This window comes from Camelus dromedarius, chromosome 13 (assembly GCF_036321535.1).
Source record: "Camelus dromedarius isolate mCamDro1 chromosome 13, mCamDro1.pat, whole genome shotgun sequence".
Classification (NCBI taxonomy): Eukaryota; Metazoa; Chordata; class Mammalia; order Artiodactyla; family Camelidae; genus Camelus; species Camelus dromedarius.
The window spans coordinates 13,013,868-13,129,698 of NC_087448.1; the positions used below are offsets into that span (position 1 = coordinate 13,013,868).

Here is a 115,831-nt window from a genome sequence, read left to right on the forward strand (position 1 = left end):
CTGTAATTACTTATGTTACACATCATGGAATTTGGGGACCATAAAGTGGTATGTACATTTGAACTTTTCATATATGTTACCACTTGGCCCCCAAAAATGGCTGCAACAAATGATACTTGCACATATACTGGGTAGTCCCATTCTTTTTAGGCTTTGCCAATACAGTATGTGGAAAACAAAAAAACAAAAAACCCAAGATATTTATTCATCTGTAAACAGTGTTTACTGATGGTTTATTCTGTACCAGGCCTGGTTCTAGAGCCCCAGGATTATAGCGGGAAACAAAACAAAGCCCCTACCCTCATGGAGCAGTAACAATGATTAATTCAACATAAATGTTGAAGACAGCTATGGAGAAAAATACAGAAGGGTAAAGTGGCTGGGCGGGGCTAGGGTACAGCTTGCTATTTTAATTGGAGTGGTCAAAGAGGGATTCTCCTCTAGCGTGACATTGAAGTTAAGACCTGAGGGTAAAAACTAAGCAGACGTCTAGGGAAAGGGTGTCTAGGCCCAAGAGAAGTAACATGCCTGGGAAATTCAAGGAAGAGAAAGGAGGAGAGGGAGGCTGGGGCAGAGTGAGCAAGAGGGAGAACAGTAGAAAAGATCTAAGGGTAGGATCTAGGGAACGTGTTTACCAGAATTGTAAGTAGCCCGTACTGTCTGTAACAATATCAACGACAAAGTAAACAGCCATTTTGCAATTCCAACCTCCAATCTCCATACTTTGCAAGTACTCCCCGGAGTTCTCAGCTCAACTGGTGAGTAATGTGTGAAGATCGCTGTAGTTCAAGAATGAAAATCATTCCTAACTCTGACTATCTCTGTAGCTAAGTAAAGTCTAATCCACGCTGGTGTCACTTACCCCGAAATGTTTAAGGCCCCACTTTCCTAGCCACCCCAGTTACTCCTAGCGGGCCAGGTGTAAGCACAGAAGAGCTGCGCCTGCGCAGTGTCGCTTCGAGGCTCTCTCACCCGTGGGCCCGCCCAGCCTCCCAGGGGGCGGGGACAAGTCGGCCCAAGCTCCGGAAGTGGCCGCTGCCTGCCCCATTAACGTGTCGGGGAGCAAGACGCGTCGTAAAAAGTCGCGGTGGAACGTCCCTGCGATCTACTGAGCTGGCGCTTTACGGTGCTGGGCACTGCTGAGCTGGGAGATGTCGGCCGCGGGCTGGGCCGAGCCCTTGGGTCCTCCCAGCAGCTTTGCGAAGCGAGTTCTGGTGACCGGGGGTGCTGGTTTCATGTAGGTAACGGCGCCGCTGGCCCAGTAGTGGCTCCCCAGAAACCCCAACCTTTTCATGCGCCTCCGCTTGCCCTTGGCACCTTGGGATCAGCTTTGGGAGTCTGATTGACATGGGGAGGGTCTTAACGCACGACGATAATAATGCCACCTTCTCCCCCTTTCCTGGCCTGCGAAGACTTGGCTCCTTTGATACTTAGACTTCCTTTAAACGCCTCTCAACCAAAGCAGAAGTGCTGTGGTACAGTCCACCTTTCTACCTGGGCCGAGTGGTACCCGGCACTCTTCTGAGTGCGCCCACTTCGCAGTAAGCTGCTCACCTCTGCCGCAACCCCAGCTCAGCTCCCGTGCCCCCGCGATACGCAGGCCTTGTACGTGTCGGCGCCAAGAAACGGTTTTTGGATTATGATAGGAGTTTCTTTTAGTCAGCTGACTTTTAAAATTCCTCTGCCAGTGCTTTGTACTAGTTGTTTGAAGCCTCTTTCCCTGTCACACCCGCATTTAATCAGCACGTCCTCTCAGTACTTCCAAAGCGACCACTTCTCACCCTTTCAGTCCTAGCCCGTGTTACTGTTTGCTTTTGCCTAGACTGTTACTTGTAGCTTCCTGATTGGTCATACAGCTTCCATTCTTGTTCCCTTAAAGCCTGTCCCTCACTTAGAAGTCAGTGTTTCACTGTAATGGTTCCTGCCAGAATTAGAATAAAATCCAAACCCTACCATATCTAGAAGACTCTCAAGTGCCCAGGCTCTTAACCTGATCTTCTATCATTCTGCGCCTTGCTTTTCTGTGCCTGTCACACTCACCCTCTTGCAATTCCTGGAACACACGAGTCTAGTTCCTCCTATTTTGAAGCATTTGCACTGGCTTCCTCTTTGCTTAGGCTGTTTGCATCACTCAATTCAGATATTTACTCAGACATTCCTCCTCCTGGCTTTACCTGACCATCTTATCTGAAATAGTTCCTGTCCCAACTAACACACTTATCACTACCTGAAATTATATTGTGTATTTGTGTTTACTTGCTTATTGCCTACATCCCCACCCTAGAAGGTAAACCGAATGCGAGCAGAGACTGTGGTTCCCTCAACACCTGGAAGAATGCTCCCCCACCAAACCTGCACCCTTTAGCACATTAGATCACCTCTTCTAATCTGACAGTGACTTGTAGGAGGGTCCCAGGCAAATTTCATTTACTGAGAAGAAGAGCATGGGCATTAAAGGGTGGTCCAGGAAGGGTACATCCTAGAAAATTCTGTGAAAGGGCCGTCAAGTACAAACTCTGAATTTGTTCATAATTTGTTCCTAGGAGCTCGCATGCTGGTGTATGATAAAATCCTAGGGATCATCTCACTGAGAGATGCCTCTGGTTCCACTTCAGGGTCCCCTGAAACCTGGGAGCCCTGTCAGTATTCAACTCAGGAAGGTTTCAGCAGTTATTTGCCTTGAAAACCTAGGTTTCTGGTTTACTACACCACCAAATTCTTGCACCAGGAGCTGGCAGTTGCAGTAGGGTTACTGTGAACATGGACAACTCCTATGCTCTTATCAGCTTACTTTTTACACATTTACACCTACAGTCTCTGAAAAGGCACGTTTTAGTTTCAGTCCATCTGTACTGACTACTACCCGCTATGTTTATGATACTGCTTTACTCCCACACTCAAAGCGTGCATAGATAGCATCATTTGATTAATTATTTTCTTACCCCCAGCACCAGTGAATTCTCTCTTCACCATAGTGTAAAGGGAGTGTAAGATTTTGTATATCAATACTGTTGAGATTATTGAAAACTGTGGGTGTGTGTATATTCAGTGTAGTTATATTATTTCTGTTGCAACAATTTAAAGGATCTTTGAATAATTTACTAATACTGGACAGCTTAGAGTAACATTCACAGTTTAGGGAAAAGGTTTAATTTTCTACTAACAAGATATCCTTTTTTTCTATAGTGCATCACATGTGATTGTCTCTTTAGTAGAAGACTATCCAAACTATATGATCATAAATCTAGACAAGGTGAGTTTTATAAAAATGAGCTCCATGTGCTGGAACTTATTTATATTTATATTAGAATTCTGTCGTGCTGATATTTTAGTTTTTTATTTAGTCATTTTAGCAACTTTGGGACCTATACAGTCATGTGTTCATGCAGTTTTTAATCTTACATAAAGTCTTGAAACTTTTTCACTTATTATGATAGCCCATAACATAAAGGTTTTAAGTGCAGTATTTTACTAAAACAAAATCTTCACTCTAAATTCAACATTTAGTGTAATCTTGTGATTGTTAACCTTTTCTGGAGTTGAGAGACTCTGATTATTTCCTTCTGTCATATGGTTTTACAACTGCCACCTCTTGGAAAATTGCATTTATTTTTAAAAATAAAATGCAGTTATATTAATTTTGAGAATTTTTCTGTATTAATTGGAATATCCCTGGAGATTCTGAAAGCTGTGATTGGTAGTCACTGCACTGTTGACTTTAAACACAACATGCAGTTAGTTATCTTAATTTCATAAAATGTTGTAGTAAAAGTATATAGAAAAAAATAATTAGCACAATATTCAATACCTTGTCATGGCCTATAATGAAAAGGAATATGAAAATGAATGTGTATATATGTATTTATATATATGTATATATGTAAGTATATTTGAATCACTATGCTGTGCACCAGAAATTAACACAACATTGTAAATCAACTATACTTCAATTTAAAAAATATGTAAGTCTTGTTAAAATTTACCTGTCATAATACTGTAGACAGTAATTTTTTTTCTTATCTGTATACCAATTTACTAACAGATAACTCAGGAAAAAGCGTAATGAGTTATACTATGTGTAACATAGGTGTAATTGTATTCAATCACTAATTCCTTTTCAGTAAGGAATAGTAAACCCTTACAGCCACCAGTAGCTGGAGGCAGATCTGGGCAGGAAAGTTTTTTAAAAGAGAGGCTTATAAAAAGCAATTTTTTTATATTTTGAAAAGGTAACAAAATCACATGTTTTTTGTTTGTTACTTTTAAGATAGCAGAAACTTCTAAAAACACTGAGGACAAACACTTTAAAAAGACATGTTCTTGTATTATGATCAGAACATCTATAGTCTTTAAAATAAATTGAAGTTTTATAGGAAAAGCTATTATCACTTTTTGTGTTGTTTCTCCCTCCTTACTTTTTTTAAGCTGGATTACTGTGCAAGCTTGAAGAATCTTGAAACCATTTCTAACAAACAAAACTACAAATTTATACAGGTACAAAAGTGTTCTTATAATTATATGATTATTATACTGTGCCTTTTTAGTCATTCAGATGTTATATCTTTCTGCTTGATAAATTTGTGTAATAAGGGCTTGGAAAGCACAATTATTAAAGACCTTTTAATTTCCAGAAGTACCACGTGCTGTGGAGAATACCACTTGTAGATTGATGTCACACATAAAGCAACATGTGATTTTTGATGCCTTGGTAGATCTATGAGTAGCTGATTGAACTTCCATGGTTTGTGATTTGGGGGACTTCACTAGGCTTCTTAATAAGGCCTTGTTGGGATTTAAATGAAAGAGACTGGTATAAAGCAGGGTGTGTTACTCAAGCCAGCCAACAGCCAAAACGTCCACCAGACAGTCCCTGATAGTTTTTTCCCATGAAGGTGGGTTGATTGGCCCTGGAAGGGTGATTCTTACTAGCTTCTCTTGGAAGAGTCCAAAATATAAACCAGGGAACCAGGTCATTAATTCACAAAGGGAAATTTTAATGTCAAATAAAGCTATTTATCTAATGATTTGTGTGTTTTTTTAAAAAGTGATTTTATAAACTCTTCTTTTAACCACAAATCTTAAAGAATCTACTGAGCAAACATTTCATAATTCTGTTCTCCTTTATGAAAGTGTTTTTCAGTCACTGAAGAATTGTTGAGAATACCTATTTAGAACTAAGTGTATATAACATCAAAAGTACTCATAAATTTGCTTAGCCATGGTGAAATACATTTTTCAAAATGTCATTCCAGTTGTTAACATTTACTTTAAATATATTTCAATCATGGCTATCTCAAACTTTGAAAAAAATAAATTAAAAATTTTCTTGGTTACATAGTCACCTTAGGTTGGCAAGAATGTTAAAAAAAAAAGCTACCATAATTCTTAGTATTGCTCAATAAAATGTTGTTTAGACATTTATTTACAAAAACTTATTTTAAATTGAATATTTTATATCCTAGGATGCTGGAGAAATACATCATTACTACATTTGACCCCTTGAATTTTCAAGATAACTCTCTTTGAAACCAGGATGGTCACTGTGAATGAGAGTGTTCAGTGAAACAATTTTTTCGTGTTTGCTTTTTTATGCAGGGTGACATATGTGATTCTCACTTTGTGAAACTGCTTTTTGAAACTGAGAAAATTGACATAGTACTACATTTTGCTGCACAAACGCATGTAGGTAAGCATTGTTTTATGTTACAGTTTTGATGGGCAAATTTTTTTTCCAGTAGCTAACTAGCCAAAATTAAAATCTAATGATGGAGTTGAACAAATAGGTATTTAAATATATGCCTTTGCAAGAACGTACACCATGCTTTACCAGAAAAGCCCATGGTCATTCTGTCATCGAGATACTTGGTGCTTTTCAGATCGCCTATATTAGTGTATGTTGAAATGTAACCTTGAGTGCTGTCTTAAAACTGACTTCAACCAAATCCAGAATAGTGATTACTTCTGGGGAGATGGGCCTTCAACTGTATTTTTATGTTGTTTTTTTTTAAGGTGGGTGGTAGATACACAGTTGGACATTATATTATTGTCTGTACTGTTTTGTCCTGAGATATTGTGTAATAATTTGTCTAAAATTTTATATTGTGAAATATAATATGCATTAAAAAGAATTTAGGAGTAGGGCTAAATGATTAATGATATTGCAAATAGCCATGTAGCTATCATCTAAACAAAAGATAGAGTGTTGCTGAATAGCAGTAGTATTACTACTGCCTTATTAACTGATTTTGTTATAATTTCCCTTGGTTTTTGCTATAGTTTTACTGTATATGTATTTATCTTTAAACAGTATAAGTTAGTTTTGCCTGTTTCTAAATTTTATAATAATGTATATATAAAATAACAAGTAGGTTTTTTGATCTTGCTTTTTCATCCTTGTAGATTCTTCCTTGCAGTTTGGTGTAAGTGTAATTTCATTTTCAGGGACGTACAATATCCCATTCCAAGTATACAGCACCACTCTTGGGTTTGTTTTACTCTTGATGGACTTTTGGGTTGTTTGCACTTTGGGGCAATTTTGAGCAGTACTACCATAAGCATTCTTACACATGTATCTTGGTACACATTTCTTTCAATATGTAATGGGAATCATAAGATCTGCACACACTTCAACATTGAGATAATGTCCAACTATTTTACAAAGCAGTTGTACCAATTTCCTGTCCTCCAGGAGACCCCCTGTTCCTCCAGATCTCACCAACGCTTCGTTTTGTCAGTCTTCTCCATTTTTATCAATCTGAATAGTGTGTAGAGAGTGGTATCTCACTGTGATTTTAATTTATATTTCCCTGATTACTAAGGCTGTCTACGTTTTATCTGTTTATTGATAATTTCAATTTCTTCTTTTGTGGAATGCTGTTGAAATCTTTTGTCCATTTTTAAATTAGCTTGTTTATCTTTTTCTCATTGATTTGAAGAAGTTTGTTTATGTGTGTACATACATATATACACATATACATACATATATATATACTGGATACTAGTCCTTTGTTATGTGTATTACAAATGTCTTCTCCCACTCTGTGGCTTATCTTTTCATGTTTTTGTTAGCCTGTTTTGATGAACAAATATTCTTAAATAAATTCTTAATGAATTTGTATGCCTTTTATGTTGTGATTAATGCTTTTTGGGTCTTAAGAAATTCTTGTCCCAGGATCATGAAGATATTCTCCTACATTATCTTTGAAAAACTTCATACTTTTGTCTTTCACATTTAGATTTGTAATCCATCTGAAATTGATTTTTATATGAAGTATTAGAATCCAGTTTCATTTTTTTCTATCTGAATACCAGTTGGACCTCTACTGCTTATGGGAAAGTTTATCAGTTCCCACTGCCCTCTCAGGTATCAAGTATCTTTGTATGAGTACCTGTTTCTCAACTCTTTATTTGTCCATTTGTGTATGCCTGTGCTGATTACACAGTATATTGACTGATACAGTACTTTCATATCTTGTAGAGCAAATCCTTATGCTTGGTTAATGATACGGCAGTTCTCCTTCCAGCAATTTATGGGATACTCACCAATATTTCTGTTGTCAATCTTTTGTGATTTTTTTTGATGTTTTCCCTGATTATTAATAAGATTAAAAACCTTTGCATCTGTTTATTGGGTTATCCTCCCCCTTTTCTTGTTGATATATCTTCTTTAGAAAGTTTCTGTTTAAGTATCTACCATTTTCTAGTGGATTGTCAGTGTTTTCCCTGCAGATTTTTATAAGACCTTTATATATTCTGAATTCAAGCCTTTTGCCACTACCTTTTTTCAATCTGTGGTTTGCCTTTTCACTTTCTTAATGATATCTTTTGATCAATTGAAATTCTTCATTTGAGTGTAGTTCAATTTATCAACCTTTTCCTTTAGTAAGGTTACTCCTCTTTGTGTTCTGTGTTAGAACTCTTCCTACCTCCAAGGTCATGGAGATATTCTCTTATATTCTTTTCATAAAAGTTATTGTTTTGCCTTTTACATTCAGATTTTTTTCCCCGCATATCAATATCAGTTTGACCCAACACCGTTTATTGAAAAGACTCAGCCTTTCCCCGTTGCCACCTTTGTTGGAGATCAGGTTCCCATGTGTGCTTGGCTCTCTTTCTGGGCTCCTGTTCTGTTCTATTGGTCTTTGTCCATCCTTATGCTGTTACCACACAAATTACTATAACTTTATAATAATTCTTGATACCCACAAAGCAAACCCTCCTACCTTTTTGTGGTTCCAAAAAATTATCTACAACTTTGTTGATCTTTTCTATTATAGGCTTGTTTTCTACGTAATGAACTTCTGCTCTTACCTGTACTATTGTTTCTGCTTTGTTAGGCTTATTTTCTATTGTTTTTTCCTACCTTTTTGTGGTATTATTTAGCTTATTAATTTTAGCTTTTCTCTAATGATGCATTTTAGGCTATAAATTTATTTCTAAATATTAAATACTGCTGTATCTGAATCCCATGTTTTCATGTGTACTAATTTAATTATCTTTTATTTTTAAGATTTGATTTCTTTTTCAATCCATGGAGTTACTTAGAAGTTTGTATCTCAACTTGCAAAAATGTATAGATTTTCTTGTTACCTTTTCATTACTGACTTATAGCTTAATTGTAGTATTGGTTAGATAACACACTACATTGATTTCAGTTCTTTGTGCTACAACTTACTTTTTGGCAATATAGGGTCACTTTCTGTAAATATTCCATGTGTATTGAGAAGAATGTGTCATCTGCAAACATTAAGTGCATTGTTCTTTGTAGATGCATTAGATTAAGTTCATAATCCTGTTCTTTAAATTTCCTGTATGTTTCTGGTGAAATGAATCTTTCAACCTTATGAAGTTATCTTTCTTCCTTGGTGATGGTACCACCTTGAAGTCCATTTTGTTTGACATTAATATAGCTGTATCACCTTTCTTTTTGTTATTATTTCATGATGATGTCTTTTTCTATCCATTTATTTCCAGCCTTTCTCTGGCTATGGTTTAGCTGTGTGTCTTATAAACAACTTGTGTGTGGATTTTGGTTTAATTTTCACTCTGAGCATCCTTGGTAATTGACTTGAATGTTTAGATCATTGATATATTTGGATTTATTTTTACGATCTCATTATGTGCTTTCTATTTTTCTCACCTGTCTGCTTCTTTGCTTGTTTCTTTTAAAATTATTTTTCAGAACATTCTTTCTTGCCTTCCTTTTTAGAAATTCTTACTTGCGTTTTTAAGAGCTTGACTGAAGGAATTTTATTCTATTTTTCTTCCTCTGCTGGTTCAGAAGTTATATATTCTGTTTGTATTCCTTAAGTGGTTACCCTGGAAATTACCATATGCATAATTAACTTATCAAAGTCTAAAGTCCATCAAAACCTTTGCCCTCTTCCCAAATAATACAAGGGCCTCAGACACTTTACCTTCACTTATCTATTCCCAACTGTTTTTAGCCAGGTTTTGAAGTCTATCTTGTTTTGTTTTTTCAATTCCACTAGAAATCATTTTTTGTACTTTATATAGTCAGTATTCATTTGTATGTGGGGTTTGCAAAATGATGACATTTTAACTATGTCATACATTCTTCATTTATGAACTGGAATACCTATAAAACTAAATTTTTCTTTTAAGTTATTGGGTTACCTGAAATTTAATTGATACAGAAAGGACAGGTAAAATGCTTGATTCTTTTTGTTTACTTACAGGTTTTATTATAATGAGTTAGTTTCCTAGCATCCTCCTTTTTCCCTCTTTTTTTTTTTAGTATTGTAAATTCTTCAATTTTTACACATTTAATTTTTGTTAATTCATTGTAGTTATTATTCTTATTTTTGTTATCTCTGTCTTTTGTCTTTTCCACTGTGTTCTCCTCTTCCCCCTGCAGATAACTGTATATGCTTTTATTTATGATTTATTTTTTCTTTTTATTAAAAAAATGTAACCTACTCCCCTTCTTGGAGAAATGGTAGCCTGCTGTATATATTTTACTCCATCTTGCTTTTTTTATATAATGGTGTATCTAGGAGATCATTACACAGCAGAATGGATGCCTTCTTTATTTCTTTCTATTTTCATAGTACTTCATTGTGTGGATGTACTGTGGTTGAGTTTATTTTCTTTTTTGCCATTTTAAAAATAGTGCTGCAGTAGACTGCTTTGTGCCTGTGTCTTTTTGTATATTTATCAGTTGATGTTGGGGAGAGATTCCCAGAAGTAGGATTACAGGATATATGACCTCCTAGGGCTGCCATGACAAAATTCCACAGACTGTGTGGCTTAAACAACAGAATTTTGTTTCTCACAGTTCTGGATGCTGTAAGTCCAAGATCAAGGTGCTGGCAGGTTTGGTTTATGCTGAGGTCTCTTCTCAGCTTGCAGAGCACCTTCATCAGTGTCTTTACATGGTCTCCCCTCTGTACATCCCTGGTTCTTCTTTTTGTGTCCAGATATCCTCTGTTTGTAAGGACACCAGTCGCTGGGCCCCCCCTGAAAACCTCGTTTTAGGTTTATCACCCTTTTGAAGATCCCGTCTCTAAGTACAGTCACTTTGTGAGGTATTGAGGGTGAGGGCTCCTCCATGAGTGGAGGGGACAATTGAGTCCCATAACACTGGGTTAAAGGCCAAATGCGTGTATAATTTGCCTAGATATTGCCAGATTTCCCTCATTAGGAATTGTAAACTTTTTTTTTTTGCATTCTCACTCCCAGCATATAAGTGTGTTTTTACCTATAACCCAACCAACAAATTGTGTTGTCAAATTTTAAAATTTTTGCCCATCTAATAGGTAAAAAACAGTATCTGTGAGTTTTTAATTTGGATTTTCCTTGCTATAATTGAGGTTGAGTATCTCAAGCTTAAGGACTATTTGTATTTCTTTGTCTTAAGTCTTTGTTTATGTCTCCTACCCATTTACTACAGGGTCATTCCTTTTTACTTTTTATGACTTCTTTCTAGATTGAAGACATTAACCCTTTGTCTCTGAAAACTTCAGATATTTTCCCCTGTTTGTCCTTTGTCCATTTACTTTGTTTATAGATTTTTTTAAACCATGCAAGACTTTTTAATGTTGTCAGATTTATCAGCTTCTTTCCTTTTGCTTCTGGATCATAAGTCGTAGTTAGGAAAGTTTTTCCTGTTCCCAGATTATAGAGAATCAATTCATTAAAGTGAATTTGTTTTAAAATAATTCATCCAGCATTTTTTTTTTTGTCATATTCTGCAATCACATGTCAATCTGAAAAGCCTAGCCCTCTGTTAGCAGAAACTGGAAGTTTCAACATTTTTTAAATTTAAGAGCATTTTGAAGTTAGCTGTATCATTCCTTTTTTTGTCATTTTCTTTTTAGAATGAAAAAAAATTTCCTGTAAATATAGCACTGGTATTTTTCTAGGTTCTAAAAATTGACATGTACTATGTAATTTGGGCTTAAAGAAGTCGTAAATAGCAGTGCATTTTTATGTTATTTTTAACACTTGCAGTTGTGGTGAATGAAGAAAAGTAAATAGAGCTCTCCTTAAACCTGAGTCTACTGTTTGGTATTTGCTTTGTCCCTTGGATGGAATCATTCTAGCTTTTTCTTCTTTTTTAGATCTTTCCTTTGTCCATGCCTTTGAGTTTACATATGTTAATGTTTACGGCACTCACGTTTTGGTGAGTGCTGCTCATGAAGCCAGAGTGGAGAAATTTATTTACGTCAGCACAGATGAGGTATACGGAGGCAGTCTTGATAAGGTAAGCTTAGAAAATGTCCATTTCATCTCCTTACCCTCTTCCATGATACAAGCCTGTCTTACTAAAACCTACTCTGGACTTTTTTATTCTCTAATATACACACTTACGGGACTCTCCAAAATGTTATTCCACTGTGTCTTCTGTTCAAATCAAATAATGTGACCCCAAATGGGGAACAACAGCCTTGTCTTGGTGCAGACTTATATGTAATTTGACTGACAGTGTTATGTGAGAGCAGCAGGTCTCACCCAGCTCCCATCATGCGCGGCGTTCCCACGGGTCATAGCACGTGCTGGGCTGCAGCACACTCCCGCCTCCCTTCTCCTCCACTCAGGACAGCAAGTTGCAGTGTCAGGGAGCGACTTCTTTTTGAATCATTTGTAAATATTGCACTTTTTATGCATAGCAATGACTCCATTCTCCAGTCTGTATTTTTCAAAGTCAGCACCTCATTTTGTCCTGTTTTATTTTTTAAATATATCTATTTACCAAAACACATGCATAGTGGAAAAAAGCCCACGTAGTCTGAAAAGAGTTACAATGAGAAAAAGCAGACCCTGGCCACTTCTCCTCAATTCCTAATCCTACTTCTGAGAAACAATCCTTTGCAACTCTCTTTGCAGTTTTTTCAGGTAAGCTTCTTCCTTCTTGTACTCTTGTCACCCTACATCACCTCTGACACAGTAACCAGAATGATTTTTGAAATATAAGTCAGATTATGATATTACTCTGACCAAAACTGGTCAGTGTTTTGACAGTGGCCTTCAAGGTTCCACATGTTCTGGCCTCTAGCTTTCCAACCTTGTATCCCATTTCTCTTCCCTCACACCAGCCTCCCTGTAGTTCCACTGGACACAGTTCTGACTCAGGGCCTTTGCACCTGCTGTTCTTTCTGCCTGCCTTATAGGGTTGTTGTGAACCTTAAAGAAGTTACTACATGTGAAGTGCTTAGAAAAATGCCAGGCACATAGTTGGGTTTCAATAAATGTTTTTTAAATGTAGCGATTAACATTTCAAATTTGTAATATATATTCCTTGATTTTTCTACTTAGAAAGTATGCATAATACTTATTTTTTTAACATACTTTTTCAAAATTAGGAATTTGATGAATCTTCCCCTAAACAACCAACCAATCCTTATGCGTCGTCTAAGGCAGCTGCTGAGTGTTTTGTACAGTCTTACTGGGAACGATACAAGGTAAGAGCTGACCTCAGAACCTCTTGAATCCCTTTTCTTTGAATGTAGGTGTTAAAACTCCCAGTTAGCATCAGCAACATTTCATTTTCAGAACAGAAGACACAGACTGAGAAAAGTTATATATTAAGGAATTTTAAAAACTGATTTCCTATATTGTGCGGACAAAGCTGGACCTACTTCTTTTTATCCCGTGCATCATTTAAAGGAGCAATTTATATATGTGTATTTTTCTACTTCAGGAATAGGTAGAGCATTACAGCTAGAGTGAAAGCCCTGTTGGAATGCCCTGGGTCCCAGGAGCCTTCTTAATGGAGACAGAGGGTGGGCAGATTCCCCACCTGCCGCTGCTGCTCTTGGCTCTGTGTCAGTGAGAGGTAGCCTGGCCCCGGTGGCTGTCAGTGTCCCTGGGGAAGCCTTTCCCACTATGAATCTTGAGCTCCAACTCTTGTATTTGGCTTCCCACTGATCTTCCAGTGTGATTAGGGACTGGGTCAGAAAGGCAAGCCAAGGAATTACTTAAGGTTCTCTGGCCTTTTGTGTTCCGGTAGCTTTGGCCCTTTCCCTCCATGGTAGCTCTTCTCATTTGTAGGGGTTGATACAACAGAGAAAGACAACTTGAAGTTTGACATCTAAGGTGGTCTCTGAAATAATCAGGTGGAAATGATCTTAATTCCCTGATGTCAAACCTACAAACCTGCCTCCATCTATATTCATCCATCCCTAGTCCCAGTAAGGAAACTAGTCCTCTTCTTCCTCTTGGAACCTCTGCCTTTATCTGAATCCTATCCTGTCCTGTCTCTGCAGGAACCTTACATTAGAAAAAAAATCCCTTCATTTCTGCCCTTAAGGTGTATAGAATTATTTAGCCAAAACCTCCCTCATTTTAAAACTGCTTGTTTTTTGATAATCATTATTATTGGACCTTTCCATTGCCTTAATGTCAAATACTCTTTAAGTTTCCAGTTGTCATCACACGAAGCAGTAATGTTTATGGACCACATCAGTATCCAGAAAAGGTACATTTAACTTCTGAATCCATAATATGTTTTAGTGATTGTAACTTCTCATTATTTAAAATAATCTTTCTTCAGTTATTTGTTTAAGATAATCTGTGTTGTAATTAACCATAATCATAAATGCTACATAGGCCACATGCAAATCTCATCAAGTTTAGAGTTTGAAGACTCAAGTTTAAGTCTCAGCTCACCAGCTGGCATGACCTTAGGCCCTTTGAACATGGTATTTAAGTTGACGGGTAATTATAATACTTAAGAAGGACTTCGAAGGATCCAGTGAGATGATGTATGTGAAAACGCCTTGTACTTTGTGGGATTCTAGTGTTACACCAGTGAAGACTCCTTCCTGGTTTGCAGTCAGACTGGTATGTTAGGCTGTAGAGAAATGTCAACACTAGTTGGAGAGTGATGCGGGAAGCTCGAACATAAGTTTGTCTTGGTCAGCTGGTCCAACCCCTCTGTGTTGCTGCAGGCCTGAATGTCTTCCAGAAAGTAGTTTAAGTAGCGAGTAAAGAAATGTAGATAAAAGGCTGAAAATGCCTGTGTGGCCGATTCTGTATCATTAAGCTCAGTGTTAAGTAACTGTTAGTCTCTCTGTCTAAAGTCTCTCTCTCTCTAAGACTGAGTTTTCTCACTTCCTAGCTGGTTGCACTGATCTGTTTGCCCAAGGGAAAGTGTTATATCATGATCTGCTGGTATTAATAGCTACTTGGCTTGGTTTTTGAAGTATCTTTAACAGATTTATTAGAAATTCAGTAATTTCTTATCTTACCCTGTTTAACATAAATTTTCTTTAAATCCAGTGGTACTGGAATTACTTTTTATTAATTTCACAAGCACAAATTGAGTGGGTACTATATGTAAAATAATAAGTAAGAGATGATTCTTGCCCAAATAAATCAACATAAAAATGAGTTTTGTGATGAGAGCAAACTGTTCATCAAGATTTTTTCTGAACTTTTTCACTATTTGCATCATTTTTCCTCATTTTCATCTAGCAGATAACTGATTTTTGTGAACTACGAAGCGATCTTAGAGTTCTTTCATTTATCAAAATTATAATAAGTGTTTCTTGAACTCCTGATAAGAATTAGCAGTTATCCATAAGTGTATTTCTTGACAATAATAATCTTCTAATCTTATGATGAGTTCAGATTCATATTAATGAATGAATTTCCAAAGTCTAAAATGATATTTAAATTTTTTTAGGTTATTCCAAAATTTATATCTTTACTACAACACAACAGGAAATGGTATGTCATTATTTACCTTTATACCCATGTTTTTCTGATATGTGATAGTAGTTAGTGTCAGTCTTTCTTGAAAATCATGAAGTTTTAGAGTTGGAGGCCATAGACTTGAATGTCTCAACAAATTTAAGAATTCTTCCTACAATCAGTGTAATAGTTTTTTAAATAGTTATAATCTGAAATTCATCTTTATAATTTAATTACTAATTTCAATTTAAATGATCTACCCTAAAATTTTGAGTTATAGCATTAAAATTTACCATCTGTCTTTATATAATTTTACCTTTTCAAAGGGTTTATTTAATTCATAGAGCTACAGATATTCTTCAAAATGAACTTAAGTTATCAAATTGATGAGTAAATATTTCTCAGGGGTCACTTATATGTTTGCTGCTTTCCGACTGAGTACCTGCAGAGGGGTTGGAGATCCTTTAAGAATTATGGATAAAATTTAGAAGTCATGATGATTTATATTTTCAGTAAAAGATATCTAGGATCCTCCTGGGATTGGCTTCTCTGGAATTGTACCCAGTCATCGCCTTACTCTGGTTTGGGAGAATTTACTTTTTATACTTTATGATTCTCTTTCATTTCATCTTTTTAGTTGCATTCATGGATCAGGGCTTCAAACAAGAAATTTCCTTTATGCTACTGATGTAGTGGAAGCATTTCTTACTGTCCTCAAAAAGGGGAAACCAGGTGAAATTTACAACATTGGAACCAATTTTGAAATGTCAGTTCTACAGCTTGCCAAAGAACTAATACAACTGGTATGTATATATTATAAAAGGGTACTATTTTCAAAATTGTCACTGAGTCAGTGACAGTAATCACTAATTGTCAAAATCAACAATTTACAGTTTACTCATTTGAAAAATGAAATAGGAAATGTATGCTGAGATGTTCATTATTTGAAACTGTATCATTCATTTAGTAACAGCTTTTCAGGAAAAAAAATTCCAATACATTAAATGTACATACCCATTATAAGACATATTCAATTTGAGAAAATTGAGTATGAAATTGTGTGCCCTAGAATCAAGGAACAATGATGTGTAAGTAACAATTGTGAATGTATGTGTGTATTAGCATCATTTATAAATCTCAGGATTCAGTAGAAAGAGGACCAAGCGAATGGAAAAACTGATTTTCCTTTACGCCACTCGCAGAACGCTCTGTACTCCAAACGTGTGGGTTTCCATACCAAGCAATTCTCAGACACCAGCTCGTGTCCTACAATTTAACTTAATTTCGACATTTTCTACTTGGAGATAGCATCAGATCCCACAGGTTAAGGCCTCAGTCCCACAAGACTGCCCTCACTTCACCTGTCAGTCACAAGACCTGGTTGTCACCTGTGCCTCTGATCAACCACCTGTAAATCTGAGGTAATTTTCTGGAGTGGTTCACAGAACTCAGGAGAACAGTTTACTTACTAGATTACCAGTTTATTACAAAGGATGGAGGAGCTGCATAAGGCAATCTGCCACGCCCTCTCCAGGTGTGCCCCCTCCCAGCACCACCATGTGCTCAGCAGCCTGGAAGCTCTTCTCTTGAGTTTTCACAAATATTTCATTAAGGAGCCATGATTGGTTAAATCATTGGCCACTGATGATTAATTCAGTCTGAAGTCCCTTTCCCCTCCTTGGAGGTGCGGGCAGGGAGGCTGAGTTCCATCCTTCTAATCACATGTTAGATTCCTTTGGCAACCAGTCTTCATCCTTAGGGGCTTTCCAAAAAAATCACTCATTAACATGAACTCTGGTGTGGTTGAAGGGACTTGTTCTGAATAGCAAAAGATACTTTTATCTCTTGGGAAACTGCGAGGGTTTTAGGAGCTCTGTGCCAGGAACAGGGATGAAGACTAAATATCTATTTCTTATTATAAATCACAGTATCATGCTGAGTAATGATCATAAGCCAAAAAAATTTATTTTCTCCCATAGTTTATATAATGTGTATTCTTTCTGAGCTCAGACAGAATTTAGATTATAAAGTGTAGAAAGTGTTAATAAAATGCTCTTTATCTTGGCCATCTCCCCCACTCGGAGGAGGTTGTTTTTCTTGTCTTTTGAATCATCTGTTGAATACCGTTTTTATTCTCTGGTCTCATTTTATAATTTGACTCAAAAGTCTTCTCCATTCTGACAGATCAAAGAGACCAATTCAGAGTCTGAAATGGAAAACTGGGTCGATTATGTTAATGATCGGTGAGTAACAAGTTAAAACATTGGGGAAAAGTGTGAAATCTTAGGTACTTATAAAATTGTAAAATGTGTGGACTTACCCAGTAAAGTTTATCTCTTGAGTTTTCTGCTAAAATATTTGTTCCTAATTATAAATAATGTAAGAATAAAGTGTAGCATTGTTACTTATAACAGCTGTGTAACTTAAAGAAGGTTATTGACCCTTTCCAAGGCTGAGGTTTCCTTGAATGTGAAATAGAGATAATATACCTTGCTTACAGAAGAATTTAAAAATTTAATTTATAATGTATATAAAGTATCAGATCCAGGGTGTGGAACATGAGTCCTGATATGTTTATGTGTATTTATTTATTCATTCATCAGACATTTAGGTATGAGGCATTGCATTCATACCTAGATTGTGGTTGAAATAAGAAAAGAATAAGTCACAGAGATGAGGCATCTAGATTATAGATGATTTTTAACGTATACTTTATTTTACAAATTTTCTATAAAAAGTGTGTCATCAGGGAGAATTTCTTGAGAAGAAATTAGAATTATGGTAAAGATGCATGGACACACATAATTTCTCTTAGCATTTAAATTTGTAAATATATATCCACAATGTTATTTTAAATCTGTTTGTTTTCCAAGACCTACCAATGACATGAGATATCCAATGAAGTCAGAAAAAATACATGGCTTAGGATGGAGGCCTAAAGTGCCTTGGAAAGAAGGAATCAAGAAAACAAGTATGTTATGAATTGATCATTTTAGGGTAGAGGGGGATTCAGGAAAATTTTGAGGCACAGTAATTTTTAGAACACTCCAAATTCAGCAAAATGTGGTGGTGAATCACTTTCACTTTTGAAATTCTTACATTTAATATATTTCTAACAGTAGTACTTAAGTATCTTGAATTTCATAGACTAACTTTTGGTCAGGCTTCCTTTGTCTTAGTACCATTTATCAGGTACCTATTTCATTGGTTCTCTGGCACGCTTTTTCAGTTTTTTCACCTCCTTGAAAGGCATGTGTTTTACAGTCACTAGTGTCTTATAATTATTATTTCAACTTTTTTTTCCTTTCTTACTGATACATAAAATAGTGGTCCATCTTAAGATCAGTGGCATCTTAGATTTGATGAAATATAGACATTGATGTCTTTGAGTGTCTTAAGTCTTTTTATACTGAAACAAACAAGTAGGAAATAAATTTAGTATGTGCAGAAATATCCATCCATTGAAATAAGTGTAAGGTCTGTATATATATGTTAAAATTCTATTTAGAAATGTACTCATGAGAAAAGATATCCAAGTGTAGGAAAAAAGTCTTGATTCAGAGCTTGACATACAAAATACTTGTGTTGAATTTTAAATAGCAAATTCAAAATAATTTATCAGTTTTTGAACTAAAAAATGTATTAATCGGATAGCAACATAAAATGATTTTACATATTAACAGAAGGAAGTCCACATCATCTCACTAGGCCTGTCATGCAGTATAATGAGTGACATTTACATGAACAAAATACTGTACTTTTTTTTCTGTAACTTTATTTTTTCCATAACTTTAAAACCAGTGCAAATGATTTCTCTCCCTTTCCCCCTGAATTCCCTAAAATCTGAATGTTTTAACACTTCATACTAGTTAATTCAACATTGAAGGACTTTTCAAGTTATAACGAAAAAAAATAGTTGATTTTTAAATCTAAGTTTTCAGGTATTGAAATACCTTCTGATTAATGTCACTGGTTCAAAGTCACATTCTTTTTGTCATTAGGCAACCCTTGCCTGCACATTAGCTGATGGGCAAGACTTTTCTTACTTAGCAGGAACTCAGTAAATAATGGTTAGTTTTTTTATTTTTTATTTTTGTCTTTTGTTTCATCAGTTGAGTGGTACAGAGAGAATTTTCACAACTGGAAGAACGCGGAAAAGGCGTTAGAACCCTTTCCAGTACAATCACCGTTTGTATAGTCAGGACAGTTTTCAGAGAAAGAAGAAAATTTCCCTACCTCGACAAGTGATATGAAATCAAGTGACCAAATGAAGTGTCCTCTTTTCATTTGGAATCAGATTATGACTTTTTGTATAAAATTCAAATGTACAATGCCTCAATCTTGGAGGAGTTTCAGTATTCGCATAGGACTTAAATATCAAAATTCTCTCAGAAATCTTTTCTCCTGAAAATTAGGAACTGATGGGCCTAGGAAGATGTAGGTGTGGGCTGGGAGGGAGGAATCCCCTGGTTCTGAGAGCAAGGACAGGTAACAACTCTGGGCAGATGACAGCCTCCCCTGGCACCGCACTCAGCTTCCCAGCCTTTCCCACCGCCTAGAAAGACTCCGAAGTTTTATAGGAAATACAGGATGAGCCTTATGCCCTAATTTATCTTTTTTTAAGGTTTGATGTTGTGCTATAATTGCTTCAAAAATGGAACAAAATGGAAGCATATCTAGCACTTTTTAACTTTTGATAATTTTTTAAAATTAAGTTAAATATTTATAAAAAGAAGTATGTAGTTTTTATATTTTCAAAATCAGTCATTGAACTATATATAAGTAACTTTGTATCAGAGAAATTTTATCATGTATTTACTGTTTAAAATAATTTTATTTATAAAATTGTCAGTATTTTAATGTACTTAATGTAGAATGTGGCTTTTTAAAAATAATGTATGTTTTTATTTTGCTGTAGAAAATGTTTTTAAACACTTGATTATATATTTTTAATTCCTCTCTCTCCTAAAGACTTTAAGATGATTTGAAAAGGTAATTGATTGCATATTGCCTTGAGAAAAGGAAAAGAGTCAAAGATGGTGCCTAGATTTCTGGCTTCAGTGTATGAGTGATGGCTTGTTTTCTCTGTGAAGCAGGAAGCAAGGTTATTAATTCAGAGTTGGGTGGGGGGGTGGGGGCTGGGAGTGGAGTAGGGGCCTTGGGGATGTGGAGATTGGAAAAAGAGTAATGAACAGATCCAAAATTAGTAAGAGGATTTGCCAAACAGGAATGAAGCACAAACTGAAGTTGAACACTGTAATTTCAGAATTCTGATACATGTAAAAATAGAGTGAGCCAGAATTGGGCCCAGTAGGAAGCTGACTGGGCACCAGGACAAGAGAGTTGAGTGAGAGAGACTGAAATGATGGTCCCCTGGTCTTAGTTGTGTAGGAAAGAAAATGCTTCTTGGAAATAGCCTGTAGCTCTAGAGAAAATGGAGAGGAGGAGAGGGCATAAGGGAGTGGGGGTTAAGAGATCAGAGAGGCAGCTGTAGGAAGTTGCAGGAAGAAAATGGGACCAACTGAGAGCAGACGGTCTTTGATAGAGCTTGGTCATTGAGGGTAGATGACAAAATAAAAACACTTTTTCTGTGTCATTTGTTCTGTGTCATTTGTTCTTGTACATGTTTTTGTGTACTTTTATTTCCAGTTTTAATGTTCTCAGTGTGATTTACTTTTATCATTTGTCTAATCTCAGGAGATAACCTTGATAGGCCTTAAACATATAATGAACAAAGTTTGAAAAATTTATGCAGAAAGTGTTAAAAAAAATTGTTCCATGTCATATGTCGTTAGGGAAATGTAAATTAAAACAGCAATGAGATACTACTGCACACCTATTAGAATGGCCAAAATCTGGAACACTGACACCACCAAATGCTGACAAGGATGTGAGCAACTGAACTCTGGTGGGAATGCAAAATGGTACAGCCTGTAGAATTCTCCCTGTCGTCACCAGCATCAAAAACCCTCCTGAGAAATGTCAACTACTCTCGTCACTTTAATTGCCATCTTTTCTCTTTTTCTTTTTTAGTTGAAGTACAGTCAGTTTACAATGATGCATCAGTTTCTGGTGTACAGCATAATGTTTCAGCCATGCATATACATACATATATTCCTACTCTTTTTCATTATAGGTTGCTACAAAATACTGAATATAGTTTCCTGTGCTACAATTTCAGTTTCTTATCTCTAGCAAAGATCTCTTTTCTGAGGTTCCGATCTCCAGTTTGAAGTCAGTGTGATAGGGCCTCCAAAATTTAAACATAGAATTACCATTTGATCCAGCAATTCCGCTCTTAGATACATATCCCAAAGAATTGAAAGCAGGATCTCAACAGATCCTTGGAGACCAATGTTCAGTGCAGCATTATTCACAATAGCTGGAAGGTGGAAGCAACCCAAATATACATCTACAGATGAATGCATAAATAAGATATAGTCTGTACTAACAGTGGAATGGTATGATTCCACTTACATGAAGTACTTAGATTAGGCAAATTCATAGACACAGAAAGTAGGACAGAGGTTTACCAGGGGCTGAGGGGAGGAAGATAGTGAGGAGTTACTATTTAATGGATACAGAGTTTCTGTTTGGGATGATGAAATTCTGAAAGGAGATAAGGGTGATGATTGCATAATGCTGTAAATGTACTTAATGCCAGTGAATTGTACACTTAAAAATAGTTAGCATGGTTAAGTTTTTGGTTATGTATATTTTTGCATAATGATAATTTTTTTAAATGTGTACCCAGACCAACAGCATTTGTGTCAGTTGTTAGACCTGCAAATTCCTGGACCCCTTCCTAGACTTACAGAATTAGAAACTTGGTAGGGGGCAGTGATTCTGATACACCCTAGTGCTTAAGAATCCCTGCTCTATACCATGGAGGTGGGGAAATGAGGCCAGAGAGAAAAGTGGCTGGGTCATGGAAGGCCTTGTCTGCCATGAAAAAAGTGCTTGGACCTCATCCTGAGAGTTAATTCAGGATCGAAGAAAGAAATCAATGTTGTTAGATTTTTGGGATTTATCTAATTCTTAATTTGAAAACTAATATGTGCCCGTTGCAGAAAGCTTGGAAAACTAAATTAATTTTAAAAAGCAAACTGCCCATTGTTTACACTTGGAAGCTTACCCCTGTTAATATTTAGATGCACGTTCTTCATTTCATTTCTTGGAACATATAGACACATTTTAAAAAACCAAAATGGGATCATAATGGACCTACTGTCTGGGAGCCTGCTTTTTTTCACTAAGCAATATATCACAAACATTTTTACACATTATGAGATCTTATGCCATTTTCATTGACTGCAGAATTACGTTTTTGATAGCTCATTCTGGCAACAGTGTGAAAGATGAATTTAAAGGAAGGCAAGATTGAGCCCCTGCAGGGATCCAAGTTACGAAGCTGTTGCAGTAAATCAGCCTGGCGATGGTAAGGCCTAAAGCATGGCGCTGCCAGCAGGTAGCATCATGGGCAGTTGGGAGAACTCTTGAGATTAGAAAACTTGTTGATTGATTACATGTGGGAGGTGCACTTCCTTGACTTGGGTGGTATTTTAAGATTTTGAATGTTGAACTGGCAAGAGTGGAGAATGGTAAATTGTGTTTGGGAGATGTTGAGCTTTAGGCATCCATGGGTTATCCAAGTGGAGATATCTTATAGTCAAACCTATGAATCTGACATTCAAATTAGTGAGTGGGATTTGAAATCTACAGTTGCATATCTGGGAGTTAAATGGCTATTTAAAACCCTAAGAGTGGATTAAATTCCACCCCCCAACCCCGACCCTGAGGAGAACATACAAAATGACAAAATTGTTGGTGGGTGGCCTGATTCGTAGACAAGCCCTGAGAAACACCAAGGTCTTAATTGCAGGCAGGGGAGCCAGAGAGATTAAGAATGAATGGTTAAAAATAAATAAATAAAAATAGAGGAGTGGGAGAGAACAGGAGGAAATAATATCACAGAAGCCAAAAGGGACAGACATTCAACAAACAGGTGGCCACTTGAAGTTCAGTAAAACAAAGATTCAAGAAGCTCGCATTGGTTTTGGCGATGTGCAGGCAGATTTCCTAGAGTCGTTTTTGTGGAGTATGTGGGGTGGGGGAGAGGGAGAGAGAGCATCTGGGTAATAAAGAATTGAGTAGTGATTAAGGTTGGAGAAATGGAGAAATGGAATTTAGATGAGTCTTTCAAAGATCTGAGTCAAGTCAAATTAGGGTCAGCCCTAGGGAGGATACAGGGTCAAGGAAGCCCTAGGAGGATGTGGTATAGTAAGAAATAGATCTGAGCTTTGTCCCAGGTTCTTGGCACAGGCTCCTAAAACCTGTGGTATTCCCTCAGTGATTGGAGTGTCTTTGTTATTCGTAAGGAGCCCCTTTAGATTACACTTCGTATGCTAATGAAGGGACTTAGGGCAGGGCCTCCAGACAGTCTCAGGTTGGGACTGGTCACCAGAAGAACCAAGCGATTAGAGACTGGGATCTTTCAGCACCACCCACTGACCTACAGGAAGGGGAGAAGGGGGCCTGGCGCATAAACTCCACAAAAACTCTTGTACAGAGAGGTTTGATGAGCTTCCAGGTTGGTGAACAGGTGGAGAAGCTGGGAGAAGGGTACACCTGGAGAGGATGTGGGAGCCCTGTGCCCCTCCCTCTACACCTTGCCCTGTGCGTTTTCTCTTCCATCTGGCTGTTCTGGGTTGTATCCTTTATAATAAACTGGTAAGCGTAGGTAAAGTGTTGCCCTGAGTTTTGTGAGCCATTCTAGCAGATTATTGAACCCAAGGAGGGAGTCACAGGAACCTGAGATTTTTATAGCCAATTGGTCAGAAGTACGAGTAGTAACCTGGACTTGCGATTAATGTCTGAATTGGAGGCAGTCTTGTGGGACTGAGCCCTGCATCAGTGGAACTGCTGGATGGGCAGTTCTATTTTTAATTTTTTGAGGAACCTCCATACGGTTTTCCATAGTGGCTGTACAACAACACTCTTTTAAAAGAAATTTTTTTAATTGAAGAGTTAGTTTACAATATTGTGTCAATTTCTGGTGTACAGCATGATGTCTCAGTCATACATAATACAGACATACATTCGTTTTCGTATTCTTTTTCATTATAGGCTACTACAAGATAGTGAATATAGCTCCCTGTGCTATACAGAAGAAACTTGTTGTTTCTCTATTTTGTATACAGTAGTTAATATCTGCAAATCTCGAACTCCACAACAACAAACTCTTGAGACGGTATCCCACTCTGTGTCTTATGTCCTTACTTCCCAGTCTCTCAGCGCCTCGTTGTAACCTGATTTCTGCTCCTCTTACCTTACTGAGTCTGTTTTCACTTCACCATTGTCGCTCATAACTTCCTAAATGTGAAAGATCAATTTTCTTCCTCTTTTCCCAGCAGCACTTGGGCCTGTTCACTCCCCAGACGTCACGTTTTCTTCCTTTGCCTACAGCAGTGCCCCTCTCTCCCATCTCACTTACCATTTCTATTCCCTTCTTTTTCTTGTTGGCTTTTAATTCTACTGCCTATTCCCTAAGTTGACAGTTGGGGCTGGATAATGCTTGGTTGTGGGTCTGTCCTGTGCACTGAAGGACACGTAGCTCTTCTAGGTCCTTTGAAATCTCAGTGCCTCTGTACAGCTATCTGTCCTGTGAGAAGTGCATCTTCCTCTTTGTTGACGAACCCCTAGTCAACCTTCAAAACCCCACCTGAATGTCACTCACTCACCAAAATTGGCCTCACCTGCAGATGTTGAGGTTCTGCCCTCTGTATCACCATCACACTTACTCATTTGAGTCACCTGTTCATAGGTTTGTGTTCCAAATAAGACTTCTTGCTCCTGGGAGTGTAATCCTTTGTGTGTCCCAGGACCCGAACATGCAGCATCTCTATTCATTTCTGGGGGTTTGAAAGGAGCAGGTTCTTTGTTGCTGTCTATGTTTTTCTTGGTTTCCCCCCTGCCTCTCTTCACACACACATTCCCACTCCAGGCACAACTTCTTGCTTTTCACACACCACTGACCACATAAAGCTCACTTTTTCCTTGAAACCCACACTTTAAGAAAGTGTTAAACCACTTTTGCAAGTCTTGTGCTTGCTACTGATTTCACTTATGTTTTGTTGTCATTTAGAAGGACTGATCTTTATTTTATTTATTTTTTATTGATTTATAATCATTTTACAATGTGTCAAATTCCAGTGTAGAGCACAATTTTTCAGTCATAAATGAACATATATATATTCTTTGTCACATTTTTTTCTCTGTGAGGTACCATAAGATCTTGTGTATATTTTCCTTTGCTATACAGTATAATCTTGTTTATCTAGTCTACAATTCTGAAATCCCGTCTATCCCTTCCCACCCTCTGCCCCCTTGGCAACCACAAGTTTGTATTCTATGTCTGTGAGTCTATTTCTGTTTTGTATTTATGCTTTGTTTGTTTTTAGATTCCACATATGAGCGATCTCATATGGTATTTTTCTTTCTCTTTCTGGCTTACTTCACTTAGAATGACATTCTCCAGGAGCATCCATGTTGCTGCAAATGGTGTTATGTTGTTGGTTTTTATGGCTGAGTAGTATTCCCTTGTATAAATAGAAGGACTGATCTTTAATCCTCACTTTGGTCCTTCATTGTAGAAACTTCTGTCTTTGACTAATTGTCCTTTGATCTTTTATTAGCTTTACCAGTCGGTTTTTCTAATACTGCTGTGTTTATAGCCAAACTCATTATATTCAAATTGATACATTTTTTAAAAATATTCTGTTTTTACCAATGTAATCTTTCAATCCTAAATGCAGAAAGTAGGAAGCCCCCTTTTCATCGTCCTGACTTAATTAGGTCAATTTTGAGGAGCAGAAGAAGCAATAGTTTCTCTCTCGGCTCTAAACTGCTGGATAATCCTCCAATCAAATGTCTAATAACAGCTCTATACTTTGCTTATTCCTTCATCTACTAGCTTGGAATGAAAACACTGCTCACTTAATGGCCATAGTTGTGAGAATTAACTCTAGGGTTAGAAGAGGAGGAAAAGCACATATGCAGGTTAAAATGCTGAATTAAATGGACAGAGATAAGAAATTTTAAGTAAGATAGGCCAAATAAGCCCTTGAGAAACATCTTTCTATTTCCAGCAACTTTTAAAACTTTGATTAATGGTTCTGGAGTTCTGCCCTTCACCTATTAAGTAGAATAAACTTAGGTAAAAATATAAAACAATTTTTCTTTGCCCAGAAAAAAGCCTCCAAAGTCAGATGTTCATTTTAGCCATTTGGATGTCACATAACAAGTGGAAATTCCATGTGTTAATTTAGAAGCTACACATTTTGCTTTAATTAATCTGCCATTCTGCAGGTTTTCCTTTTGCCTTCGTAACATTCTAAATAAGTGTGCTACCTCTGACTTACTCTGCAAATATTTCAGCTGTCAAAAAAAAAAAAAATAATAGCGTACTACCTAGCTAAAATTGAATCAGTTTAAAATTCTCAGGAATTGAAATTGTGGTTGCATAAGCTAGTGGACTAATCAAACCACAGTTTCAGCTGATGTTTCTGCAATATTCTAATTACTGCAATCTGATTTTCCCGAGTAATTACAAAGGTCAAAACTGAAAGTCAGATTCGAAGAAGAAATTAAAAGTTAAGAATAAGAGACAAGGAAGACGTCTGTATCCCCAGCATATGTCATGACAGATTATTAAATTGACCTTGTAAAGTTAAAGTAAGATTTTACTGCAAATCACTTTGGAGTTGACTACAAGGTATGGAAATAGGTTCCACATCTTCTTGCAACAGCATGATTTCATTTAATTGTGTTATTTTTTTCAAGAAATGTGATTCATTATATACTAAACAAACAAAATTATATCTACACTTTTTTAGAAATTCAAGTATAGTTGATTTACAATGTGGTGTTAGTTTCAGGTGTACAGCAAAGTCCACATGTTTTGATTTGTATGCCTTTGTAAGGCTTTCATATGTGAAAAGCAGAAGTAAGAAAAAAAAAATCCTTTGTCAGACTACCTGATTTGGTGATTCCAAAAATATGGTCCTTAAATATATAGGACCAACCTCAGCATTAATGGACAAAGGGGCTACTACCTAGACTGATGACAGATTTTGGGAAAGGCCTCTCTATTTTCACAAAATATATTTCTAGTTGTATTCTGATGCGTAAGATCCCATTAGTAAGCAACACAATTCTTCAATCTTTAGTAAAAAAAAAAAAAAAAAGCATTAAAATTCAGAAATTTTAGAATCTGTAAGATAAATATTTATCTTTTTTCCATTTTATTGTGAAAAATTGAAAATATACAGAAAAATTGGAAGCTATATTTCTCCAGCTAGATTCAACAATTGTCAACATTTTGCTATATTGATTTTATCCATATGTGTGTGTCTGAGACATTTCAAAGTTGTAGACATCACGACACTTCAACCCTAAGTACTTCAGCATAAATCTCCTAAAACCCTAGCAATCTCCTGCATAACGGCAATACCGCTTTACACTTAAGGAAATTAATAGTCATTTCCTAATATACATATTTAAATTTCTCCATATTCCCCCGAAAGCTAATGGAATATACCACCATAACATGTCACTTTGGCATAAGATGTTATGTGTTAATTGAGAAGGCAATTGAGAAGATGAAGATACAAGAAAAGCTCTCTGCCCTCCTCCTATTTGCCTAAAAGCAAGACATAGTTATAAAGATGACCCCCTTCCCTCCCTACGAAGAAGGACCGAGGTTAATCCCCAGAGACAACTGTACACCCGGATCAACACACAGGGTCCTGTCACTTCTCTACAAATGTCCTGTTTTTGTCCTGTTACTTCTCTACAAATTTATTATTCTTTTGTAAGATGCCATATAAACCCAAGTTCTAACCACGCCTTTGACTTACTCATTACTGGGAGCTTCCGTGTGTATATACAATGTGCATGTTAATAAACTTGTTTGTTTTCCACTTTTTGCCAGACTAACTTACAGGGCTCCATCCAGGGAACCTAAAACAGGTAAAGGGAAAACAGACCTTTTTCCTCTACAACCCCAAAAGTATCGATAGCTTTTTTTTTTTTTTCTTGGTACTGGGCTCCACAAAGCTCCACACATTACTTTTGATTATGTCTTTCTAGTCTCTTAAGTATAGATCTCTCCCCCCATCTTTTTGGTGTTGTTGGGTTTTTTTTCCCCCATAATATTGGTATTTTGAAGACAGCAGGCCAGATGCCTTAGAGAATGTCTCTGGATTTGTCTAGTTATTTCTTCACAGTATCGTCTAACTTATTTCTTCATTTTTTTTAATTTCATATAAACTGGAAGTTAGGTTTACCTAGAGACTTGAGCAGTTTCAGGGCAAACATGTTTTGGCAAGAAGCCTTCCTGGTTGATACTATGCACGTTATATTACAGGACTAGGAGGCCCATAAAAACGTCTATTTACACTGACATATGAATGATTCCTAGCAGATCCTTTTCTGAACCCAGAGTTTTATTAAGAGGCAGTGAAAGCATTTAGACCTCAAGATTCTTAGAACAATAAAGCTTCTTCACGTGCAGAGGAAGTGAATCAAGTTAGTGTAAGCAAGAAGATTCAGCACTGAGTAAGGTCAAGGAGATCATCTGCCCTGAAACTTAATGTCCCTAAAGGGTACGTGACCATAGATTTAAAGGAACTGCCATTTTTTGATAAAGCTGGCCTAATACAGGGACAAGCATGGTGCAACTCTGGACTGGGGGCTGAGAACTGAGTCCTACCTAGTCCCTCCTCTGTCACCAAATGACTGTGTGACACTGGGAGATATTAACCTCTCTGGGCTTTTATTGACTCACACTGTTCCAGCTGATCAAAATGAGGTCACTTAGTAAATATCACGTAAGCACCGATGTGATTGAGTGTCAGTGTTCACTTCTTGTGGAGACAAGAAAAACACTTTGATTTTACTTCTCACGTTCCTTATGGGGCAAGCAGGGAAGTTTCAGTCATTCCCAAGTCAAAGCAGTCTTCCTTTTCTAATCACTCGGGCAATCATGATTAAGAGGGCAACAGATTAACAGTGTGAATAGGGCACCTCTGTCTGTGGTGTGGTGGGTTCCTTCCTGCCCATCAGGGAAGCTATGGACACTGGACTATCCATGGGAAAACATACAGACTAACGCGGTGGGACTGCAGCCCCTTCTGAACCATATGCAGTCTTATGTGTTTGAGGGAAACTGGTTGTAGTCAATTTTCCAATTGCTAACGTTGGGAATAGGCTGGATAGTTGAGTGGGAGAATCTGAGGTCAGGGCCCTACTGACTGTCCCTCTAACTTAGGAGAGCCCCGGAAACGTGCCCTGACAGCTCCACCTGCAGGACAGAAGAGAGTGGGTCCAAGGAGGCTCCTGCCTCACACTATGGAGTCCTGAGCACAGGAAGCAGCAAAGCTCTGCTCTCCCTCTCACGCCATCCCTCCCACCCACAGACGTCCTGGAGAGAAACTCCAGCCTGTCTGTGCAAGGAAGACAGGGAGGAGGTGGGGAGAAGAGCTGACTTATCGCCAAGGCTTCTGAGTACAAGTCAGGAATTGGCCAGTGGTGGGACATGGAGTCAGAGGTGTAAGGATACAAAAAACAGGACTAGAGATGTGACTGAAAGCAGTGGAGAGTCAGAGTTCCAGGCACCTGGGAGGCTGGAGGGGCATCAGGACCAAAAACAGCACAGGTGCTTCTGTGTCTTGGCCTCCTTTTCTGAGTCTCTGGTCATGTAACACCATCTTGTGCATCTTTGGTGAGGCAAACAAATAGACTGATTTATTTCTTGTGCCTGGCTTTTTTTTTTTTTTTTTTTTTTTTGAATTAGCTAGGGATTTAGGAAAGTCCTGTATTAAGTTTATTTTGCCTTATTTCTTGGGTGAATAATCAGGCCTTACCTTTTAATTGCTGGACAGGGGTGGGGCGGGGAGATGGGACAGGGATGGAGCTGGGAGGCTGGCCCAGTTCATCAAAAAGGAGAGAAGCAATTAAGCTGACAAGTATTTAAAGAGAGCCCAAGCCTCTGAAACTCAGGCTCTGGAATCCAAGTTTTCTGGCCTTTAGGGCATTATGTAAAACCCACATGGTTAGTTAGGTGTTTGCCTGATGGACGTGGGAGGGTTGGATTAGAACATAGGAAAAGCTCTGTAGGTTGTTCTCGACTATAATTTACTTAATTGTTTCTGGCCTGGTAAGTGTAGCCTGAGGCTTAATATTGATGTCAGTGATTCAACAAAAACAAAAACCAATAAGGCTTTTATCGACTTGTGGTTTAATGGCTTTAAATAAATTAACTTCTTTTAGATCAATTCAGCACCCTGATGATATTTGCAATCTATTAACTTTTTTAATACTTCTCCCCTAAATTACCACTTTAATATACCACTTTGTGGAGAAATCACTTTCTATCCGTCAAGCAAAGATACGCTTTTCTGTACGCAGAGAGCTTCAAAAGGCACAGATATGCCCATAAAAAAGCATCTACAAGAAAAAGCAGAATATTGGTGCAAGCTACAGGATACATATATGAGTCAGTCGTCAGTTCAGCACCAGATTAGCTGTGTGATTGATGTGGACTGAATTGCGTTCCTCCCCTAGTTCATGTTGAAGCCCCAGATCCCACTGTGACTATTTGGAGAGAGAGCTTTTAGGAAGTAATTAAGATTAAGGAGGTCATAAGGGTAGGGTCCTAACCCAATAGGATTGGTGGCTGTATTATAAGAAAAGGAAGAGCAAGAGAGACAGACAGAGGAAGAGAAAGATCTCCAAGCACAAGGGCCAAGGAAAGGCCATGTGAGCACACAGCGAAATGACAGCCATCTGCAAGCCAGGAAGAGCGTGCTCACAAGGAACCCAATGTGCTGGCACCTTGACCTTGGACTTCCCAGCCTCCCAACTGTGAGACAAGAAATTTCTGTGGTGCAAGTGCCCCACTGCACCCCCTCAGTGTCTATGGGTCTTTGTTATGGCAGCCCAAGCCGACTAAGACAGTATCCTTAAGCAAGTTGCTTATAGCATCTCTGGGGCTCAGTTTCCTGATACATAAAATTTGTGGATCAGGCTAAATTAACCCCATGTTCTCTTCCATATCTAGCATTACTATGATTCTAACTGAAATTGGCTACAGAAGAGCATCAAAGGTTTTAAAAATTTTTAAACAAATTCTGAATTTCCAATTTTCACAAAAGTTATAAGATGGTACAGAGAAGTCCCATATATTTTTTACCCAGATTCCCCAATTTTTAATATTTTTCCTCCTTTATATTTTCATATTCTCTCTCTGTGTGTACTTGCACACATATGATTATTTTATATTATTTTTAAGAAGTTTTTTTTTTTTAGTTGTTGTTTTGTTGGGGAGGTAATTAGGTTTGTTTATTTATTTTAATGGAGGTACTGAGGATTGAACCCAGGACCTCATGCATGATAAGTATGTGCTCCACCATTGAGCTATACCCTCCCCCTGATTATTTTATTTTTCTGAACCATTTGACAGTAAATTGCAGATATGATCTCTCTTTATCCCTGAATACCTCAGTATGTATTTCCTAAAGACAAGGATATTTTCTCCCCTAACTACAGTTGCCAACTGTAGGGAATTTAACACTGATATGACACTTGTATGTAATATATAGTCCATGTTCCAGTTTCTCTAACTGTCCCAATGATATCCCTTAAAGCCTTTCCCCTCCCGAATAGGAACCAGTCCAGGAGCACACATCACATTTAGTTGTCATGTCTCTGTAGCCTCCTTCCATCTGGAACAGTCTCCAGCTCTTCTTTGCTTTTATGACCTGAACAGTTTTGAAGAATACAGGCTAGTCATTTACTAGAATACCTTTATTTTTGGATTTATTTAAGGTTGCCTCATGATTAGATTCAGGTTATACATCCTTGTCTGGACCACTTTATAAGTGATAAGTTGTGTCTTTTTGAAGGAATCATATTACAAGGCGCATGATGTGTCAGTGTCCTTCACTGGTAATGTTAACCTTGATGGCCAGATCCAGGCATTGTCCAGTTTCCCCACTGTATAGTTTCTGTTTCCCGCCTTGTTACTATTAAGCAATCTGTGGAGAGATACTGTTAGGCCATGCAATGATCCTGCTCCTCTTATAACTTTCCCCTCAGACTTAGCGTCCATTGTTGATTCTTGACCCAACCCAGTCTTTACTACAATGCTCAGAAAATGGTGATTTCCAATGACACCACCGTTAATCAGTTGATACAAGTTACTCACCTGTAAGCCAGAACCCTCAATCTCGTTCTTCTCCCATTATTGTACTCATGGATTTTTATTTTATTCAAGGGGTAAATAATCTATTACTCTCTTTATTTATTTAGATGTTCATATTGTACCAGATTTGGCCTGTAAGAGCCCCTTCAAACTGACTCCTTTGTTCTTTTGATAGACTCCCATCTTTTTAATACTTTTAAGAAAAATTAACACCAGAGGCAAATAAAGTAAGTGCTACTTTTTTGGACTGTGGGGTCCCAGGAGCAAATTAAGGACAGATGATCAATTGACAGCTGTTCAGAAATGTATTACATAGTATAACCATATACAGCATATTCTCTTTAGTTTTGTTATTCTTAGATCTTCTGGTTAGTTCTCATAATTAGTCTTCATGATTTTCATAGGTAATTAGACTCGAGTTGGCCAGAATCCTTGGATTAATTTGGAAGACAGGACTATAGCCAAAGCTTCTTTTCAACATGGAGTCCTTCAACATCCTTTTACTGATTTGAATGCCAATTTCATCATCATCTGTTCCTTGTTATTGTGATGTGTGTGCATAGATTTTTCACTTCACTTTAGCCCTTGGCACTTGGACTCTGTGGAAGTTCTGATGGTTCTTCTTGCTCTGCAATCTTGCTGAGCAAAGCCACATTTTCTCCCAAACTCAGTAATAATTTTCATTCCTGCTATCGACACTAAAGCACTAAGCTAGAGGTTTCCAAACATTCTCTGTTCATAACGCTCTTAGTGCCTCAGTAAATTTTTCCAATGTCCCCAGGCCAAAAGAAATACCAAACAGTTCCTTCTATGAAGTACTCAGGCCCAAACAACTTATTAAGTATTTATGTCCATCGACTTTGTAACTGTTTGGAAAAAATTATACACATAAATCAAAAGAAAAGTTATATTTTTATTTCATTCTTAAACAACTATCTTACCGATAATGTACGTACCAATGGGATGTGTGTACCTGGTGAGTACTACACAATTTCTCCAACCATAGAAGCAGATCAGACATCGATACTCTCATTTCCTGTTACCCATTTATTTTTCTGGGCACTTGCTTTTTATCAAAACTGCAGAAAACCTAACTGCAAAGAGATGACGTCACTGAAAGAAGTGTAGGGCGATCTATTGCTGAAACTATGAACTAGCTACAGTTTGTGCAGTGTTCCACTGATGTCCAGTATCACTGTGTTTCCCTCAAAACTTCAAATATTCTGCAGCCCCCTGTGAATGCACTGCCGTGTCCCAGGGTGCTTTGCTGCACAGTATGGGAACTGTGACACTACGTCCTGGAAAATTTCAGACGCCTTTGTAAAACAGCAACGACAAATGCTGAATTGATGTTAAAAATCTTTTTAGTGGTGAAACGTAGAGTTCATTACGTAGCCCCACGCTGTGGCTCTTTTCTGTTATTTATAAGTTAGGTGGTCACATCATTCATTTTCCATTCATTCTGGGATACTTTTAAGAGTGAAAGGGATGTACTATGACAGGATTCTGGGACAACAGATGGAAACAAGGACAGTTCTGGGCAAACTAGGCTGTGTGGCCACCCAGTTAATCCAAGCCATACATCACAGCACTTACATTCTAAAATACACATTTAGTCAAAGAATGGTCACTACTAGATTGTAGTTCTGTTATCTTAGCTACATTAATGACACACAAGAAAGCTAAAAGCCCTCTTTCCTCACCTCTTTCGTTTTGTTTGACCCGCACAAGACAGCTGCTCCAAATTTCTCCTCCTTCCACTCCAAGCCCCACTACGCCTACACAGAACTCTGTTCATCTCCAAGCTTTCCTCTTCTTAACCAATGACTTCTTTTAAATCTCAAACTCTTCTGTTTGGATTTGACACAACAAAGGAGCTCAGAAAGAGACTCTCCACCTTACAGACTACAAAAGCTTCCCATGTTCATGTTTCCTCTTTTTCTCTCATAGTAGAATGCATGCATCCATCCATCCCTCAAGACTGGCTGTGAAACTTCCACTTAAACAGAAAAGGGGCGGTGAGATAATCCTCCCTGCCGTCAGAGAATTACAATTTAATGGGAGAGAAGAAAAAAAAAGGATGTTGGGGCATTACAGAGTGTCTGTGCTTAGCGCTCAGCGGGCGCTTCAGAAGCACTTGTCAGCTAGTGTAGGAAGTAGTATTGACGTTGGATGATGGTTCTGGTGGAGCTCGCCAGGCTTTTACGGTGTGCCTGGCTGGCTCCGTGCAAAGCGGTGGTAGGTTAAGGGAGCATTTTCAGGCCCAAGATCACAAGGAGGCTGCAATCCTACTTTCACGCCCTTGTCCACTCCTTGTCCATCCCAATCGTGACAACAGATGCAGTCGCAGCGGGAACGGCCTACTTTGGGCAGGGGGCTCGCGGGGAGCAGCCGTGCGACGACGGAACCCGCGTCCGGACAGGCGTGGGGACCGCGAGGTCCCAAGCGGGGGGTGCAGGCCCCGCCCCGCCGCGACGCTGCTTTTGACCCCGCTGCCGGCGCCCACGCCAAACCCACCACCCCGAATCCCGCAGCTGGGACACCGGCTCGTTCACTATGCCTGTTGTTGATGATTAAACTAGAGGTTCGGATTATTTGGGGGGAGAAGTAAGTAATGTATACAGTGCACTTAATCGTGGCTTGTAAAAAGGCAGAAGAATTCTGATCTATATAACCATTTAATACGACAAAGAAAAAAACTGTGATTGTTGGGGAAGAGAGAGAGAAGGGGCGGAAGGGACGAGTTCAGTGATAGTTTACAATTAAGGAAACGAAAAAGGCGCCGAAATAGCTCAGTTGGGAGAGCGTTAGACTGAAGATCTAAAGGTCCCTGGTTCGATCCCGGGTTTCGGCACAGCGTTTTTTTCTTTTTAATTCGGAGGGATTGGAATTTCGTAGGATTCCCCTGCGCCTGGCTCACTAACCCCAGCCTAGGTAAAAACTGGGACTTGAGGGGCGAGTGAGAAGTGGAGAAAGCTGTTCTCAGGCGCCCCTAGGAAGGAGGCCGCTCGGCACAGCCGCTTCCGGGCGCCCCCGGGCCTGGCGTCGGAGGCGCTGCTGCGCTTGCGCAGTGCGGAGCACGGGGAGAAGCCCCGCTGCGCCCAGACCCGGCCCAGCGTTGGTCCCAGCTCCCCGGCGCGCCTTCGGAGGGCGAGAGGGGCCGCGCAGGTCGCTTTGGGAAGGGAGTCGATCTGTGCGGGGCGGGGCGAGAAAGACAACTTCCTCCCAAGTTTCATTCCCAGAGCATCCCAGTTTGAAAAGCAAACCCCAGCTTTTTAATCAGATAGTCCGATCTGGCCTTGCCCAGGAAGGGAACCGGGCGCTAGGTACCGTCAGGAGCGCCCGAGGCACTCTGGGGCGGCACAGCCACGGTGATTGCCCAGTGAGTAAAGGCGTGTCAGCTTTACCGTCCTGTAAGATTAATCAGTCTTGCATCTAAACAACCTTATTTAGAGTCTAGATCAGTGGTTCACAAAGCATGGTCCCGGGACCAGCAGCCTTGGCTTCCCCAGGGAATAGTTAGAAATGCAGATTCTCGGCGCCACCTCAGACCTGCTGAAGGAGAATCTCTCGGGTGGGCCCAGCCCTAGGTGTTTTTAACAAGCCTTCCAGGGGATTCTGAAGCAGCTAAAGTTTGAGAGCCACTTACCTAGACATTCCTTTGTATTTCTAAAAGAACTCTTTCCTAAGACTGTTTTTGCGAACAAGCTTTTACCTTTTGCTGTCTTTTTGTTCTGCGAAATAAAATTTTGACACGTGCTCGGAATTAAATTTTCTGAGAATTTTAGCTTTCCTGATGAGTGTGTGTATTGGTGGTGGGATATGTAGGGGCATGGTCTCTCCTAGTTATCTGTGCCCCACCCCGCCCCCAAGGCTAATCTAGGAGCCACGGAGTAAAGAGAACAGAACCCAGGGTCCTGGTTATATATCGTGCGGCTCCTGGGAGCTGAAGAAGAGGTAGAAATTGCAAGGTCGTAGATTTGAATTAAAAGAGGAAGAAATTGCAATCCATTGAAGCCACTAGCAAAGGGAAGATGAAGTTTAGTGGGGTGATGAGTTGCTGGTCAGCAGATAAAAGACAGTCACTTGTGACATTTGTACATTAAGTCTTGCATATATTCTGGGTTTTGTTTTGTTTTGGGTTTGTGTGTGTGTGTGTGTGTGTGTGTGTGTGTGTGTGTGTGTGTGTGTGAGAAAGGGAAGGCAACTCACAGTTATAAAGTCCTGTACATTCACGATATTAATTCAGTCATCATTTCAGCATCAATTATGTGCCTCCCTCTCTGTGCCAGGCATTGCTTGATCTTTATAACTACCCTATGGAGTTACCTATTGTTATCTTCATTTTACACACAAGGGTCCTTGTGGGAGTGCAAGGATTAAACATAATATATGTCAGGCACCTAACTTCTGCCCTTTCCTAAATGTTACTAAAAGTGAATAGTTTTCGGAATATTTGTGTGCATAAAAATGAGGATTGTTGTAGGAAGGAACTAAAAGCCTCTGCTGGTTAATCAGAAAAGGCTCCATGGGGACGTAGGTCTTGACTGAGCCCGCGGAGGAAGATTTCTCCGCTAGGGAAAGACCAAACTGGAGTGCAACCAGCCATCCACGTGTTTAAATGGGAGGGGAATGGTGTGGGTGCTGGAAGTGAGTGTGACTGTTCCTTTCAGGCCTGATTACTCAGTGGCAGACGTAAGAAGGCTGTGTTTTTGCTACAGGAATAGAGAATTTGGTGTGGGGGGAGGCTAGAGGTACACACCTGGTTAGAACTCTGAAGAGGTATTAAAAAACAAATTTTAACTGCGTAAATTTTAAAGATCTTACTGACTTTATTCAACGATTCTGTAATCGGGCAGCAACCCAACTGGGAAATACGAAGGGGCTTCCTGAGGAGCTGCCGGAAAGACTCAGAGGCCAGAGGAGGCAGGACCAGGAAGGTGTTCCAGCATGGAACTGCTTGTTTCCAGGGAGGCCGTCTTCCTTTGCGGGGCAGCAGTGGTCCATCAGTCGGACTCCCTCTGTTGAAGGGGAAGAAATATCCCCCTCTACTCATGTGATCTTGTGGCTGGACTAATAATAAAATTGGCACAAGACAGATTCATAGTAGAAAAAGAAAAACACGTTTTAATACATGCTTGTGGAGGGGCCTGAGAAGTGGACAAAGCGGACAGCTTTTATACTTTTTAGACAAAGAAACAATGAATTTGTGAGGACAAAGAAACTGAGGCTTTGGGTACTTAATTAGTGATGAATCTAAACAGAGTTCGGGCTTCGGGTCTTAAATTAAAGAAGTAACAAGCTTTGTTTATAAAGGCTTCTTGGTCGAATTTCCTATCTGATGATAGGTGTGTCCTGCTACCTCCAGATGCAGGGTGTGCACCTTTCACACGGGAGATTTTCCCCAGCTTTCAGGGAGATAGAAAGGATGGTCAGAGTCCCTCTTGCACTGGCCATGTCTTAAGTAACTTCAGTTCAAAATAATCAATATGCCATTGAGGCATGTTTTGGGGTGGCCCTATTCTGGGTCCCAGCACCTCACCACTGCTGACCAGGTAACTTCGGACTGATTGGAAGAGTCCATTTGTAGGAAAGGCCAAAACCGCAGTTAGGTCAGGTGTCAAGTCTCGGTTAGGTGACATTGGGCTTAGCACAAGTAACTCCATTGTGGGCCTGACATCTCTTTTTTAACAAGGGGAAGATGAAGGGGATAGTTTGGGCAGACCTCCACTGGATGTGTGTTCCTAAAGGTTTTTGCTGACTTTGTGGGAGGGAGGAATGATTAGGAAGAAGGTAGGCAGCACTTTAAAAAATTAAATATATATTTTACTTAAAAATAATTACATATATACACATAAATTTTTTACCTTAAGAAATAAAATCTAAAGATGTAATCTGATCATTGTATTGTCTTTCACTGACATGTGACATGCTCTGATAGACATCCAATGCTGTCACTTTGGGGAGTGAAGGCTGAGAAAGACTGAACGTGCGTTGTTTCCTAGGAGCCCACTCCACCCCCCCAACCCCCCACCCCCGCCCCGACTCCAGAGCAATCCTTACTTGAGAAAAGAAATGCTTTCAATGGAAAGAACACTATCAACGTCAAACATTTATAAGAGTTAATGTTCAGCCCAGCTCTCTCTTGTCAGCAGAAACGGGAATATCTCCTCTAGCTTCAAGCCATTTATCCCGGGTGGGAGGGGGAAGGCATCTTCTCACGTTTTTTTGGTGAGATTTTGGAAAGAAACCTAGGACATCTTGCTCCTCTGACAAATTTCTAAGGTGACGTGCAAGCATATTGCTCAATGACTGTTTACCTCTTAATTATTTTGGATACTATATTCATTTTAGGTCAGAACTAGGATATAATGATGCTTTTATAATTGTTATATACAATAAAACTACATGAGCACTTAATTATTCACTGGGGCCTTTTGTGTAATCAGTATGTACATGCATTAATGCCTGTTTTATTAGTCTTGGGTCATATTTCTACTCATTTAAATGTATAGTGGTTGACAGTTGTTTAGTTTCATGTTATATTATTTGTCCCATCTCTGATTTATCTGATGTTGAAATCTGATGTTGGTCAGAAATATGACTGTTTGGATTCGCTGCCAATTCCAGGAATATACAGATCCCACACCACCCTCCTTAATAGGTGATATCAGAATGGACTATGTTTACGCATAGCTCACTCATCTAACTGGAAATCTTGGAAGATTGTTTGCAGTCCCTAGCTTTTGGAGTGTAATGTTTGGAAGAGAGAACGAAGCAGGACAGTTTGATCAGGGCACAGGGTTCTATATAACAGATACTCAGCAGGAGGTGGAGGAGAAGGCTGAGACCACGGTGGGTGCCACTGCTCTGTGCACCCATGTGGCATGGAGAGTGGCCCAGAGCACAGCCCCGGGAAGCAGGCTGCCTGGGCCCGGGCTCTGACTCCACCTATTGGCTGTGTAATGTTCGTAAGTTACAGAACACTTCTCAGCTTCAGCTTCCCCTTCTGTAAAATAGAGGAAAAAAATACTTATGTTATAGGGTTCTTGTGAGAGTTAAATAAGATGATCCATGAAAAGTACAATAGAATCTTACTCAGCCATAAAAAATAAAATAATACCATTTGCAGCAACATGGATGGACCTGGAGATCATCATTCTAAGTGAAGTAAGCCAGAAAGAGAAAGAAAAATACTATGCGATATCATTTATATCTGGAATCTTAAAAAAAAAAAAAAAAGACAGAAACGAACTTGTTTACAAAACAGAAACAGACTCACAGACATAGAAAACAAACTTATGGTTACCAGAGGGGAAAGGGGGTGGGAAGGGATAACTTGGGAGTTCCAGATTTGCAGATACTAATTACTATATATACAATAGATAAATAAAAAGACAAGTTTCTACTGTATAGCAAGGGAGCTATGTTCAATATCTTGAAATACGTTTCAATATATAATGAAAAGGAATATGTGTATGTGTATGATGACTGAAACATCACACTGTACATCAGAAATTGATGCATCATTGTAAACTGACTATACTTCAATTAGAAAGAAAGAAAGAAAGAAAGAAAGAAAGAAAGAAAGAAAGAAAGAAAGAAAGAAAGAAAGAAAGAGAGGAAGAAAGAAAGAGAGGAAGAAAGGGAGGAAGGAAAGGGAGGAAGGAAAGAAAGAAAGGGCAAGCGATCTCAGCCTGTGGCTCCAGGCATCCACTCAGGTAGCCCCTACAGCTTCCTGCTCCACTCTCTTCCTTCAGGAATCAGTTTAAGCATCAGCCCCTCCCGGTTCCCCAGGAAAGCTTAGGTGTAGTTTTTGCTCTGTACTTCCCACACCGTAACCATATATCCATCTGGGTGATGTTTCCTGACTGGCTGCTATTATCTCCTTAAGATCTCTATCCAGGTACATAGCAGAGAGCACACAGTAAGTGCTCAGTGCATATTTATCCAGTGGATAACGGTACATCTCCCTCCTTTTCATCCTCCCAGTGCTGGCTCCCTACCACATCATGGCCCCTGGCCATGGACTCTTCTGAGGGTCTAGAATGAGATTCCTACTCCCTTTTCTGTGCTTTATGCCACCCAGTCCTGTGCCAGAAATGTTTTAGGTTCTCAAGAAGTGCTTCTTAACATCTGTTGATTTCACAATCAGCAACTCTTTCAGATGGACTAAAAATGTTTTATGGTTAATTTTAAATTATGGGTGATTTTTGGTGTTTTCTTCTCTCTCTCTTTTTTTTTTTGATATATTTTCAAAAATGTCTCACTAGCAAAATTGAAAAATGAAGGAAGAGAAAAAGGCTCTAAACCTTCTCCAGCATAGGAGAGCAGGAGGCATGACCTCTGCTTTAGTGCCCCAGAAAGAGCACGAGCTTGTCTTAGTCTAACAGGGACAGGTTGAGGTGTTTCGGGGACCAAGATTCACCAGGGCACTAACCCGCGTTAATGCAGGTCACAAACCCATGAGGGAGGATCATAGTCATACATCACATGGTTGACATTCAATAAATGTCTTAACAACAACAGTAACATTCTCTGCATCTTTCAAGTTCCTTAAGATGTTCCGACTGCTATTTTTTTTAAACATTTTTTATTGATTTATAATCATTTTACAATGTTGTGTCAAATTCCAGTGTTCAGCACAATTTTTCAGTCATTCATGGACATATACACACTCATTGTCACATTTTTTTCTCTGTGAGTTATCATAACATTTTGTGTATATTTCCCTGTGCTATACAGTGTAATCTTGTTTATCTATTCTACAATTTTGAAATCCCAGTCTATCCCTTCCCACCCTCCACCCCCCTGGTAACCACAAGTCTGTATTCTCTGTCTGTGAGTCTATTTCTGTCCTGTATTTACGCTTTGTTTTTGTTTGTTTTTTTTTTAGATTCCACATATCAGCGATCTCATATGGTATTTTTCTTTCTCTTTCTGGCTTACTTCACTTAGAATGACATTCTCCAGGAGCATCCATGTTGCTGCAAATGGCGTTATGTTGTTGTTTTTATGGCTGAGTAGTATTCCACTGTATAAATATACCACATCATCTTTATCCAGTCATCTGTTGATGGACATTTAGGCTGTTTCCATGTCTTGGCTATTGTAAATAATGCTGCTATGAACATTGGGGTGCAGGTGTCATCCTGAAGTAGGGTTCCTTCTGGATATATGCCCAGGAGCGGGATTCCTGGGTCATATGGTAAGTCTATTCCTAGTCTTTGGAGGAATCTCCATACTGTTTTCCACAGTGGCTGCACCAAACTGCATTCCCACCAGCAGTGTAGGAGGGTTCCCTTTTCTCCACAGCCTCTCCAGCACTTGTCATTTGTGGACTTTTGAATGATGGCTGTTCTGACTGGTGTGAGGTGATACCTCATTGTAGTTTTAATTTGCATTTCTCTGATAATTAGTGATATTGAGCTATTTTTAAATGGAAGCTATTTTTAAGTTGACTGCTATTTTTAAGTGGAAGATTTATATAGCTTTCTAGATAAACAGGTTTTAGAAAACCTTCCAGATGTAACTGAGAGATTACGGGCTAAATAAAGGTTTTGTGTTCAGAGAGATATAAAGAAAACAAACAGTCCAACACAAATAGTAACATGCCTTAAGATGGAAACATTTTACTCAATCCACCAATTATCAGTTTACTCATTCTTGCTGGTTATGCGGCTGTGCAGGTGTTGGCCTTGAGCAGGTGTGCTTGGGGCTGGGGAGGTCCCCTTTGAAGAGCAGCTGCTGGACATTACAGGCCCTGGCAGCTCCCAGAACATTTTTCTGTCCAATGTCCATGTGAAATCACCTGGCCCAGGCCTTTTGGTACTTGGCATCCTGGAGGGTTGGACCTGTCAGCCCTGAATCCTAGACTGTATCTGCTACCGGCCCTGGGTAGCTGCCGCATTTCTGGCCACGTAATTTGGTCCACTGGGCCTTAAATAAAGGGCTCACTGTCTCTAGCTGTAGAAGGATTTTGTGTCACTTACTGGCTTCTGAACTAGTTCTTGACACCATTTTGGAAACACAGCCTAACCTTTCCTGGCATTGAGGGTTAGACTGTTTCTTGCTAACACTTCTTTTATATTTCTGTTGAGAAACTGAATTGACTTCAGTTTTCCATAGGGCCTCTGTGGAGTGGCTGAAGGTATTTTCCACCGAAGAGGGCAACCTAAGCTGGGCTATGCCGTTTAAAAGTACCAATGTATTATTAGAGCTTATTTGCAATTCACCATGTGCTACCAACCCGAGGGCACAGATGGGCCACAGTATTGGTGATAACTCAAAGTTTTCTTGCTTTTGCCCCAACTATTTATTGAAGCCCTCAGCAGTCAGAAAGAATCTCGCCTACCTACCTGGGAGTGTTTCACCTATTTTCACACAAAAAAATCTCAGATCACTGGGCACTACACTGGGAACTCTGGTCTACCAGGCTTCTCTGAGGGGCCCTGACATGGATACATTCGTGCCCTCAGAGTAGTGAGTGTTGCTGTGTTTTGCATCAGGGAGTTGCTGGTGGCTCCCAGTTCTCCTAGTATTGTGGCATAAAATAACCCACTGGGAATGGAATGGAAGTGCACCATCATCTCACATTCAGAACATGGGGATAGACCCACGGATGGCAAGGATTACCGACACCTGGAATGATGAGCCATATTCAAAACCCCACACTGATGCTATTAAATTCTGCTGGCAAGATGCAGTCAGATGCTGTGGTTCAGAGCATAGATTCTGGTGCCAGGCTGCAGCCTGGCTTTGAACTCTCGCTTTGCCAGCGACCAAGTTGATTGTGGTGATGGATGCACAGCTCTGTGAACATGCTAAAAAGCCATGGAAGTGGGCACTTTAAATGGGTTCATTGCATAGTATGCGAGTTGTATCTCAATAAAGCTGTTACCTTAAAACCAAACGTCAGCAGTTGGAATTACCCAAGCTTTGAGAATGTGAAACAGTACCTTTCTCTCTTGGTACTCATGGGAAGTCTTTGGGTTCCTCTCTTGAGAACAGTAGCAGCTAACTTTAATGAGTGCTTGTGTGAAGTGCCAGGTTCTCTGTTTCATCCTCATGCTATAAGTTTCCGTCTCCAGTTTAGAGATATGTAGCAAAAGCTCAGAGAGATTAAGCAACTTGCCCAAGATGACACAGCTAGTGAGTCCCCATGCTGGGGTTTGAAATCAGGCAGATGGGCTCTGCAGCCTCCGTCCTCCCTGTCACCTCCTCCCGTCTTCATTGAGAGCATATGTTGAAAGGTTTGGGACTCTATTTTGTCTCTGTGAGCTTTCCACTAGGTTTAGATACATGTGGCTACCCTATTTAAATATTTACCGTGTAATTTGCCATCAGGGAAAAAAAAAAAAAAAGGCGGTGTCTACCTTTTGGGGGAAATAATTATTCTAGAAAGGCATAAACTTAGAACCAGCAACTCCATTTGACTTTGCTGCCGGGCGTGTGTTTGATCTCAAGATCATGCCAAGAAGGTGTGTGTTTCTCAGCCTTTTCATCTGCCTTGTTAGAAAGCCAGTGCTCCAGATATTATCAAAAGCCTATGTATGGATCTGTTTATAGAGAGGGAAAAAAGGTGGGCTAGGGGGATTAATTGGGGGAATCGTTGAACATTCTGGTAAGACTTGGGAACCCAGAGTGGTTTTGTGATCTAACTTGTCGTGGGCATGAAAGACTATCCACGAGGAATCTGCAGTCCCCCCGCGCGCTCCAGGTCGCTTCGCCCGTTGGCTTAGGGCGGGTGGCTGTTTGCCGGCACGGCGGCGCATCTTGCCACCAGAATAGATTAATTTTGTCATTACCCTTTCTCAATTTCCGTCTTTGACCAGAAGAAAGAGGTTAATTGTGTGCCATTTCTCAGGAGAATGAGGTATCAGCGTTTTAATTCCTGATATTTTTATGAATTGTGGGCAGCTAATTAAAACTTAAAGATTAGAGGAGCTACTTTGGCTAAGAGGCCTTTTGCAGGATTGTGAAATGGAGAGAACAAAGGATTGTCTTTTCTTTTTATTCTGACAGTTTAAATGAAACTTCAGGCTGGAATAGAGCCTTAAATTGTTTTACGTAGTGAGTATTCACTGTATTGATTCTAATTTTAATTTTGCAGCAAGTGGTGCGGTATCTGAAAGCTGCCAAGGGGTTAACGCTGAGATGACTGGGAATATTAAGCAGTGAGATGTATGTTTGGAGGCTCCATCTGACCCTTCTTGACTTCGGAGAGACATCTTAAAGTCAGATAGGAACCACTCTCAGATTCTCTTAGATGTCCTTAATTGCCATCTCAGAGCTCAAAACGAATTTAGCTCTTCTCTTCTGTTCTCCCTCCCGCTTAGCTGGTTGAGCTGCTCGGTGGCTGGTTAATGGATCTGCCACAAGCATCGTATTGCCTTTGGTCCCTCTACTACCTGGTTGACTTCCAGGCTATTCCATTTCTCTGGGCACCGCTTATATCACCAGAAGCCTACATTTTGGGGATGTGAATCAAGGAAACCATAAGCCCCTACCCTACATTGTGCAAGTTAGAAAAAAAAGGCACATCTTCATCTAAAGCAGTCCCCACAGACACGTAGCTTGGAAAGTCAAGTGTGGATGGATTTTAGCTCCTGCCACCTCCTGACTCTGCCCTTGGGCAGGGCACAACCCACACAGTAGATCACAGTGGCCATGATTCAGACAACTCTTTCCATCTTAAATGTCTTAGCCATGTGTCTCAATATGCTTCTTTTTTTTTTTTTTTAACCATTTTTTCTTTTTTTTTTTTTGTGGGAGGAGGTATTAGGTTTATTTGTTTATTTTTAGTGGAAATACTGGGGATTGCACCCAGGATCTCCTGCATGCTAGGGGTGCACTTTGTCACTGAGCAGTACCCTCCCCCACTTCAATATGCCTCTTGATGTAAAATAATTTTTTCCCTCTGAGATGGGACTAGGTTAGATGAGACTGAGCAAGCGTCTAGATGCAAACTCAGGTGCAAAACCAGGCTGTGCTCATTTTGTATATCCCCAACCTTCTGGTTTTTTCCTTCCATCCAAATTAAATAAGCAGCTACTAGGGCCAAGAAATAGCCAGGTTGGGGGTGGGGGAGTGACAGTGGGGCAAAGGAGAAAGGACTTTCCATCCAGTTGGAAGAGTATGGGCAAAGACTATGAAGCTGGAAAGACTTTGGTGCATTCTAGGAACTGAAATCAGACCAGCAAGATTGAAGCTTAGAGATGAGGGAGAAGCAGGAGGCGGGATGAAACCGCAGGGAGGGGAAGAGGGCAGATCATGGCGGGAGGGGGCCTGGAGTCCCTGCTAAGGATTCGGGACTTTTATCCTACGAGGAACCGAAATCTACCCAGATACTCAGTTTGAAGTGCAGATGAAAGATGGTCAAACTTGTGTTTTAAACATGAACTCTGGTCACGAGAAGTGAACCAGCTGGAAGAGAGCAGGAGTGGATGTGGGCAGTCTGTGCAGAGGCTACGGCCCCAGTTCAGGCAACCAATCACGGTGAGTTGAACGTGGCACTGGTGGAAAGTAGGGGAAAAAGAAGAGTTTAGAAAAGCCTTGAAAAAATTAAAATCTGCAGGATTTGGTGATGAATTGACCAAGGACACAGGAGGGGAGAAGTGCTGAGGTTGAGCGTCAGGTTTCCAGTATGAGTGACTGGACAGTATTAGCACCGGCTCCTGAACTGCAGAACCCTGAGGAGCAGGTTTGAAGAGTGAGATCCTGAGATCAGTTTTGGATGCGTTGGGTTTAAAGTGCCTGCGTGTCCTCCAGGTTGAGCTGGCAGTTGGATTTGTATGCTCTGGCACATGACTGAGGGCAAATAGGGTGGAAGGCCCCTTTGAGACTCACACCAACAATTTTTGGTGGCATCCGTCCATCTGCATGAATGAATGATTTTTCTGCAATAACACTTAGTTGCTCCGGTGCTGGCACAGGACTGGCCAATGGTTGGGTGAATCTAGGTGGAGAGTAAGTCAGCTGGCTATGCAAAGAGAGAAGGACAAGGGAATCGTGAGTATTTGCAATATTATACTGGTGGAAAGTGGAATTAGGATGGATAGGGAGGGAAGAGAAGACAAAAAGGAAAGTGGAGAGGGCAGGGAGAAATCCAGTGATCCAAAGGTCTGGCAGTCCCATAAGACTAATGTAACATCAGGTGAGAAATAAAGGAAACAAACATAAATAAGGTGACATTTACAGGTTCCAGGGCTTAGAACCTGTTATCTTCAGGGACCATGATTCAATCTGCTACTGAGTGCTTGAGCAAGGAAGCAGGGAGGATAGGAGGCTGTGGGTAGTTGCATGTTTTCACTACTCTACCTCCAAAATTACACAGAGTTGTCATCTTTGGAAGCCACACAGTTTCAGGTGATGTTAAAGTCAAGAACAGGACTGTGAGGATGATGTCTAAGCTGGAGGAGAGGAGGAATTTATTGGAGATGAGCTCAAGGAGATGAGAGTCCAGATCCCAGATGGGTGTTCACATAGACCTTGAAGTCACATTGGATGATGGCAGAAATGGCGGTGGTCCAATGGTCAAGGTCTTCAGAGAATGAGGAAGTGTGATGGTAAGTTAGAAGAGGACAGAAAAGGAGATGTTGGTAGGGAAATAAAACTAAAGGGTGGGAGAGAAATTATCTGGAAGCTATTTCCAACCTCCATCATTGCCTCAATCCCCTATTTCAACACTTACCCTCTTGTGATTTAGCAAATGACCATTATTTTGGCGAGGGTGGTGGGTTTGAGAAACTCCATAATTAGTATGCCTTGACAGATCTTATTTTCAATGGTGAAACTTTGTCCAAAATTTTGTGTTTTAGGACACACTTTTGATACTAGTTTATTTTGCTTTTCTCTGAATAATCTGATGAATGACTCGGTTGGTTTTAACATGGGTTGCTTTCAAAGATTTAGTCTTTTGAAAAGTGTTTTGTTCCCCCGCTGCAAATGACACAAACCGTGAAATCTTGAGCACAAAGAAGCATTGCTTGGTTCGCTCAGCTTGAATCATGTGGTTTTCATCAGGCGTGTCTCTTCTGGGTGGCAGTTAGAGAAGGGTTTAAAGGTAATGCAGAAAATAGTCAACACAGTTTATACCTCACGCCCTAATTCTGCGGGTTTGCCTCTCCCCCAAACCACACTTGACCATCATCTCATCTTACTTGAGCTAATCCAGGCTCACAGTACCTTCTGGGAACACTTAATTAGTGGATCCCTTTCCATATATAAGTCTGGTTAACAGTGCACTAGGTAACAGGAAGCTTGGGGGTTGCTGGGACCAACTGACTCTGGTTCCCGAGTCCTGCTGGGTAAAATGAGGAGTTCCTCTGGTTAGAGTGGGTGGGCAGCAGCCAGGAGCCTGGGTCGCTGCGTATCATTGCCTTATATATCAGCCCTTTGTGGATGCTGTCTTACTGCTTCTCATTTTTCTCGCTGCAGTCTTTCTGAGAAACCTCATTGTTCAGCCCCACAGCTCTCAGATCTGTCCTTCAGTTCAGAGCTCATTCTTATGGTCCCGATGCATAGACCAAACATCCCACTCGAAGATCACACAGCACACCCCGACTCCACTTGCTGTTCCCCAGCTGAACTCGCAGGTGAGCCCTCTTACCATGCTGTAGGCAGTCTACACAGCAACTGGCCACTTTCTGGGCATTACCTGCATTGGCACTACTGGCTGGGGCCCAGTAGAATGGCCGGTGAGTGAACGGGGAGGAGGCCTGTTGGCATCTCAAGGGACATGAGGACAGGGCTGTGTCCTTGGCAATTATAGAACCTCATCAGAATGGCCCATTCCTTCTCCCTGAGCCACAAATGAGAAAACAGCACAGACAGGAGTCAGAAGAAATGAGGAAACAGTCCTCTGCAGTTTTCTAAGACGTGAGTAAGAATTTGACTTGGCCGAGGAGCCAAATCAGCGCTCTCCGAGTGGTTTTACTCACTGCTTCCTCCACCTGGGAAGCCCTCCTTCCTCCTTCCTGTGCTTTTAATACTCCCAGCACTTCCTCTTCAGATCTTACTACAGGCATGAAGCCTCCCTGGTTACAATGGTCCACACTAGTCTCTCCCTCATCTGAAGTTCTACTGGATTTGGATACTTTGGCTGTTTTTGGCTTAAATGTTTCATGTGTTTCTTTTCTATCTAAAAAGGTACATCTATATCTATATCCTAGGTCTTTGGTTCTATTCTGATCATTGAAAGCCATGTAGATTTCACACAATGTTGTCATCTTAGCGTGTTAGCAGGTAAATAAGGATGCTCAGGTATCAAGTCCAAAATACAACATCCGTAAATATCTTCTCTCCTTCACACCTCCAGTTTCTATGCTTTAGCATACCCACATTTTGTACCTTATCACCAGCCTGTACTTGAAGATCAACAAGATCTGTACCTGCTGTTGTAAGATCTCTGAGATGGGCGGAAGTGTGGACGACATGCCAGAATCTGTTCCAAAGACAACTAGTATAAAACACGCACCTTAAGCTCCGGGTTGATTCACCTGGATTGTACTTCATAGGATTCAGAAGGAGATCGGAAGATAGGGTTGGGTAACAGCAACATGTCATCGAAGATTAAGTGAATGCTGATGACAGAGTGAATGGAGAATGAGACGGGCGGAGAGAACAATTAGTTGGCTCTGCTCTGAGGCACGCAGGTATACGGTTCCTTTCTGAGGAAAGCCTGCTAGCTGACTTCTTTTATTCAACAGACTTACCATGCAGCGTCACTACGCTTTGCAGAGTAATCTTTGCATGAATTCCGAGGAGGTGCCTTAGTAAATCATGTATAACCAGATTTACAATACATTTTTCATAATTGAAATCTGGAATCATGTTAAAGCTCTTATTACTCCGAAAAGGCTTATCCAGTTAAACCATGTTCCCCCTCCCTTTGAGATCTCTGTCCTCTGCAATCGTGGAGTGATTAATGTCGTTAGAGACTGGGTAACAATGAACATGTGGCAGAAGTATTATAACATTAGTGTTGTGACATATTCCATAAAGGTCTCATGTTATATTCTTATGTTCACTTTGGATTTTTGCATCTTGCATTTTGACACACACTCCCCAAGCCACAAAAATTTGAACTGATGATAGCTGTAATACATTTTTTTAAAGTTTTGATCTTAAAGATGAAATTGTTTCTTGGGCACTTGTGTGCTGTGCTTTTGGGAGTGGAGATGCTTTTTGGAGGCAATATGGGGACATGTTCCAAAAGCATTAAAAATAAACATGTACTTTAACACAACAGTCCTACTTCTAGGAATTTAACTCATGGAAACGATCAGAGATGAGTACAAAGATTAAGCAACAAGGATGTTTGTTACAGAATTATTAATACAGGTGAATAACTGTAAACAACACAAATGTCCCAAAATAGGGAAATGATTAAATCAATTATGATAACATCATGATTATTTGTGGTGCAGTGAGTTATTACGTATCCTTAAAAACCATATGAGAAAAATGGGAAAAATATATTGCTAAATGGGAAAAATTATAATACAGATGTAATACTGCCACAATTTGGTTTAAAATTATGTGTATGCACTGACTGAAACAGATTGAAACTATAAATATAAAATAGCGAGCTGTGGCTATCTGTGAGTCAAGGACTAATCGATAAATGACTTTCTTCTTTGGTCTCTTGAATACTTTGTAAAGTTTCTACAATGACACGAATCATTCTTTTATAAAAGGACAAATGCTAGGCTAATGCTAGGGAAGACCCTAAGAAGCCAGACAGCAAAGGGTTAATGACACACAGACAGGACACCCTACTTCAGGTGCATAGGGATGAGGGAAGGAAGCAGAGAGAAGTAAATGGTACCAATTAAATGTTCTTAAGTAGGACCCTGCCCAGGAACTCTCAAAATAGACAGGAAGAACTAGTCTCAGGGAACCCCCAGTGAGATGAGTGAGCCGGACTGCACCTAAGAGTGACTTGAAGCACGCACACAAAAGGATGGAGACTGGGGAAGAAGTGACAAAGGAACAAAAGTGGATCTCTAAGATATCTAAGGAGATATCTCCTGGGGCCTGCCAGGAGCCGGGATCCTAGAAGGCTCACCATCCCCGGAAGGCAGGTATCACCAACTGTGAGACCTACAGGTGCCAGGTGGGCAGTGTTCGTGGGGCAGGAAGAACAGGCTGGGAGATCTGGGGAGTTGAGAGTGGGTTTAACACAGAGTTGCTGGAGCATTTGGTCCTTCAAGATTAGCTAGAAATTTGAACTATTAGGTGGAATCTCCTAAATTAAGATTGGCACCTTATTTTTTTTTCATTAATAGACTTTATTTTTTAGGGAAGCTTTAGGTTGATAGAAGAGTTGGGCAGAAAGTAGAGAGAGTTCCCGTATACCCCTTCACCTGGGCCCCCCAGATTCCCCTTTCATTAACATCTTGCATTAGTGTACTACGTTTGTTACAGTGATGAGCCAATATTGACACGTTATTATTAACTAAAGTTCATAATTTACCTTAAGGGTCTCTCTTGGTGGTGTGCATTATTCTATGGGTGTTGACAGATATGTCATGACATGTATCTACTATTACGGTATCGTACAGAATAGTTTCACTGCCCTAAAAATCCTCTGTGCTCCACCAATTCATTCCTCCCTCTCTTCCCCTGAACCCCTGGAAACCTCTGGTCTTTTTACTGTCCCCATAATTTTGCCTTTTCTAGAATGTCAGGTGGTTGGAATCATACAGGATGTTGTTTCTTCAATTGGCTTTGTTCACTTAGCCACGTACATTTAGGTCCCTAAATGTCTCTAAGTGTCTCTTCATGGCTTGACAGCTTATTTGTTTTTAGTGATGAATAGTATTCCATTTTGTGGATGTACTACAGTTTGCTTTTCCTTACAGCTGTTGAAGGCATCTTGGTTGCTCCTAGTTTGTTCATTTGTTCTTTCTCTCTTCTTTTCTCTCCTTCCTCCCTCCCTCCCTCCCCCCTCCTTCCTTCCTTCCTACCTTTCTTTCCTTCTTTCCTTCTTTCTTTCTTTCTTTCTTTCTTTCTTTCTTTCTTTCTTTCTTTCTTTCTTTCTTTCTTTCTTTCTTTCTTTCTTTCTTTCTTTCTTTCTTTCTTTCTTTCTTTCTTTCTTTCTTTCTTTCTTTCTTTCTTTCTTTCTTTCTTTCTTTCTTTCTTTCTTTCTTTCTCCTAGTACTTTTTTTTAAAAGCAGCTTTATTGAGGTATAATTGACATACAATAATCTGCACATATTTCAAGTCTAAAATTTGATGAGTGTTCACATGGCTATATACTAGTGAAACCATTGCCAAAATCAAGATAATGTATCTACCTCCCCCAAGAGTTTCCTCCTGCTCCTTTGTAATCCCTTCCTCACACCCCTACCTGGCACCCTGTCCCCAGGCAAACACTCACCTTTCTGTCACTTGACGTTAGCCCACATTTTCTAAAGTTTGTATAAATAGAATCACACAGTGCAAATTCTTGTTGTCTTGCTTCTTTCACTCAGCATACGAGGGGGCAGGTATTTGCCCTGGATTCTGCAGGCATCTAAATTTCAAGAAGCTGCATGTCTCTTGAGGATGGTAACTAAGAATGTGCAGCCAGAGATTTGCCCTACTGTCAAATGCCCCCTCATCAAATATCTCCTTATACACCATGCTAGTTATGAAAATGGCTCAAACTGTTCTCTCTTTCAGAGTCATGTTTCAAAAGAGTCTCCACTCTCTTTAGTCCACACGTGTCACAATCTGATACAATCTGAGCCTTCCAAGCACCATGGCCCCCGGATACCGCCACTTTCTTGTTTTGATATGACTGACATGGTTTTGATGGAGTGAAGCTTTCAGCTTTCCTTTGCCCTGTGTTTTGACAACTGCAAATTATAGAAAAGTGTTTTCAGCGTGTAATTAAGTGAAGGATAAAAGTAGATTATGGAATGTGTGTTCTATTATTCCAGTTTAAGACAATTGAAGGAATCAATCATTACATTCATCTAGAATGATGAACAGCAAAAGAGGAATCAGAATTATTCTTTGATGGTGAAATTATGAGTGATTTAAATATTTTTCTCCGTGCTTTTCTGTTTTTCAAAATTTTCTAAAATGAATGTGTGCATTGTTATCAGAAATAGTGTGAAAAACTTTATATTAAACCTCAAATTTGGGCTTTTGATTTGCAGGAAATTAGCAAGTTCTTTGGGGTAAGTTCCCACCCTCAGCTAGCTTGAATCCTAAGGCAAAGATAGTCACTATTTATCATTCATTATTCATTCATTCACTTGTTCCTCCAGTGAACATTTATTATTCAGCTATTATTTGTGAGGTGTTGAACACAAAGATGAACACAGTAGCAATCCCCTTTCCTTGGACAGATCCCTCTACAGGTTGTCAGTTATACAGGTCACTTTGCTGATTTGGAGGGGTGAGGCAGGTGGGCGTGGGGAGGGCACTTAAGAATTCAACTAGAAAATAGGTTTTGAAAGAGGACGAGAAGGGTGTTGCTCTTGGTTCTCAAGACCGTGGTCTCCATTCCAGGGACAAATGTCTTTGAGCATGATTGTACTGGTGCCTCCATCAGTGAACTAGAAAAACAAGGACCAGTCAGTAAGTAGTTGAATGCAGTGGCAACTGCAGTTCCACCAACGTGCTAGCTGACTCCATTATTCTAGAGATTTTTTAAAATTAACTTCTTACTTTGATTCCTATGCACTTGTGAGAAATCATACAGAGAGATTCCACATGCCCTGTACCCAGTTTCCCCCAATGGTAACATCTTGCAAAACTCTAGTAAAGTAAGTATCACATAGTCTAGAGATTTTCATTTCCAGGAAAATTAAGAAGAGACAGGTCTGGCTTCACACCAGACTTTGAATGTAGCAGGCGCCTCTGCCTTTCCTGGCACGATTCTGCAACATTGGCTTTTTCTCTCACACTTGAATGAAGACCTCCCTTAAGACAGATTTTTCTTTATACCTTAAAATATTTGAGTATTTCCTTAAAGGATTACATGACAGTCACCTTAAATCTTGATTATTTTGTTGAATGAAATTAATATATAAATGTGAAGGAACAGCTTCGAATCATCAGGTTACAGGGACACTGTGAACAGAAAATCGTAACCTATGAACAGTCAGGATGTTTGTAGCAGTGTGGGGAGGACTGAGGGAGGGGTTATTCCCAAAGGAGACCATTCAGCAGTGCACAGTCTCAGAGTGGCCTTGACCGGGGCATCCGGAAGTGAACGTAGCCTCCGCCACATCCATATGGTGCCACACACAAGGAGGCTTCTATTTTTCTTCTGGAAGAAGAGGAGCAGCCATACTCAGAGATTCTAAAGACATAAGTTCAAGGGGAAAATCTAGGAGGAGAAGAGATGGAAAGTTTTCCCAGGAGGAACCCAGCCCACTTCTCAACTTTAAAGGAAGCACAGGCGCTCCCTCGATCTTTCTATAGAGATCAAGGGGAAGTGAGTCAGGAGACCACCTCGATGTTCAGCTGATGAGTTTATCCTTAAAGGCTCAGCGCTTCCCTATTCTCATTCAAAAACTCATTTAATAAATATTATTAAGCACTTTTCAATCTGTCTATCCCTAACTGTTGAGTTGGCAGAAAGATGAGAATTAAGAGTAACTGTCTGAGATACTTGACACAAAGATGGGAGGAAAATAAGTGTCCATTATCAGGAAAGAGATATCTCATATTTTACTCATCCTGGTTGCCTTGTGTCAGGAAAGAGCAGTGCACTATGAGTCAGGACACTGAAGCTCTGTCGCTGACTAGCTCTGAAATCTTGGATAAGTTATTTTTTGGCTCTGGGTGGGCACTGGTTTTCTCAAATGATTGGTCCAAAAAATCTTTAAACTTCTCATCAAATCTATAATTTATAAGATAATATGGCTCAAAAAGACCACGTATAGCACTAACTGTAGAGTCACAGGCGTTCCTGGTACTGCCCGACAAATGCTAACTTTTACAGAAGTAGCTGCCCCCACTCAATTGTGAATTTCAATTGAAATTAAGCAGAATTCTTCATGTCACCAGAAAGCAGCTAAGCCTTACGATGGTGTCCCCCTGATTTCTCCTCAGTGTCTCTTCCCCCACCCACATGACCCACACCGACGCTTCTACTAAAGCTAAAATTTTGCAGATATGTTGAGGGTGACCTGGTTGTGAAAAGAGATTGAGCTTATGAGTTTTAATGTCCAGTTTCACCATCATCATCAGTTACAAGTTAAACTGTGTTCCCTCTGTGTTTCCCCACTAAATTGATCTGTTGAAGTCCTGTCCCCGGTACCTCAGAATGTAACCCTATTTGGAAACAGGATTTTTGCAGATCTAATTAGGTATAAGATGAGGTCATGCTGGAGTAGAGTGGACCCATAAACCAGATATTTATGTCCTTATAAAAAGGGAAATTTGGACCCAGAGGGACACACACGGGAAGAACGCCATGTGAAGGCTGGAGCTGGGGGGAGGGAAACAGCTTAGTGGTAAAGTGTGTGCTTAGCACGCACGAGGTCCTAAGTTCAATCCCCAGGACCTCCATTAAAAAAAAAAAAAAAGAAATAGAAAAGCAAAAATAAACAAATGAGGTCTAATAAAAAAAAAAAAGCAAGAATGAAATTAATGCTGCCACAAGCCAAGGAAATGCCAGAAGCTGGGAGACAGTCTGTAAAAGATCCTCTCCACTTGCTTTCAGAGGGAGCATGGCCCTGCTGACACCCTGATCTTGGACTTCTAGTCTCCAGAACTGTGAGACAATAAATTTCTACCACTCAGTTTGTGGTTCTTTGTGTTAAAGTAACCAGACAAGGAGGCCATTGGTTTGAGTGTCTCTAATACTCTGGTCGTCTATGTAAGCAAGTCAGAGCCTAAACCACAGTGTGTAACTGTAAAAGCCTCAAGGTTAAGAACAACCAATCACAGACAGTCAGCTAAGCTTTCCCCCTAAATACAACCACTTAAACTACAGCCAACCAAATAATTTCCTTGCTTTGCTTCCGCATCTTCTCTGTAAAAACCTTGCCCCTAACTCCCAGTGGTGGGGCACTCCTAACCACGTCCAGTTTGGAGCTACCCAATTTGAATCGGTATTTGCTCAAATTAACTCTTAAAATATTTAATATGGTTTATCTTTTAACAGTTCCTTATAAAGCCGTAGCAAACTAATATACCATCTGTGTGATCTTGGGCAACTCAAAGTATATGAGCTCAAACTCCCTCAGTGGAAATTGAAGACATATAGGAAGACTTTTTTTTTTTTTTTTAACGTAGGTCTTTTTTTAAAGTGTGTTTTACTCTTTAACTCTTCACCCGCCATAGTTCCAGTCCCCAAGTGCACCATGGCTTTGCTTGTTCACTTACAGCTTTGTATTTCTTTGGGTCATGAGTGAGGACACACATGATTCCATCAGAAGACTGTTCACTCTGCCATCATTTCTGTATCTTTTGCTGAGTTTTGACCTGGGCTTGGAATTATCCTCAAGATGAAACCCATTTCCATAGCATAAATAGACATTGGTGTTCATAAATTTAAATTGAGTTCTGTGGCTACAAAAATATTACGTTGTTTTAAATTTCTCTCCTAATTGAAGTAAACTGAGACCTCCAAGAAATTATCTTGTTTTGCCCTACTTTTCAGTCTGTTCTGCTTATACTGGAATGCTTTTTAGAAATGAAAAATTCATAACAGCAAAATTTACATTTAGTAGATAGCTGTCTGCCATGATTTGTGAGAACGTATTTCTTTTTTATAGCTTATAAAATGAATTGGAAGTTTAGAGTTATTCTTTTGGGCTATGTGTGTGTGTTCGTGTGTGTATGTGTGTGTGTGTGTGCGTGCGGGGGCGCACTTGGCCTATTAAAAGTAACTGAATTAGTTTAGATGAGATTAAATGAGAAGGAATCATTTTCAAAGACAGTGTTAGGCACCACAGCTAGATGCTTTTTGACAGCAGTTGTAAAATAATGAGCTTGGTATAAAGCATTAGATTCAGGTCAACTGTTTTTTGAAGAAGATGTATTTTTTATTTTAAATGATAGAATTCATTTTTGTCACCTCTTGAAATTAATGAGTGGCCTCAAATCTGATTTACCTACAATCTCTGTGGCTTACTTAAGTCTTGTCCACACATCTATTTGTTATAATTAATGATGGAGATCCTAAGTTCTAAGGCTAAGAGAATAGCATACATGTAAACATAGCATATCTTCATTTAATTAATTCAGCAGAATCCAAAAAAGAATAGTTCCCTTCATTTCTGGGTAGTAATATTGTATAATGGGTAAATAATATTTTCTATATGCTGAAGTTAGAAGTACTGATTTAGTTTCCAGGAGGAAAAATATAATGAAAAGCACTTATAATTAGCTTCTTGGATTAGATGTGTGTATGTGTGTAAGTGTGAATGTGATTTATAGATGAGGAAACTGAGGCTGAGAGAGGTTAACCATATTGTCCAAAATCCTTGAACAACTAAGTAGCAGGACCAAGATCAAGAAAACAAATCTGTGTTGTACCAAAGCCTTATTCTTTTTCACTACTTACAGGAAGTTCCTTTATATAATGTCATCCTCACAAGTACCCATCATCCTTAATTTTTTAACTTAAGATTTTAAAATTACTTATGTATTTATTAAATTAAAGTATAGTCAATTTCCAGTGTTGTGTTAATTTCTGGTGTACAGTTTAGTGAGATCTATATCTATATCTATATATCTATATCTACACATACACATACACATTCCTTTTCATATTCTTCTTCCTTGTGGGCCATTACAAGGTATTGAATATAGTTCCCTGTGCTATACAGTAGAACCTTGTTGTTTATCTATTTTATACACACTGGTTAGTATCTGTAAATTCCAAACTCCCAATCTATCCCTCTCCATCCCCTTTCCCCCCTGATAACCATAAGTTTGTTTTCTGGGTCTGAGAGTCGGTCTCTGCTCTGTAAATAAGTTCATTTGTGTCCTTTTTTTTTTCTTCCAGATTCCACATATAAGTGACATCATGTGGTATTTTTCCCTTTTCTGTCTGACTTACTTCACTTAGTATGATGATCTCTAGGTTCATCCATGTTGCTGCATATGGCATTGCTTTATTCTTTTTTATGGCCTAGTAGTATTCCATTGTATGTATATACACCACATCTTCTTTATCCAGCCATCTGTCGATGGATATTTAGGTTACTTCCTTGTCTTGTCTATTGTAAATAGTACTTATATAAACACTGGGGTGCATATATCTTTATGAATTAGAGTTTCCTCGGGATATATGCCCAAGAGTGGGATTGCTGGATCATACGGTAAGTCTGTTTTCAGTTTTTAAAGGCATCTCCATACTGTTTTCCATAATGGCTGCACCAGACTATGTTCCCACCAACAGTGTAGGATGGTCCCTTTTGTCCACACCCTCTCCAGCATTTATTGTTTGTGGACTTTTTAATGATGACCATTCTGACTGGTGTGAGATGATACTTCATTGTAGTTTTGATTTGCATTTCTATAATAATTAGTGAAATTGACCTTTTTTTTTTTTCATATGCCTATTGGCCATTTGTATGTCTTCATTGGAGAAATGTTTGTTTAGGGCTTCTGCCCTTTTTGATTGGGTTGTTTGTTTTTTTTGTTACTGAGTTGTATGAGTTGTTTGTATATTCTGGAAATTAAGCCCTTGTCAATCATATCATTTGCAAGTATTTTCTTCCATTCCATAGGTTGTCTTTTTGTTTTATTTATGGTTTCTGTTGCTGTGCAAAAGCTTTAATTAGATGCCATTTGTTTATTTTTACTTTTATTTCTATTGCCTGGGTAGACTGCCTTAGGAGAGCATTACTACGATTTATATCAGAGAATGTGTTACCTATGTTCTCTTCTAGGAGGTTTATGGTGCCTTGTCTTATGTTTAAGTCTTTAAGCCGTTTTGAATTTATTTTTGTGTATGATGTGAGGGAGTGTACCAACTTCATTGATTTACATGCGGCTGTCCAGTTTCCCCAACACCATTTGCTGAAGAGACTGTTTTTTCTCCATTGTATATTCTTTCCTCCTTTGTGGAAGATTAACTGACCATGCTGTGTGGATTTATTTCTGGGCTCTAAATTTTAAAATTCATGGTTAAAAAAATAAGTACTAGATGTGCATAGTTCAATATTCAAAATTTACAAAAAATATAGAATGAAAATAAATCTCCTTTTCCCTTTGGTTCCCCAGCCCTTGAAGCCCCTTCCCAGAGACAGCCACTTTACCAGTATCTTGTGTATGTTCTAGAAACAGAGAGGCCCGCGCGCGCACACACACACACCTACACACACTGCTCTCCCTCACTATGTTAGCATGGTGAATATGTTTTTCACTTGATGTTATATTTTGGTGATCCTCCCAGACCCCAAACAGTCTTAACTGCACATTTGTAAACTCTGGTGGATCTGCCAGTACTAAAATTGTCTCGAGACTTTACATTTTGAGCCCATACAACCCCTTACAAATGTATAGGTGGTATTTGCTGGACTTGATAAGAAGTGAGCAGAAAAGGGAGTGATTCCCTCCCTTCCACAGATCCATATTTTGAAGGAGGAGTAGCTGTATTACTTACCCAAGTCAGTCATTCAATTATCAGGGTACACATAAAAAAATCCAAATTAACTACCCATTGCCAGGATGAAGGATAAAAACCGAAATGATAAAATAGGGATTAAAAGGTACAAGTGTGCATAAATAGCAAAGCTCTGTGATGGCTATAAAGATGAGTGATGCAAAATCTGAAATTAAAAAAACCAGTTTGATGTGTAAACACAGCCTTAAGGATAGACTATCAAAAAATGCATGCAAGAGGGGAAAAAATGCATCTGATTGAAATACCAGAAACCACACAGCCCATTCCTCACCATTGATTCCTCTGAAGAACAATTCACCCCACCAAGAAAAGAAAAGCTCTTAGATGTAGAAAGCAAAATCCTTATCAGGATAGACACCCAGCATTTAGGAAACAATTTGAACATGGGGAAAAAAATAATCTCTTTTCCCCATGATGTGGCAGCAGAGAATAGATCAGAAAGCATCAGACAGAGGAGTCCAGCAGGGCTAAAAACGGGGAGGATTTTCACATTCAGAGGCCTGGAGAAAAGAGCGGGCAACTCACTGACAAGCAGAAGACAGATGCAGATGATTGATTTTTCTGTATTCATCTTCGCAACGGCTCTGAAACGTTTACCAACCTATTTGATTTCCAAGCTCTGAGCAATTTCTTCCTCCTTTGAATGTAGGGACAGCACAGCTGGCATCCTCCCTCCAAAGTTTTACATGCCTTCCCCACGTTATCCACTCCCCGATTCTCAAAAGTATCTAATTCAATTCACTCCCATGAACACACATTGCGTCCTTATCTGCACAATGGTAATAGGTGCTGAGAAGCAAAATCAAAGCAGAACATCACTTTTCATTCCAAGTCTTGCGTCAACTGTAAAAGAACAGGGTAAAATAAATTGCTTTCTAATAAGGCATTTTTCTACTCTCAGATTATTTCACTCTGTGATACACACTTGCCTCTCTTTACTGGGTTTCAGAACAATCCTTAGAATAGTCCTTTCCTTGATTTTATGGCTTCCACTGACAACAAATGGTCTCAGAATGCCCAGGAGATGTCTCCTCCTGGATTCTGCAATTCAGTTTCTAGCAAAAACCTTCCCTTTTGTAAATAAGGCAATGTTTAAATAAAGCTTTACTTATGATCTGAGATCTTCTAGGCTTATGTCCTTAGATCTGTGATTACTTACACCGCTTCTTAAGAATTCTTTCTGAATTCTTCTCTAAGCCTTACTTTGCTTACGAACAACCTGGCTGGGAGTTTATTACCTTTGGATGTACGCAGAAATAATGTGTGCATGTATATATCTCTCTGCCTCCTTTCTCGAGGGATTTGAGATAGGCTGGAGAAATACATAAATTTGCAAACGAATAAAATAAAGCTCCCAGAATCCAGGAACATATGCGAAGGCAAATGTCAAACAAAACACCGTGAGAATCAGTTGCTTGACGTGAGGCCACAAATTTGGTTCTAAGCATCAGAAATGGCCAAGGCAAAGAAAGAAACACTGTCCTAAGATTCATAGGATCTAAAAGTTCAGGACAAGCGAGTTGCTATGGGGAAGCACAGCTTTTCTGGATACTGAACCCTGAGAGACCTCTCTCCCCTGGATCCTCATAAAAACAACATTGTGAGGTATATTAGATGACATTAAAATGCCTTACAAGGTTCACGTATTTTGCCATTACATGCCTTCATATAGGCTGAAGGCTTGATACGAAAAGATAATTCAGTTAATGTAATGGGAAGGAGGGACCCCAAATTACTGCTTTAGCCAGCCTCCTGTGTCAGGAAGAAGATTTCTTAATTCTGTTCTGCCCTGCTTAGGGCTTACATCGAGGGTACCAGTATTAAAGCACAGAGAGGAGGAGGCCATGTACTACGGCAGAGATTGGGATGATGTGGCCTCAGAGCAAGGAGGCTGAGGAAATGCAGCCACCAAGAAGGAAACTGGAAGAGGCAAGGAGGACTCTCCCCTAGAGCCTTCAGAAGGAGTTCAGCCCTATGGACACACTAGAGTTTGGATTCCTGGCCTTCAGAACTGTGAGAAAATACATTTCTGCTCTATCAAGCCCCCCAGTTAGTAGAAATTTGTTAAGGCAGCCTGGGGGAAATGAATACACGTGGAATATTTCAGATGACTTAATTCCAACTTTTCCTTCAGAGCAGTGCCTGAAATGGTTTCACATCAGCTCGCTGTCCAGAGCCTTCCGGCACTAAGACAGTCCTGTTTCCACGCTGAGGAAGTGCTGATGCTTTGACAGGCAGCCACCGCTGCCGGTCTGGCTGCTTCCCCTCGCTGCCCCCGAAGCACTGGGGAGGCCTTGGCACATGGGAGCTGGACAATGTGCCACTTTCGCGTCCGTCAGATGTCTCTTGTAAGCCCTCATTCCAAGTTGTCCTGCTGCCCCCTGACAAATAGTGACAATTTTGAATTTCTGGTTGCATGGTACTTTGTGTAATTAAAAAAAAAGAAAAAGAAAAACCTGCTGCAGAGAGGAACTGAATAGGAGAATAGTACATTATTATCTGGAGGGAAGAGGGTTCCTAATTGTGGAACAAAGCAATTCCTTGTACGTCAGCCCTAAATCAATGTTTCTTTATTTCTAAAGTTGTGTGACGGCCTGCAGTGGTCTTTCTCGCACGTCAGGGCGCAGTCAGGAGTGATGTGTGGTTAGCAACGCGGCTTGTCTGTGAAGGGCCTTTGACGAAAAGCTCACTGCATCTATTGACTCCCCAGAAGTCTGAGGTCACAAGCTTGGCTGGATCACATGAGCCCAGATAATGAAGATGGTTTTGCCCTCCTGAAACAAAGCCAGAAACTTTATCTACTTCATTGTGCCCTTTGGGTCATGTGCTAACGATGAGGATTTGTCTACCAGTAATCCCCCTAATGACGGCTTCTCCCAGCCCTTACACAAACCCCGCAAGGCCCCGTGATCTGGCAAGCCGCGCAGAATAAAGGCAGCACGGCATTTGGCTTTTGAACTGAGTTCAAGGCAATTAAAGTCATGGGCTAAGGAGGAAAGGAGGGGGTTTGGAAATACCAGTATAATAAGCAGTATGACTAGAGCGCTTGGTAAATTAACTCAATTAGACAAAGCCTGCTTTAACAGGGGAAGACGGTGAGAAGCGCTACCCTCATTAAATCCCGCTGCTAGAGACGCTTCTAATGGAATTAAATCTGTTTTAGTTGTTTGAATCACATAAAATAGCCTGTGCGTGTGCACGTACACACGTGCACACATGTGGGTTCTGTGATCTTTGTGCTCTTTTTTCAAGAGGAGAGGAACAGAACGCAGAAAAAAACAATATACCGAAAAACCGCAAATCCCCCAAAGCAAAAATCAAGAGCTAGGTGAAGGCTCCAGAGCTCGAGAGTGGAAGCCAAGGAGAAAGCAGGGGAGGAAGGAGGAGCAGAAGGCAAGGCAGTTCTCCCGATTGTGAAGCCATGGGCCCCCTTGGGTGGGGGCTTCTGCTCGGCTGCCTCGGCTGCGGACTCCCGCCCGGAGCCCGGGCGCAGTTCCCCCGGGACTGCATGACGGTGGGCAGCCTGCGGTCCAAGGAGTGCTGCCCACCAGTGGGTGCGGACCCGGCCAACGTCTGTGGCTCTCGGGAGGGCCGCGGCCAGTGCACGGAGGTGCAGGCTGACACCAGGCCTTGGAGCGGTCCTTACGTCCTGCGAAACCAGGATGACCGAGAACAGTGGCCAAGGAAGTTCTTCCACCGGACCTGCAGGTGCACAGGTGAGGGAGGCGGGCAGAGGTGCGCATGCGCCCGGCTTGGTGGGAAAGGCCCGCTGGCAATGGAGCCCCTGCTAAGGAAGAGGGGATTCTTGACATGGTTAGATAGGATTGCAAGGCAAACCAAGTTTGTCCATCGTACACAGCGAGCTGAGTAAGGCTGATGTCTTGTATACACTTCGCACCCTTCAGTACGTCTAGTTATGGAAACTAAATGCATCTTCTGTGGGCCAAGCTCCATTATGTGAACGCATGTCAACCACCACGCGCTTGTTTGTTGGGGCGGGGAGCTAAAGAGCCCAAGAGTCAGCTTTGAAGCTCAGAGCAAGTCCTTTCAAGATGGATTCGGTGACCTCTCCTTCTGAAATGGGTCTGCACTTGTCGAAGAGGGTGGTGGGGGAGGCTTGGCACCTGGAAGACAGACATTGAGGGTAAATGCTCTGAGTCTTAGTGTTTCTAATGTTTTGAGCAGGCCTTAAGCAGGATACATCTTGCTCTTAAATGTTATGACTGGGTTGCAACTTGCTAATGTTGCAGAGATCGGGGGGGGGGGGGGCGGGTTGGGCTGAGGAGGGGGCAGCGCTTTCTCCGGGAGCTCAAGAAGAGAGGGTTGTTATTCAATAACAATGGCTTTTCCCCCCGCTCTTGTCTGGGATTGATGTGAACATTTCAAAATTTGCTCGGCGTCCCTCTTTTAGACCTTGGTCTCTCTTATTACCTGTTTCTTTGAAATCTCCGTGCCGTTGTTACTCTGCCGGCTCTTCTGAGCCTTTGAGATCCTCTTTAGTGATGCTCCCCTCCAGTGTTCTGCAAACATGCACAGCAGTGATAAACACTCAAAGGCTGGCAGGGTGTGCGAAACACAAAAAACCCAAGCGGCAACTTCAGCAGAGCCCTTGGAAACGTTTCTACGGTGTCCAGCTGCAGAAGAGTTTTTCCTTTTTAAATTATATGTTTTTATTGATGTTCTTCTATGATGCTGGAACATAGGAAAATATAGGTAATTAGGCAAGGTAGGGTACAGGAAGGTAAACTAAGGGAATGTACAAAGGGCATGTAGGAATGATATCAGGTTTTTTTAAACTTAAAAAATTCTGGCTTTATAATCATTTTATAGTCATATTCTTAAATTCTGTGATTCAAAGGAACTGTTAGTTTTGTCTTAGGGTATCAATTGTGATAAAAAGGTTTTAATAGCATGTTGAGTATATTCATTTTTTTCTAAGCTAATTGAGCGTTTGCTTGGATAGACATTATCTTGCAGATTCTCATGGTTTTTCAGTCTAATGAGATGCAGCAGATTTCATTTGGCTTGTGGGGTTGAAAACCACACTACACAGTAACTTCTTTATCTATGACTCAAAAATTATTCTAAGACATTTAGTCCCAGGTCAATCAATGATAGAGTGTCACAAGTTACAAAGGTTGGGAGTCTCCATTTTATAGAATTCTGGGGGCAGAAGACATGAGGAGATCAGATACAACTGTTAACTCTCCTTGTCACAGTCTACTTCATTTTTTTTACTTGGCTAGCAAATTTTTTTGTTTTTTTGTGTTTGTTTTGTTTTTTTAAAGCAAGGATGGAAGGAATTGAGAATGGCAGAATAGAAGGGATAATTGCCTTCTCCTTGTCCTGCAGGAACGCTTATGAATATTCCTCTAGAAGTGGCAATAACTTAGGATCACAGTGACCTACTTTCAAAACATAAAAGGGGATCCCCTGCTCTGAGAAGGATAAACATACTTAAGAAGGTAGAAGACCAGAAACATGGCCTGTCCTGTAAATCCAGAAGGACATCACATGTCTATGGACTAGTCAAAGGAAGCCTCAGGGTGTATGGTCTCCAGTTTTAGCCATTGTCAAGGTCAGGACTGCCCCTGAGAGCCCCTACTGGGTTGTGATTTGCCTCCCTTCCTCCATGATTTGATCTGTCTAGACTCATCTGTCTAGACCTTAGGATGGAAACATCTATGATTCTAGATGGTCTTTTTCTTTCATTCTCAGGGCACTAGGCTGAGTCTTCAGTGACCGAGCTAGACAGCTATCGAGGACACACAGTAATCACTGTGATGTATCATATGCCCTTAAGTAAGACACATGTCTTTCAGTTTATTCTCCTTAAAGAGTGAGTTGTTCGCCTTTTTTGGGTAATTTCTTAATGATTTAGGAGGCAGTCTTCAGAATTTAAACCTGATCTTGAGTGCCCCAAAGCCCTCCACTCTAGTAACCTCAAAATTTCTTTGCAAATAGAACCCCAGGGATTCTTCTGGGGTTACCCAAAATTTATTAAAGAAGAGATGTAGATTAGCGTCTGGTGACCAGACTGTTGATGACCTTGAGCTTTGTTAATTCAGTGGAAAGATACACAAACCAATCTTCTGTTGACAGACATTTAGGTTGTTTCCACATCTTGGCTGTTGGGAATAATGCTGCAATGAATGTGAGAATGCCCGTATCTTTTTGAGATCCTGATTTCAGTTCTTTTGGATAAATACTCAGGAGTAGGATTGCTGGAATATATGATAGTTTCGTTTTTAATATTTTGAAGGACCTCTGTACCATCTTCCATAGCAGCTGCACCATTTTACATTCCTACCAGTAGTGCGTGCAAGGGTTCCAGCTTCTCCACATCCTAGCCAAGTGGTATATGTATTTGCAGTTGAATACTATTCAAACTTAAAAAAAAAAGGCAATCCTGCAATATGCAGCAACATGGATGAACCTGGGGGATGTTATGCTAAGGAAATAAATCACAGAAAGACAAATACTGGATAATTCCACTTATATGAGGTATCTAAAATAGTCAAAGGATCAAAGAGTGGAATGGTGGTTACCAGAACTGGAAGGAAGGGGAAACAGAGTTACTAATCAGCGGGCACAAAATTTCAGTTAAGCAATATGGATAAATTCTAGAGTTCTGCACGACCTTGTACCTAGAGTTAACGATAATGTACTGTTAAACACTTAAAAAGGTGTTAAGAGGGTAGGCCTCATGTTAAATGTTCTTAGCACAATAAAAATAAAAATAAAATAAGATAAAATAAAAAGCACCCATAGTCTTCACAATCTTAAAGTACATAAAAGATTTTAGCCCAATAAAAAGAAAGAAATGCAAACTCTTGGGGTGGGGGGGAATTGTGTGCTCAAATTCTCTACAGAGAACTTCTCTATTCTCCCTGGATAAAATTAAAAGCAAAAAACTTCTGAACTCAATTGTCAAGAAAAGCTGAAGACTTTCAGGAGACTTTGGCATTAACCATTCACCTTCCAAATTTACCTGCCAGATGGCATGCCTGAGGATAGATCATTGTAACTGTGTCTTCAGATTTTTGAAAAGCATGTGCACCAAATTGTTTTTGAACAATTGTCTGAGAACTTCTTGTTTGTACAAGTGACTAAATGCCTCCATTTTCCAATCTCTAAAATGGGGATAATGATGAAACCACACTTGTAAAATCCTTTGAGCTCTGTAGATGAAAGACCTTACATGAATATAAAGTATTGTTATTAATATAATAGAATCTCTAATTAAAAGGAATAGGCTATTTAGAGCACCTTGTAAATTCACTAATCGGTGGTCTTTAAGCTTATTTAGTCTAATAGTCTTTTGAGGTTGAGCTGATGCAGTTCGTGTAGGAACGTGCATTGTTTGGTTGTCCTCACTCTCTTTCCATTTTTGTCCGAGTCCTGAGTAGGTGTAAGACTTTGTCTTTGTAAATTTAATTTTTGCCCTAGTATGTCCTCAATGATAGATAGACTGGTGTCTAGGGATCCTTTAGTTTTTCTCTCTTCATTTCCCTCTGAGATAATGCAATCCTTTCTAAAAGGGCTCCCTTCTTATATATATTTTTTGCTGCTGCTATTGGTGGATTAACGGAAAAAATTAACTCATATTAGACTGATGTAAGGAACTACTAGAAAATCTAAAGAAATAAACGTTTTGTGTGCTAGGCTTTTACCTTATTGCCCTTGTCAGTTGTCTTCAGCATTTTAACACATTCTTCAGACCAGGTTTAGCAGCTCAGAAATGAAAGGGATCTGACTGCAGAACTGTGGGGTGTATTTTCTCTGATACATGCTGCAGAAGGGCTTTTTTTTTAATCGAATACATTCATGGGTCACAGGTGAACTCAAATCTAGACAAATGCTTTTTTATTAGTGTTTCTACATTGCTTTTCGGGGACAACTCTGGCTTTGTGTAAAGAGATGTCTTTGTTCGACATAATTGTGAAGCATCTCTGGTCTTCTAAGCCAGAATTATCACTGTCTTTTGTCATCCTTGGTGCCTTGTTAATTCTGTTTTCACTTTTCCCACAGTGAGACTCGAGTTGTTATTTCATTGTGCCCATGACCCTAGTCTCCACTAGATGAAGGCACTGTGCCTTATTTATAATTGTATCCTCTAGCACCTAATGCCTTTAATTCAATTATTCCTGGATTCCTTCATCACCCACCCGATCAGTTTACTTAGCACTAATTATGTTAGGCCTTTCTGCTACCAAGAGGGAAAAACCCAACATGATTTTTAATGTGTCTTCAATATAGTGGATGAGTTAGATGGTCCAAAAACAAATACTTATACCATACGACTTGATAAATAGTATCTAATAAAACTAGTGGTAGTAGCACTTCATATAGAGCTCGCTAGATACCAACAATGTTCTGCTAACATGATTATTTTCCATAAGAATCCTATGAAGTAGAACTCATTCCAATGGGACAGGCTCTGAGAGGTCAATTCCAAAGTTACCAAGCGTGGCAACTGTACAAATGTACATAAACCTGTAGGAGCACAGAGTGGGGCATGCTTAGTTTTGACCTCCTGTTAGGCAGTAGGTGTTAATAAATTATTTGCTGAATAAATGAATGACGTAGATCATTTGTTATTGGCAATTTTGTTTCTAGCAACAAAAAGAATCATGGCAGAGAAAGTGCAGGGATCTTAAAACTCAAGGCCTAAGTTATGAATTACTCAACTTTAAAATGAGAACCCAAAATTCAAAGATAAGTTTTATGCCTTTAAATCTGGAAATGTATTGAATTTATTATTTCAAAATTAATGTGTGCTGTTTCTTACCTTCTGGGGGAAGGAAGGAATTACTCTCTTTTTGTGGAGCTGTGACAATACATTCACCTCCAGTACCTGGCTGTACGTGAACAGCTGGAAGTTTGGGTATTTGGAATTTTTCATGTGCATTTTGTTCAATCAGTTTGAAAAAAAAAACAAAAAACCTCTATTCCTATAAAAGCTACCAAAGTAGGTGACCCATTTGAATCAAAGATGTTTTAAAAATAGATATTTTACAATTTTAGTAGGTATTCCAAGGAAAAATAAATAGACTCTAAGCTCCATGAAGGCTCAAGCCCTTTTAATAAATATTTGTTAAATAATTTGTATTTTATTGCTTCACTCCAGTGAGCAACATAAATTTTAATGTTTAATGCAAACTGTTTAAGAACATGATTTTCAGACTTCAGACTAGTAGAATTTTTCCTTTTTAAATTTTTTTTTTTTTGCTTATGTTATCATTTGGTGTTGAAACAAGGGAAAATACAAGTAACTGAGCTATGTAAGAGATGGTAGAATATTTTGTATGTTGCAAAGAGCATAGAACCCAAATGACCAGTTACTTAAAACATTGTTCTTACTTATGGTCTTTGTAAGGACATTTTCTTAAACCATCAAAAAATCCCCTGGGTTAATAGAGAAGGAGGCCTGTGTGTTTTCTTTACATAGGACAAATGCTAATCATTTTGTTTTTATGCTATTGGAAAATTTTCTTTTCTTTTAACGATCCAAATAACCCTCTCTTTACTACAGTCATAGTATTTTTCACTTCCTTCTATTTTGGTACATACAGTTTGTCAAAATCATTTACAGGTTCTGCTTTTCCTTCTAATTCAAAAAGACAGTGAGAAAAAGAAGAAAATTTAGGTTTATTGAATCATCTACTACATGCTTTATACTCCTTTCTTTTCTTTTTAAAGTAGGATGGACCTAGAGATTATCATACTAAGTGGAGTTAGTCAGACAGAGAAAGACGAATATATGATATCACTTATATGTGAAGTCTAAAAAAAACTTATACAAATTAACTTATTTACAAAACAGAAATAGTTGCATAGACATAGAAAACAAACCTGTGGTTACCAAAGGGGAAAGCGGGGTTGGGGTGGGGATAAATTAGGAGCTCTGGATTAAAATACATAAAATAGATAACCAATGAAGGCCTACCGTATAGCATGGGGAACTATATTCAATATTTTGTAATAACTTGTAATAAAAAAGAATATGAAAAAGAATAGATTTATATATATATATGTATTACTAAATCACTTTGCTATATACCTTAAACATTGTGAATCAACTGTACTTCCATTAAAAATTTTTAAATTTCAGCTTTTTTGTGGTATAATCAACAAATAAACTAGTAAGATATTTAAAGTGCACACCCTGGTGATCTGGCTCCATACTTCTTTGATTCACCAAACAAATATTCATTCAGACAAGGCCAAGCATGGGTTGCCTGTAGCTAAGACAAGCAGACGCCTGCGATCTGCAGGATTAATTCAGTGAAAAGGAAATAGGAGGTAACATGGGAGGGCAGCGTGGGACCATCTGACCCCGATGCGCGGAATCCGGGACGACCTTGCGGAGAACCCATCGTGAAGCTTAAAGGTGGAACACATAGGCCAGGCAAAGAGGAACCTAGGGAGGCTGTGGAAGTGAAGTATTCCAGGCGGAAGGAAGAGCACGTGCAAGGATCTGGGAGGGGGAGGAAGGGAGCTGGTCACCCACGTTAAATGCTTTACATAACCCTCCTCAGCCCGCAGTTGATAAGTGTTACATCCCCCGCTTTTGAAAAACTTTTAATTTTTTTTAAAGTGTCAGTTTCTTTTTACTTATTCATTTATGGAGGGATTGGCCTTATTTATTTATTTTTAATGGTGGTACTGGGGATCGAACCTCATTATCCCCTTTTGTTTCAAAATTTCATGCCAATACTTTATTCCTTTATAACTATGTAAGTTTTAAAAGCTAAAGCTCTAAACATTCTAAGAAACAATGAACAGTACATATATGTAAATTTTTCAAAATGTGCAGTGTATTGTATATATGTATTTACATGCAATATATTAGATATGTGCAGTCAAATTGTAACAATTCTACCTAATAACACTGAAAAATGAAAACAAAATTCATGCCAGTAGTATTTAAATGTTTACTCTAACTTGTCACCACCTAAGGAATGAGGTGCTGGTCATACTAAAAGCAATAATCAAGGCTAAGAAAGGAAAAGTCAAGCTAAGATAATTTAAACTTTAGACACTCAGAAAGATGCCTAGAGCGTGGTGTGACGAGTGCTCAGTCCCCGGGTTGATAAAGCAGAGTCATTTGTGCAAAGACTGGGACCCTGCAGTGATTTGCACTCCCTGACACCATGGCAGCTAATTCACTTTTATGACCTGTCAGCTTCCATTGATTTTTGTCTTAACTCTGTCTCCTTTGTGAAGTAAACCAGCTTTTTACATGTTGGATTTCACCTAACTTCCTGGAAATCAGCTTATTTCTTTTGGTTGCACCTTTAGCTGGTGTCTATTCTCTTCCTTCCGTAAATCCATGACCAGTTTTGTGTCAGCCCTTCTGTGGGTGCCGCAGGAGAGGGGCGGCCCCACAGAGGGGACATCAGGGGTGGCAGCCCAGCCCCAGGAGGGGGCTTGGAGGGGACCCCAGCATCACCTGTGAGAGCAAGGCGAGTGTGGACGGCAGCCCCCAGGGTCTTAGTTCGCTAGAGCTTCCATAGCACAGTGCCGCGGACTGGGGGGCAAACAGAAACTCATTCTTTCGCAATTCTGGAGGCCTGAAGTCCCAGGTCAAGGGTTCTTCGGAGGCCTCTCTTGCTGGCTTATAGATAGCTGTCTTCTGTGTCACTGTGTCCAAATGTCCTCTTCTTATAAGGACACCAGTTGTATTGGATTTGGGCCCACCCTGATGACCTCATTTGAACATACTTACCTCTTTAAAGACCCCCATCTCCAAATACAGTCACATATTGAGGGACTAGGGGTTAGGACGTCAGCATGTGAAAGTTGTGGGGACTCAGTTCCGCTCACAGCAGCATGGAATCCATTTCGTATCCTGTTTCCCTGCTGGGAATATTTCTAGAAACTCTCTAGTGTTCAGTCCACTTGGGGAGACAAAGCTTTCAAGAGGACAGAAAGAAAGGAAGTCGGCTTTCCTTGTCTTCTTGTCAGCACCTTCATTTCTCTTCCCTTCTCCCCAGAGTTCCAATTCAGGAATTTCTCCCAAACCACGTAAACTCACTTCTTCTTCCTTCTTTCTCTTCATTTTTCAAATGCACTAGGAAACTTTGCCGGCCATGACTGTGGAGACTGCAAGTTCGGCTGGACCGGCCCCAAGTGCGAGCAGAAGAAACCACTGGTCGTTCGGCAGAATGTCCACTCCTTGACCCTTCAGGAGAGGGAGCAGTTCTTGGGGGCCTTGGACCTCGCCAAACACACCCCACACCCCGACTATGTGATCACCACGCAACACTGGCTGGGCCTGCTCGGGCCCAATGGGACCCAGCCACAGATCGCCAACTGCAGCATTTATGATTTCTTTGTGTGGCTCCATTATTATTCAGTTAGAGATACATTATTAGGTGGGTTTATTTTTTTCTTTAGCTTAAGGTATTTTATTGTAGGTTTGGGATTGGGGGTGGCTGGGTGGGAAGTACTTTCGGGCAAGTTCATTGACAAGAGAACAACCTCAAGGAAAGATTCAGTTTACGAAAGTTATCAAATTGTCCAGTTCCGCCTGGTGTTAGAATGGAGGGCTTTCTCCCTGTGCGTTGGTTTCAGACATTTGAAAACATTCTCTCCTGTAATTTGTGCTTTGGGTTCAAGGTCTCAACTCTTCTCTGAGGAGCTATTAATCCTTGAAGGCAAGAGCTGATGAAATGGAGGCAAGTTCCTTTTGATTCCAGAAGGAAATATTTCTAAAGCTGACCATGGAAGCCCTCTCTGATCTTCTCTTCAAATTAGAGAAATTAATTGAACATGGGCTAAAAGCACATGTGGCTTCTTGGTGCAGAATGAGAGTGTTTGTGTTGGAAGTGTGTATCTCGTGTGTCTCACCAAACTCACATGCATTAGGTTTGAGACTTTCAGGCCATCGCTCATGGTGCCCATGCACTGCTGGCATCCCCAGATTTTGGGGAGTCGAACTGTCAAGGAAAAGCATAGGCTGAACCCCAGCAATATAGCTGAGCTTAACCCTTTGAACCACAGTGATGTTGGATGCTTGAGAAAATGGTGCCCTGCTCTTCCAGATCCTAAAAACTGGGACCTCGGTAGGACTTGAAACAGAGAGCTGTCTGTTAGGAACGTCATTAATCTAGCACGTCCCACTTTATCCTCTGTTACTTTCAGTCAGGGCGAAGCCATAGATACTAGTTAGTTCCAGGAGGGCTTGAGTCCATTCCAGATTCTGCTCAGCGCGGTTCTGAAGTCTTGCTATATTTGCAATTACCCCCACTTTTGCGGTTTCTCTTTGGAGTCAGGGCAAATGAAGACACAGAGCTCACTTTGAATAGTAAGATTCTCATTTGGAATCATCTGCCCTTGTGTTTTTCACTCGTTTCCCCCTCATCGTTTTGTCTTGAAAACTTTAAACTTTGTTCTCCATTAAAACATTCACAAAGGACGGCTGCCGGCAGCAGCAACAGCCGTTTTTTTCCCCCTCAGTGTGAGTCTTCTTAAAACTTGCCTCGCAGGTAAGCATCTGTCTTTCTTTATCGATGGATTTGGACGCTCTACTGGCCAAAAACCTTTACAGTTTTCCTGTCATCACTCAGGAATGTTTGCTGTATGAGAGGGTAGTCTCTCAAGAGGAAAAGAAAACTATGTTTCTGGTCGTATGTAGGAATTAAATTTATATTCATGTCTGTTCATCTCTCTGAAGTTATTGTAGGTACTTTGAAAAAGAACTAAAGTTAGCTAAAGTTCTTACATGGCCATCAAAAAGCTGTTATGAAAGGGAGAAGAGGGCTGGAGCAGGCAGTAAGGAGGTCATTAAATTGCCCAGAGCTTCTCATGAAAATTGGCAGTTCCAGAGGCCGGCCAAATTGGCTTGAATGTATTTTTCTCTCTTCTGGTCTTGGCGACCATGCTTGTCAGCGAAGAGCTGTAACTGATCGATGGCTCAGGCAAAACCCTGGCAAGTTCCTTTTGGTTATGTAACTGCTGAATTAACACTAAGCGCAGCTGAAGTTGCTTTATTATTAATTAGTCCCGCCCTATAAATGCGTGCATTTATAAGGAGTAGGTTAGGAATTGTCTTTTAAAAATATATTTCGTTTATATCTTAATGATCTATTCCTTTGGATACTCTTATTTTACCTTAATGAAATGTGGCTTAGAAATTAATTTTAGCGGGGGAGGTTATAGCTCAGTGGTAGGGTGCCTACTTAACTTGCACGAGGTCCTGATTCAATCCCCAGCACCTCCATTAAAATAAATAAGTAAATAAATAAACCTAGGGACCTCCCCCCCAAAAAAAATACAAACAAAAAAGCCAAAAAATAAACAAAATATTAAAGAAAAACTAAATTTATAACAGGGCCTCTTAAGATGACCTAAATTTCTGTGGATCTCTGCTGTCAATCAAACTTTCAAGAGATGAAGGAGAATTTATCCTAAAAGTGCTAGTTGCTTCTGAGGTCATTTTGTTGTCATCGCTTTCAGAGAGAGAAATGACAAAAACAGTTGTTTTCTGACTAAAATGTCATGGACATTGGCTCTGCAGCACATCCCAGGTAAGGTTTAACATTAAAAAAAAATCTATTCTGTGACCTCTCATATGTTTCCCAATGGTTTTAGGACCAGGGCGCCCATACAAGGCCATAGATTTCTCACACCAAGGACCCGCCTTCGTTACCTGGCACCGGTACCATTTGTTGTGGTTGGAAAGAGATCTCCAGGTTGGTCAAAACTTTTGTTTCTTGTATTTTGCTATATGTTTGGTCCAGACCCATACCAGTCTTTGCTCGGTGTGATTTCTTGTTGCAACTGATGGAGTGAATTAAATGACCAGGCATGCCCGTTGCTTTTAGCGACTTATTGGCAATGAATCCTTTGCTTTGCCCTACTGGAACTTTGCCACCGGGAGGAACGAGTGCGACGTGTGTACAGACCAGCTGCTCGGGGCAGCAAGACCAGACGATCCAACTCTGATCAGTCAGAACTCCAGATTCTCCAGCTGGGAAATTGTCTGTGACAGGTAACGACATGTGCACCTGCAGTGGAAACCCAGAGACCACGTTTTCTTGCATCTGAGAGATGGAGGGTCATTTTACTGTTCTGTTTCTCATGCATGTTGGATTCTGTGTATGTGTTTCTGAAAATTATTTTTCTGAGAGAGGTGGGGTTTTAAAGAACCCTGAGCCTTTTGATAAAAAAAATAAAATAAAATAGAGGTTTGGCAATCACATTTGGGAACTGAATATGCTTGGCCATCATTTTGAGATTTTAAAAATGAGAAGTAGTTCTTGTATTCAGCCACCATGTCTTAAGCACCGATCATATTCTAAGCAGTTTAATAATGCTGGGAATACAAGGATGAATAAAATACAGTTTCCCTTTGGAATATCGTTTTATAGTTACAAAGCTAGATTGCTGGTAAACAAATTACATTGCAACCTGGTTGCTGGTAAACAAATTACATTGCAACGTGAGAAGTGTTATAATAGGCGGATGTGCAAAGCCAAGAAGAGAATCCTGGAAAGTCTTTAAGAGGTGGAGACACTTCTCCTGCGACTTCAAGGAGACACAGACCTCTCAACCAGAGGTGGGGGAGGGTGGTGTGAGGTAGGAGGGAGGAGGGGAAACCACATATAAAGCTAGAAAAGTCTTGGGAAGCCGACTGGTATGGCTGGACCATAGGGTGCTGCTGAGTTGAGGGGAACAGGAAATGGGGTGGGGAGAATGATCTCTAAGGTACCAAAGAACACATAAACAGCCCTCAGTCCACGGAGAATGCTGTCCTCAGTGATTCCTTGAATTTGTTTCTCTTTCCTGGCACACATGTCAGGAAGGCCTCCCAAGGAGCTCTTCTGTCTTCCTTTATTAATTTGTTTCCTCCACGACCCTCCTGGTTTTAACCCCACTATGCTAGTGCCCTTACCCTGTGTCTTTCGACTGCTTCAAGGCACACAGCTTCGTTGTCAGCCCCCCGAGGCTGGGAATGTGCGTGTTTTTAGGGGTATCGGTCTAGTTCACAAGGATTCCATCATCTACATCCTAAGCTTTTCCTACAGCCCTCCGGACAGCGCTCCACAACACGTAGGGATGTAGTGAGTGCTTTCTACGTGACTTTGCGAAATTCCGCGAAGCATCATTTCCCATAGTGCCTTGGGCTATTGCTAGGTGGTATGGTGAAAAGAGATTTCTCTGGTCAAATGAATTTAGAGAATGTTGAGTTAAAATGGGTTTCTAAATTTTAGAATATCTCAGAGACTTTATTAAGTAACCGAACTCTTATTTTTCAAGAGGGGCTTAGACTCATCTGACCTTGGCACCCTTATTTCACAGACCATCTCACTGGAACCCACTTAGGAGATGCTGCTTCTGAGGCCCAGGTTTTTGGTCCTGGCCTCTTTTATCCTCACATGTGTGCTGATTCGATTCTCACACACCCACTACGATCACCTTACCCACTAAAATCCACACAGAAGTGTCTTTAAAATTTTATTTCTGCCAAATGAAATACTCTTCTGATGGTGGAATTCCAAGCCACACAAGCACGTAGGACATATTTTATGGGCATGGAACCTTCTCAGCCCCCATGCTTACGAAGTAACCATTGTACTACTAGAACATTTTCTAATATAGCATTTCTCCTAGTACCTCTCCTCCACATAATTTCATCTGTTACTACTCTGACCGCCTCCATTTGTCTTCAGTTTGCTTAAATGCTTTCCTAGCTTTATGTAGACACTTCTGCCAAAATTGGCTTAGCTCAGCGTGACACAATCTACTCTGGCCTCTCTTCAATCAATCGACATTCAAACACACATAATAGGAGTCACCATCTTGCTTTGTAAACCCCCTTACTGTCTTTCTCATAGAATTTTTCTTCATTATTTATAACGTGTAGATTCATATTTTATGCATCTCTGTTTTCGAAACTGCTTAATTCATAGTTACTTTTGGAAGCAGTACTTTTTCCACATATTTTTTTGATCCTTGTAAAGAGAATAAAACTCTACCACGACTATGACTTTAATTGGTTTGCTGAGCCCCAGCTATGACACTATCCATGAGTTAAGACATATTATTTCTAACCGTCTTACAAATCTTAGCTTAGATGACTACAACCGCCGGGTCACCCTGTGTAATGGAACCTATGAAGGGCTGTTGAGAAGAAATCAAGTCGCAAGAAACAGTGAGAGACTGCCAACTTTAAAAGATGTACAAGATTGTCTGTCTCTCAAGAAGTTCGACAACCCTCCTTTCTTCCAGAACTCCACCTTCAGCTTCAGGTTGGTGCCCTGAGCTCTGCTGCACTTTACAACACTTAGATTTACATGCATGTGGTTGTGACGAACTGGAAGGAAAGCCAGGGGTTGGAAGACATCAAAGCTCGGGAATGGAGAGGCTCTTGGTAAGAGCATTTAACAAGGCATCAGCGTTAGGAAAGCCATCCTCCACCTACTATCATAACAGTATGGTTTCATTATCTTCTAACTTAGCTATTCAGAACTACCTTTTGCATTTTTAATTTCTGTACACATATAGGTACAGTCTTTAGAACCAAGACACCTTGTTAAATAAAGTGTTTTTTAAATATTTGTTCATGCTTTTTGTTGTTGTTGTTGTTGTTTTAATTTATCAGCCATAGACCTTAATATTGGGGTCTGAGATGTCAGAGGAGTATCAGACCAAATGCAGCTCAGATCCCAGCACAGCAGTGACGTTACAATACTTGAAATTTAAAAACCAACTAATAATCTTCTTCCCTTAAAATGATGAGAACTATGTATGAATATAAATAAGATTTTAAACAAACATCCTTGAAGCTCCAAAAAGGAATGGCAGATAGACTCATGGTTTCTCCCAAACTGGATTCTCTGTCTCGTAACAGTGTATAAATTATACAACTGATGGGTTATTTGGGGCCGGGGGCAGTGTAGGCTGAATTTAATGCAGAGGTCTGTGCTGGGGTTGGATGTAGCCCTCAGAGTAGTGTCAAAGGTGAGATAAAGGGTGACATTTAAGCTTGTCTTGAAAAGGAGTATGCATTAGTTTTTCATTGTGATAAAAGCATGATGGACACAGATTTAGTTCCATATAGATTTGAGTTAAGAGACTAGTTCTCAAAATGTGGTACCCAGACCACCAGAATTGGCATCACCTGGCAGCTGTCTAGGGCCACAGATTGTTAGGACCCAGTCTGCCCCTACTGAATCAGAAAATCTAGAAGTGGGGCAGGAAATATGTATTTTTTTTCCCCCAGTGATTCTGTTGTGTGCTTAAATTTGAGGATCACTGAGTTAGGGAATGGATAATTGAAATTTCCTGAAAATGGGGAACAGAATAAAAGAGAAGGATAAGGAGAATTTGGGGGTATATTTGGCTGAATATATTACAGTAGCAGAGTTAGTTGAGAAATAGGGAGTCAGATTATAAGTTAATTTAAAAAATATTTATTGATTTCAGACCATGTACTGAGAATGGTACTGAGTTCTGGCAATGCAAATCTGAACAAATCACAGTCTCTGTCCTCTAGGAGTCCATAGTCTGGCATGAGAGACAGATATGATGGTAAATAATTGTCATACAGTACCCAGAAGAGACAGAATCCAACTCAGTAGGTGCAGAAGTAGCGCTGATTGAGAGTTCCCTCCCGTCTGGAAGAGCATCATTTAATATTGTGGCTAATTCTTAGTTAATTGCCTACAACAGAGCTTCCCACTTCCCTCCACAATCTCAAAGACTGTTATTTAGGCTGGAAACAATAAAAAGAGACCTTTATCAATTCATGGTTCTTGTTGCTGACATACTGATTTCCCTCAGGAATGCCCTGGAAGGATTTGATAAAGCAGACGGGACCCTGGACTCTCAAGTAGTGGGCCTTCATAATTTGGTCCATTCCTTCCTAAACGGGACAAGCGCTTTGCCACATTCTGCTGCCAATGATCCTGTTTTTGTGGTACGTTCAAAGGCTCAGAACAGATGAAAAATTTTCTAGATAATATGTTGGATTTATTTGCTTTTCTATGAGATGAAAGTTTAGTGTGTGTTTTATTCTCTGTGTGAACCATGGATGTATGCGTGTGTAAATTAATTTTAATCTACACTGTACGGGTAGTTAGATAGCGTTTGAAGTCCCCTCATCAGAAACCCGGGCTTTGGAGATGGTGAGCTTTGTAACAACCCTAGATAGGAGTTTACAGTCCAGGGGTGGGTTCATACATTAGCATAATATTATAAGTTATATCATGATTTGGCATATCATACATTAGCATAATGAGGAATGATTTTTCATTGGTGGAATGAGTGGTTGTTGAAGATAAGAGGGGGTGCTGAAGGACGGGGCAGGCACTGTGTCCCTTACACGATGCCCGACTACCTAACTGAGGTCCAAAACTCTGTTTGGTGTTTGGTCCTGGTTCCCCTCACTTTACAAAGGATTCTGACCAAAAAGGAGCTGCTCCTGCCATCAGAATATCATTGTGTCCGCTTTGGAGTGAATCCTCCATGCAAGGCACTTGTTAGGAGAGAGTGTGGACTTCCCTGAGTGGTACAAGAACAGGTTTTTTCACTCTTTCTGCGTCTACTTGCTAATAAACGTGTGTGTAGGTTGACCAGAATTTGTTCTTATCCTTGCTTTCATGGTTATGCAACACTAAGTAACAAGTTTATTTGAGACGGGGGAGAAGTATGGCCACTGTCCACCCCCATTCGCAGGAGGCTACTGAATGTAAAAGAACCTGGCAGTGCTGAGAGGACGAACTGGCCTGGGTCAGTTTGCAAACTTAAAGTCTGTCCTGTCTCTTTTGTTTGCAAATGAACAAAGATTGAACTCTAATTTAGAATAAAAAAAGTCAACTTATTGGCTTAAACAACTGAGAAATTCAGTAGTGCTCCTGGCTTCAGGCATTGCTGAATCTGGGGGCTCAAGTGATGTCCACTTTCTGTCTTTGTCTTCATGGACAACCTCTTTCTGTGTGGCATTTGAGATGGCCATTAGCAGCGACAGATGTACATGCTACCAGCTTAGCACACTGGTAGAGAGAAGCCGTGTTTCCATAGCAGCAAGAAAACGGCCTCACGATTGGTCAGGACTGGTTACCTGCCTTCCCTGAGCCAATCAGTGTGGCAACGGGCATGAGGTCTTCTGATTGGTGGGACTAGAGTCACATGTTCACCCGTTGCTGGAGGTAGTGAACACCCTCCACCTCCCCTCTACCGCCCCCCCGCCCCTCCCCCTAATATACATTTAGCGAATTCCCTGCAGAAAGAAAAGAGTTTGTTAGCCAGAACTCGGAGGAGAGTTGAAGCAGGGTTTCTGGACAGACAAAACCAGACCAATGCCTAATATAACAACTCACATTTGACATCGCTTACTTTTTTAACTGGCTTTGTTATATCCGAGAGGGAACACAACCCCTAGAGAGAGCTGTTATTGACTATAGAGGAACCTCACAGCTTTTTAATAGTACAAAGTGTGATCCACTCCCTTCATATATTTGAATCTGACTTCTGCCTCACTTTAAAACAAAAGGAAAAACAGATGCATACTTGATAACGAGATTATAAATGTTAGAATTCCAAGCTTTATTAGTTTAAAAAGTATGTTCACCAAGAGGCTTTCCTAAGACAAACAAAATATGGGCAGTACAAGTCAGAACCCCATTATCCCAGCTCTCCTTGGTACCCTCCAGCCACGGGGCACTGGCAGCCACAGCATGGGGAATTGTGAAGTGTCTCAGGTGTGAGAAAAGACTGGAAGGATTTGGGCTGGTGCTAGATGATTTGGGGAGGGTTTAAGGAAGCACAGCTTTGCTCTAGATTGGATGCTGTCAAGAAGCAGGGTTAATTCTATAATTGGGTATCCCCCAAATTCTTATCTATATGGAAGGCAGACTGTAATTGGTAAAGCAACAGCTATTGCTTGTATTAGCCAGAAAGGGCTGATGTTCATGCTAAGTATTTTGTGGTTTGGAAAACGTTCATGTTTTGTCTGTGCTCAGACATGATAATGGAGTTGTCTTTGTCCTGATCCTCTGCAGTCTGAGTGACCGTGTCTGATGTTGATATTTCATGAAATTGTTTATGTCCAACAGGAGAGGCACCGAGACCTTGCTGATAGTGTCAGACCAGCTCCTGGATGTCAGGGGTTACTTTTTTTTTTTTCCCCTTAAGTACATGCACCACAGTTGGCTTAAAAGCTGTAGACAGCATAAATGTTTGTGTTTCAGCTGCTGGACCCCAACAATATCTCGGCTTTACAGATACTGTTTACACTCACTGTTTACGCTGTCTGTCTTTGGGGTTGTATGTCTTGGATAGATGGTTTCAGAGCAGTTACAAGAAGAAATTTTACCACTGGTCCTTTTTTATTTTGCCAATATTTTGAGTTTATATTATTATCCAGTAGAGATTGTACAGTAGCAAGCAAACACTCTGCTGTTTTTATCTCTCAATTTTTCTCACCTTAATGTTATTCTTAGCAATATGTCTTAGTCTACTCAGGTTGCTGTAACAAAATAGCCCAGTCTGGATGCGAGATGTTTACAGCTCACAGTTCTGGACTGCGACGTCCAAGATCAAGGTGCTTGCCGATTTGGTTCCTGTTGAAAGCTTTAGTCTGCCAACTCCAGCTTCAAGGGGTCAGGGTCTTCTCTGCAGTCTGGATCATCTGTTCGGTCCTACTTGTCTTCCTGCTCTAGGTAGAAGCCCACATTATGACTTTAGGGATGAGGAATTCCATGACTTACATGTAGTTCAAAGACACTACATATTTAATCATCCTTGTCTTCATTACTTTTAGCACCTTTTGAATTTAAAAGTTTATTTTCTTTGGTATGAGTTTTGTAGCTATAAATAGACAAAGAACCACAGCCTTTCTTTGAAGGCACAGAAGGAGTAACGTTTTGGCACTGGTTCCAGAACTCTTAATTACTACGGCTATTTACAAAGAGTTTCATGTTGAAGCCAGTTCAGCCTCACAGTATTGAAAGCTGGGCTGAGGCTCTTAAGTTAACAGAGTTGTAGCTTCTGGAATTTCAAATTCACGAGGCAATTTATGCAAATATATTGCATGCAACATTAATTAACATTATTTTTGTGAAATCTCTTCAAGCAAGAGGAGTACAACGTTGTATGTGATTACAATAATGAGTAAAAGAAGGTATAATGTTAAAATGCAGGAAAACCTCTGAACTGATTTCCTGAAGTCTAGTAATTCCTAAGGTAACTGAAGGAAATGAACACATTTATCATGAAAAATAAGATAAGGTCACAGGAATGCTGAGTAGTTCTGTTTTCAATAGGAAATTTAGGTATCATCTAGAAAAGAAAAAAAGGAGGGACACCAATAGTCAGTAAAGTTAAATAGTTGAGTTAAGCACCATAAAAGAAACTGTGAATTCAGCTGCTTAAAACAGAAAACCATAGTGTGCTGGTCTTTGGTAACATACAAATGTCTTTGCAGTCAGCCTTCAGTTTCCAGAGCAATCTTCCTCCAGACAAAAATAGTCTTCTTGTGTCACCAGTGTGGTGGGAATCTGAATTTGCCACCATCTACGTTAGGTTTGAAAGTAACTTTATGCTCCAGTGATCTTAAGATATGCATGCTTTCTTATACTTTATTAAGTTTCTTTTTGCCTGTAAGCATAATGTTAGTTGATCAATTGTTTTCTTTTACAAGGGTTACATTGAAAAATTCTTACCCTGAAAGCCCATGTAATCATATTTTCTTCAATACTGCCTTCCAAGTTGAAATTTAGTGATTTTTTTTTCCTTTCCTGTACTGATCCTTATTTTGTTGGAACAAGATAGAGTAAGTTTGTCTACCAAAATTTGTATCCTTATTTCTGAAGCACTCAATTATTAATGCCAGAATATAACTGAATCTCTAGAGCAGATATAAGGCAATGACAGTATGCTTCTACTTTGCTTTTGCTCTTATTTATTATCCTCAAATTACATTTAGCCTTTTCAGAGATGTTAACTTAGCTTATCTTCAACTTGTGTCAGACAAAGATACCACTAGTTTCTCAAGAACAATTCAAAACATTTTGTTTAGGAACGATGTTCACAACTTCCACAAAAATACCTAGTCTCCAGGCTGCACTGCTTCTCTTTCTAGTCTGTAGACACATTCTTGCTCACAGTATTTTGTCTATTGCATTCCTTGGATCTTCTTGACATTCACTAGCCTTTTTTTTTTCTTCCTACATTCTATAAATTGGGTACTCTGAATATAGTTCCTATAGATCACTTATTGTATAATGTTTAACAGCCCTTCTAAGACTTATAATCTCTCCTTGTTATTCTTCCCCTGTTCTTTTATCTCTCCAAATTATGAATTGTTTTTAAAGTCTTGTCCCTCCTTAATTATTTACACTTGGCACCGAGTAAATTCTTCCTAGTTATTTGCCTCTCACAGCACTGAATCTGCATCTTCCTATGTCCTGAGAGTCTCTTACATCTCTTTTTCTAATCACAGTTTGATCTTTAACTTGAACTCAGACAGTATTTAAAAGTTCAAGAAATATTGAGTGCCCTTCTTTGGAAAATACATTCTGGTACAGCCCTGGATACTTTTTCTGTGTCTCACCTAGGATTTGGTTCAGCTGCTTAAAACAGAAAACCAAAATTACAGAAGCCTAAACCAGAAAGTGGTTTACTTTTCTCTTAATGTAGAAGAGTTCCAGTAGTGGGCAGTCCAGGGCTGGTACAGCATCTCCACAGTAATCATGGGCACCATCTGTCTTTCTGCTTTACCGTCCTTGGTGAATGGCTTCTTGTCTTAACTTTGCTTGTCGGCTGTTAAGATGGCTGCTGCAGCTTCAGCCATCACATCTGTGTTCCAGGAAGCAGCAAGGAGAAACGAAAAGGGAAAAGAGGGCACCTTTAAGCAGAGAAAACCACCTTTAGCAATACTTCCTAGAAGTCCTGTGCTATGACTTCCAATTAAATCTCATGGGTAACCTGGCACATTGCTTCACCACAAATACAAAAGAGGTTACTGAGGAGGAAGAGGAAAAAGCACAGGACTGAAGGACACACAACTCTCCGCTTTGGGAACAACCTTCTAAACTTATCTGGGGTTCCCGGGGTTTAGAACACGTGGTATCTTTTTCAGGGACCCACACTGACAACTAATGCTTAGCTGCTTTTCCAGGGCGGATGCCTCTGCTCAAAGATGGCTTTTTCTGAACTCTACTTGTGGGAACCATTGTTCACTTGCATTATCATGTGTTCTTCCAAAGTCATTGCTCATGCAGTAAACTCTATGCCTTTATTCCTTTGGGGCTTAAATTTTGTTACTCAAAGCCAAGATTTCAGAATTCAAAAAAGTCTCTTCTCTATGTAAAAGTTCAGGTCTTACAACTTGATGTTTTGGTTTTTAACATGATTGTCTCTGCCATGATCTTTAAAAATCCATTCAGGGTTAAAAAAAAAAAAATCCCTTCAGTAAATCACTTGGTTCTTTTTACTATCCTGAGTGTAGAAAGTTCTCGCTACTGCTTGAATGGGTCCACTAACTACAAAGAGCCTTGGGTAAGATTTGAAAATATTACCTATTAAATAAACAGGAGGACAATGCAATTAGAGGGGTTAAGAAATGCAAAGAACTAAGAATTCAGACCGAGGACAGTCAGGGAAGATGTCTCAGGACGGGGACTACTGAGTTTGTCTTGAAAGACTCCGGTGCCAGAAAACAAAAGGAAAGGAACTGCAGACAGAGGAAGTAGCACCCACTAGAAAGGGGCCTGTTTAGATGAATTGTACAAAAAATAAAACTACTGTGCGTGGCACTGTCATCAGCCAACAGATGCTTTTTAAGCATCGATCCTGTCCAAGTTGCATGCTAAGCCTGAGACATCAAAGGTGAAAAGACCTTATCTCCGAAATTTAGGAGTTAGGGGTGTTGATAGGAGAAACAGATAAACAAATAACAAGTTATAGTATAATTTGACCGGTGCTATCATTGGTGAATGGATAAATGAATTCTTTTAACAAATATTTATTGAAGTAAGTATCTCCCTTGTCCCATGTGACAAGCCGTGGGGTGACAGGCACGGGGAGCACAGTGGAGAAGGAAAAGCAGACGCTGTCCCTGGAGCTCACTGTTTCTCGAGTCTAGGAATGAAAGAGGACCTCTTACAGCCTGGGCTGAACGCTCACATTTATGTCCCGTTGCCAGATCAGGCCGATAAATGTGAAATTATGCTGTTCACATTTTACAACATGTAATAATTGCTCTATTTGGAAAGGACTTTAACAGCTTCCTTGAGAAAATAAAACTGAGTACTGTGCACATTACAACATCTTTATACTTTCCTTTGCTGACATAACACTGAGAATTCAAAGGAGAGGGTTATAAAATGAGCACATAGAAGGACGTTCTTGGTGAGATAAATTTGAAAACCCATTTTGGATATTTTCTCTTTCTCTTTCTTTCTTTCTTTCTTTCTTTCTTTCTTTCTTTCTTTCTTTCTTTCTTTCTTTCTCTTTCTCTCTTTCTTCCTTTCTTCCTTCCTTTCTTTCTCCCCCCCCCCCATCCATCTGTATTGTAATACTGGTAAATACTTGGTGTCCCTTCTCTCTTGTTAAAATCAGAGCATCTGAGTTTTGACTACAATATGAGTTTCATCATACTTGCCTTTTTTTGTCTGAACCTAATGATGAACACGCATTTGTTGAAGATATGAGAAGTTCCTTGGTCAACGTTAAATCTGCAACAGGAACTTTCATTTGTTTCCTTAACCGAGGGATTTATCATCCCGTTTGGGGAGACTTACCGTACAGCCTTGGTCACGTCACTGACAATGCCAGCAGATCTGTCACCAAGGTTAGATTGGGGATACAGAGGTTCCTGATGTGAAGAAGCTACAACCCCATTTCATTTTTGAGAGAGCGCCAGTCAGATGGGTCAATACGAATGTCAATATGAATGCCATGATCAACTGTTTTGCAGGTCCTTCATTCCTTTACCGATGCCATTTTTGACGAGTGGATGAAAAGATACAGTCCTCCTGCGGGTGCCTGGCCTCAGGAGCTGGCTCCCATTGGTCACAATCGGATGTATAACATGGTTCCTTTCTTCCCACCAGTGACTAACGAGGAACTATTTTTAACTGCAGACCAGCTTGGCTACAGCTACGCCATTGATCTGCCAGGTAACTAGCGCAACTTCTAAATCGGTCATTCCTGCCTCTTCTAAAGGAGCTCTCTTTCTTTTTTTCTTTCTTTTTAGTGGAAACCAAGACCTTAAATGGAAGTGCTCAGGACTAGTTAAGTTTAAGGGCAATTGTACAGAATATATATACTTAGCAAAATGAACCTTTAAACTACCAATTAAACGTCAGAAAAGGGACTGGTTGGATGACCTCTGTTTTAGAATACTGAGGGTGGTTAAGAGAACTTATTGCACAGGGGAAATATTGACAGTGACACCTGATTTGACAGTTCTCTTTGCAATAACTGAAAACTGGCCATGGTTTGAAATGCCTAACCAGCAAAATCAAAATGCACTAGCCACCCGTGGACAGGGACTCGTACGTCTTAGAGATTATTACTTGACGGCAAGGCTGGGTTTAGCGGGAGGCAAATGCAGCACTTGCCACAGGCACCAAGTTCAAGGGCTGAGCAATAATATAATGCAATGTTTTCAAAAACCCAAATGAATACAAACAATCCATGATGCAAACGCTATCATACACACAAAGCGCACACACACACACGTGTATCTGAATCACTTTGCTGTACAGCAGAAACTAACACAGCATTGTAAATCGACTATCCTTCAATTAAAAAAAAAAGAGATAATAGGTCTTAGGTAGGTGAGGGGGAAAGAAGAGAGCATTTTAGATGGAAGAAGGGGCAGGGTGTAGGACTGTGGAAGGCACACGTAGTCTGTGTAGAAGACTGTGACAAAGAAGCCTGGCTGTCGTGGAAGGCTTGTGTCGATTACTATGAATTCAGGTTGGATCTGATTACCGAGGGCTTTGAAAGGTAGGCAGAAAGCGCAGTGAGAACCACTTTAAATCGTTAAGATGACGACTACCAAGAAAGCCTAAAATAACAAATGTTGATGAGGATGTGGAGAACTTGGAACCCTTGCGCACTGCTGGGGGAAGTGTTAAATGGTGTAGACTCTGAAGACAGTCTGGCAACTCCTCAGAAAATTAAACATAGGATTAACATATGATCCCGCAATTCTGCTTCTGCGCATATACCTCAGAGAACTGAAAGCAACTACTCAAACAGATATTTGCTCCCCTCTGTTCACAGCAGCATTATTCACACAGGCAAAAGGTAGAAGCAATCCAAGTGCCCATTGGCAAATGAGTAGATTGAAAAAATGTGGTCCATACCTACAATGGAATATTATTCGGCCTTAAAAAGGAAGGAAATCCTGCCACACGCTACTGCACGGGCGAATCTTGAAGACATTATGCTAAGTTAAATAAACCAGTCACAAAAGGACAAAAACTGTACGATTCCACTTATATGAGATACCCCGTGTACTCAAATTCATAGAAACAGGAAGTAGAATGGTGTTTGCCAGGGATTGGCGGGGTTGGGGGGTGGAGGACTGGGGAGTTAACTATCTCAGTTTTGCAAGAGAAAAAAGTTCTGTGGATGGATGGTGGTGATGACTGCACAACAATGTGAATGTATTTAATGTTATGAAACTAAGTTAAAAATAGTTAAGACGATAGAATACATGTAATGTGTTATTTCCCCACAATTTAAAAAAATAAGTAGTTTTTTAATACAAGCTAGGCAGAGGAGTTTGGACAATAACAAAAAGCAATCGTTTCTGGCTCCTGAACAAAGAAATGGCAGAATAAAAATCTGTGTTTTAAGAAGATGAGGATGGCAAGAGATGCCGCTGGATTGTTCCCAGAAAAGAAATTAGAGTTGTCTTGGAGAAACCCCATCAGGAGGAGCCAGGGTCCTCTGTAGGACAGAAGGGAAATAAGCAAAAGGCCAATCTTACATTGAGGTGAGCGTGGAGAACAGAACAAGAGCCCAGTTCAGAGAAACTGAGTGTGAGAACAGCTGGCCAAGGGTAAGATAATTTTTAAGGAAATGACCAATAGGCATAAATATACTGAAAATGAAATCCATTCATTTTTGTGGAAAAGTGCTTATAAAATATATTTTGAATAGAGGATGGGGTTTATCATGTGAAGATTCAGATTTTATTCACAACTGTTTAAATGGGTACACATTCCATCTGCTCTTGCTATCCAGTGCCTCCTGTTATAATAGCCAATCTCATCTGTCTTACTCATTTATTGCCCCATAAAAAAGGGAGAGACGGTAGCAGAATTGCTAGACCTGGAGGTTGTATATTATGCATTTCCCAGATACCATTTAGCATGCACTTGTACAAATGAGTTTCCAACTCACAAAAGTTGTTATAAACTTCCTTGGAGAGTTTATTCTCTATAAGTATTTACTGTAAGAAATTTAAAAAATGCGATGAGCTATATTCAAATAATGGAATGCCATTTCCCACTTATTCAAGAAAAACAGTTGTGGATATGATAAACAGTGGGTGAAGAAGGAGGAGATAAGTTTTATTCCAGACAGTGTAGTTTTGCTTTATCAATGCAAGTGCATGTGGAAGGCAAACTGGTTTACTCTTCCCTTTTCGAAGAATATTCAGCCGGTGAACATCCCAATCATAGACGCTTCTCTTCTGCTTTAATTTCAGTTGAAGAAACTCCAGGCTGGACCACAAGCCTCTCAGTAGTTTTGGGGATGCTGGTGGTTTTGGTTGGTCTTTTGGCACTGCTGCTTTTCCTTCAATACAGAAGACTTCGAAAAGGATATACACCTTTAGTGGAGACACATTTAAGCAGCAGAAGATACACAGAAGAAGCCTAGATGCTCACAGCTTATGCTATGAAGAGGTTGGCCATGCCCTAGTTCTGACCTTGACAATGAGCAAATTAACTCTCGCTGTTCTTCCTTTAGTTGAAGAGCTTGGGTATAGCTCCTCCTATTGTGGTGATGATCCCAAACACAGAAGACACTTAGCTGTGGTTTCTGGTTTGCTTGTTTATTTAACAAACGAGCTAAAGTGCTGGAAGCTCTCTCTCCCATCAGACAAAGGGAGAGCCAATGATTGATGGGTGGGTATCTGATAATAATTCCCCGTATTGATTAAGCTCCCTCGTGTTCTGAGAGCTCCGCACCAAAACTGACAGAGTGGATTCATTGAAATTTGCAGGGCAGTGTTATTTGAGACGTGGATAAGATCATGGTTCAGTTTTTCTTAGCCCAAGTGTCCTCATCTGTAAAGAGACGGGGCAGGAGGGTGGCCGGCACTACGTGAGTCTCCAAGGCCCCTTTTAGGCATAAGTATCTGTGCTTCTAGGTGCCTTCCTCATCCTCTTCCTGAGGCTGCTGTTCCTTTTTTCCTCTTCTTTTTCCTCCTTGGCCTTTAAAGTGAACTTGAAGATGAAAGTAGGCCTTATTTTCCACATAGGATGGAGAATGAATGATCAGTGAATTTGGTTCTATTTTATAAATTAGACTTTACAGAGTTTAAAAAGAGTCTGGTTCTTAACAGTAGACCTGTCACAAGAGTCAGTAGCTGAATAAACATTGATCCTGTAGTGGTAAATGAGCAGATGAGGGATTAAATTATAGAGCTTTCTAGTTGATTAATATACTGTCCTGAATTTATTAATTTAGTATAGAATCACTGTTTCCAGGAAAGGCTGACTGGAGAAGGCTGGTGATAATCCTGAACATGAGATAATTTGATTAGAGTTCCTTTGCTCAAGTCTCATTTGGCTGATCTTGAGCCAATTCCTTTACTAGGTAGCCTCAGATGAAATATTATTCACGCATTTGGCTTATTTTTTAAGAGTTGACTTTAAATTTACTAACGCGGCACTGTACTGACAGTTACGAATGCCGATCAGTTAAGTCTCGTCATTTAAAAGCAAACCATTCGTACAAAACATACGAATTCAGAACTAAATGGTTATGGTCCCCTAGGTAATCCACCAACTCATTCAGATCATAAGAGAGAAGAATGAGGCAGTCTTTCCGAAGATGTTTAGACTTATCAGGATGATCCCTACTTCTGAGAAGTGAACGGTTATGGAGATTTCAAGGCAATTCCATCTGTTCATATCACGCATTAGGAGTGAGGCCAAAGTTCTAGCAGGTGGTTCTTCTGTGTGCTCATTTCAGACCTTTGCTACCGGAATGGACGTGTGTAAAGAATGGGTGCTAAGAGCCCCCTGGTGCCACCTTCTACATATTGGGGCTGGGGGTGGGGTGGGGGTACAAGATTCGGTGACACCCAGTTTTATCTCCTGGAGTAAAATCGCAGAGGCCAGGGAAATGGGCGAAGCTCGGTGTGAACTAAGTCTGAGTCTGACTGGGTCTCATAAGTATACCTGAGAGTAGGCGCGGAGGATGGCAATGAAGACAGCCCAGTTTCCTTTATGAGATGAAGCCCTGCTTGGACCTTTTTAGCCACAGCCACATGCATAGATCTTAAAGCCTGCCTTTAACAGAATTCATGGAGAATTCAGCAGTTGTCATTAACATGATCCACTCTGGAAGGTTTATGCTCTGAACTCAGGGCTGTTGGGGAACACATTTTTACATCTTATTTTTAAACCAGAAGAGAAATATGTTAAAATGAAGATATAACTGTGCTTGGTAGGTATGGTCTTGAAAAATTGTGTGTAAATCAATTATATGTTAAAAGCACCAGGGGAAATTACTTTTCGTAGATGAACTATTATGAATACTTCTATAAAGCACAGAACCACCTCTAGCTTATCTTTCAGGTATATCAAAATTTCATACATCATATTCTCGCAAGTTTTGCTTAAAGCAAGATCTATCTGCACTAGAAATAAAGAGTAACCATTTATGCTTCATTCTTTTTATCTATAGTGTGTGCAAGTTTTTATAAATATTATGTTTTATGATGTTTTCCTAAGAGAAATAATTTCCTAATTTTGTAGTTCATTTTAGAGGGATAAAATTTTCTAGCATTTTCTAGCATTACAATAAATCAATGATGAGTGCCTTTCAGCAAATCTAAAGGCAGAATAAACCTGTAGAGTGAAAAAGTTGATATTTACTTACAGTGAATTTTATGCAAATAAACTGAGAAAAGATCACCGAGCATTGTACGGCTATACTTTGCAATGATGGCGGGGGGAACTCAACCTCCAGGAAAATGAATAGATCGCTTTATATGCTTCTGTCTGTAGTATTAGAAACATTGTATATGTATGAACTATGATTTTAAAAGAAATGCTTTTATCAAGCCAAGATTCAGAAGTGAAATGAAATCTAACAACATCTTTCCTTTGCAAACTAAATCCTCTTCTGATTTTGAAATTCTTTGACATTAATTTGTGTCTTGCTTAGGATTTTACATTGTTAATGATAATAATCTTAATGAATAATTTTAATTTCACATTATCAAGAAGTAGAAAATTTATTAAAGAAGAAAATAAAAATAAATGTTGCCTTGCAGATTATTGTTCGTCTGTTGGGGGCTGTTTTTCAATCTGGGAACATTGATTCCTATCTTTTTGGTACTCAATAGAGCCATAAAATTATATGTACATACATAAAATATATAATAATTACTTCACATTTGAAAATGAGCACTTAAATAAACTGATGTTTCAACTTTCAATTTTCTAAGCGACTGTTACTTCTTAGCTCTCTATTCCACAGGTAGGAAAATGAGATACTACCCTTTTCTCCAAGTAAACAGTTACTTTGATATTGTTTTTGGGGGTGGGGGGGGGTAATTAGGCTTATTTATTATATTTTTTTAACGGAGGTACTGGGGATTGAACCCAGGACCTCATGCATGCTAAGCATGCGCCCTACCACTGAGCTGTACCCTCCCTGCTAAAGAGCTACTTCGGATGTCTCCACCGTCTAATGACAGATATCGGAACGGAGGGGTGGGGAAGGAGGCTATTTGAAGTCACTGCCCAAGGAGGCAGGCTTCTCCTAGAAACCCTTCCAGGTCAGTCAGCTTGTTGGGGATGCCCAGGAGGAAATCAGAGCCAATGAAGTAATGGTTACGTAGAGTTCGCTTCCACTTCCAGACTTGAAGCTTCTGGAGGTCAGATTGTACAGCTGTATCAAAGCACTCTCAGTACTTAGCAGATGTTGGTGCTTACTTGATATAAGCACGTGAAAGCCAGTTCACCCGTCCCAGTGGGACATAGTTACCCTCTTCAATGCAGTGGCAAAACCCAAGTTGAATTCTTCCTATTTCTCCTGGGCCTTGTTCCTCCTGAGTACTCTGGAAATACTTTTTGAATGAATAAACTAATCTCAAAGTAGAGCTTTTCATCCTGGGCCTCTGGCATCTGTTTTAACACATACTGGATAAAACATAAGATACTGGGGTCTTGTAACCCTGCCATGAAATGATTAGTAACTTCTCTTTCAGGTTCTGTTGTACATATGCCAGGTTGAATTTTAATCCTTATAACCTAATACAAGGGGACACTTGTTGGACCAACTGACACCCTTCAAAGTCCAATGACCCCCATTTTTGGGCTAAAGTACATTCTTTACTGGGCATGTTTCCCCTAACAAACTAGTGGCCCTAGGTAATGCCTAATCTCACAACAGCTCATGCTGACTTGTTTCAGCCCACCTTGTCAGAGTCATAAACCCCACCACCCTTCAGGGACCCTAAACTTCTTACCTCACCTACAACCAATCAGAGACTTGGCGCATAAGCCGATCAGGCACCTTGTGACCCTACCTTTATAAAAACCCCCAACAACTGGCCCTCGGTGCTCACACGGACACCTCTCTTCTGTGTGGCTCGCTGTTGTCTATGACAACGTACCCTGATAAACTCCTTTCTATTCCCGTACTTTATCTCTGGTAAATTCTTTTACCAACCCGTGTGTCACTGGTTCACTGACCGGCCACCCCACTGTGTTCCACGACAACACTTTTCAGCCATATTTTTCTTCTGGAGTGTATCTTTTCCCCACCCTTGGTAGGCCTTCATTCTACCATTTATATGGACAAGAATAGAAAATTAAGACCTCACAGTATCATTATAGTGCCTTCCACCGCCTGATGTCTTAAAGCCTTGTTTCCATGGAAGGAGTTGGTAGGCAAATTAGCTGAGCAAATCAGTGCTTTTCTTACACAGATGGACCCATTGATGAAAGTAAAGAAGCTCTCAAAGATGACATGATACTTTAGTTATAATGGCAGTTTAAGATGAAAACAACCCCTGTGAATTTAACTACGCTTTGGCAGGTAGTTTAATGAAATCTTGAAAACCACACACAAGAAAATTGTGAACAGTAAGATAATTAAAGTTTTTGAAAGCTGAACAAAACAATCAAAAACACAGGCTTCCTATTCAAGGCCTGAATGCTCTGCATGTTCTCACCAACACTGTCTCTCTTTGGCAGAAACCATTAGTCCATTTGTATTATTTGCCACATCGATTGAAGTGAGACTTTGTGGGTGTAATATGACTGAATTTGGTCCTTTCTTCTTCTAGCTACTCTCTGCTCCTTTGGTGGTTTATAAACTGAAACTATCACGGTGCCTCCCAAATATAACTGTTCTCTGTCTTGTAAATAACGCCATGTAGAGAGACTTAAGCTTGTCCTTCTTTATTAAAATACGAGAGATTTCACTGCCAGGGCAGACACTCTGATTACTCATTCACTTTGAATGTTACTGAGCATTTCTGAGTTTGGAATGAGCGCAATGACCATCTTGATTAACGGCAGGGGGGATTTAAGCTTACAATAAAGCAAAACCTGCCCTCTTGTGTTTTATTAGAAAATTGCACAATGCAATAAAATTCTGAGAGATGTTTTCCTCTACTAACGTTAATTGCCTGGGTCGGTGAGAAAAAAACAAATGCTGGAAGATTTGCCATGAATGCAGAAATCAGAACAGATAAAGCACAATATTTGGAGGGAAATTATTTCCTGCACAGGCAAGATAATCATATAATTAAGGCTTTTAGAATTTCCTTTCTATTATATTCTGAAACCGTCAATGTTTCCTGGCAAGCCATAAAAATTTGGGAGAACATTTCAGGCCACTGGGCAAAACTCTTTCATGCTTGTCAAATACCCAGAGGCCATAACTTAGGCAAATATTACTTATATGACCATACAGCAGCTGACGATTGCTTTTTCAATTAAGAACTGTTACTGAGAAGCTGGTAAATTTCAGAAAAGTTTTTAGGAAAAAATACTGGGTCAGTGAATCGAAACCAGGTATAAGTATATGAATTTGGGTATGGGCATTTGCCCATGAATGAAGAAAATACGATCTCTGTCTATTTTTCATGAAGATTTTCTTCTAGCATGAATACCCAGTAAAGACTTGGGGGTGGGGGCTGGGAGGATAGGCAGGACATTTTTTGCTTGTTCTGAGGTTTTATTTAAATGGGAAAAATTGAGATTCAAATTTTCCACCTGGCTCTTTCTGTTATTCTTCTCTGGAGGTTGTCTCTGAATAGGGGTTCCACACATGGTGACAGTAACTGTTTTTATGGAGAGTAAGGAAAAAGAAAAAAAAAAAATCCCCAAAGCAGGAATTGGGAAGTCAGAGTCAAGACACTTGGAATGCTGCCAGAAGATGCAGTCAGCCCTGGAAGAGAATCATTAATTCACTCCCTATTGATAAATATATTATTACATGGCACACTTTTCTGAAAATTTGTTTCCAAAACAGCAAACTATTCATATTTTGATTCAAAATCTCATTTCCAGTATTTTTATTTGCGTCTTTAAAAAAGCAAGTTTTGTCTTGACTACTGTCCCTAATCAGTTTTTTTTTTTCTTCTGAAAAGAATATGTGTATTTCAAAAGTCTTGCATTTCACACCAAGGAGGCATGCTCAGTTGAAACGCACATGTGTTGATGCTTTAAGTCCCAGACCTTCTAATGCGAGTGAACGACCAGTCCTGAAAAAAGAAATGTAACCTTGATCATCATCCGTGCAGTCCTCAATTGTACCGCTTTCTCCTCTCCGAGTGTGGCCAACACACAACTTCGACATTTCCAGCTGTGAAATTCTTATTTGAGCTGCCCCTTTTCTTATCCTTCCAGGCATTTTATAATTCTGAGGCTTGTTCACGTTTTACAGACTCAAGGTCGTTTTCTTCTGTCCTCTTATCAAGATGCAGGTCTCTTTGTGTTTTTCACACCTTTCCCGGGAGATAGTCCCAACTCTTTGATCCCGTGCGGACTCGAAATCACTTTGTCAGCTGCCCAGAGCGGAGATCTGGCGCGTCGGAGCGCCGCTGTCTGCCGGCGCTTGACAGCATCATCGGGCCTCCCCAGACAATCAAAGAGCTCTTCCAAGCCAGTGACATGCAAATTTATTCCTTTTCTGCTACAGTCTGTCACAGCCTACATTTTCCAGCTTAGCTGCACAAAGGCAGGGATGATAAAATTGTTCTGAAGTTGACGCTGGGCGTAATGGATGTAAATTCATTGTTTTTAAACTACAGCTACTCAGAACATCAAATTACTGTGAACTCACCTTGCAGCTAGATGGCAGAAAACTACCTGCTTTTCTGCTTGCTGGAGGGAGAATGCGACCGAGTGGCTTTCATCACAGGGCAATCTGCTCATCTTTGTTGTAGCTGTCAGAAGGTAAAACGCCCCTGCTCTCTGGAAGTTTCTCGGAGACTTCTGGGCAGGCTCTCTAACTGCACAGAGTCACAGGAGGAAAGAAAGACTCTGCAGCTCATTTTCGTTTATATCTGTCAATTTTCCTCTGCTAGAATTTGTTCCCTTCATCTGTACACTAAAAAGACCCCCCAAAAATGACTTAAAAAGCCTACTATTTTGTTTTCCCATTCCAACCACCAGTAAGTGATTTGACCTTTATCTCCCTGTGTGAGATCTCTGGCCATCGAAGATAAGGGTTCTCAGCCCCCTTAAATGGCACTGTATTTCCTGAGCCTGGTCACCAGTAGTCAGTGTTCAGCACAATCCGAACATAATTGTCTGTTGACATTTGGCAGGTTTCCCTTCACGCCTGCCGGCCCTGGCCCCGGGTCAGTGGTCAGGGAGGGCTCCAAAGGGCTATTTTCAATGGCAAAAGGGCACTTTGGGGATGAAACACGAACTAGCCTCAGCTGACCTGGACATGAAACGTGTTAGGAAAGTCACTTTACTTTTTTAAAATTAATGTTTGTGGCAAAATTTACATAATATAAAATTTGTCATTTTAACCGTTTTAAGTGTACTATCCAGTGGCATTAACATTCATCGTGTTGTACAACCATCACCACTGTCTATTTGCAGAATTTATTTTCATCATCCCAAATAGAAACTCTGAACCCACTAAACAATAATTCCTTATTCCCTCCCCAGTCCCTGGAAACCTTTAACAAGACTTTGAGAAATCTTCGCCGTCTCCATCCTGAAAACCACAGCTCTGTGATTTGGGTGGAAACCTAATTGTCTTAAACCAATTACTCTGTTTCATACCCCTAGCTGAAAACAGAAAGCCAAAATATCAGAAAGGGACTGTTAACTGGGAAAAAATGCACAACCTAAAAGCTGAGAATTGTGTTTTATTCAGCTGATTTTCTGAGGGCTTCAAACCTGAGAGATGGCCTCTCAGATAGCTCTAAGGGACTGCTCTGAAGAGGTAAGGGAGGAGCCAGGATATATAGGAGTTTTTGTGAAAAAGACCAGGTAGTTGGAACATCAGAAGATTACTGTTGATTAAAGAAAACCAGAGGTCACAAGTTAAGGGATTTAGTGCTTTTCTAAATATGGGAAGATGCAAGAGTCTGGGCTCATTGAAATCATTCCTTTGATATGCATCTAGCTATCCAGCGCCAGTATCCTGTTTTTTCCCATCCTGAGTCCCTTCTGGGTGCACCAACGTGGGTGGCTGCAGTGGCTGAGGGTTTGGCAGTGGGCAGCCTGTTTCTCCATCCTGAGTTCCTTCAGAGGTCACTGTGGGGAGTGGCTGTATTGGCTTGATGGCTGCAGCATCCTTTGTTTACTGATATGGCAGGCAACATTCTTCATTCACAGGATATTTACTGAGTATTCTAGAAAATAAAGCCAAAAGACATGGTCTTATCCCCAGAGGATAAGGGATGAAGACGTGAGGTCTGGAATCATGGCAGCCATTTTGTTTCCTTGAGGGAGAATTTGAAACAGCTGGGGAGTATCCTACTTTTTCTTCTTAATGTAGGCCAGTTTGATTTGGGTTTTCTCTTAGAATATGCAAAATCCTGATTGATAAACTCATCTTCAGGGAGTTTAAAAATAAAGTGAGGAAACAGAGGAGCTGGTTTATTTATTTATTTCTGGACACCATAATCTATGCCTTCAACTCAGAAAATAGAAATTCTTCTTTGTTCCTTTAAGAGTGCAAGAGAAACATACCAATGTACAAAGAAGGGCTCCTTTGAGTGTCAAGGGAGAGTAGAGTGTAGTCATTTATTATGGGGCCTTTAAATTCCAGCTCAATCACTTATTTCCCACTTAGTCATTTTTTAGCTTTTATTTTTTAACTGCTGTGGGCTTTAGTTTCCTCATCTGCTAAGGAATATTAATAATGTTCCTCCTGCTCTGTATACACATAGGTTGTTACGAGAGTTCATATATGTAACTTTTTCAGAGCCGCCTATGTATTAGATTAGGCATCTCAAACAACAGAAATTTATTCTCTTACAGTTCTGAAGGCTGGAAGTCCAAGATCAAGGTGTTGGCCGGGTTGGTTGCTTCTCTCCTTGGCTTGCAGACCCCCCTTTTGCTACTTCTTCAAATGGTCTTTCCTCTGTGCACATATACTGCTGGGGTCTCTCTGTGTGTTCAAATTTCCTCTTCTTATAAGAAAACTAGTCAGATTGGATTGGGGCCCACTCTAATGGCCTCATTTTAACTTATACCTTTAAAGGCTCTGTCTCCAAATGTGGTAATATCAGTGGCTCTGCAGAGGAGGTAAAGAGCTGGAAAACTAAGCAGGGCTCTGCAGAAGGATCGCTGCTCTTTTATTCATGATGGAAGGACCCTTGTGATTTCTTGGTGCTCAGGTGGGGGCAGGAGTGTCACTGAGCCCGGATGGTTTCCGTTGGCATGAAGACCTCTCACCCCTGGAGAGGAAGAAGGGGAAGGAGGGAGGGAGGGGCAGAGCGAGAAGGGTACTTCAAGGAGAGCCAGCCATCCTGCTAAGCCTCAGAGGACACCACGGCCTTTTTCACTTGGTGGAGAGAGAACGGGACTGTAAATGGGGTGTGAAATGTTAAACGTGAGTGAACTTTAAGCAATTGACATGGTGTTTCTGCTTCATTACCAATTTCATTTTTTCTGCTCCTGACGCCAGAGAAAATGTTCCCGATTTCCAGTTCTTTCTAAGAGATGGAGAACTTTGAGAGTGGACTCAGGCTGGATTTATCACCGATATTCCTTGGACCCTGCCCTTCCCTTGGTTTCCATCCCTTGGTTTGGCTTGGAAGTGAGAGACAATCAGAGAATCGGGAGGGAAAGGGCTGGACTGCCCACCGCCCTCAGTCTGGAGCTCGAACTTCTTCATGCCTCACAGCACAGGCAAGAGAGTCACAGAGGGTCCCCACCTGCTTAGCCTCGTGCCTCCCCATCCCCTGCTTAGCACATGCCTATGATACTAGAAGGTTTCCATTTATAATTTTAATCTTTCAGAAGTCATTTTTCATCTTTGTATATTTTGTCTGTCTTTCACATATTTGACATTATAGAACATATTCTTCCAAAAATTATGCATCGATACTGTTAGACTGCCTTACAAATTGCGCATTGGATTTGCATATATCAGCAAAGCAATGAAAATTGTGAGCTACTCCTGAACCCTACCAGGCAATGGTTCAGCTCAAGAGTTTTTAGGCTTTTCTCCCTGCAGTGTTTGTGCATTTTTTGGAGTATTTTATCTTTGATGGAGGTACTGGGGATCAAACCTAGGACCTCGTGAATGCTAAGCATGTGCTCTACCACTGAGCTAGACTCACCTTTCACCCTTTTTGACTATTTAATTTCATGTCTACTCCTTAATATCTTAGAAAAGTGAGTAAAAAGTGAAGGGAAAAAGATGAATGCCAGTGATAAGTTTCACATTTTTAATACATTTGGGACAAAGATGGAAATCTAGAGGGTAGAGTCAGCCTCCGTGGAATGTAAGCTGGTTAACTACAAGTTTAATTACAAAGGAAAAGAATGGAAGGAATAATAAAAATTCTGAAAAATACGTCATCAGAGATTGTGCTGAAATGGTGAGGTGTGATTAAAAATTTGAGATTTTTTTCCCACTCACTGGGAATCTGTATCCATTGCTGGACTTTTGACTTCAATGTCTTTGGATATTTACTATCACTAGAATTAGAGCTGGCTGCTGTCTGGTGAATGGCATTTGGCCAATGCTAATTTTAATCTGCAATCCCAATCGGAACTGTTCCTTTTCATTAGGCCATTAAACAGATCAAAATAATGTCTATTTATGTAAACTGTTAAATCTAAGCAAAATCAACTCTCCATCTCCTCGCCCCTACCTTGGAGAGTATATTTACTGAGCAAAATTTAAATAAACAGTGGTAAGTAAATCTGGCTCTTTTGTCACTCCTCACTGTTCAAATTCAACTAGTAGATAGAAATGTGTATTCTTCACTCTAGTTAGAAATTTCCCCTGAAGTAACAGGCGTGACTGACACTGCAGCCTTGGCATCCAGATATGACCACATCTCTTTTGTTCTGGTTAAAGGACATCTGACCCACTAGCAAGAAACGTGGGCTTTCCATCTCAGGCTGCCCCCCTTTCGAATGACTCCGCACTGCCGGGGTGACACAGTCTTCAGTCTGACTTCATCCCTGGGGGAAAAGGAGTTGCTAATTTTGAAATTATACTTGCTGTTGCTTCTCATGATCCCAGGGTGTGGATCTTGTAACCAGTCAGTTAAAGACTGGTCCTCTGTTCCCCCTGGTCCTCTCTCTACTGAAAGGATCCATGCACAGTTGTTCACTGCTGTCCCTTCCTTCGACGTCAGACACGGCCTCAGGCTGCCGCGGTTGGCGTGGTTCTTTCAGTGCCACCTACGGGCATCTCCCAGGGTACCAGCTGCCCCAGGAAGATGGGGTTTGGCATCTGGCCAGTCTCACTCCTGAACACACAGTGAGTTTCTTTGTGGAGGGATGGGATTATCTCCCCTCCCAGTCCGGCAGTTTTTCCTTGGCAAACTTTAGAACTCCTGTGTCTGGTTACACTTCTTCCCTGGGATGAGGGCACTGCCTGTTCTTATTTTCAAGAGGAGCGAAATCTGGGGCCTCTCGGGCCCACATTTAGTGACTCTCCTTCCCTAGGACACCCCAGGTGACGTTCAGGCACCCCTCTCTTTGGAACAGAGAAAAAGCAACCAGCCTAACACAATCACACAAAGTCAACCTCTGGTGGAGCATCAGGTGACAGAACTCAGCCCACATTTTGGATCCTGAATCTCTTCCAGGATCGTCGCAGCCCTCAGAACCTGGTTAATCCTAGTTAACTAGGATCAGTTCATCATCATTAACTTCGTTAATCCTAATCAACTTTACTGACTTTTTAGTGAATTTTCTTTGACTTCTTCTACAATAGGTTTTCTTTCCTGATGAGTTATTTACATGTTTCTTTTTTCATCTCCCGCTTTTAATTAAAATAGAAATATTTTACAGGGTTGGAAGGTGGAGGAAAAGAAAAAGGGTTTCCTTTTTCCTCACTTCCGGTTTGCTTTTTTATCCTGTGCAATAGAGGCAGAAATGATGATCGTGAAGTTTATCCCTAACTCCAATGTAGGAAATTCTGTGACTCTTTCTGTTTCTGTCTTTCTGTTCCTGGTTCTTTCTCCCAGTTTTTTTAATCCGAAGGGAGTAATTGTTGGTTATGAGAAGTAAGAAACGTAACTGTCAGTCACTGTGTTAATGGGTAATTTAGTTAGTGATCTTTAGTCAGTTGTCCTGTGTGGTACAGAGATGCTCCTGCTTTAGGTATAGAGGTCACGGCAAAGAAAGCATAAGGAATGTTTTTTTTAATAGCTCATATTTTTACCAGAATAAGCACTAAATCTCACCAGGTTTTTAGTGGGAGGAAGTTGGATTCTATAATAAATGGAGCTTGGACAAATGGCCAGCTATTTTGAAAGTTATAAAGCTGACTTCCTAACATGATTCCTTTCACCCAAATAGACTGCATATAGATTAAACTGTAAATTAAAGAAGTGAAAATTATAAGCATAATAGAGAAAATATAAGTTAATATCTTTATAATGTAATGGTAGGAAAGACCATTTCTAAGTATCGACCACACCAAAATTAGAAAGTAATTTTTTAATTTAGACAGCATTAATTTGGAAAATTGTAAAGGATCAAATAGATTTGACACACTTTCAAGTGTGACAGATTTATTTCTCAAGCATTGATCATGCATCAGACACTATTCTGGAGATGAATAAACAAGTCCTGTTTCTGCTCATGTCCTCGTTCAGTCTGTCCTTCTTCTCTGTGTCACAGCAGCAGTAGTTATCATTATCACTACCATTCAGAATCCTCCAATTACACCCTGTCTCATTCAGAGTCAAAACTCTACTTACAATGACTTAAAAGAACCACAAAATCTACCCCTTTCCTTTTTCCCTCTGAATTCATTTCCAATCATTCTTCCTGTCTTGCTCATTCTGTGCTGGTCACACCAGTTTGCTAGTTATTCCTCCAATAGCATGTTCTACCACAGGGCCTTTGCACAGGTGTTCCCTCTCTCTTTCCTCCTTGACACATGTATGGCTTGCTCTCTTACTTTCAATGCTTTTATCCCAAAGTCATCTTCTTGGTGGGACCTTCCCTGAGCACCCTGTATAAAGTTTCAACTCCCCACCTTGGCACTTTATATCCCTCCCTCTGTTTTATTTTTTTCTCTTTAGCACTTAATAGTACATAGCATATTATCACTCTTCTTATTCATCTTGTTTATTGTCTGTCTCCCACACTAGAAAGTAAGTGTCATAAAGGCAGGGATGTTTGTTCATTTCCAGTGTCCAAAACAGTGCCTACCACACAGAAATCACTTAGTAAATATTGGTTAATAATTGAACCAATAAATAACGGTTTTCACTATTTGAATGAGTGATCTTTAGAGAATGGAATATGCAAATTGACACTCAGGAGGAAGTTCAGAACCGCAATCACTAGTTTGGGAACTCATCTGAGGAAGTGATCATCAAACCACTAAAAGGGATGAAATCTGCAAAATGGCCCCACGGCTCAGGAAGATGGGAAGGATTAAATCACAAGAGGGAGTAAAGAGAGAGCCATGGTTGTGGGCCAGGAGACAGGAGACTGAGCAGATCTAGTCCCAAGCCTTCCATTTGCTGGCAGAGTGATCTTGGGTAACCAGCCTGACCTCTCAACTTCATTTTGTAAAGTTGGTGGGTGGGGGTTGGGATTAAATGATCTTTGAGACTCCACTAACCGAAAGAGGAGAATCTACATGACGTAACAGAAAGAACACTGAGCTAAGAAGCAGAAGGTTGTGTCTAACCTCCTTTCCTAACATTTGCTAGTTCTAGACTTTGGACAAGCTATGCATGTTCTCCGAATCTCAAGTTTCTTTCATTACCGGATGATAGTGCTTCCTTCATAGGTTGTTTGCAAGGACTGAGTTAGATAATATGTTCGAAGATCCTAGAAATGGTCCTGGCACATAGATGACCAGTAATCATCCACTGACTCTCAGCTACTGAGTCTGAAATCCGTGTGTTGTGATTACAAAATGGACTGGAGGACCATTTTATTTCCATGGGAGTTTTGCCTTCCTTATCTTCAGAAACTTTGGCTGCCAAGGGCAAATAAAATTTAAAATAGGGGATAATTAAAAATATCAAAAAGATAAAATGAAGCAAAAGGAGAGAGGGACTGATAGTATCTTGTTCTGGACATAACTTAATTACAGGGCAGGACACCAAATCCAGCTCTGAGTTTCTGAGCAGCTGAATGAAATCTAGGAATACACTGGTTTTCATAACGAGCAGGTTGAACCTTCAAGAAAGCACACATGTAGAGTTTGGTTTGTAACATATAGTTGATGGTGTCAGTCCTTATATTATTACAGAGGGAACACTGATAACCTCAGTAGTGCCTTTATCTATGGTTTGGTAATTTATTGTGAGCTAAAAAACTCAAGAATGGAATAAGATTTTTGTTTCTGTGTTTGTTTTGCTTTTGGGTTCAGAGAGAGGGAAAATGAGATTGGTTTCAAAATAGAATGATAATAAACTGGCATTGGCTCCGGGAATATAGAGAAAAGGATGGGATTAAAAGTAACCTCTGGAGCCCTCCTGACCTTTGGTTACTCCTTGTATTACTTTTGCACAAAGAATAACTGCTATTGTCTAGTGCACAGTTTATGTTTTTAAACAAACCAACTAGAATTTCCCCCATTCATTTTCAATTTTGAGAACTTCATTTGTCCTAGTGTGAAAACAGAAACAGTTTACTTAATATGAATGCTTTTGACACAAAAGTGTGTTGCCTCCTCTATTTTTGTCTCTGAAAAGACTTAACATAGCTTGTCTTTTCCCCTCCATACACTATGACATAATTAAAAAAAAAACTCTGAAGATATTATAGTTATGTTTCAAGCATAGGAAAGATACTGTGACGGGTCCATATTAGAGTCTTAACTTAGGACTTAAGCCTGCAGGGAAAACAAGGCAGAGTTCGAAGAAAAGATAAAATTGGAAGGAATATTAAATGATCTGTAAAAGTCAACATTAGCTTTATAAAGCTCCACATACATGTGTTAGTTATCTATTGCTGCATAATGAACGAACAGAAACTTGGAGGCTTAAAACGACACACACGTATCATCTCCCGGTTTCTGTGGGTTTGGAGGTGAGGCACAGGCCAGCTGGGTGCCCTGGGTGCCCTGGGTGCTCGCAGGACTGCAGTCAAGGCCTCAGCCAGAGCTCGGGTCTCATCTGACCACTTGACCGGGGAAGGATCTGCTTCTTTCTGTTGTCTTCAGGTCCTCGCTCCCTGGGCCTCACCAACACACTGCTTGCTTCTTAGAGCCAGCAAAGGAGAGACAGTTTCAGTAAGACAAGCGTTACAGTCCTCCATAGTGTGATCTCCTACGTGTACTCACACATTTGCCTTCATCTTTGTTGTTCTCAGTTAATTAGAAGCAAGTCACAGATGCCACCCACACTGAAGTGGCGGGTAATACACGCAGCGTGAAACCAGGGGGCAGGGATCCTGGGGACACCTTGGAGGCTCTTCACCATAATACACAAACTGCACAACTGTGCATTGCAATCCATTTCAAATAAAAGATGCACAAATGATTTTAGAATGGCGATCAAATTTGCAAAGCCAATCAATACCCTTTGTGACCTCTGCCTCCTCTCTCTTCCTTCTACCCATTCTTCAGAGGCTCCTGCCAACCTCATCCTCCCTTTCAGCTCCCCTCCCCTCACTACCGGCATTCGGTTTCTGGCAACCGCTTCCTCTCATTTTCTGAAGCTTGGACTCCGATTCTCACCTTCAGAGTTCAAAGAAAAGCCCCTCACAGGAAACCTTCTCTCTTCCCTCATTCTCATGTTGGGGGACATGTCATGAGGGACTCACGTCGCTGCTTCTAAAACGAGGTCTTATCCGCCTTCTTCCTTCTCTTGTTCTGTTTACCATCCTGCCCCCACTTCAAACTTCCCTTTTTGAACCATTTTCCACTTTATATGTTGGAGGTCTCCTCTTTTCTTCAATTCATTTGCTATAGGCACAACGGGTTTGGGAAAAAAAAACTTTAAAAACTTGCTGATGCTCATTTCTTTCTAAAGATGGATGTGGCATCTCACTCAGGTCCAGAGCTCAGTGTTTGGGGTTTTTTGTACATGAAATCATCTCAGTGCCTTTTAAAGTGACTTCCTGCCACTTGCCCAGCTAGCTGTAAGTTAAGGCTTTTTTGATAACCGGGACCCACCCAGGCTGAATGACCGCCTTCACTATTTCAAGGGTTCTTTATCCTCTGGGAAGTGGGTCCTTATTTTCAGAACTGCGCTGTCTAGCTTAGTGAATGTTTTCTGTAAGTAACTTTAGAAGCCACTTGTGGACTCCAGGTGTATGGCCCAGCCCAGGCCGGGTACCAGGGCTGGTTTTATCATGTGTGACCTGTTCAGTCTCACAGCATCCTGTGCTTGCACAGAAAGGCTCCATGCTCTATTGTCACCACCTTGAAATTCTTAATACTTTAATCTTTGAACTTGCTCTTTGTAAGTAACATCTGACGGAACAATGCAATGTTTGTGAGCAGGGGGTCGTGCACGCTCTGCATGTCTGCTGTTCCCTGCCTTCCCTTTCACGTGTAGCATTTGTGATGCCCCCAAGCACAAAATTCACATGAGAGAGTCAGCAAGACACAGTGAGTACCAGTAAGCATATTGACCGTCAGCCGGTAAGCAGAGGTGCTGACAGCCCCGAGAGGCCACCCTTCCTCTTGAATGAGAACTTGCTTCAAATGCAGAAAGCAGGCGATGATTTTCTAAGTAACACAAATGACCAAAGAGCCTTAGCATAGCTTCTCCTTTTCCGCTTCCTGTTTCATTTAGATGTAATTGACATACAGCACTGCATAAGTCTGAGGTGTGCAGTAGAATGATACGACTTACCTTTTCTTACTTGTGTTACTTCCTTCCTAGTCAACCGCTTGCCCTGAAAATGATCCCTTCTGGAAGGGAAATCAAGAACAGTGCAGATTTCCTCTTCCTTCCAGTCCTCCCTTGCTCGTCCGGAAGCTGAGACCGAGAGTGTTGATAATGTGTGACTATCAAGGAGTGAAATGAAAACAGCCGAGTTAGTTTGGTGCAGAATTTTTCACTGTTCTGGGAAGAACAAAATACTTATGCGCGTACAGCTATGAGATACAGATTGTGCAACTTCAATGATTTCTACAGACGAGTCAAAACACACTTATATTTTCATTTAAAACTGTCAGTACACAAGATAAAGATGACCAATAAAATGTCTACTAGATTTTAATTTTTTTCAGCATTAAACAACAGTCAACAGAGAACTGAGAAAACACCATGACAAGTTAGGAGAGAGATCATGGAAGAAAAGAGGAAGGTATTATTTGAGTACCTGTAACAGCACTTTGTTCCTGCACAAGGCACTCTGCATTTTCATTTGGCGGTGGGCCTGGTAAATTCCATAGCTGGGTCCGCTGGGGACACCGACTGAGGTGGAAGGGGAGTTCCCGCCATTCTCTGAAAGCGTGTGGGGCATCAGTGGAGTCCTCAGGCCAGCAAAAGTCTGGAAGAAGATTTCCAAATATTCCTTGAGATGGCCCACCTCAGGCTTCCTTATTCTTTACAGCAGGGTTAGAGGCAGACCAACAAATTGATTTTCTCAGCCCTCAGGTTTGTGGGCAGGGCCAAGGCTGGGCAGGGCTCCTCTGGGCTCAGGTAGCCTCAGATATTGACAGGGGAACACCACCTATATGGAGGGCAAGTTTGGGAAACATAGCCTCACAGAGTTCAGTGGTGGCCGAAATCAAAAGACTTAAAAAAAAAATCTACATTCTAAGATGCTGAAAGAGGAGACTATATAAAACATCTTTAAAATGGATATTATTTAACCTCAAGACCATTGCAGATGTTACCTGTTTGGGTTAGAGCTAGCTGAATCGGGGAGAACATAAAAGCAAACAATTTTGATGATATACTTGATTCTTGCTATTCATGGTAGTCATGTTTCATAAAGTCACAGCGAGTCCTGAATTAGCTAATACTGAATCATTGCCCCTGGGGGGAAATACAGGGTTAGGTTCCTAGGACCTTCTGACATTTTCTTCAGCCCATAACTTTGTTTTGTATGTGTTTCTGTTTAAAGACTTCTTACTTAATATAAATCGTCAATTCATTGACATTGAACTGACTGCCGCAGACACAACATGCCTGAGTGAAGCTTACGTAACACACACATTTTCTCTGTAAGACACATCACAGACTCCTTAATTTTAGGACCGCTAGACAGTGCTTTAGCACTATGATTTGGGGTCATAAAACAGCAAAATCATCAACAAAAAGCACAAAAATGTGAACAGTATGGCACTAAACAGACTGCAGAAAGGATGCTCATTTACAGTAGAGAGCTGAAAATAGAAAACAAAGCATCGTCTTATTCGTCTTCGGCCGGGATGTGTGCACCAAGGGACTCACGTTTTTCACTGCTCTGTGCATACGCATGTCTGTGGACAACTGCAGAAGGGTCCGAGTATTGATTTGGGGGTTTACAATAAATTTTAGCAAGTAGACAAATTTGCAAATATGGAATCTGTGAATCATGAGGATTGACTGTACTGAGGACAAAGTACAAAAACCCAGTTATGTACTTAATTCTAGTATTTAATGTAGAGTTTCAAACCAACAGATGTTGGCTTCTTTGGGGAATAAAACCTCAAATGAAAGTGAAAAGATGAACCACACGAAGTGTGTGGATGGCATGGAGGACCTATTCCATCCAGTTCTTCTGAGGATGAAAATCACATTTATGACGGTGGAGCAGATACAGATTTTTGTTGTGGTTGCTACTGCAGCTGTTGTCCATGAGTCCTTCCATAAAATGAGGTCAACTAAGGCATGAGTCCATTTTAAACAGAGGCAAGAAGTATGTATGACAGGACTGTTCCAGAGTTAATTCTTAGCATTAATCTCAGAGTTAAATAAACACAGTAGGAACAGCTCCTGGGTCACTGGCCTGAAGAAATAGCAAGTTTGAGTTGTGATGCTTCTCTGACAAGCCCAGATTTGCTGGTTAGAAATACCCATCAACAGATGACTGGATAAAGTTGTGGTATACTTACACAGTGGAATACTACTCAGCAATAAAAAGAATAAAATAATGCCATTTGCAGCAACAAGGATGGACCTGGAGATCATCATTCGAAGTGAAGGAAGAAACAAAGAGAAAAAAAAAATACCATATGATATCACTCATATATGGAGTCTTAAAAAAAAAGGAAAACTAGAACACTAATGAACTCATCTACAAAACAGAAACAGACTTGCCGACATAGTAAACAGTTTTATGGTTACCAGGGGAAAGGGAGTGGAAAGGGATAAATTTGAGAGTTTGAGATTTGCAAATGTCACTATATATAAAAATGGATAAAAAACAAATTTCTTTTGTATAGCACAGAGAGCTATATTCAGTACCTTGTAATAACCTTTAATGAAAAAGAATATGAAAACGAATACATGACTGGGAATTATGCTGTACGCAGTGACAGAAATTGACACATGTAACTGACTATACTTCAATAAAATGTAAAACATAAAAAAAAGAAATGTGTAAGGGGTTCTGGGTTCTAGTTTGAAAAAAAGGACTAGAAAGTAGGTTTAAGGATTTAGGCGCTCACCTTTTTGATGATTTTAAAGAAGGGGGTTGCAAACTGGTTTTGGAGAAGGAGAACTATGCTCTCAGATCTGTCTTCTTTACCAGTGGTGTGCTGAACGAACACATACCTCGGACTCGCATCAGGACTTCCTTTTGGAGGAACAGGCTCGTGTGCCTTCGCTGGAGCCACCACCCCCTGTTGTCTTGGATGTAGCAGTTCTTACAGTCGTATTTCTTTCTGGTTAAGGAGGCAGTTCTGAAGGCCACTCCCAGAAGCCACTGGACTAAATGATAACCGTGCAGAAGCGAGAGCCCCCTTGTCCCACGTGGTCCTCTGCACCTCTTCTCCCTCCCCTCTCCAGCCAAAGGGAGAAATTTGTTATTTTATTCTTTCCTGCCTCACTCATAACCTTGACCCTTCTCCTTACATTTGAACTTTTCCATATTTGGATCTTCCTTTTTTGAAACAAGAAAAGACTTATTAATAAATGCAAAAAGGCACATTCAGAGGGAAATTAGATGCCTCAGGATTTAGGAGTACTTAACTCTTTTCCTTTTTCCCATGCTTTACAACTGTGATTAACTCAGCCTAGACCACCCTCCACCATGTCTTATTGCTTAATTAAGAAACATCTCAGAATTTTCTCCCTACTAGTTTCAGGCAGATTAGAAGGAAAAAAATATTTTAACAGATGCTAAAGAGTCTTTCCAGCGATTTGAAGATTAGGCGAATGCCTTTTATAGAGCTTCCAAAGTGTTCCCTGGCTCCTTCTGCCAGAGTTGAAAAGAATTTAGTGGCTGAGTACTTAATGAAAAGCCGAGAACGCTCTGACAAAGAACTCCTGGGCAACTATTACTCTGGCTCCAAAGAGTTATTGCAAATTAAATTTTATCCTTGTCCTTTATGATCTATATCAGGCAGTAGGTGTAACAACATGACTGAAATATTCTTGTCTTACAACTGTTAATAAAAGCCCCGTTCATTAACGTATGTGTACCAGCAGGAAATATGAAAAGCTGTGCTCTGGTTGAAAAGCTGGATATCGTACTGGCAACTTCATAGGCAAAAGACAGGATAAACACAATTTGAGTTTGGGGACAGGGTAATTACTGTTGCCATCTGGTAACACGTTCTTTATCTGAACTCAAGCCTCTTATGCGTTTTAAATGCTTATGGGGCATCTTGCTAGGCAACCAAACACAAGATGACTTTTTAAATGTTACCTTGAAACCTTTTCAAGATTGCCTTCGTCTAAGAACACAAGATCACATCTGGCATGATTGCCATCACCGTAAAGCAGAATCTTTTAATAGTAATTATTAAGCGCCTTCCAAAGACACATAATCGCCAACATGAGCTGGTGTTAATAGAGAGTCATTAGTCAGCTCAGGCTTCAATATTTGTGGAAAAGTCAGGCTCAGCAAGAAACATGTAATGAATGGAAAGTAAATACAAAACACAACATCTCTGCAGCCTGCTCCTTCCCCTGATGGATGGGAACACTGAATTTCCCAGTCTTGCTGCCTTGCGATTTCTGAGCGCTGTCTCTGAAACGTTTGGCATGAAATATCGTGAGCTAAACAAGTGCAGGGAACACAGCGGCTAAGGGGAGCCTTATGGGGAGAAACGGTATTTACTTTAATGACCGCGGCTCAGGACATTGCCATATTCCACACGGGGTTAATAAAGGCTCAGGGCGACGTGGAGAGCCAGCGGGCACTGAGAGCGTGGAGGAAATGTCAAGCACTTTCTTCTAGCTGTCACTGAAACGTCAGAACTCTCCTCTCCCCTCTGGTTCTGCCCCCTCCCCCACCGCCAGAGCAGGGCTAGGGTAGGAAAAAAATTTGTGATGAGGGCAGTTCAGCAGCTGGGATGATTTTTTCTGACAACATTCTGGATGATGGGGTGCTGCTCCCAGAGGAGTAAATAGGCAAGCGTGATGATGATAAAACTGTGATTCCATCAAGAAGTTAGATGATTTCTGAAACGCTGCAAAGTCGTTGTGGTTTGTCTTGATGTCATCAAGCCCCCCTAAGATTGAACGGGAACTTTGCGAGTCAATATTTTGCCTCGTTTGGTTCTTTAGAGTATGAGGATTTTGGGGGAAAATCCTCAGGTCTCCATTTGATCAGTTAAGCTAGCCTGTAGGTATTTATTTGCATATACATATGGCTTTGCGTATGCCCTGCCAGAGCTAGGCATTCTCCTCCCAGGGTATGTACAGGAAGCACAATTTAAAAAATCTTGGCAGAGCAAAAGCGTGTATGGAAATGAGGTGATCACTGACCATTTTTCATGTACTTTGCCTGCAGTGGAGGCCACACTAGATCATTGCTTCCAAAGTCAGCCTCTCTCTTTCCTTGACGCTACTGCAGAGCAGAGCAGAATGTGGCCTCTGTTCGATCAGAGCTGTGTACCTCTTGGAGTCACCACCCTGTGTTTCCAGCTCTGGTGATTTCAGTATTTTTTTTCTTTTTCTTCCCCCATCTTTTAGTGAGATGCAATTGACATATAATATTGAGTTTAAGGTGTACGATGTGTTGGTTTATTACACTTATATGTTGCAAAATCATTACCACTGTAACCTTAGCTAACACCTCCATTATATCACATAATGAACTTTTTTTTTTTTTGGTGGTGAGAACATTTAAGATCTACTTCCTTTGCAACTTCCTAACATATAATACAGTATTCAAACTATAATCACCATGCTGTGCATTCAATGGCTAGAAATTATTCATCTTATAACTGGAAGTTTGACCAACATCTCCCCATTTGCCCCAGACTCAGCCCCTGGTGACCACCATTCTATTTTCTACTTCTATGAGTTCAACTTTTTTAGATTCCACATATGTAAGATCATACGGTATTTGTCTTTTCCTGTCTAACTTATTTCACTTACAGTCCATCCATGTTATTGCAAATGGCAGGATTTCCTTCTTCCTCAAGGCTGAACAATATTCCATTGTGTGGGTGTATCACATTTTCTTCATCCATTCATCTGTTGATGGACACTAAGGTTTTTCCAAATCTTAGCTATTGTGAATAATGATTTCAGTGTTTTTCTCTATCTTCTAAATTCTACATATACGTGACCTTGGGAGAGTCATTGAGCTTGCTTGTGCCTCAGTTTCCTCATCTGTCTAATTAAGACAATAATAGTACCTACAATCTTCTGTTATTCTTTTTTTAGTAGTGTTACCAGTTTCTCCATGAGGGGAGGGAATGTGTCTTGACCAATTATGTGCCTTCCCAAACATATATCATAATATAAATATATGAATTGAATTAGATCACTGGCTAGATCTTGCAAGTCTTGTATAATATTTTTGTATCATATTTTTAATTCTAGTAGAAACCTTCATCTTTATTCTATAGACAATGTAAATTTACACATTTATGCCCAACTGATCTTTATTTATATTTTTTATATATATATAAAATATTTATTTATATATTTATTGAAGTATAGTCAGTTTACAATGCTGTGTCAATTTCTGGTGTACAGCACTAGCTTCAGTCATATCAGAACATACATATATCTATTTTCATATTTTTTTCACTGTAAGTTACTACAAGATATTGAATATAGTTCCTTGTACTGTACAGTATGAACTTGCCCAACTTAAAGAACATCTGTAGGAGTAAGTGCTCCTGCAAAACAGAGCCTGAAACACCCTTTGAAAGGCTGATTGATTTAATCAAAAGTAAGTTTCTTTCTGCTAGGGACCTTCAATCTAAGCGGTATCTTTTCATATGTTTGGTATCAGCAGGTGACACTTTTTATATCACACTTTGTTCTCCTTGGAACACATCCTCCCAGATGTTAAGGGGAGCAGTGCAGTTTTATAAATCCAAGGTAGGAGTCAATTGGAAAGTGTTACAAGTAGTTCGTTAGAAATAATAATTGGATGAGTAAAATTTGTGAATGACTATCTGTGAGTTGGTGTGAATTCCTCATTAACCCTATGATAGCTTCATAGCAATTGCTTCCTTGCATTCTCACATGCTCATGTGAGTGGAAGAGAAAGGCAGAGGGTACGTTTAATGAATAGGAAGTTATTGGTACCACTTGATGTGAACATCATGTGTTCCACATGCTAGAGGGAGCTGTAGGTCAAGAAACTGATCATGTGTGTGACTCAAGAAACAAAACTTGTAATGGGACTGCTATGATTGGCAAATGAAGAGCCTGTGCCTCAAATCACATCTTTCCAGCAACAGCAAATGGAACCAGACTACGACTTCTGGGGCAACACCAATTGCCTGGTTTTGGTCACTGACATACCCAGCAAAATAGTTGAAAAGCAGGATGGGTCATTTACCTGGGACCACATTCCAAGCGCGGTCCATTTTGAGGTGTTTAGCTATTGGGTGGGTGTTTGTGGGTTGGGATGATATAGTGAACTTGATAATGTCTGCGTTATTTTTAGATTCTTGATTCTGATTCCAGATGGTTTTCAACAGAAGCAGGCAGGGTGAATTTAAATAGGAAGCTTAGTTTTGAATAGTATTACCCGGTACTTCCTTAATTAGGTGGGTATTTTGAAAAATTATAAGGTGTCATATGCATTTGATTGTAAGTTATCTTGTGAATAGCCATTATTCATACCTACCGTGACCGTGTAATTTATCATTCAAACCAGGCAGTGCTGTTAATTATGTTGGGGCAGCAGATATAACTGGGACTGTTTTGGACAATTTGAGACATAGAGACTTCTTATTTATACCTCGCGAGTGGAGAAGAGTATTTAATCATTTGATGTACCACAGTTCCTCTGAAATTTCTTGTCTTTTCTTGTCTTTTTTTTTTTTCAAATTGATTCTCTTTCCACAGCACTTCCTTGCCTCTCTCTTTATCCCAGGGTGCACGGTGGAGGCTTTTATGACATTTATCACAGCAACTATACAGTCAGCTGTTTATAAATTTGTTCTGGATTCCCCACACTATACGAGACCCTGGACTTCTTGGAAAATAGAGCACCTGCATTCTTATTCACTTATTTATATTGCAGTGAAAAACCACATTACATAAAATTTACCATGTTAGTCATTTTTAAGTGCATAGTACAGTATAGGCACCTGCTTGGGCAACAGACCTCCAGAATGTTTTCATCTCACAAAACTGAACTCATTAAATAGCAACACCTTCTCCATGTCCCCATTCTATGTTCTGCTTCTAAACCATTCTATGTTCTGTTTCTAGGAGCCTGACAATTTTAGATATCTCATGTAAGTGGAATTGTCTAGCATTTGTCATTTTGTGACTGGCCTCCTTCACTCAGTGTAATGTCCTCAAGTTTCATTCATGTTGTAGCATATGGAAGGATTTTCTTCTTTTTTCAGGCTGACTAGTATTCCACTGCAGGGACGTACCACATTTTCTTCATCCATTCATCCATTAATGGACCTTTAGGTTGTGTCTACCTCTTGGCTGTTGTGAATAATACTGCAGTGAACATGTGAGCACTAATCTCTCTTCAAGATCCTATTGTCAATTCTCTTGGATATATACCTGCAAATGCGGGATTACTGGATCATGTACTAATTCTATATTTAGTTTTTTAAGGAACCTCCATACTGTTTTCCACAGTGGCCACGCCATTTTACATTCCCACCAATAGTGCACAATGTTCCAATCACTCTGCCTCCTTGCCAACACTTGTTACTGTCTGGTTTTTTTTTTTTTTTGATAGTGGCCATCCTACCTGGTATGAGGTGTCAGCTCATTGACATTTGATTTGCATTTCCCTGATGTTGAACACCTTTTTGTATGTTTTTTGGCATTTCTTTGTGATTTCTTTTTAAGTTTTTCATCAAGTGCCATTATTTTAAATAATGTAGTGAGCCTTCGCTTTGAGAGGAGATTTTCACAGGGAAAGTTCAGAAATGATCAGATAAATGTCAAAAACATCAAGTATTTCAAATGGCACTGGATTTTCTATTCTTGTCTCTTTCGCCAATTAACCTCCTACAGGCCATCCTACGTCACCTTCCCTGCTCGTGAGACACAAGGAAGGGAAAGATCATAGAACTGCTCTAGAGGAAGAAAGATTTTGGATGTGGGGAAGTCTTTTATTTCTTTCCTAGAGAAATCCATTTTGCTTTCATATTTCTCGTGGCTCATGCTCTACGTCTACTAGTACACCATTCAATGTAAAATTTTCTCATTTCTATTACAAACAAAAGACCCACAAGCTTAGAAACAAACACATGCATGGAATCTGGGCTGTACGAAAGAGCCTTAACATGCCAACTCATATGCAGTAGTTCAAACAAACAAAAATCAATACAATTATTACATTGTGTTACCAACAAGCTTTTTCAAAAAGTATTTTATTTATTTATGTATTTATTTATTTATTTATGTTTAGTTTTTGTTTTGGGGAAGATAATTAGGTTTATTTACTTATTTTAATAGAGGTTCTGGGGATTGAACCCAGGACCTTGTGCTTGCTAGGCACACACTTTGCCACTGAGCTAGACCCTCTCCCTCCAAGCTTTTAATTAAGCTCTTTGAGTAAAACTTCTTTGGCTGAATATAATTTGGGGACATCTAATTTTTCACCTGCAGGAATTCAGCATACGCTGATTCGCAGTATGGGATTCTGGACCAGAGATGAATTAGAAGGCCCTTGGAGTACCATTCTACTGAGATCCGGCTTGGAGGCTCTTTTACTGGGTCCCTGGGGCTGAGTTACTGGGGCCGGTTCTATAAATCAGTGAGAGGTTGCGGGGAGCCAGGGCGATTCTGAGCAAAGTCTTTGAGACTTGGGTGGACTGGGGGTGAGAAAAGGAAGCAGAAAGGGAGAGAAGAGTTTTAGTGGAAGACTTTGGCTCCGCCAGGTGGTGGTTCTGTCTGTAAAGTAAGGACGGTGACTCTTCATGGAGGTGTGGTGAAGATCGCGAAAGGAAATGAATTCTAAAGCTCCCTTGAGGGTAAAATGCTTTATGTAAACATCAGGCGCTTTGTATCATGAAAGAGAAGGAAATAGGGTTTTGTAGACAAGGTTTTTCCTAACTTGATATTCACCTACCTCTATGAAACATTCAGAGTCCCTTTTAAAGGGGGATAAAACCTGTAACAGATAACCCCAGTTCTCTCAGGTCAGGAGGGCAACGGCGTGAGGTGGAATCCAACAATACGAGGAGCTTTAACTCCACCAAGAAGGAAGGCATGGGGTACCCTACTATCCGGTCTTTATTTTAACTGGAAAAACCATCACCAGGACTTCAGTTCAGCTGGGTCTCAATGTCATAATTTCAAAATGTAGTCAATTTGTCAACAAAGCAGCCAGACTAGTCTGTTTAGATTAACTAGTTGTTGGATAGTTTTGCTTTCTATTTGGGGTCCACTTGAACAGACAGACGAGACTAATGTATGGGAAGAACCCCTGAGAGTCGGGCTGAGCCCTGCGGCTGATTTGCTTTCTGTGAATATGAGGTTTAAGCCAAACTGGCAGACAAGGGGAAAGCAGAGTTGGTACACGTGTTCCTGACCTAGGCCTCAAACTTCGGTTCACAGCGACTCTGACTTCAACACCATGCAAGAAACCCAGAATCAGTCATTTATTTACTTAGGATTTTAATTTTGAAAACAATTTAAAACAGAAAGCAACTAAATGGCTCTGCATCTCAGAATAAATTTTAGTATATATCCTCCGTGCAGACAAGCAATTACAAATGTCTGCTCACACACTTGTTGTCCATTCTCGGAACAGCCTTGTGCGTGTAATAACCAAAATTATCCTCACATACCGCCGCTTTTCTGCCAAGTTCTTGTAGATCTCAGTTCCTATCATGGCCTCATCTTGTGGCTGGGCAAGTTCGTTAATCTCACTGTATTTCATTTTATTCAGTATAAAACTAGCATTATTATCCTGACATCATAGAGATCCTATAAGGATCAAATACGTAAAGATCTTAGCATCGTTCTTTGCTAAAATATGCTTTAAAATACTAGTAAGTGCCACCAGCAGGGCTGCTGTGTAGGGATGGGTCCTTTTAGGGCTCTGGCTTTACCAGGTGGTAAAAGACCATGGCTTTGGCTACTGAGCTTAGCATGGCTTCCCCTGTTTAACTTTTCAACCACCTCCCACCATCCAACAGCTCACTTTCTAGTCCGCTTCTACACAAGAGGACACGGAAATTATTCCTGGGCTGAGATCCTTAACTTGCTTTTATTCTGCTGGAAAATCTCTTGTCTCTAGGTCTGCAGATGGCGTCTCCTTCCTGTCACTGGATCACCTGGCGAGTCTCCCCTGGACCTCTCCATCACCTGGGAGGGCTCCACTGAGCATCACCTGGAAAGGCTCCCCTCTCCTCCTAAGGAGCAAACTAAGGGGAATCGCCTCCTTAGTCACTATCCCATTTCTCAGTTCCTTCATGGCGTCTTGCTCTGGTACCCAGAACTGTGTCTGGCACATGATGAAGTTACATTGTTA

General features: G+C 40.2%; 1 protein-coding gene and 1 non-coding gene across 6 annotated transcripts; both read left to right on the forward strand.

Moving 5' to 3' along the window:
- Positions 1-1,057: 1,057 nt before the first annotated feature.
- LOC105089211 (dTDP-D-glucose 4,6-dehydratase) lies at positions 1,058-90,654 on the forward strand. 5 transcript variants are annotated; one of them, XM_031466201.2, is made up of 18 exons: positions 1,058-1,237; positions 3,187-3,253; positions 4,426-4,494; positions 5,596-5,686; positions 11,583-11,725; positions 12,825-12,923; positions 13,880-13,939; positions 15,149-15,192; positions 15,794-15,959; positions 17,341-17,399; positions 18,030-18,127; positions 71,087-71,386; positions 73,605-73,705; positions 73,838-74,004; positions 76,085-76,264; positions 77,799-77,934; positions 84,937-85,138; positions 87,688-90,654. In XM_031466201.2, the coding sequence occupies exons 1-18, from the start codon at positions 1,152-1,154 to the stop codon at positions 87,858-87,860; spliced, it is 2,241 nt and encodes a 746-aa protein (XP_031322061.1). In that variant the 5' UTR covers positions 1,058-1,151; the 3' UTR covers positions 87,861-90,654. The 5 variants fall into 5 exon arrangements, with proteins under 5 accessions (XP_031322061.1, XP_031322063.1, XP_010978528.1 ...); XM_031466203.2 differs by lacking the exon at positions 4,426-4,494; XM_010980226.3 differs by lacking the exons at positions 71,087-71,386; positions 73,605-73,705; positions 73,838-74,004; ... (2 more) ...; positions 84,937-85,138; positions 87,688-90,654 and adding an exon at positions 19,269-20,752.
- On the forward strand, positions 35,201-35,273 carry TRNAF-GAA (transfer RNA phenylalanine (anticodon GAA)). The gene has a single exon. It is a non-coding gene; the product is annotated as a tRNA-Phe (tRNA).
- Positions 90,655-115,831: the final 25,177 nt, after the last annotated feature.

Bases quoted from the DNA above. Each gene is read 5' to 3' on its own strand.
- LOC105089211 (XM_031466201.2), top strand. From the start codon at position 1,152: ATGTCGGCCGCGGGCTGGGCCGAGCCCTTGGGTCCTCCCAGCAGCTTT. The intron at 74,005-76,084 runs GTAACGACATGT...TACAAATCTTAG, and splicing joins TGGGAAATTGTCTGTGACAG to CTTAGATGACTACAACCGCC. The intron at 77,935-84,936 runs GTACGTTCAAAG...ACTGTTTTGCAG, and splicing joins CCAATGATCCTGTTTTTGTG to GTCCTTCATTCCTTTACCGA.